Here is a 144,179-nt window from a genome sequence, read left to right on the forward strand (position 1 = left end):
AGGAAGGGAGGAAAGAAGAGAAGGAAATAGGGAGGGAGTAAGAAAGAAAGAAATGCTCTTAGAAATAAATGCAAGAAACAAAAAAGGAAGGAAAACAGGAAGAAAGGGAGAAGGGGAAGAAAAAAAGGAAGAAAGAATGAAGAAAGAAGGAAACAGGGAAGAAGGGAGGAAGAGAGAAAGGAAAGAAGCAGATTTCCAACATTATTCTAGGAGACAATTTTATATTGAGAAATTAAAACAAATCATGATCAACTTGACTGTATTTCTTGAATTTTCCTTTGATAGTGAGCAGAGGGAAGATACTTAAATACTAAAAAGTCATATAGGCAAAGCACCACTATTTACCCATGCAAAGAAAAAATTAGGAAAAGATAGAAACAGATGGGGAAAGAGAAAGGGGACAAAGAGAGAGAGATCTGGGTATATGATTGTTTATAGAAGAAAAATTGCTGTGTAAAACAAAACAAAACAAAACAAAAAACATTAATATATTTCAGATTATGAAACATCGAAAAAACAGAATTACAATTTGAAAATTCACATTTAACAGATAATACTTAAGTATGTTGTGCCACAATTTCCTTTTAATGTCCTGACTCAGTTTCTGTAATTGCCTCAGGTTATAATCATTCCCTCTTCATGTTTGATGGGATAAAGGTCTTTATCCATTTTCAACATCATTAGAATATCAGGACCCTCTCCAGTACCTCCCTTTATGTCATCCTAGGTGCCTGCCTCCTATGTCATCCTCATCCTAGGTTCCCCCCATCTGGTCATCCCCATCCAGGGACCTCCCCCATTATGTCATTGTTTTTGTAACCCTATAAAAGAATATTGTATCTAACATTCACTGCTGGATTCTTTGAGATGATAGTCTCATTCAACCCTGGGACTAAACCATGAATCCATTTGGTCCCAATAAATCTCTCCTATTTAATAAATTATTAAATACTATCTAATCTCTATCTTGCTCAGTTTCTCCGGCATTACAAGTGAAAATACATTCATGGTGTTTTTTAACATCATAAATTTCTACAGAAGGGGAGTGTCCATCTGTTTCTCTGTCTGCTTCTCTGTTCATTTCTGCTTATTTCTTAGTCTCTCTGACTCTTTCTCTGTATGTCTCTTTCTATTTCTGTGTGCATGTGTTTGTCTCTGTCACTTTGTTTCTCTATCTCTCTTTTCTGTTTCTCTTTGTTCCTCTATCTACACACCCATATATACACATGATAGAATAAAGAAGAGAGATACAATTATATCATAAGAAATAGTTGAATCATTCATCTGAAAAGTTCTCATTCTTTCCACCATTTTCATTTAGATTATAATAATGCAAATAAAGGAATCCTGTCAAAATTATCAATCCATAATAAAAACAGAATTTGCTGATAGCAGATAATCCAGATGAAATAAAATAATAGCCTTGATACTGATAGGTTGAACACTGAAACTGTCCTTCTTGACTTTTGGGGTGAGCTCTGAAACTCTCCTCTGACAGGACCCACTCTTCAGGGCAGTTAAGTGGTTTCATTAAGATTAGCCCAGGACCACTCCCTACTTAGCTCCAACTTAAGTGATCTCATTTACTTGGAGATATGGCCCTGATTTCTGTTGAGTAGCACCCTCTATTGAGATGAAAATTAGTTCAGGATCACTCCTAGTGGCTGGGGCTTAAGTGGTCTCATTGAATTGGAAATCTAGGCCTGGGGGCAGTGACAACATTGAAGGAATTTCATTCAATAAAAATCCCAGTCTCAGATTTCTTATAAAAAAACAATTTTAAACTTCAAATTTTTGCAGTAGTCTGAGTCGTGTTATGCATTGCCAAGGGACCTCTCCTCTTGGCACAGCTGCCTACTAGGACTCCTGTCTGCTGTGAAGAGATCTTCTCAGTGATAACTTTTTGTTATTCTCTGACAGGACTCTTGCAACTGAAGAGTCAGTCTTCCTAGCAAAGCTGACTTCTCAGCCAACAATAAACTTCCCTTTTACCAGTCATATTTTTGGGGTTCATGTATTCTTCCATGTTGGACCTGTATGAACAAGAGGGATTCCTGCAACTCTTTGCACTGCCACTAACAGTATCAATACCTCTAATGCTCACTAGAAACTAAAGGCAGAAAAACTTTTAATGTGATCCTCCATTGCCATGTCCAGGGGCTAATATGTAATTCACACAAAAACAAAACAAATCATAAACAGAAAACTAAAGCAAAACAAAGAGATAACTAAGAACAGAGAGACAAATAAAAGATCCTCCAGATGAACACTCCACCAATTTGGCTGGCCATCTTCATTTAAAATATCCTATAATTCTCTCAATGTATCCAATTCAAGTGGTTCTGTGTATTTTTATTGCTAAATGAAATCATCTGTGATAATCTTAAACCACCTCACCCTCACTTAAATCAAAATCACTTGCATATCATAGAAACATTTCCATGATGTCATAGATCTTAGTGAATAAATGATAAACAATAGCAAGCTACATATAAAAGGAGAAAAAAAAAAGACATAAAAAAGATCATTCTAATTGACCCATCTCTCAGAAGTTAGTTTACTCTCCATAGCTCATGATTTAGTTTTCCTTCAGACTAAGCCAGAATCTCCCTCCAAAAAGGTTGCTTTGAAAAATTATTTTAAAATAAATAATTAAAAGTTTGCCTTACTCTTATTTAGTTGAGATAGACTGGAATCCATGATGGTAAGACCTCAACAAAAACCCATTCCTTTCTTACCAGCCCAGTATTTAGAAGGACCATCGTGGAGTGGGAGGGTAGAGGGGTGTAGATAGACTTAGCAAAAATTACTGTAGACACTATGGAAGCCAAGCTGTTCTCTGAGGCATTCAGGAAGTAGCATTGAGTATCTTTACCTTTGGATTTGGTTCAGGCCTTTTGCTACCCTAAGTAGGTCTTTATTACATTTGAGTAGGGTTGAATAGCTTGTTCAATTCCTCTGCTGATGAAATCCTAGAAATCTAATCTGATTTATAAATGATGATATTGAACCCAATGTTATTTCTCAGCTATAAAAGAAATTACCTGTACCTCAATCCCCTACTAATTGCTTTAGGAAATTAGCCTATTTTATTGAGTTGAGGGTTCATTAGGAACCATTTGATTTATGACAGAAAATTCATTAGGACTTAATTAGAAAGGAATCTCCTCCCTTATTAATAGTGAGTTCTAGCCCAGAACTTAGTAAAAGTCTTTTCCCTTGTTAATGGCTAAAACTCCCCTTTGGAACTAAAGCCCTCCAGTCAATGGCATGATAATTAAATCTTTGTCCTTTATTTGGAGAAGACATAAGCCTATAAATTCTTTTGAGAAACATCATGACACTAACTCAAAATAATATATTTTGTGGGTCAAACCATCTCTTCTCAACATTTGATGGATACCACAAGGAATTACTATAACCCAAACATATTTGGGCTTTTCAATGCTTGTACACAACAGAACCCATCAGGAAGGCAGTACAGGGGCACTTGAAAAGAGAAAAAATAATAAGTTCCCCAAAAAAATACATGTCCACACTTTCTCCCAGAAACCTGCAAGAAATTCTTCTAATTAAAAAAAAATCACATTTTGTTCTCACATAATAATTTAGAAAGATTTCTATTATTTTGTCTTACTTAATTTTACTTGACTTTAAAATTTTGAAGGAAAAGTCATGCAAGCAAAAAGATTTTAAAGAGAAATTAAAACTACTCTAAAAGGACAAAAATGCTTGAAGTGAAAAAAATCTGGCTGGGACAAGAAACCTTACTTAGGTGATCCAGCTCTGATGTGCTGGTTACATTTTCATCCATATGTGGTTTCTGCAGAATTTCAGTCATCTCATTTCTCAATTGTTGGCGAAGCATTAATCTTGGTTCTGGGAGAAAGCAGGAGACATCAGCTGGATCTGTTAGCTGCAAGTCAATAATTTCAGAGACTAGCTGAAAAAGGAAAGAACAAACATTTGAAAATACCTCACTAGAAAGGGAATGCCCTATTCTAGCATTTCTTTTTTTTCTTTAGGTAGAAAGGTATCCCCAATATGTGGACCTTTCTTGAAATGTTGCATATACTATAAGCAGCATTTTACTTTTTTTTTTTGTTTTGTTTTGTTTTTTGTTTTGTTTTGCAGTCTAGTCGCTATACCAATAACAATAGCAGTTGATTATTAAAAGACATGTGAGAATTCCTTAGTCCTTAATTTTCATGGGCAAACACAAATGGTGGGGAAGACTTCTGGTTAGATGCATACTGAGATTAAGAAGTCAGAATTTTGTCTCTGCCCTTATGTCTGATAGTAAATCCTGGATAGACTCAGTGTCAGAGGAGTGAGAGGAACACTATGGGAAGTTAATCAATGGGTGACCTAGACAACAACTCTACACTTATGGACATGGACATTTTAATTATGAATGCTTACCAGCCTTTGAAGTATTGAAAAGAGGAAGTTTGTTAAATTTATTGGGATTTAAAGGATACCCCAAAAAGGGCTGGAGTTCCAGACAGGTATATTAAGGTATCTCAAAAGAATACGCAGGCTTAGCCCCATCCTCAAGACAAGGGCAAAGTTTATTACAATTGTCATGTGAGCTAAGTGTCAAAAGAATTTAGCAAAGAACCAGGAGCAAGAAAATAGATTTGTAGAGGGAAATTTCAGGTGCTTCATGTCAGTGATATCTTAATTTTATGTCTTCAAGATAGAATTGAGGAGTGGTTTTAGAGGTGGAGTCATGAATTGGTCTCGTGTGCACCTCATTATTGTTTCAAAAACTTTTATTATTACTTACCAATAGATTGTTATCTGACAGCCAGCATTGTTTGTGCAATATTCCCCGGGCCAAAATTCCCTTAGGAATAAGGCCAGGTAGCTTTAGGGTTATTGCAATATACTCCCTAGGAACTATATCACATCATTTCCACTTCAAGTAATTAATTGGGACCCAAATTCATTTGATGCAAAGGGATGAAGGTCTCACCTTCTGGAATTGCTTTCAGGGTGATAAAGGGTGTAGAGCTAGCCCCACCTAGAAAGGGCCACACTATGGAGGGGCAACATGTGACTTGAAGTTGGTATCACTGGCATCCAAGGGGTGCTGAGGCTCAGAATCAGGTAGCAGGTGGTATTCAGGTTCAATAGGCTCATAGTTTGGTGCCTAGAAGAAACAAAACTCATGAAAAGGTTGATAGATGATTCCAATTTTGTTCTTTATGATTGGGGAGAATTTTACTCATTGCATAAGTCAGTCTTGGTACATAGGAACTTCCCAGTACTCAGGGAGGGCAATAAGTGATCAAATGAGAAGTAACTAACTTTTATTTACTGGAACCCAGCAACAGGCCAGTCCTAATGTCTGAAGTCCCTCTCTTTGGGTCATGAGAGTGGAGAACCAGCCAGGGATGGAATCAAAGAAATGGAGACCTTTCTTAAGCTAGGACAGGAAATATATCCATATATCATATTGCGAGAGTTTGCTGTTTCAATGTAAGGCATCGACATGCCATAAGTATACTTTCAGGGAAAAAATTTCAATGATACTAAGTCATTAAAAAATCTAAACTATAGAAATAAGAAGGCATAAAGTAGGTTTTTTAAATAATAAAATCATTTTTAAAAAATTTTGCTTTTAAAAAAAAATTACAAGTACCAAAAGATGGCACTTTTACTATGTAACAGGCTTAATGCTAAATTCTAAGGAAAAAAGAAAGCTAAAAGATAGTCCTTTTTTAAAAGAACCTCACAGTCTACTGAGGAACAAAATTTGAAAACAAGAAATTACAAAAGGAGTTATTAGATACAGAAATATGAAAAAATAGATATAATAACTAGAAGGAAAGCACAGCTATTAACACAATCAGCAAAGGCTTCTTGACAAAAGTGAGAATTTTAAAGTGACTTGAAAGTATAAGAAAAAAAGTATTAAAACCCGCTAATTTATTGTTTTATTAATATTTAAACAACTTTATTAACAGTCAAGCAGTGATTAACATTCACATCTATTATGTCACATCATACTTATGTAAATACAAAATTACTACAGTACAATAATATATATTCTCTGCATGATCCAAAATATTTGGTGGCCCCAAAAAACTTTCTTTAAAATTCAGCAGCTTATCAAAAATTAAAACCATATTCTATTTAAAATGAAGTTGTTAGCACAGAGTCAGACTTCAAGGTATATCAATTTAGTACAGCTTGAGAAGTTGCAGGAGGATGTTTGAAGGTAACATTCTAACATTGTGTGGCAGATACAAGAAACATTAGATTTAAAGCTTTTAAGCATAACTCATACAACCTAAGTTGTCGGCAGAAAGATCCAGTTGTTTTCACTAATGCTAAACTACTAAATTATTGCACCCAATGTTAACAAAGTATTAAATTGAAGAACTTTTAATATTAATTAATTTACAATATTTAAACTTATTTATCCTTGCACGTGACAATCTATTTAAATTTAAGTAGTGCCAAGTAAACCTAATTGCACAGTACTTTCTTATGCTGCTTTCATAAAATTATCTACATCTTTAGTTTGGTTATATTTTCACTAGTAAAGAAAAGAAAAAGTATGGTGAAAGTACAGTGATACCCCTTTATAATGCTGGTATGAGGGGGCCAATACTGACACCTAACTACAAAAGCTATGTAATCACTTTTGCTGTATCTTGTTCTTTCTTGAAAACCCACTAATTTGGAAAGAGATTCAGAGTTCTCCCTTTTCTGAGGACTGAATCGTGATTTAGTTTCCACAGAATTATGGAAATTGGATTAGAGAAATGAAACAAATTAGAAAATTGAATCATAAGAAATGGAAGTTAGATTGCTAGGCTATGAAATAAGGAATTAAAAAGGAAAATATAATTAGGGCCAGAGACTCAGATTTGCAAATGATTGTAAGTACAGATTGAGAATACTAATACATGAATTGCAGATTAAATAATGTGATCAGAGGAGGAGAGTTAGACTCACATGGGGGAATTAGATTCTTCAGAGAGGATAGTAATCAACCAGTAGGGAGTAAGGGGAAGGACTGAACTATGTACAAATAAACTAAGGTAGGAGTAATGTTGGAATCAATTAGCAATTCATATTCACATGAGGGGAATACTCACTCCTGATAGGTTGGGGCTTCTGATATTCAGCCAATGGGACATCTAGAGAAGGTCTTGTGCTTTGGGTATAAAAAAGGACAGGTATTGATGATACCAAGTGTTTCTTTTTGATAGGACACCCATCTGCAGTTTTGTCATTAAAGACTTTTAAATTCTCTCCCCCCCCCAAAAAAAGTCCAGTGGAGTTATTTCTCATACCTTCTTTTGAAGTCATTTAAAAGTTCAGTTCTTTTTCTTCAGAGGGAGTACTTATGAGATTGCAGTAACTCTCCTCAATGTCAGACAGAGTACAACCAACCTTATAAGGAATTTAATGTAAATTTGGGAAACCCATACTGTTCTGCTCATGCTTGGATAAAGTCTACATTCTTTGAACTTATAGCCTTAAGCTATGGGTAGTAGGATGGAGAGTTACTTTTTCTATATAAAATATATATAAACCTTCATTTTAATACAACCCACCTCGATTCAATTGACTAATTAGATTTGATTGCTATTTGGTGGTTCCTGGTCTATGGACTGTTCTATAGGGTATATAAATCCAAATCATCATCCTTTTATTAGTAATCTACTGTATTTACCAATAAATAAATTACCCCAAAAATCTTAGATGGTTTTAAATGTCACAAAAGATAGGATAAACAATAGAGAAAAAAAGAGAGCATTAACAGGAGAAAGAAAAGAAATTCAGAGATTCCTCAAAGCAGGAAACCCAGAAGCAATAAATATTAATCAGAGCAGCTCAGGAGAAACAAACTGGAACAAAAAAAGGAAGAGAAAGGAAGAAGAACGAGGCAACAAGGATCAGGGAATGGAGGCAAAAGAAAAACAAGTTTCATTCATACCAGAAAGACAGACTTCCTAGAATCTAGAGAAGATAGAAATAGCATCTGTAAAGTCCAAAATATCACAGAAACAAAATCAGGAGAGTGGAGTTTAGAAAAATGTTCCTCACAATAGGTGCGAATGAAACATCTAAGGTGCTCTCAAGGCAGGGGCAACAGTTATGGGCTGTTGAAAAATTGCTTGTGAGAAATGAGGAGGTCATGGAACAGGGAAGAGAATATCAATATTTCCAAGGCCTGTTCCATAGCCTTTTCATGGTGTCTTCCTTTTCCCTGGCACACAGGGCCTCAACAACACTCTTTCTAATTGTCTTCTGGAAAAAAAAAAAAATTCTGCTTATAAGTCCCTAGATGCAAAACTGTGATAGAAGAAGACACTCACTTGATTTTCTCTGCTTCTAGGATGGAGCAAAGGGCTAAACCAAACAGATTGTGTCACGTTTTACTTGTGTGTGTGTATGTGATGGCTCAGGCAGATCCCAGTTATAAGGTCTGTATTATCTGAGCCCATCTGTCTCCAGAGGTGTGATTATCATGTCATGGGCAGCTCCAGTGACATTAGTCTGCCAAGGGAAAAAGGGATATGTCTAAAAAAGTTAACTTTTGCCCCAGATGAAAATGTCTTCAAGAATTTCCATTGATTGAAATTCCTTATCTTCAATTACTAATGAATAATGACAAAGATGAAATCATTAGCAAATCTCCAAGAGGAGAGGAACTTTCCTGGGCTCCAGGAAAACAGGGATGTAGTTGTCAAAAAAAAAAAAAAATTGTCACAGGCAAAGGAAGAAGAACTAGCACATCAATATGGAATATGGTAAAATTACTAATGTCACAGCAATATAAATATGAAATAAATACAAAAAAGGAAAAAAAATCTAAATTTGTATGCTTAATATTTTCTAAATAAGAGCTGGGTTAAAGATCAAGAAAAATAGAAACTATAATAGCATATATAAATGAAATTTATTGGCATATAATTGTACCAAATAACCCCCTATAATTGCTCTGATTTCATCTTCATTAATAGTATATTCATGCTTTGCTTTTAAAAGAACCTATATATTTAAAAATTTTTTCTTTTATTATCAACTTAAGAATTGAACATAAAAATTTAAAAATAAGATTGTATGTATTGTATGTAAACTTCTATTACATATAGCTTTTTAAACTATAAATTAAATTTAAAAGTGTTTACTCCACAATTCTGCTTTCTATAATCTCATTATATTTGCATTAGGCTTCTTAATGTGGGTTCCATATATAAACATAGACATACATATACATATATGTAACTTTATTTATTTGAAAATATTTTCCCATAGTCCATATGCTTTACTAATCTTTGACAAAGATCTGTAACACACACACAGACACACACACACACACACACACACACACACACAAAGACTTCACTTTATAATATTTCAGTTCTTCATTTAAGTTGTGTCCAACTCTGTGGTCTCATTTGACTTTTGCTTAACAATGAAATGGTCATGGTTTGCCATTTCCTTCTCCTGCTCATTTTATAATTAAGGAAACTTAGGCATACTGGGTTAAATGATTTGCCCAGGATCACACAGGAAGTAATTGTCTTTGATCAGATTGTACTCAGGAAGATGAATCTACCTGACTCTAGGCATGGCTGTGACAGTACTTTCTTTAATTATAAAAAATAATCTACTTAGATAATTCAAAACAGTATATTTTAAACTTATTGCACTAAAAAACTACATTCCCAGAAGGTTCCAGTCTTAGGCTTATCTCATTTTATAGGATAATTCTCTTATTTTCTTGCAGACACAGTAATCATTACCCAGCAAATTGTTTTTCTTTCAAGATTTTGGATAAATTTCATGTTGACTATAATTTCAGTTATATAGTTATATATAGATGACTATGCTATATATACACACATGTATATATGTATGTATGTATGTATACATATATACATAGCTCCCTTTTCATTTTTAAGACTAACAATTTGATTTTCTTCTTTCCTTTTTCTAACCAAATTAAATAAAGGTTTATCTTTTTTCATAAAACCAACTCTACTTTTATTTATTAATTCAATAGTTTTCTTATTTTCAGTTTTGTTGATTTCACCTTTTATTTTCAGAATTTCATATTTGGTATTTAATTGGGTTTGTTTACATTTTTGCTCCTACAGGCACACATAAATTCATATATCTATATCTATATCTATATGTATATCTATACACATATATATACATGTGTATATAAATATAAATATATGATTGTGTGTATATAGATACATAGCTATAGATACACACACACACACACACACACACATATAGGTGTTGTTACCTATGATTTCTGTAAGGATTAGATTCTTCTTAGTCTCAATCTCTTTAAAGGGAAGAATTAAGTTAAAATTAATTGAAGTCCTGAGGTACCACTACACATCTCTCAGATTGGCTAAGATGGCAGGAAAAGGTGATGATGAATGATGGAGGGGATGTGTGAAAACTGGGACACTGATACATTGTTAATAAAATTGTGAACTGATCCAAACATTCTAAACAGCAATATGAAACTGTGCCCAAAGGACTATCAAACTGTGCATTCCCTTTGTTCTAGGAGTGACTCTTCTGGATGGAGACCATTAAAAAAAAGAGATCACAAAAAAGCTAAAAGGATCCACGTATGAAAAAGTATTTGTAGCAGCCCTTTTTGTAGTGGCAAGGAAATGGAAACTGAGTGGATGTCCGCCAGGTGGGGGAATGACTGAATAAGTTATGGTATATGAATGTTATAAAATATTATTGTTCTGTAAGAGATGACCAGAAGGATGATTTCAGAGAGACTTGGAGATACTTACAAGAGCTGATGCTGAGTGAGATGAACAGAACCAGGAGATTACTATACATGGCACCAACAAGATTATATAATCAATTCTGATAGATGTGGCTTTCTTCAACAATGAGATGATTCAGACCAGTGCCAATGACCTTGTGATGAAGAGAGCATCTACACCCAGAGAGAACTTGTGCAGCATGATAATTGTGGAAATTTGTCTAACGGAATTGTATATCCTTAACATATATTGGAGTACTTGACATCTGGTGAGGGAGTTCAGGGAAGGAGGGGAGAAAAACATTGGAACACAATGTTTTGCAAAGGTGAAGACTGAGACCCATCTATTCATATGTTTTGAAAATAAAACCTTTCAAAAAATGCAGGATAATTTCAGAGCAGCCTAGAGAGACTTACATGAACTGATGCTAAGTGAAATGAGCAGAACCAGGAGATCGTTATACATGGTAAAAAGATTCTACAATGATCAATTCTGATGGACATGACTCTTTCCAACAATGAGATGACTGATGACAGTTCCAATGATCTTGTGAAGAAGAGAGCCATTTGCACCTAGAGAGAGGACTGTGGAAATTGAGTGTGGATCATAATATAACATGCTCACTCTTTTTTTATTGTTTGCTTGCATTTTGTTTTCTTGTTCATTTTCTTTCCTTTTTGATCTGATTTTTCTTACACAGCAAGATAATTATGTAAAAATGTTTACATACATTGGATTTACCATGTATTTTAACATATCTAGCATATATTGGATTGCTTTCCATTTAGGGGGGAGGGGGCAGGAGAAAGATGGGAAAATCTGGAACACAAGGCCATGCAAGGGTCAATGTTGAAAAATTATCCATGCATGTGTTTTGAAAATAAAAAGCTTTAATTAAAAAAAAAACTTTAAAATTTAATTAAATTAAGATTAATTGGAGTTCTAAATGAAAAAAATAGAATTAATTTAAAAAATATTTAGATTTATAAGTAATTGGGAAAAATTGAATAATTTTCAAAAAATTAAATGATTATATATAAAGTAAAATATTTCAGAGTTCTGTCTTTCCTGGTATTGTAAAATCTTTGCTTTTTATTTGTCAGTTAATACTTGAATTATTTAAATAACATTAGGAAATTTGCTAACTTGCATCATAGAGATTTAATTGTAATGGAGTGAATAATAATTTAGACATCCTTAGCTCTTTTTTTGGTAAATATTCAACTTTAAAGCAAAATGAGTTATTTTACAATTTCAGATTCTTATATGTATTTTTTAAAAGAATCTTGGTATAACTTGTTATTAGCAGAGTTTTCAAGTTCATGGATTAGATAAAAATAGCAATGGATATTTAAAAACTTAAGTTCTCTGAAGTTTCAAGGGAACTATGACTTCATAATTTAATTATCTTATAGCTCTATTACTAAAAATATAGAATCATAATGTTTCAGCTGAGTTTAACTAGTACTGAAGTAAAATTTAAGATTTCATGCTAATTTGTTTTGAGATCTATTTTATAATAGACAGTAGCAAGAAATTTTAAGACTTTACAAATTATATGGAATAAAAGAAAAAATTCTTCTTGCGACTTAAAATACCCCTATGCCAGTCCCTGATGAGGGGTGAGGTTCACAAAACTTTCTCCTCTCTTTTGTCCAGATATTTTCTACAGTCTTTGTAGATCACAGGAAAAACACAACTTTTCCTTTATTTCATATATCGAAGAAATTAATGGACATTTCTCAGGTGTCCTTCCCCCAGTATAAATTGGATTTTTCAATATCCCATTCAATGCTATGAAAAAATAATTTCTAAAGGAGAATATTTAATACATATTAAAAACGCAAAATAATTTTAGAGATCTGAAACATGGAAGTTTACAATTAAAAGATACCAAAAAATTCTAGACATGATGATCCTCATAGTGAAGATGATTGTCATAATTAATGTTCCTTCTAATTTGTAAAACATATGACTCTTTGATCCTCTTGTGTACTGACCTGATCACATTGTCTTCTTAATGAGAAGAAATAGAATGTAAGTCAAGGGAACACCAAGGGAAAGGAGAATCTTGGGATCATTTATTTTTCCAGAGGGAGTAGAAAAGCTGGAGAATATGAGAATCAGAACTGATAAGAACAAAAGGACTGATGGCTGGGAAACATGCAGCCAAAAAGGATGATATGGGAATCAACCACGCATAATATTTATCAAAAATAAAGAGATAAAATGACAAAACAGAATTGACTGAATAGAAGGAGACATAGGTGCTCACCAACACCAAAATGGTGAAGGTGGCTTTAATCTCAGGAGACCTTCTTGACAAATGGCTGGAGCTGTGAATATGCTGGACTTGTTGATGGTGTCTTTGCAAGAGTAGCACCAGATAGCCACTGGCTATGACCATAAATCCCACACACAGGAAATCAGGAATAGAGAACAAAATTACAAATAGAGAAACTTTGAATGATGCTGAAGCAAATTGTGAACAGAATCCAGTATTCCATACCCTTGTGTTGTTACTTCTTCCTGGATACTCCTGCATATTTCTAATTACATAGACATTTATTAGAATGTGTAGGATCCAGCAAAAAAGGCAGAAGGGGGCAGCATAATCTGAAGCTTGAGCTTTGAGTTTTGACCAAATGGAAAAGGTGAAGGGACTGATGGTGATAATCTGAAAACCACTCAGAAAGCAAGTGATAGTGAGAGAAACATTACGGGCAACTCGGTGGAGGAAATGAATCACATTACAGCCAATATGATCCAGAAAATTTTTCAGTCCCAAACCAACCATTGTCTGAGGGACTCCCTTGGAAATAAGCACGATGGAGTTGGCCAAACCCAAGTAGAAGAAAACAGAGTCTATGGACCGCAACCTGTTGCCATTAAAGAAAGTGATGGCATAATGACAAAGGAGAAAGAAGTTTCCCAACATACCAGCTCCTGTCTGGATGAAGAAGACAATACCTAGAACTAAATTAAGGAAAACAATTTTCTCACTAACTAAAGTACCAATATTCTCACAGATAGAAGCAGATGCAAGAAAGATAAAAAGAAAAGGAAGAAAAATGGAGGGAAGAAATGAAGGGAGGGAGAGAGTGTTGGGGTGTGAAAACTGGTCTCAACCTTTGCAAAAGAATTCCAATGAATACAGGCTCAAGTTGGTGGCAAGAATGGGTTTATTACATAGAGAAAAGAGCTTTCTTAGTGGGCAAACTCCTGTTAGGACTTTTGCAAAGGTCCAGGCAAACAGTGCTTGACATTATTGAGTTTTTTTGGGAGCTGGAGCTTGGGATCTTTCAATACAGGGTGGGAGTCACACCCCTGGCCAAGATCTCCAATTAAATAGGAGATTGCTATCTGGGTATATTTTTTTTTCCTATGAACAGGAGGGTGAGCCCCTCCCAGAGGCCAGGAAGGTTTGAAACCCAGGACTACCCTTCCCCCAAAGATTAAAGGGCATATAGTTTATATCAGGGTCTGTATCCTCCCCCCCAAAGATCAGGGGTTCAGTTTGCCTTCAGGACGAAGGGATAAAGTGAGAGAGTAAAGGGTGCAGGGAGTGAGGGAGATAAGAAAGAAAGTAAGGTTCTCAGAGTCAGATGCAGGAAAGAAAGGAAGGAAGGAGAGAAGAAAGAAAGAGAAATAGGTGGAAGGAAGGAAGGAACAATGAGGAAAGAAAGAAGGAAGGAAGGATAGAGAAAGAGAGGAAGAAAAAAGTTTTCCAAAATTTTTCCAGGACATAATTTTCTGTTGAGAAATTAAAACAAATCATTATTAACTGGATTGTATTTCCTGAATTTTCCTTTGGTGGTGAGCAAAGGGCAGATACTTAATTCCTAAAAATTAATGTAGGCAAAGCACCCATACAAAGAAGAAGTGAGGGAAAAAATTGAAACAGAGATAGGGGAAAGAGAGGAAGAAGATAGAAAGAGAGAGAGAGAGATCTAGGAGTATGGTTGCCTAAGGAAGGAAAATTGCTATATATAACAATATAGTAAGATATCTCAGGTTATGAAACAATCCAAACACAGGATCATAACTTGAAAATTCACATTTAATAAATAACACTTAAGTGAAAATAGAGCCATGATAGTTTTTAATATCATAAATTTCTAGAGAAGGGGAACGAGTGCCCATCTGTCTCTACCTGTTTCTCTGTCAGTTTCTGCCTTTTTCTATATCTGTTTTTCTGTGTCTGTGTTCTGTGTGTATGTCTTTGACTCTGCCCCTTTATTTCTCACTGTCTTTCTCAGTCTTTCTATCTATACACACACACACACACACAGACACACCAGAATTAGGAAGAACGATACAATCTGTTTCATAAGAAACAGTTGTCATTCAATCTGAAGAGTTCTCACTATTTCCATCCTTTGCATTTGGATGATAGAATATAAAGGAAACCTATCAAAAGTATCAATCCACAATAAAAACATACGTTGCTGATAGCTTATAATCTAGGTGAAATAAAAAAAAATAGTAAAAAGAAATAGTCTTGATACCTTTTGCCTTTACTAGAAACTAAAGGCAGAAAAACTTTTAATGCAATCCTCAGTTATGACGCCCATTGTAATTCATACAAAAACAAAACAAATCATAAACAGAAAACTAACAAAAACAAAACAAAGGAACAGAGATGCAATTGTTTCAAATAAAAGATCTCTCTAAATGAACATTTGGCTGGCCATCTTCATTTAAAACATCCCATGAGTTTCTCAATATGTTCATTTCAAATGGCCCTATGTATTTTTATTGATAAATGAAATCATCCATGTTATTGATAAGCCATCTTTCCCTCACTTAAATCAAATTCACAGGCATGTTATGGCACTACCTCCATGATGTCATGGATCTTAGTGAATAAAGGACCAACTACAAGCTACATATAACAGGAGGGAAAAAAATAATTAAATTTTCTATAGGTAATGTTAATTGACCCATCCAGGCTGGCCATAAAATGTTTCCTCATAAATTCCAAAGTATGCTCAGTTGTCTTACTCTCCATTGCTCAGGACTTAGTTTTCCTTCAGACTATGCCAAAATCTCCCTCAAATAAAAAGATTGCCTTTAAAAAATAAATAAATAAAAAGGTTGCCTTGATTTTGTCTAGTTGATGTAGAATGGAACAAAAACTCATGTCCTTCCTCCTAGCCTAGTGACAAGCAACAAGTAGCACTGATTATCTCTATCTTTAGATTTTGTTCAGGCCTTTAGTTATCCTCCATAGGCCTTTATTGCACTTGGGTGGACTTTGCTCAATTTTTCCCTGACAAACTCCTGGAAACCTAATGTGATGGCCAAGTTATGATGTCAAACCCAAGGTTATTTCCCTCCTATAAGAGAACTTACCTGTATCCCAATCCCCTGCTAACTTCTTTAGGAAATTAGTCTACTTTATTGAGTTGAGGGTTCATTAAAAACCATCTGACTTAAGCAAATTCATTAGGATTTAATTAAAAATTTGTCTCCTTCCTTATTAATGGTGAGTTCTGCCAGGGAACCGAGACAGAGTCTATTCCCTTATTAATGGCTAAAGCTCTCCATTGGAACTTAAGTACTGCAATCAATGATATGATAATTCAATTATTTCCTTTTGATTTGCAGAAGCTATGAGCCTATAAACTAACTCTCTCTCTCTTTCTCTCTCTCTCTCTCTCTCTCTCTCTCTGTCTCTCTCTCTCTCTCTCTCTCTCTCTCTCTCTCTGTCTCTGTCTCTCTCTCTCTCTCTCTGTCTCTGTCTCTCTCTCTCTCTGAGGGGTTAAGTGAGTTGCCCAGGGTCACACAGCTAGAAAGTATTAAGTGTCTGAGGTCAGATTTGAACCCAGGTACTCCTGACTTCAGTGCTCTATCCAGTGCACCACCTAGCTGCCCCCTACTTGGGTGGTTTTAATGAAGTGAGAAAATCTGGCTGGGACAAGAAACCTTACTTGGGTGGTCTAGCTCTGATGTGCTGGTTACATTTTCATCCTTATGTGGTCTCTGTAGAATTGCAGACATCTCATTTCTTAGTTGTTGGGGAAATGTTAATCTTGATTCCAGGAGAAAGCAGGAGAAACCAGCTGGAGCTGTTAGTTGCAAGTCAATAATTTCAGAGCCTAGCTGAAAAAAGAAAGAACAAGCTTATTTGAAAATATATTAGATGCCACTCAGTGGAAAGGGAATGTCCAATTCAAGCATTTTTTTTTCTTTAGGTAGAAAGTCATCCCCAATATATAATTCTTTCTTAAAAGATTACATATACAATATGCGGTATTCTACCTTTTTTGCAGGCTAGTAGCAGTTGCAACAACAATAGCAGTGGACATGTGAGGATGGAGCTCCTTAGTCCTTAAGTTTCATAGGCAAGTGCAAATGGTAGAGAGGACTTCTGGTGAGATGCACGCTAAGAATAAATAGCCAGAGCTCGGTCTCTGCCCTTTTATCTGATAGTATATCTGGATAGTAGATCAGTGTCAGAGAAGTAAGGGGGAAGTCAACCAGTGGGTGATGCAGACCACAATTCCACACTTACAGATAACATGGAAATTTCAATTATGAATATTTACCAATCTCATAAATATTGATAAAAGACAGTTTGCTAAACGTGTTGGGGTTCAAAGAAGAACCCCAAAAGGTTGGGGTTCCAGACTGGCTCTCTTAAAAGAATTTGCAGGCTCAGTCATCTCCAAGTCAAGGGACAAAGATTGATGTCATTGTAATGCCAATTAAAATGATATAATTTCCAAAAGAATATAGCCAAGAGGGGCAGCTAGGTGGTGCAGTGGGTAGAGCACCAGCCCTGAAGTCAGGACCACCTGAGTTCAAATTTGGTATCAGACACTTAATACTTCCTAGCTGTGTGACTCTGGACAAGTCACATAACCCCAATTGCCTCAGCCAAAAAAAAAATAGAATTTAGCAAAAAAACACTAGCAAGAAAATAGATTTATAGAAAAAAGATAGATCAGGTGCTTCTAAAGGGAGCAGAATGGGCCCCACCTAACAGTGTCCAGACTGAGGAAACACATGACTTGAAGATGGTGGCAGTGACATCCAAGGGGTGCTGAGGCTCAGAATCAGGTAGCAGGTTGAACAATTCAGAGAAGTTCATGGCCTGGAGCCTAGAAGCTCATGAAAAGATTAATAGATGATTCTAATTTTGTGGTTTATTATTAGGGGGGGATTCACTCATTTCCTAAAACAGCCTTGATACACAGAAACTTCCCAATACACAGGCAGGGCACTAAGTGGTCAAATGAGAAATTAATTTTTACTGACTAGGATCCAGCAACAGACCATATCTAATGTCTCAGGTCCCTCTCTTTGTGGTAAGAGAGTGGAGGAGAGTGCAGGGATGGAGAAAAGTGTGATGGAGATATCTTAACCTGGGACAGGAAATTCATCCATATATATCATTAATAGCAAGTTTTACTTTGAAATGGGAACCATGTACATGCTCAAATCCATAAATAAACTTCATTTCATTAAAATTCTAAACTCTAGAAGTAAACCCAAAAGAAAGCATAAAGGAAGATTTTTTATGCTAAATTCAATTTTTAAAATTTTGCTTTAAAAAAATTTTTTTACCAGTCCCAAAAGATGGTAATATTACTATGTGACCAACTTAATCCTAAATTCTAAGGAAATAACAAAGCTAAAGGCTAGCCCTTGTTTTTTAAGAAGCTCACAGTCTACTGAGGAAGAAAATATAAAAACTCGGTAATGCCGGAGAAACTGAGGCAAGATAGAGATTAGAGAGTTTTTAATATTTCATTAATTGGAGAGTTTAATGGACTGGACAGGACTCTTGTCTCAAAGTTTCCAGTGACGAATGGGAGAATGCCAAACCCTTTTATATCTTTCAAACAAAGAAAAGAAGAGCTGGAAAAGTTCTTACAGAACCTTTTGGTTCTGTCAGGATGGGGAGAGTCAATAAAGTCTGACTAAAAAGCCAGAGTCAGGATGTTTGAATAAACAGAAATAAGTATATCATTTGAAGTATCTGGCATGGTCTTATCTCTTGGAATATTTTAGAAGGACAGTGTCACAAATTCTTTGAAGGCAGAAGGAGCTAGGAGCCAGGATGTCTGATCTGTTCCTCATCTCCCATTGACAATTTATAACCTTAGAGCAAATGGTCCTCAATCTTAATGAACCAGAGGGGGTTTTACAACTAAGAGGATTGAGGCAGAACAGTTAAGGAAACTGAGATAGAAAAATTTAGGGAAACTCAATCAGGACAATAAGGGGAAACTAGTGCAGGGAAACTGAGGTAGAACAACTCAAGGAGATTCGAATTTACAAAAAGAGAATTATACAGAAATAGGAAAAAATAAAGTAAATAGAAGGAAAGCACAGTCATTAACACAATCTGGAAAGGCTTCTTGGAAAAACTATGAAAGTATGAGAAAAAAAAGTATTAATAACCAATAATTTGAGAAGAGATTCAGAGCTCTTCCCTTTGTAGAACTGAATGGTGGTTTAGTTTCTATAGAGTTATGAAAATTGAATTAGAGAAATTGAAACATGAAAATGGGAGTTAGATTGATAGGATGTGACCAGGAAAATGAAAATTAAAAAGGGCGAGTGTAATAAGGGCTGGGAACTCAGACTTACAAATGATTGTAAGCAGAGATGGAAAATACTTTCACATGGGAGTGTAGATATATTGATGTGATCAAAGGAGCAGATTTAGACTCATATGAGGGAATTAGAATCATCAGAAAAGATAATACTCAGGCAGTAGGGAATCATGGGAAGGACTCAAATATGTCCAAATAAAGTGGATACTAAGATAGGAGTAATGAGGCAATTAAGTAAAGATTCACACTCACATAGGGGGAATACTCACACCTGATAGATTGTGATTTCTGGTACTCAGCTAATGAGGCAACTAAAGAAGGACTTGCATTTGGGGTATAAAAAAAAAAGAACAGGTATTGATTCCAAGTGTTCCTGTTTGATAGGACACCCATCTGCAGTTGTGGAATTAAAGACTTAAATTCACCCTTCTCAAGTCCAGTGGAGTTATTTTTCTCACCTTCTTCTGAAGTCCTTTAAAAGTTCAGTTCTTCACAAGGAGAGTACTTATGAGATTGCAGTAACTCTCCTCAAGGTCAGGCAGTCTACACCCAATCTTATAAGGAATTTAATCTAAATTTGGGAGACTATACTATTCTGCTCATGCTTGATGAAGATATACAGTTTTTGAACTGATAGCCTAAAACTATGGTTAGTATGATGCAGAGATACTTTTCCTATCAAAAGATACTCAACCCTTCATTTTAATATAATCTACCTTCAATCACATTAACTAACTAGATTTGATTGCTATTTAATGGTCCATGTACTCTTCTGTAGCTTATATAAACATGGCTGTTCACCAAATAACCACCCTATTACTAGTAACCTGCTGGCTTTATTAATAAATGAATAAACTACCCAGAAACTCTTGGACCTTTTTAAATGTCTAAAAAGATAGGATAAACAATAGATGAGAAAAGAGAGCATTAACAGGAAAAAGACAAAGGTTTCAGAGGTTGCTCAAAGCAGAAAAGGCAAAGGCAATAAACATCAATCAGAGCAGCTCAGGAGAAGAGACAAACTGAAAGAACAAAGGGAAGAGAAAGGAAGAAGAAAGAAGAGGAAACAAAGAGCAGGGAATGGAGGGTAATAAAAAATCATTCTCACCAGAAAGACAGAAGGCTCAGAATCTAGAGAAGATAGAAATAGCCACTGTAAAAGCCCAAACTGTCAGGATTGTGAGGTTTAGAAAAATGCTCCTCACAATAGGTGCGAATGAAACCTCTAGGGTGCTCTCAAGCCAGAGACAACAGTCATGGGCTGTTGAAAAACCACCTGTGAGAGATGAGGAGGTCATGGAATAGGGGAGAGAATGTCAACAAAGACAGGGAAACACTAAGATTCCAAGGAAAGTTCCAAGGCTTGTTTCAGCCTTTTCAAGGTCTTTTTTTGTCCCCAGCACATAGGGCCTGAACAACATTCTAGCTCTCTAATTGTCTTGTGGAAAAACATTTCTGCTTCTAAGTCCCTAGATATAAAACTGAGATAGAAGAAGACACTCACCTGATTGTTCTATGCTTCTAGGATGGAGGAAAGAGCTGAATCAGACAGATTGCCTCACTTTGTACTTGTGTGTGCATATGTGATGGCTCAGGCAGATCCCTCTTATAAGGTCTGTATTATCTGAGCTCATCTGTCTCCAGAGGTGTGATTATCATATCATGGGCGTGCTACCAGTGACATTAGTCTGCCAAGGGAAAAAGGGATGTGTCTAAAAAAGTTAACTTTTGCCCCAGATGAAAATGTCTTCAAGAATTTCCATTGATTGAAATTCCTTATCTTCAATTACTAATGAATAATGACAAAGATGAAATCATTAGCAAATCTCCAAGAGGAGAGGAACTTTCCTGGGCTCCAGGAAAACAGGGATGTAGTTGTCAAAAAAAAAAAAAAATGTCACAGGCAAAGGAAGAAGAACTAGCAAATCAATATGGAATATGGTAAAATTACTAATGTCACAGCAATATAAATATGAAATAAATACAAAAAAGGAAAAAAATCTAAATTTGTATGCTTAATATCTTCTAAATAAGAGCTGAGTTAAAGATCAAGAAAAATAGAAACTATAATAGCATATATAAATGAAATTTATTGGCATATAATTGTACCAAATAACCCCCTATAATTGCTCTGATTTCATCTTCATTAATAGTATATTCATGCTTTGCTTTTAAAAGAACCTATATATTTAAAATTTTTTTTCTTTTATTATCAACTTAAGAATTGAACATAAAAATTTAAAAATAAGATTGTATGTATTGTATGTAAACTTCTATTACATATAGCTTTTTAAACTATAAATTAAATTTAAAAGTGTTTACTCCACAATTCTGCTTTCTATAATCTCATTATATTTGCATTAGGCTTCTTAATGTGGGTTCCATATATAAACATAGACATACATATACATATATGTAACTTTATTTGAAAATATTTTGCCATAGTCCATATGCTTTACTAATCTTTGACAAAGATCTGTAACACACACACACACACACACACACACACACACACACACACACACAAAGACTTCACTTTATAATATTTCAGTTCTTAAGTTGTGTCCAACTCTGTGGTCTCATTTGACTTTTGCTTAACAATGAAATAGTCATGGTTTGCCATTTCCTTCTCCTGCTCATTTTATAATTGAGGAAACTTAGGCATACTGGGTTAAATGATTTGCCCAGGATCACACAGGAAGTAATTGTCTTTGATCAGATTGTACTCAGGAAGATGAATCTACCTGACTCTAGGCATGGCTGTGACAGTACTTTCTTTAATTATAAAAAATAATCTACTTAGATGATTCAAAACAGTATATTTTAAACTTATTGCACTAGAAAACTATATTCCCAGAAGGTTCCAGTCTTAGGCTTATCTCATTTTATAGGATAATTCTCTGATTTTCTTGCAGACACAGTCATCATTACCCAGCAAATTGTTTTTCTTTCAAGATTTTGGATAAATTTCATGTTGACTATAATTTCAGTTATATAGTTATATATAGATGACTATGCTATATATACACACATGTATATATGTATGTATGTATGTATACATATACACATAGCTCCCTTTTCATTTTTAAGACTAACAATTTGATTTTCTTCTTTCCTTTTTCTAACCAAATTAAATAAAGGTTTATCTTTTTTCATAAAACCAACTCTACTTTTATTTATTAATTCAATAGTTTTCTTATTTTCAGTTTTGTTGATTTCACCTTTTATTTTCAGAATTTCATATTTGGTATTTAATTGGGGGGGGTTAAATTTTTTTTTCCTAGCTTCTTTAGTTGTAAGCCCAATTCCTTGACCTTCTTTTTCTCTATGTTATGCAAGTAAGCATCTAGAAATATAAAATTTCCCCTAATTACTGCTTTAGCTGCATCTCACAAATTTTGGTATGTCTCATTGTTGTCATTCTTTTGTATGAAATTATTGATTATGTCTATGATTCATTGTTTCACCCACTCGTTTTTTAGAATTAGATTATTTAGTTTTCAATTAATTTTTGGTCTATTTTCCCCTGGCTTTTTATTGCATCATGATCTGAGAAAAATGCTTTTACTATTTCTGTCTTTGTACAAATAGGTTTTTTATGCATTAATAAATGGTCAATTTTTGTATAGGTTCCATGTACTGCTGAGAAAAAGGTATATTCATGCCTGTCTGATTAATTGCCTGCTGTGTCAGGAACAGGCTCTCCAACCTGTATTAGAGTTCGGGTTCTTTTCCTGGTTTGTTGGGCACTGGCTGCTTCTGACTTATCTGCATTAGATAGTGTTCCCTTTGACCCAAGTGATATATACCTTTCCCACCAGTCTACTAAGTTGTCTTGGGTTGGATAAGTTTTTCACCCTGTCTTCTTGTTAGTTTTGTCACTAGAGAATTCATTTTGAGGCATTATTTCAAAGTTTTCCAGAGATGACTTAAGTCAAGTTCAGGTCAGTTTGAACCTTAATTCAACATCTTAGCTTGATTCTTCTTTTCATTATAAATCTCTCTAACCAAGACAATTTGAATAGTCTTATGATGAATCTTGCTACTATATTTGGACACCTCTGTATTGGTTTAAAATATAGACTTAGAACTTGCAAGTTCTCAGCATTTTCAGTCTGAGATAATTATCACATCTACACCCTAAACAAGACAAGAAGACAAGTACCTGTCCTTGTCACCTGCCTGTTTATAGATATATATTTGTGCAGAAGATATCCTTGGAAATATTCAAAATTATGTAAGAATAATGAAACTATGCAAAATTTTGTGGTAATAAAATATGTCTATTAATTAGTTCAAGGTTAAAAGAGAACCTTCTTTATTTCTGTTTTAAAGAAAAGAGTTTTGTAGTAGAGAGCAAGTTAGGGAATATTTTATGTTAGCTCAAAGAAAAGTCAATTTGAATTAGATTTATTATTGAATTTGGGACCAACACATTTGTAGAACATGTCCTTACTACAAGGCAACTCTTTTTATTATAAGCTGTTATACAATTTGGAATTAGTTACTCAAGTTTCTTGCTCATTCCATCCCAGGTTTGTTTACATTTTTGCTCCTACAGGCACACATAAATTCATATATCTATATCTATATCTATATTTATATCTATATCTATACATATATATACATGTGTATGTAAATATAAATATATGATTGTGTGTGTATATAGATACATAGCTATAGACACACACACACCCACACACACATATAGGTGTTGTTACCTATGATTTCTGTAAGGATTAGATTCTTCTTAGTCTCAATCTCTTTAAAGGGAAGAATTAAGTTAAAATTAATTGAAGTCCTGAGGTACCACTACACATCTCTCAGATTGGCTAAGATGGCAGGAAAAGGTGATGATGAATGATGGAGGGGATGTGTGAAAACTGGGACACTGATACATTGTTGATAAAATTGTGAACTGATCCAAACATTCTAAACAGCAATATGAAGCTGTGCCCAAAGGACTATCAAACTGTGCATTCCCTTTGTTCTAGGAGTGACTCTTCTGGATTGAAGACCATTAAAAAAAAAGAGATCACAAAAAAGCTAAAAGGATCCACGTATGAAAAAGTGTTTGTAGCAGCCCTAGTGGCAAGGAAATGGAAACTGAGTGGATGTCCGCCAGGTGGGGAATGACTGAATAAGTTATGGTATATGAATGTTATAAAATATTATTGTTCTGTAAGAGTTGACCAGCAGGATGATTTCAGAGAGACTTGGAGATACTTACAAGAGCTGATGCTGAGTGAGATGAACAGAACCAGGAGATTACTATACATGGCACCAACAAGATTATATAATCAATTCTGATAGATGTGGCTTTCTTCAACAATGAGATGATTCAGACCAGTGCCAATGACCTTGTGATGAAGAGAGCATCTACACCCAGAGAGAACTTGTGCAGCATGATAATTGTGGAAATTTGTCTAACGGAATTGTATATCCTTAACATATATTGGAGTACTTGACATCTGGTGAGGGAGTTCAGGGAAGGAGGGGAGAAAAACATTGGAACACAATGTTTTGCAAAGGTGAAGACTGAGACCCATCTATTCATATGTTTTGAAAATAAAAACCTTTCAAAAAATGCAGGATAATTTCAGAGCAGCCTGGAGAGACTTACATGAACTAATGCTAAGTGAAATGAGCAGAACCAGGAGATTATTATACATGGTAAAAAGATTATACAATGATCAATTCTGATGGACATGACTCTTTCCAACAATGAGATGACTGATGACAGTTCCAATGATCTTGTGAAGAAGAGAGCCACCTTCACCTAGAGAGAGGACTGTGGGAACTGAGTGTGGATCATAATATAACATGCTCACTCTTTTTTTATTGTTTGCTTGCATTTTGTTTTCTTATTCATTTTCTTTCCTTTTTGATCTGATTTTTCTTACACAGCAAGATAATTATATAAAAATGTTTACATACATTAGATTTACCATGTATTTTAACATATCTAGCATATATTGGATTGCTTTCCATTTAGGGGGGAGGGGGTAGGAGAAAGATGGGAAAATTTGGAACACAAGGCCATGCAAGGGTCAATGTTGAAAAATTATTCATGCATGTGTTTTGAAAATAAAAAGCTTTAATTAAAAAAAAACTTTAAAATTTAATTAAATTAAGATTAATTGGAGTTCTAAATGAAAAAAATAGAATTAATTTAAAAAATATTTAGATTTCTAAGTAATTGGGAAAAAATCGAATAATTTTCAAAAAAGTAAATGATTATATATAAAGTAAAATATTTCAGAGTTCTGTCTTTCCTGGTATTGTAAAATCTTTGCTTTTTATTTGTCAGTTAATACTTGAATTATTTAAATAACATTAGGAAATTTGCTAACTTGCATCATAGAGATTTAATTGTAATGGAGTGAATAATAATTTAGACATCCTTAGCTCTTTTTTTGGTAAATATTCAACTTTAAAGCAAAATGAGTTATTTTACAATTTCAGATTCTTATATGTATTTTTTAAAGAATCTTGGTATAACTTGTTATTAGCAGAGTTTTCAAGTTCATGGATTAGATAAAAATAGCAATGGATATTTAAAAACTTAAGTTCTCTGAAATTTCAAGGGAACTATGACTTCATAATTTAATTATCTTATAACTCTATTACTAAAACTATCAGAATCATAGTGTTTCAGCTGAGTTTAACTAGTACTGAAATAAAATATAAGATTTCATGCTAATTTGTTTTGAGATCTATTTTATAATAGACAGTAGCAAGAAATTTTAAGACTTTACAAATTATATGGAATAAAAGAAAAAAATTCTTCTTATGACTTAAAATACCCCTTATGCCAGTCCCTGATGAGGGGTGAGGTTCACAAAACTTTTTCCTCTCTTTTGTCCAGATATTTTCTACAGTCTTTGTAGATCACAGGAAAAACACAACTTTTCCTTTATTTCATATATTGAAGAAATTAATGGACATTTCTCAGGTGTCCTTCCCCCAGCATAAATTGGATTTTTCAATATCCCATTCAATGCTATGAAAAAATAATTTCTAAAGGAGAATATTTAATACATATTAAAAACGCAAAATAATTTTAGAGATCTGAAACATGGAAGTTCACAATTAAAAGATACCAAAAAATTCTAGACATGATGATCCTCATAGTGAAGATGATTGTCATAATTAATGTTCCTTCTAATTTGTAAAACATATGACTCTTTGATCCTCTTGTGTACTGACCTGATCACATTGTCTTCTTAATGAGAAGAAATAGAATGTAAGTCCAGGGAACACCAAGGGAAAGGAGAATCTTGGGATCATTTATTTTTCCAGAGGGAGTAGAAAAGCTGGAGAATATGAGAATCAGAACTGATAAGAACAAAAGGACTGATGGCTGGGAAACATGCAGCCAAAAAGGATGATATGGGAATCAACCACACATAATATTTATCAAAAATAAAGAGATAAAATGACAAAACAGAATTGACTGAATAGAAGGAGACATAGGTGCTCACCAACACCAAAATGGTGAAGGTGGCTTTAATCTCAGGAGACCTTCTTGACAAATGGCTGGAGCTGTGAATATGCTGGACTTGTTGATGGTGTCTTTGCAAGAGTAGCACCAGATAGCCACTGGCTATGACCATAAATCCCACACACAGGAAATCAGGAATAGAGAACAAAATTACAAATAGAGAAACTTTGAATGATGCTGAAGCAAATTGTGAACAGAATCCAGTATTCCATACCCTTGTGTTGTTACTTCTTCCTGGATACTCCTGCATATTTCTAATTACATAGACATTTATTAGAATGTGTAGGATCCAGCAAAAAAGGCAGAAGGGGGCAGCATAATCTGAAGCTTGAGCTTTGAGTTTTGACCAAATGGAAAAGGTGAAGGGACTGATGGTGATAATCTGAAAACCACTCAAAAAGCAAGTGATAGTGAGAGAAACATTACGGGCAACTCGGTGGAGGAAATGAATCACATTACAGCCAATATGATCCAGAAAATTTTTCAGTCCCAAACCAACCATTGTCTGAGGGACTCCCTTGGAAATAAGCACGATGGAGTTGGCCAAACCCAAGTAGAAGAAAACAGAGTCTATGGACCGCAACCTGTTGCCATTAAAGAAAGTGATGGCATAATGACAAAGGAGAAAGAAGTTTCCCAACATACCAGCTCCTGTCTGGATGAAGAAGACAATACCTAGAACTAAATTAAGGAAAACAATTTTCTCACTAACTAAAGTACCAATGTTCTCAGAGATAGAAGCAGATGCAAGAAAGATAAAAAGAAAAGGAAGAAAAATGGAGGGAAGAAATGAAGGGAGGGAGAGAGTGTTGGGGTGTGAAAACTGGTCTCAACCTTTGCAAAAGAATTCCAATGAATACAGGCTCAAGTTGGTGGCAAGAATGGGTTTATTACATAGAGAAACGAGCTTTCTTAGTGGGCAAACTCCTGTTAGGACTTTTGCAAAGGTCCAGGCAAACAGTGCTTGACTTTATTGAGTTTTTTTTGGAGCTGGAGCTTGGGACCTTTCAATACAGGGTGGGGGTCACACCCCTGGCCAAGATCTCCAATTAAATAGGAGATTGCTATCTGGGTATATTTTTTTTCCTATGAACAGGAGGGTGAGCCCCTCCCAGAGGCCAGGAAGGTTTGAAACCCAGGACTACCCTTCCACCAAAGATTAAAGGGCATATAGTTTATATCAGGGTCTGTATCCTCCCCCTGTTCAGTTTGCCTTCAGGACGAAGGGATAAAGTGAGAGAGTAAAGGGTGCAGGGAGTGAGGGAGATAAGAAAGAAAGTAAGGTTCTCATAGTCAGATGCAGGAAAGAAAGGAAGGAAGGAGAGAAGAAAGAAAGAGAGAAATAGGTGGAAGGAAGGAAGGAAGAATGAGGAAAGAAAGAAGGAAGGAAGGATAGAGAAAGAGAGGAAGAAAAAAGTTTTCCAAAATTTTTCCAGGACATAATTTTCTGTTGAGAAATTAAAACAAATCATTATTAACTGGATTGTATTTCCTGAATTTTCCTTTGGTGGTGAGCAAAGGGCAGATACTTAAATCCTAAAAATTAATGTAGGCAAAGCACCCATACAAAGAAGAAGTGAGGAAAAAAAATTGAAACAGAGATAGGGGAAAGAGAGGAAGAAGATAGAAAGAAAGAGAGAGAGATCTAGAAGTATGGTTGCCTAAGGAAGGAAAATTGCTATATATAACAATACAGTAAGATATCTCAGGTTATGAAACAATCCAAACACAGGATCATAACTTGAAAATTCACATTTAATAAATAACACTTAAGTGAAAATAGAGCCATGATAGTTTTTAATATCATAAATTTCTAGAGAAGGGGAACGAGTGCCCATCTGTCTCTACCTGTTTCTGTCAGTTTCTGCCTTTTTCTATATCTGTTTCTCTGTGTCTGTGTTCTGTGTGTATGTCTTTGACTGCCCCTTTATTTCTCACTGTCTTTCTCAGTCTTTCTATCTATACACACACACACACACACATACACACACACACACACACACACACACACACACACACACACCAGAATTAGTAAGAAAGATACAATCTGTTTCATAAGAAACGGTTAAGTCATTCAATCTGAAGGATTCTCACTATTTCCATCCTTTGCATTTGGATGATAGAATATAAAGGAAACCTATCAAAAGTATCAATCCACAATAAAAACATACGTTGCTGATAGCTTATAATCTAGGTGAAATAAAAAAAAATAGTAAAAAGAAATAGTCTTGATACCTTTTGCCTTTACTAGAAACTAAAGGCAGAAAAACTTTTAATGCAATCCTCAGTTATGACGCCCATTGTAATTCATACAAAAACAAAACAAATCATAAACAGAAAACTAACAAAAACAAAACAAAGGAACCGAGATGCAATTGTTTCAAATAAAAGATCTCTCTAAATGAACATTTGGCTGGCCATCTTCATTTAAAACATCCCATGAGTTTCTCAATATGTTCATTTCAAATGGCCCTATGTATTTTTATTGATAAATGAAATCATCCATGTTATTGATAAGCCATCTTTCCCTCACTTAAATCAAATTCACAGGCATGTCATGATACTACCTCCATGATGTCATGGATCTTAGTGAATAAAGGACAAACTACAAGCTACATATAACAGGAGGGGAAAAAATAATTAAATTTTCTATAGGTAATGTTAATTGACCCATCCAGGCTGGCCATAAAATGTTTCCTCATAAATTCCAAAGTATGCTCAGTTGTCTTACTCTCCATTGCTCAGGACTTAGTTTTCCTTCAGACTATGCCAAAATCTCCCTCAAATAAAAAGATTGCCTTTAAAAAATAAATAAATAAAAAGGTTGCCTTGATTTTGTCTAGTTGATGTAGAATGGAACAAAAACTCATGTCCTTCCTCCTAGCCTAGTGACAAGCAACAAGTAGCACTGATTATCTCTATCTTTAGATTTTGTTCAGGCCTTTAGTTATCCTCCATAGGCCTTTATTGCACTTGGGTGGAGTTTGCTCAATTTTTCCCTGACAAACTCCTGGAAACCTAATGTGATGGCCAAGTTATGATGTCAAACCCAAGGTTATTTCCCTCCTATAAGAGAACTTACCTGTATCCCAATCCCCTGCTAACTTCTTTAGGAAATTAGTCTACTTTATTGATTTGAGGGTTCATTAAAAACCATCTGACTTAAGCAAATTCATTAGGATTTAATTAAAAATTTGTCTCCTTCCTTATTAATGGTGAGTTCTGCCAGGGAACCGAGACAGAGTCTATTCCCTTATTAATGGCTAAAGCTCTCCATTGGAACTTAAGTACTGCAATCAATGATATGATAATTCAATTATTTCCTTTTGATTTGCAGAAGCTATGAGCCTATAAACTAACTCTCTCTCTCTCTCTCTCTCTCTCTCTCTCTCTCTCTCTCTCTCTCTCTCTCTATCTCTCTCTCTCTGTCTCTCTCTCTCTATCTATCTATCTATCTATCTATCTATCTTTTTGGTGAGGGGTTAAGTGAGTTGCCCAGGGTCACACAGCTAGATAGTATTAAGTGTCGGAGGTCAGATTTTGAACCCAGGTGCTCCTGACTTCAGTGCTCTATCCAGGTGCACCACCTAGCTGCCCCCTACTTTATTCATCTTAAGATTTTTGAAGGACAATCATGCGAGCCAAGAGATTTTAAAAGGAAATTAAAACTATTCCAAAGGACAAAAAATGCTTAAATTGAAGTGAGAAAATCTGGCTGGACAAGAAACCTTACTTGGGTGGTCTAGCTCTGATGTGCTGGTTACATTTTCATCCTTATGTGGTCTCTGTAGAATTGCAGTCATCATCTCATTTCTTAGTTGTTGGGGAAATGTTAATCTTGATTCCAGGAGAAAGCAGGAGAAACCAGCTGGATCTGTCAGTTGCAAGTCAATAATTTCAGAGCCTAGCTGAAAAAAGAAAGAACAAGCTTATTTGAAATATAATTAGATGCCACTCAGTGGAAAGGGAATGTCCAATTCAAGCATTTTTTTCTTTAGGTAGAAAGTCATCCCCAATATATAATTCTTTCTTAAAAGATTACATATACAATATGCGGTATTCTACCTTTTTTGCAGCCTAGTAGCAGTTGCAACAACAATAGCAGTGGACATGTGAGGATGGAGCTCCTTAGTCCTTAAATTTCATGGGCAAGTGCAAATGGTAGAGAGGACTTCTGGTGAGATGCACGCTAAGAATAAATAACCAGAGCTCTGTCTCTGCCCTTTTATCTGATAGTATATCTGTATAGTAGATCAGTGTCAGAGAAGTAAGGGGGAAGTCAACCAGTGGGTGATGCAGACCACAATTCCACACTTACAGATAACATGGAAATTTCAATTATGAATATTTACCAATCTCATAAGTATTGATAAAAGACAGTTTGCTAAATGTGTTGGGGTTCAAAGAAGAACCCCAAAAGGTTGGGGTTCCAGACTGGCTGTCTTAAAAGAATTTGCAGGCTCAGTCATCTCCAAGTCAAGGGACAAAGATTGATGTCATTGTAATGCCAATTAAAATGATATAATTTCCAAAAGAATATAGCAAAGAGGGGCAGCTAGGTGGTGCAGTGGGTAGAGCACCAGCCCTGAAGTCAGGACCACCTGAGTTCAAATTTGGTCTCAGACACTTAATACTTCCTAGCTGTGTGACTCTGGACAAGTCACATAACCCCAATTGCCTCAGCCAAAAAAAAAATAAAATAGAATTTAGCAAAAAAACACTAGCAAGAAAATAGATTTATAGAAAAAAGATAGATCAGGTGCTTCTAAAGGGAGTAGAATGGGCCCCACCTAACAGTGTCCAGACTGAGGAAACACATGACTTGAAGATGGTGGCAGTGACATCCAAGGGGTGCTGAGGCTCAGAATCAGGTAGCAGGTTGAACAATTCAGAGAAGTTCATGGCCTGGAGCCTAGAAGCTCATGAAAAGATTAATAGATGATTCTAATTTTGTGGTTTATTATTAGGGGGGGATTCACTCATTTCCTAAAACAGCCTTGATACACAGAAACTTCCCAATACACAGGCAGGGCACTAAGTGGTCAAATGAGAAATTAATTTTTACTGACTAGGATCCAGCAACAGACCATATCTAATGTCTCAGGTCCCTCTCTTTGTGGTAAGAGAGTGGAGGAGAGTGCAGGGATGGAGAAAAGTGTGATGGAGATATCTTAACCTGGGACAGGAAATTCATCCATATATATCATTAATAGCAAGTTTTACTTTGAAATGGGAACCATGTACATGCTCAAATCCATAAATAAACTTCATTTCATTAAAATTCTAAACTCTAGAAGTAAACCCAAAAGAAAGCATAAAGGAAGATTTTTTATGCTAAATTCAATTTTTAAAATTTTGCTTTAAAAAAATATTTTTACCAATACCAGAAGATGGTAATATTACTATGTGACCAACTTAATCCTAAATTCTAAGGAAATAACAAAGCTAAAGGCTAGCCCTTGTTTTTTAAGAAGCTCATACTCTACTGAGGAAGAAAATATAAAAACTCAGTAATGCCGGAGAAACTGAGGCAAGATAGAGATTAGAGAGTTTTTAATATTTCATTAATTGGAGAGTTTAATGGACTGGACAGGACTCTCATCTCAAAGTTTCCAGTGATGAATGGGAGAATGCCAAACCCTTTTATATCTTTCAAACAAAGAAAAGAAGAGCTGGAAAAGTTCTTACAGAACATTTTGGTTCTGTCAGGATGGGGAGAGTCAATAAAGTCTGACTAAAAAGCCAGAGTCAGGATGTTTGAATAAACAGAAGTAAGGATATCAATTGAAGTATCCTGGATGGTCTTATCTCTTGGAATATTTTAGAAGGACAGTGTCACAAATTCTTTGAAGGCAGAAGGAGCTAGGAGCCAGGATGTCTGATCTGTTCCTCATCTCCCATTGACAATTTATAACCTTAGAGCAAATGGTCCTCAATCTTAATGAACCAGAGGGGGTTTTACAACTAAGAGGATTGAGGCAGAACAGTTAAGGAAACTGAGATAGAAAAATTTAGGGAAACTCAGGACAATAAGAGGAAACTAGTGCAGGGAAACTGAGGTAGAACAACTCAAGGAGACTCGAATTTACAAAAAGAGAATTATACAGAAATAGGAAAAAATAAAGTAAATAGAAGGAAAGCACAGATATTAACACAATCTGGAAAGGCTTCTTGGAAAAACTATGACGTGAAAGTATGAGAAAAAAAAGTATTAATAACCAATAATTTGAGAAGAGATTCAGAGCTCTTCCCTTTGTAGAACTGAATGGTGTTTAGTTCCTATAGAGTTATGAAAATTGAATTAGAGAAATTGAAACATGAAAATGGAAGTTAGATTGATAGGATGTGACCAGGAAAATGAAAATTAAAAAGGGCAAGTGTAATAAGAGCTGGGAACTCAGACTTACAAATGATTGTAAGCAGAGATGGAAAATACTTTCACATGGGAGTGTAGATATATTGATGTGATCAAAGGAGCAGATTTAGACTCATATGAGGAAATTAGAATCATCAGAAAAGATAATACTCAGGCAGTAGGGAATCATGGGAAGGACTCAAATATGTCCAAATAAAGTGGATACTAAGATAGGAGTAATGAGGCAATTAAGTAAAGATTCACACTCACATAGGGGGAATACTCACACCTGATAGATTGTGATTTCTGGTACTCAGCTAATGAGGCAACTAAAGAAGGACTTGCATTTGGGGTATAAAAAAAAAAAGAACAGGTATTGATTCCAAGTGTTCCTGTTTGATAGGACACCCATCTGCAGTTGTGGAATTAAAGACTTAAATTCACCCTTCTCAAGTCCAGTGGAGTTATTTTTCTCACCTTCTTCTGAAGTCCTTTAAAAGTTCATTTCTTCACAAGGAGAGTACTTATGAGATTGTAGTAACTCTCCTCAAGGTCAGGCAGACTACACCCAATTTTATAAGGAATTTAATCTAAATTTGGGAGACCTATACTATTCTTCTCATGCTTGATGAAGATATACAGTTTTTGAACTGATAGCCTAAAACTATGGTTAGTATGATGCAGAGATACTTTTCCTATCAAAAGATACTCAACCCTTCATTTTAATATAATCCACCTTCAATCACATTAACTAACTAGATTTGATTGCTATTTAATGGTCCATGTACTCTTCTGTAGCTTATATAAACATGTCTGTTCACCAAATAACCACCCTATTACTAGTAACCTGCTGGCTTTATTAATAAATGAATAAACTACCCAGAAACTCTTGGACCTTTTTAAATGTCTAAAAAGATAGGATAAACAATAGATGAGAAAAGAGAGCATTAACAGGAAAAAGACAAAGGTTTCAGAGGTTGCTCAAAGCAGAAAAGGCAAAGGCAATAAACATCAATCAGAGCAGCTCAGGAGAAGAGACAAACTGAAAGAACAAAGGGAAGAGAAAGGAAGAAGAAAGAAGAGGAAACAAAGAGCAGGGAATGGAGGGTAAAAAAAAAAAATCATTCTCACCAGAAAGACAGAAGGCTCAGAATCTAGAGAAGATAGAAATAGCCACTGTAAAAGCCCAAACTGTCAGGATTGTGAGGTTTAGAAAAATGCTCCTCACAATAGGTGCGAATGAAACCTCTAGGGTGCTCTCAAGCCAGAGACAACAGTCATGGGCTGTTGAAAAACCACCTGTGAGAGATGAGGAGGTCATGGAATAGGGGAGAGAATGTTAACAAAGACAGGGAAACATTAAGATTCCAAGGAAAGTTCCAAGGCTTGTTTCAGCCTTTTCAAGGTCTTTTTTTGTTCCCAGCACATAGGGCCTGAACAACATTTTAGCTCTCTAATTGTCTTGTGGAAAAACATTTCTGCTTCTAAGTCCCTAGATATAAAACTGAGATAGAAGAAGACACTCACCTGATTGTTCTATCCTTCTAGGATGGAGGAAAGAGCTGAATCTAATAGATTGCCTCAATTTGTACTTGTGTTTGCATATGTGATGGCTCAAGCAGATCCCTCTTATAAGGTCTGTATTATCTGAGCCCATCTGTCTCCAGAGGTGTGATTATCATATCATGGGCGTGCTACCAGTGACATTAGTCTGCCAAGGGAAAAAGGGATGTGTCTAAAAAAGTTAACTTTTGCCCCAGATGAAAATGTCTTCAAGAATGCTCACTGATTGAGAATTCCCCATCTTCAATTACTAATGAATAAAGGCAAGGATCAAGTCGTTAGCTAAACTATAAGAGGAGAGGAACTTTCTTAGACTCCAGGAGAGCAGTGATGTAATTGTCAAAGAAACTGTCACAGGCAAAAGAAAAACTAACATTTTAATAATAAGGAAATTTATGGTCATTTGTAATAAATATGTCACAACAATATAAATAGTAAAAAAATAAATAATCTAAATCTTTATATTTAATATTTTTAAGTAAATATTGGGAAAAAGAGAAAGAACAATAGAAACTATAACAGCATTTATACATGAACATATAGATCTGACAGAACAAACAGAAAACTACCAAAACTTAAAAATAACATTTATGAATATAGTCACATATTAAAAAGGTTATAGAAAAGCAGGAAAATTAATACTTTTTTGTGGAATTAAAAATCAGCAATAACTAAAATAATATAAGATTTCCTATAATAAAATAGCTATCATTCATATAGAGAATTATGTTTCAGGAAGCATGATAATCAATTAATATTAACTTATAATTAATAGGTAATATTGTAATATTATCTCCTTGGATTCTAAACATCACACTGTTATATAAAAAAAACTCTTATTATTCTCATTCTAGAGTTGAGGACACTGGTCCAAACTCAGGATAATTTGGTCAAGGCGTAGAGCTGGTCAGGATTCAGATTCAACAGGTTTTTACTCTTGATGGGCTATTGTGAAACTGGCTATTGGGTCCAAGCAAATTTCTGCATCCTAGAACCATGGTCTTCATACCACTGGAAAGAGGAGGGGGGGAAACGATGCAGAAATGAAAGCCTGTCTCATGTAGCTGCCATTAAAGCAAAACCTTGCTTCCAGTGGCATTGGAAGTGGAGAAGAAATGCTAAGTGATTTCAGGTTCACCAAAGCATCAGTTCCTGGAGGGTTCTTTTGTTTGTTTGTTTGTTTTGTTTTTTAATTTTTTATTGGATTCTTTGTGGTTTTGATCATGGAAAAAATGAAATTATTTATCTTTGGAGAATAATTTCTGTTTCATAGAGATTTGAAAAATCTTGAGGATAGGATAAATTATATAGAATGCCAACTTAATGGAATGGAGAACTTTTGAACATTTCTGATGAAAAGACCATACCTTTGTAGAAATTTTTGAAAAAAAAACTGGTTTGAAAGCTATGAATATAAATTCATTTTTGCCATTAAAAAGATCTGAATTATATAATTCTAATAAACAGAGTGAAAAAAGCCAATTCTCAGCACCTCAATATCTATAAAAAAGTATTGAAGAGTAGAGAAATACCTAACAAAGAAAGGAAAGGACAAATTGTTATGCCACAGTTCTCTTTTAATTTTCCTAATTGTCCTATTCAGTTACTCTGCTTCAAGTTATAACCATTCCCTTTTAATGTTAGAATAAAGGTTTTATATCTTAAACTTTAGGCTATACTTATTCCTTCTTGATGGGATAAAGGTCTTTATCCATTTTAGACATCATTTGAGTATCAGGAGCCTCTCCAGTACCTCCCTCGATTAAGGCTACCTCCATTATGTCATCCTCATCCTAGGTGCCTCCCCCCATTAGGTCATCCCCATCCAGGTACTTCCCCCATTATATTATTGTTCTTGTTAACCTACAAAAAAATCCTGTATCCTATATTCAGCACTGGATTCTTTGAGATGATAGTCTCATTCAGCCTTGGGACCAACCATGGATCCATTGGTCCCAGTAAATCTCTCCATTTAATAAGTTCTGTATTGAATACTCTCTAATCTCTGTCAGTTCCTCCAGCATTACAAAATAAAGGAAGATATAAATTAGTAGAAAAGGAAGAGAATGTGGAACTTCCTATTTCACATAATTGTAATTCATATCATATTATATATAAATATATGTATCATAGCTATCATATATTTCATATATAGGAAATGTCACAATCACACACACATAAGATCATGGATGTATAAACTAATTTCTATGTGACTCTCTGTGTATATTATAGACCCTATTGCATAATAAAGTGGTTATAGTGAGAGACATTTGTAATGCATTTCAGACAGGTTCCATATGGTGCTGAAATGAAAATAAATGATATACTCAGAGCATTTATCTGGTTTTCAACTTCTGCAAGAATGTCAACAGTTAGTAATATAAGAAGAGGGAAGAAAGATGGATCTTGGACTTTGTAAGGGAGAGAGTTCCTAAATTTCCCTTCTGTTGGAAACTTTCCAGAAACAGAACAAAAATAAGAAAGATATAAGCCCAGTAGTAACACTGCTAGTTCAAAGGGTATGCACAGTTTGATAACTTTTTGAGCACAGTTCCAAATTGCTCTCCAGAATGGCTAGGATGTATTCACAATTCCACCAACAATGTATCAGTGTCCCTGTTTTCCCACATCCCCTCCAACATTGCCATGCAAATGTTTTTAAAGCATCTTTTTAATTATCAACTACCATACAAGCAAAAATAATTCATAAAATGAGAATAAAAACAGAAACTGACAAAATTTTCTTAGGATGAATCTCAAAAATATTCCCAATTCTGTAGTGTGGTTATTTTATATACAACTTAAGAGAAAAATTCCCCCACAATAAACTCCCCATCCTTGTAGTGGATGGGATCCAAATCTCTTTTTAGTGTATGCCACAGTTCTCTTTTATTGTCCTGACTCAGTTTCCTTTATCATCCTGACTCAGTCCTGCCTCGGTTTCCCTAATTGTTTTGCCTCAGTTTATAATTGTTCTGTTTTTATTTACCAGATATATTGTTCATTGATTACTCTGGGTCAGAGTATGTATATGTCTACATATATGGAGAACTGAGACATTAAAAACATGAAAGGCAGAAAAGAAGACAGGAAATTATATTCTATCCATGCAAATGTGGTTTTTTTTTTTGTTTGTTTGCTTTTTTTTCTTCGCCTTTATTATTATTATGTATTAATTATATTATATAATTATAAGTATGTTATATAATAATATGTATATATGTTGATGTGGCATATATTTATATGCATATATATGTATACATGAGATTATTTTTTTCTAATTATTCTTTTCCTTTTTATGAGATCCCTGTTTTCATTCTGTGACATTTTCTGAGTTTCTCTTTCTTACCTCTTACTTCCTTGCTTGCTCTTAAGGTTTCCTTTCTCCTCATCCTTTTCTAAGTGTTCTTGAAGCTGGATTGGCCCAAGGAATACAATACAAAGGGAGACAGAAAGGACTGGTTTACTGTTCTTCTGTCTCAATGTTAGACTTCCTGTAAGTATTTATTATATTCTCTGTCATAAGCCTCAAAAACTTGAGCTACACTCAGGGAACAGGAATTCTTTAGTTCTTTCCCAGGCTTTTCTTTTTTACTAAGTAAGGGCATTGCTCCTGCTTGTACAGAGAAAAACTCAGAGTGCAAAACAAAATTCAGGTTGTAGATGAAATTGAGAGTCTGGAATATTAGGTTAGGATTGAGTTCTTTTGCATTAACAAGGGTTCTCTTTCCTAATTGACTTCCTTTTCATTAATCTGGGGTCCTTGTCTAGGAGCTCTTTGTAGAATGGTTTGAGAAAGAGTCTATAATACAAAAATGAGTTTCTTTGTGCCTTTGGGCAAAAGGAATGCTAACAATCTCCTCTTTAGCATATTGGATGAACTTTTCTCAATCCTTATTGATATCTGTAAACTTTTGACATTGTCTGTGAACTTCTTCTTGATAATATTTATGTTTTTATGACTAATAGCTTTCTGGTATTCCTCCTACCTACCAGACTAGTTAGTTCTCAGTGTCCTTTGATGAAACTTTACTCAGACCATGCCTACTAAACCTTGCTATTCTATATGTATCTCTCAAAACCCCTCTTCTTTTCTCCCTTTGTAATGTCTCCCTTTCACTTGGTAATGTCATCAGCTACTATAGTTCTTATCATTTGTATGCTGATGATTTTTAAAGATACTTATCTAAGCCTAACTTCTCTATTTACTGCTAGTCTCATATCTCTACTTGCCTGTTGGAAAGAATGCCCAGTTGACATCTTAAATTTAACATGTTCCAAACTGGACTTAACGTTTTTCCCTCAAAACCTCTCCTTCTTCTAAACTTCCATATTATTTTTGAGAATATCAGCATTTTTCTAGTTACTCAAGTTCAAAATTTAGGTTGCGTGCTCTGTACTGTTAACTAAAAACTCAGAAGACAGAGTTTCTGAGTAATTAATAATTAATTTATTAATTATACTGACAAAAATCCAATAGATTGATGGTCAGTGATTTCTCTTATGCCCTATGGAGACCCCAGAATGGCTAAAAAAGTTTGAAAAAGGAGATATTTCAGTGACTTTGGGTAAATATCAATCCAGATTAGTTAACAGTTAATAAGGGTGTAGTCATATTAATGAAGTGGGCTAAAAGTCTTCATTCTCCTCCTTGTATTTATCCATGAGACTCAACTGTCTCCAAAAATCTGGAAAAAAGAAATCCATCTCCATCCAGAAAACTTTTGTTTCCCCTTCATAAATAGGTCACCCTAAATTGTAATGGACAATTTCAAGGATAGAAGATCATTCTCTGCTGCAAAAAAGTGTCTATACTTTAAATAAAAGTAAGGTCTTTTAATTAGGTGGGATCATGCACAAAATTGAGGCGCATGTATCCTGAGGATTTAGGTAATCTCATCTGTCAGCAATATCCCTCAGAGATTGACTGAAAGATCTATAAGGACTGGTCCCTAAATGATGAAATATAAAGGAAAAACTTCCATTCTAATTTAATAATGGCTTATTAATATAATAGAAAAATAATCTTTTCTCTTAGTAGCAATAGTCTCTCAGCCCCCTATCTAAGTTGTGGTCCAGATGGGTATCTACAGGCTTTGCTTTTATAACATATGTTCTCTACAATCCCCTTTCCTTCTAATACTATCAATACTCTAATCAACTTACACTTGGATCAATATAATAATGTGGCTACTTGGTCTTTCTCCAGTCTAGTTCATCTTCCAATCAGTTAGTGAATGTTTTCTTCCCAAAGCACAAGTCTTACCATGTATCTCTCCTACTCAATAGAATCCAGATATTTCCTATCACCTTCTGGATCAAATATGAAATCTCCTCTTTGTCATTCCAAGTCCATTTTAGTTTCCCTTTTTTGCTATTCCAGTTTTCTTGCACCTATGGTTCATCCTTTTATGGGTATTCTATGATTCTGTCATATTGGCCACCTGACACTTTCTCAAACAAGACAGACATTCAATTTCCTGACTCTGGGTATTTTTACCATATGATCCCCATTCCTGGAGTTATTTTTTTTTTCTCATCTGTGGCTTATTCCTTCACTCAATTCCTTCAAATTCCCAATAAAATTCCAGAAATGTACCAGAATTATCTGATGTCTTTCCTGAGCTCCCTTAATTTTGGTCTCTTCCCTTTGGTCTCCCATTCATCCTATATGAAGTTTTTTTTGTTTGTTTGTTTTATTTTGTTTCATTTTTTGTTTTTAGCATATAGTTGTTTGCATCTCCCTTATTAGACTTTTAGCTCTTTGAGAGCAAGAATTGCTTTTTACTTTTCTTCACATTCCCAACTCTTAGCAAAGTGCTGGTACACAGTAAGTGCTGAGAAAAGTATTAATTGAATGACTCACTGATAAAATTTTTTCTAAGATACATTCTACTTCTAAATCTATAAGATTATCCTCATAATTGGGATACAAGTTTCTATTATTTATCATGGTGGTCTTGTTGCTAATACATATTATGAGTACCATAATGCAAGATTATAACACATGTGATGATATATTGTCCCAGGAGACATTTTGTTACCTACTTAATTTATATCTTCATAGAAAAACTTTGGTTCTGGCTTTCATCTAGCTCCAATTTCCCCTTTTTTTTTTTTTTTTTTTTTTTTTGTTTTTTGTTTTTTGTAATCTGATTTAATTTGTAACAAGAAAGTCAAGATTGATACAATTCATTTCTATCAGTATTGACCCCTCTACTCATTATTTCATAAGAGTTCCACATTTAGAGTAATAAGTCATACATTTATACTTCCTGGTTTTCTAAAACCTTTCCAGGTTGTAGCATATTTGGCTCCATTGTTCATCATTTTCTTGTTCTCGTCATAGAATCAGAAGTTTTTGGACAATGATGAGAGACATTTTGTATTTTCTTTATTCTATGGCTTGCCATGACCAAAGAAAGGACTTTATCTGAAGATGGCTCAGAGCAGTGCAATCAACTAGATGTGTTCAGCTCCCAAAGATGAAGGGAATCCAGAATTACTTCTTCACCTCAATAAAAATGAGTAATCATATAGAAAAAAAAAATAATAGAATGTTATGTATGTATAAGTTTTGCATTTCCTTCATGTTACTATTTGATGAGAGATTCTTTTTGTGAAGCACTTAGCACAGTGACTGGAAAATGGCAGGGACTATGTGAATGCTAGCTCCTATTATTGTTATTAATTATTATTGTTGTTCTTGTCAATGCATTATTATTTCCATTATTGCTTTTCCATATCTTGTCATTCTATTTCTGTCTTTTTAAAATGTAGAAAATATGCATATTATCACTATTTCTCTGTACATTGCTTTGTTTTATTTATTTTTTAAATTTTAGGCTGGGGTTAAGTGACTTGCCCAGGGTCACACAGCTAGGAAGTGTTAATCCAGATTTGAACTCGGGTCCTCCTGAATTCAAAGCTGCTCTATCCACTGCGCCACCTGGCTGCCCCTTGTACATTGCTTTTGCAATATTCTTCTATTCTTAATAGATCTTAACCTAATTGAGGATAGGAATTATCTTTTTTTTTTTTAATTTGCATCCCTAGCACTTTGCATATAATTTGCATTTAACAAATGGTTGTCTATTAACTAATCTGTTATTCATGTTTGTATTTTTTTAATAGAACTGTGATATTCTTTTATACTAATATACCAAAATTTATAGAAGATTATAAAATTGAGGTATTTTTGGTTGCTTTGGGATTTAATTAAAATTAATCAGATATTAATATTCTGGGGACAGACAAAATCTTTTCCTCTGTTTAAAGTTATTTTATTTGGTTGGATAAATTATATAATTTCAAAAATATTTTCAACTTAAAATTAAAAACATTTTTCATGTTTTTATTGAAATTTTTAAAATGTAATAAAATATTTACACACACATGCTGGGTGATAAATTTTAACATCATTTTAAAGATTAAATTTATAGATTCTTATTAATAATATAATTTATAGCATTTTAAAGCTTGCCAACCAATTGTCATGTTTTTTCATTTGATCACCATCAAAATATTGTAAAATAGCTACTATTGTCATGTGATTTAATGCAAGATGCATCTGACATTGAGAAAAGTGCATTGTTTTGACTTTGTGTGGTAATTTCTCATTTAAGCTGTAATTAACTATTTTATTCAAATTTTTCACATTTTAATAATACATTGTGAAAACATTTCTACAATATTGCATTTTGGAATTGAAATTGTGAATTCCTTCTTCTAGCATTAGGGTCAAAAGCACCAAAGGATAAAAAAGGGTTTGGAATGGAAGGTGGACTCTTGGTGTCATATCTTTGCTATTTCAAAATAATTTGCTAACTTCCACATCCTTGAAACCAAGGTAAAACACAGAAAATACAACCACTTGTTTAAACTCAGTGGTTTCAATACAATTATATCAAAATTCAACCAAACTCACAAGTTATTCTTTGCTTCCCTAAAAGAATCCACAGTCTCTTCAGTAATACCCTTTAAAAATTAAATAAATCTCTTCATTTTCCTGTAGGATTTCCCAACACCGACTGGTTCTTCCCAAGATTTGAAGAAAAGAATGCATAGAGATTTGGTACTGGGCAGTGTCTTCCTTATTCAGATGTTAGTTGGGATTCTTGGCAATTTTTTCCTCCTGAGTCTTTTCACCTTCAATTTCCTTATTGTTCACAAGCTGAGGACCATAGAGTGCCTTTTTGCCCATTTAGCCTTGGCCAACTCAAAAGTGCTTCTCTCCAAGGGCATCCCTCTAATGATTGTCTGTTTAAGTATCAAAAATTTCTTGGGTCCTTTTGGATGTAAACTAATTTTTTATCTTTATAATATAGCTCGGAGCGTTTCCCTCAATATCACCTGCCTTTTGAGTGGTTTTCAGGTGATCACTATCAGTCCCAGTAACTCCAGGTGGGCAGAACTCAAAACCCAAGCTCCAAAGTATATTATTCCTTCTTGCTTCTTCTGCTGGTGCTTCTCCCTGCTGGTAATTTTTACTTTGCTTGGAACTATGTACAAAGCAAGATATATGACTAATGATACAAGGATGTGGTATCTGGGATACTGTTCAATGTTCTCTCCTATCTCTTTTAATGTCTCACTTTTTGTAATTGTCTTTTCTATTCCTGATATTATGTGTAGCATTCATGATCTGGTCCAATGCCTACTTAGTGCTTCTTCTACACAGACACCATCAGCGAGTACAACATATTCATAGCTCACACGTCTCTCCCAGAACTTTCCCTGAGAAAAGAGCCACTAGTGGTATACTCCTACTAGTGAGCATATATGCCTCCTTTTATTCTATTAATTCTGGTTTGTCATTTTATCTCTTTAAAAGTGACCAATCTAATCAATGGATCCTGGCCATCTCAGACCTCATGGCAGCATGGTTCTCAGCCATTAGTCCTTTTGTGCTGATCTTCTGTGACTCCCAAACCCTGAAACATTGGGATGCTTTGTGGCATAGAATATCTTTTGGTCTCCTTTGCCACATTAAATCCACTTATACCCCTCCCAGCATAATACCCTAACCAAATAGCAAGTAATTAATTTCAGAAGCTGGTGAGAAAGGAACAAGAACACTGGATTCTAAGAACTGTGGAACCTAATACCAGGGGGGGAAAAAAAACCCTTTTTGATCATGCATTCAAACACTTTCCTTTTTTAGAACATATTGTTCTATTACAGCTTGTATGTCCTGATCTTTATAACACAAATTACAAGTGTATTAATCAGTTCTTGAACACCTGTCTCCTGATTATAAATCCACTTTTATTCTATTAGACAAGGACATTAGATTCAAATAGAAGACTATCCATACATCTAAGTTCCTATGAGTCACATATGTCTTTGTTTTAAAATGTAAATATCATATGAATTTAATTGTATTTTTACTAAATTTGTTAAATATTTACCAATTAAATTTAGTCTAGTATAAGTCAAACTAATACATTTCATGTATGACAATGTGGCCCCTGGCTGTGTGACACCTCTGTATTAGACTATAACTATACTCATGTTATATGAACTACATTTCTCATTTCCTCCCCATCTTGAGCTCTCTAGGTTGAAAAGTTTCCCAAATATTTTGTGAGGCAATGTGACAGAGAAGGTAAGGTACTGTTTTTTGAATTAGAAAGGCTTGAAGTTTATTCTCTCTCTTATTTAAGAGTACCATAATGTTTCTTTTAGGGTTGAAATTCCCTGAGTGTTAGGTTCTTACTAAGTGCTAATGAGATAATGAGATATTAGGTTCTTACTAAGTGCTAAGTCGGTACTTGACAATTCTCTAGTTCTGGCCATGACTGGGAGTTTTACTTGTGAATTTCTGGGGAAGAGCTTGCATGCTTAGGAGGAGCAAGTTCATTGGTTGAAGTAATTCTTCCCAGAAGCCCTTGCATTATCCCACACCCATTCTCTGGGAGGATAAAAGAGGGCAGCTCTGGAGGAAAAGTGAGTCTCTGCTCTAGACCAGACTTGAGGCAGCTCTCTGCAGGAAGGGAAATCACTTCTCTGGACAAGAGTTAATGGCAACTGTCTGGAGACAACGGTTCTGCACAGGAAGAAGAATCTGTCTGAGACTTGAGTTGACACAGCAGATCTCCTCCCAGAGAGTGATCGGCAGCTTCTGGAGACAACAGCATATTACACCTGAGTCTCAATATTCTCATCTGTATAATTGTAATAATAATAATATTTGTTGTAATATCTTGCAAAGTTATTTTTGAAGTCAAAAAAGGCTTCTTATTAAAAATAAAATAATTTGGTTTTACTCTTACATCTTCAATTTTCCTTAAATTCGCACTTTAGTCCAGGGGTTCTCAAACTATGGCCAGCGGGCCAGATGTGCCAGCTGAGGACATTTATGGGCCCTCCCCAGTTATGGCAAATGGGCTGAGGGGCGGAGACAGAATGTGAGCGTTAGTCCGGTCCTCCAACAGTCTGAGGGACAGTGAACTGGCCCCCTATTTTAAAAGTTTGAAGACCACTGCGTTTAGCCAGTTACCCTTTCAGCTTCATGTTGCAGCATATCAAGAATCATGTTATCCAGTTTTTGACTGACAGTAGTAGACTTCAAATGCAAAATTCTAAAATATATGCTGATATGTTTATCCATGTAACACATATTAATAATATATATGTACATTATAAATATGTATTTATATCAAAATCTAAGTATTTATCTATACCTATTATGAAAAATCAAAATTTAAAATTTCTTCTCTGTTGATTTCTACTATATTGATTTTACAATATAACTGATTTTATGGCACATTAATTTTATGATTGGTTCTATATCCACATGACTTGGGTTAACCTCAGGAATCTAGATAGGTCTGAACTCAAGAATCCAGTTCAGTTAACTCAAAGATAATTTAGTTTAAAAGAAACCTTGTTATCTCTCATTTCACTATTCTAGGATTCCTAATGGGTATCTACTTGTTTAGCCTCACAAAATTCCCATGCCCAAAATATATTTTCTTTCCTGTTTGTGTATAGTTAGGAATTTTTATCTCTTCCAACGAGACAGCAAATCTATTAGTTATGATCCCCTAGCAAAACTACAAAATACAGATGGGCCCCATAAAGCAATTAACATTCCTTAACTGTTAGAGAGGGATGTGGTTAGATTTCACCTGAATGTCAATCACCTTTCTCAGTTTAACCAATCATAATGTTCCTGCCCAAACTCTACAACCTACCATCTTTTTTCCAAGCCTACCCAAAACTCTTCTTTTTTGTTTGTGATATTCCATTCTCTCTGGTGTCACTGGCTTTGCTGAGGTTGCTAGAGGTACGCACATTTTTTTAAACAGTTTTATATATATACATATCAGTGTTAATATACTGATTGCTCAGATTGTATCTCATTCTACTTTTATTGTATTTACTTACCATTCTTTGTCTCTCTTTCTCTCTCTTTGTCTTTGTCTTTGTCACTGCATGCACACACACACATATAGGACATTGCATAGTATTTTGTATTAATTAATATGCTTAATTTTTGCATTTTTTATTTTTAAATAATAGCTTTTGATTTTCAAAATACATGGATGATAGTTTTCAACATTTAGCCTTGCAAAACCTTCTGTTCCAATTTTTTCTCCTCTGCACCATCTTTCCTAGACAGCAAGCAATCCAATATATTTACATGTTTTTGTTTGTTTTTTTTAATGGATAAGAGAAGAAAAGATCATTTCTCAGTTGAAAAAAAAAAGAAATAGTATGATTATAGAAAGTATATAATGTCAGAATCTGAAAATAAATAACCAAAGAGCCAGAAGAAATTATACCAACCCAAATCTTCAAAGAGCTCATGAATATTATGCATCAACTCTTAACTCTGAAAAATAAAATGAAATAAATTCTAAGAGGCAGCAGAAGTTCCAGGCAAAAAAAAAAAAAAGTCTTCTTTATTGCTTGAAGAAGGGAAACTGTACACAAATGCTGGGGTCTGCTCTAGGACTGAACAGATTCAAAACTATAGGACTAAGCCTTGATACATATAGTAGTAGCCAGATGATGAAATAATTTATAGATATAACAAAAAGAGTAAGAATGAGGCAAGTTTGATTCACAGTGGGACTGTGCATTCCAAGCTCAGGGACCATCTGTGGAAACAATTCTATAAATTCCCTACAACACAGTTTATCCAGGAAGTGAGTGAAAGGATTGTTATTATACTAAATATATGACACAGCTAGCTTGCCAGCCCTTAGCTTTGGGAAACAGGGTGTCTCCTAGATGTTTTTTAAACGTTCTTTTTGTTTTTTTTTTCATTTAATAGTATTTTATTTTCTCAATTTCATGGAAAGATCATTTTTACTCTTCATTATTATCAGATTTTGACTTCAATATTTTCCTCCTTTCCTCCCTTTTGCTCCCTCTCCCCAAGAAAGCAAATGATCTTCTTTAGGTTATACATGTAGAATTATGTTCAATATATTTTCACATCAGTCAATTTCTGAAACAAGAGTCAGAACAAAAGAAAAAAATACAAGAAACAACTTCAACAAAACCAAACTCAACAACAAAAAGTAAAGTAAGTATGTTTTGACCTGCATTCAGACTCTATAGGTCATTTCTGAAAATATTCTGCCTTTGCTATCATGAATGCTTTGTAATTATCTTGGAACATTGCATTGCTGAGAAGGGCTAAGTCTATCCTATTCAATCATAGTACCATATTGCTATTGTGGTGTACATTTTCTCATTCTACTCACTTCACTCAACATTAGTTCACGTAATTCTTTCCAGGTTTTACTGAAATCTACCTCCTTATTATTTATTTCTCTTTTTAAAATAATAACTTTTTATTTTTCAAAATGCATTCAAAGATAGTTTTCAAGATTGACCCATGCAAAATCTTGTGTTCCAAATTTTTCTCCCCTTCTCTCTACCTCCCTTCCCCAGACAACAAATCTGGGGAATATATAGGTTACATGTGGAAAATTCTTCTAAATATATTTTCACATTTATTATGTTGCACAAGAAAAATCAGATCAAAAAGTGAGAGAAAAAACAAGTAAGCAAAAAGCAATTTACATCAAAAAAGATAAAAATTCATATTAAGTCTCCACAACACTCTCTCTGGACACAGAGGGCTCTCCATTATAAGTCTATTGGAATTGGCCTGAATCACCTCATTGTTATTACTGTGTACAATGTTCTTTTGGGTCTATTCAATTCACTTAGCATCAATTCATGTAAATCTCTCATGATAATTACATTCATATAGCATAATTTATCCAATCATTCCCCACTGATGAGTATCCACTCAGTTTCAGTTCCTTGTCACTACAAAAAGGGCCACTACAAACATTTTTGTACTTGTGGATCCTTTTCCATTTTTTATGATCTCTTTGGGATGCAAGTCCAGTAGTGATATTACTAGATTAAAAAGTATGCACAGTTTACTAGTCCTTTGGGAGCATTTCCAAATTGGTTTTCAGAATGGTTGGATCAGTTCATACCTCCATCAACAACGTATTGGTGTCTCATTTTTCCCCTATCCCCTCCAATATTCATCATTATTTTTTTCTATCTTATTACCCAATCTGAGACGTATGAAATGGTATCTTAGAGTTGTCTTAATTTTCATTTCTCTTATCGATAGTGATTTAGATCACTTTTTCATATGACTAGAAATGGCTTTAATTTCTCATCTTGAAAATTGTTTGTTTGTATCCTTTAAACATTTATCAGTTGGAGAATAGCTTGTATTCTTATAAATTTGAGTCGGTTCTCTATATATTTTAGAAATGAGACCTTTATCAGAACCCTTACATGTAAAATATTTTTCCCAGTTTTTTGTTTCCCTTCTAATCTTGTCTGCATTGTTTTTGTTTGTACAAAACTTTTTTAATTTAATAAAATCAAAGTTATCAATTTAATTTCGTCATCTGAAAATTGTCTATTCATATTCTTTGACCATTTTTCCAATTGGAGAATGGCTTGATTTCTTATAAATTAAAGTCAATTCTCTGTATATTTTGGAGATGAGGCCTTTATCAGAACCTTTAACTGTAAAAATGTTTTCCCAATTGTTACTTCCCTTCTAATCTTGTTTGCATTAGTTTTGTTTGTGCAGAAACTTTTTAATTTGGCATAATCAAAATTTTCTATTTTGTGATCAATAATGGTCTCTAGTTCTCCCTTGGAGACAAATTCCTTCCTCCTCCACAAGTTTGAGAGTTAAACTATCCTATGTTCCTCTAATTTATTTATGATCTTGTTCTTTATGCCTAAATCTTGGACCCATTTTGATTTTATCTTAGTATGTGGTGTTAAATGTGGGTCCATGCTTAGTTTCTGCCATACTAATTTCCAGTTTTCCCAACAGTTTTTGTCAAATAATGAATTCTTATCCCAAAAGTTGGGATCTTTGGGTTTGTCAAACACTAGATTGTTATTTTTATTCACTATCTTACCCTGTGAACCTAACCTATTCCACTGATTTTTTTGTTCATTTTTAAAGGTTGAAAATCTGATCCTAGGGTACTGGGGAGATATTCCTGTTAGGATTACTAAGTGAGAACTGAGGTTGTCTGGACAGTGACAAGGTGAGAATTCAGGTTTTCTGGACAATTACAAGGTGAGAACTCAGGTTGACTTGATAGAAGGAGCAAGCCCATTGGCTGAAGTGGTTCTTCCCAGAAGCCCTTGCATTATCCCACGCCCATTCTCTGGGAGGATAAAGAGGACAGCACTCCAGGAAGAGGAGGAGACTCTGAATTGCATCAGGCTTGACGGGGCTCTCTGCAGGAAGGGAAGTCACTTCTTTGGACAAGAGTTAACAGCAACTGCCTGGAGACAACGGTTCATTACAGGAAGAAGAATCTGTCTGAGAGATTTGAGTAGACACAGCAGATCTCTTCCCAGAGAGCGATCCGGCAGCTTCTAGAGACGACAGCTCGTTACAATTGGCGCCCAACGTGGGGCAAGGACATTTGCTTATCCTGACAAGAAGAGCTAGACCAGACCTTCGCAATTTGGCGCCCGAACAGGGACAGACACGGTCCTGATTCCAGTGGAAAAGCTTCCGATCTAGATCTCAGTCTCTCTGACCCAGAACCGTGAGTAACGAGGAAACTTTGTTAAAGATTAAGTGAGCGTGCTAATAGATAAATAAGGAACTTAACTTGTTAAGGGCTAAACCAGGAATCTCTTATAGCTGAAATGGGGCAGATGTTAGCTATATTCAATCCCTGGACCTCAGCCGACTCAACCCCAGCCCCAGAAGCAACCTCAGCTCCATTCAGGAGTGGTACTATAGAGAGTATAATCAAGATAATTGAGGAGCAGAGTTTACTTGTAACCTGGGTACAGATTGCTAAACTCTTGGCTGCATTAAGACGTACATCCCCTTGGTTCTTAGAGGAAGAAAAGATAGATGTAGATAAATGGAAGCTAGTGGGATATGAAATGAAAGAATTTCAAGCAAAAAATGGGCCTCGTTCAATTTCTGCAGAAGTATTTTATATCTACAACATAGTTCAATTAGCCTTAAACTATCAAGCAAGTTGTAGGAAAAGGAAAAGTTCTAACAATGAACAGAGGAGGAAGTGTGAGGAAAAAAGGAAAGATCAAGATCTTTCCCTAGAGCAAGAGGATTTAAATGAGGAATTATGGTATGATTCTCTTGAAGAAGCTTCAACCCTGCCTAGAGAACAGATTATTGACAGGCCCACATCAACCCCACATTCAGAGATGGAGGAAGAAAGAGGGGAAGAGGCAGAAACACAAACAGAATTGCTTGTGAAGAAGCCTAAGCCTATGACAAGATTAGAAAAAGCATTGGTTAAAGCTAAGAGAGAAGGACAGGATATAAGTGATTTTATACATGTATATCCTGTGATTGAAAATACTGACTCTGTAGGTAAAAAAAGGAGAAGATATGCACCTTTAGATTTGAATAAAATTAAGGATTTGAAAAAAGGTTGTACCCTTTATGGGGCTACATCAGCTTATGTCAAAATGTTACTAGATGGTTTGTCTTATGAAGTCCTAACCCCGAATGATTGGAAATCCATAGCAAGGACATGTCTGGAACCTGGAGAAAATTTATTATGGCTTGCGGAATTTCATGAATTATGTAAAATTCAAGTCAGATGCAATTTGGAAATAGGAGTTAACACACAATTCACTTTTGAGCACTTAGCTGGTGAAGGTCAATATGGAGAGAATTCGGAACAGATTAATTATACCATGACAATATATGAACAAATTGCTAAGGCTGCAATAAAAGCTTGGGGTGTCCTTCCTGGACAGAAAGATCGTGGAGAGGCTTTCACTAAAATACAGCAAGGTCCCAATGAACCTTTTGCAGATTTTGTGGGACGTTTGCAAACTGCTGTCAAAAGAACTATTGGAGAAAATTCAGCTACAGAAATAATGACCAGACATCTGGCTAAGGAAAATGCCAATGAGATTTGCAAAAGAATTATATGGGGATTAGACAAAGATGCTCCTTTAGAGGAGATCATAAGACGCTGTGCTACAGTGGGAACAAATGCTTTTTACACCCGGACAATGATGAACGTGGAAAGACAGGGTCCCTCCTGGCAAGGGACTTCTAGAGAAACTCAGCGATGTTTTCAATGTGGAAAAATTGGGCATCTAAGAGCTCAGTGTAGATATGGAGATACAGTGAGAAGACAGAGTGAGAGAAGACCTAAAACCCCATGTCCAAAATGCAACAGAGGACTCCATTGGGCATCAGAGTGTAGATTAATTCAGGGAAATGGGATGAGGGGCCCTGGACCTGGGCCCCAGGCAAAAAAGACTTGGGGCATGATGGCAGCTGATGTTACACCCAAAGAACCTTTAGAAGGCCAGGACTCTGATTTAATCAACCAGCAGAAAAGCAATCACATGGCAGAAAGGGATTACCTGATAAGTGAGTCAAAAGGCAATCAGATTGCAAAAATGGATTACACTTGGGGAGAATACAGGCCTTTTAAACCAACATGGCTGTATCCAGTGCAAACAATTCCAATGTAATTGCCAGATGATGAGAAGAGATTTAGAAAGTGGTAAATAGAAGGTAATTAGATAGGTTAACTGCCTGGTAGAGAGGGTTTGCTTGTATTTCTTCAGCAGGAGAAGGAATCAGATGGGTGCCAACGAGTCATATTCGCCTTGTCCATCAGAGAAAGACAGAAAAAGAGAAAGGCCTCAAAATAAAGGAGAAGATCTAAGACACATCTGACACTGAAAGAGCATGGATAATAAGAAGACTGTTAAAGAACTTTAAAAACCAGCAGGAATCATTGGACTTCCTCACACAAGATGAGAATAATGGACAATGGACTTATGGACATTTATAAATTTTCAATTTATGATTATTTGATTATGTTATATACTTCTAGCATGCGTTATGTTACTATGTTACTATATGCTTATGTAATTTATGTAATTATCTGTAATACTTCCCATATTGATGGATTTATGTTTCAAGGTCATGACTGTCCTATGTTCTAAATCAAAAGAAAGGGGGAGATGTTAGGATTACTAAGTGAGAACTGAGGTTGTCTGGACAGTGACAAGGTGAGAATTCAGGTTTTCTGGACAATTACAAGGTGAGAACTCAGGTTGACTTGATAGAAGGAGCAAGCCCATTGGCTGAAGTGGTTCTTCCCAGAAGCCCTTGCATTATCCCACGCCCATTCTCTGGGAGGATAAAGAGGACAGCACTCCAGGAAGAGGAGGAGACTCTGAATTGCATCAGGCTTGACGGGGCTCTCTGCAGGAAGGGAAGTCACTTCTTTGGACAAGAGTTAACAGCAACTGCCTGGAGACAATGGTTCATTACAGGAAGAAGAATCTGTCTGAGAGATTTGAGTAGACACAGCAGATCTCTTCCCAGAGAGCGATCCGGCAGCTTCTAGAGACGACAGCTCGTTACATATTCCCAAATCTCTTCTACATGGTGGCTAGGGTTTTATGCTGTGCTGAGACTTATGCAGAAAGTTTCCCCACATGTTGGGTAAGCATGACCAAGCCTTACCTGTTTTGCTAGAGTTCAGAGGCTCACTATTTGTCTTCTATGGTTGCATTGGAGGTCTCACAGCTACTCTGCTGATCCACTGGGTTCTAAACCAAGATAGAGTAGCCAACATTGTTGTATTGTGCTTAAGAGCTTCCATCCTAGTCCTTCCTGTACTGCATCTGTGCTGGGCTGCATCCCCTCCTGCTCATTTTTTAAAGTCCTTCCAAGATATCTTCTACTAGTAATGTGTTATACTCCAAATATTTGTGGGTTCTGTCACTCCAAAACCCATTTAGAGATTGGATTTAGTGTTAATTCTGAGGGAAACCAGGAAAAGCTCAGGCAAATTCTTGTCTATTCTACCAGCAACTGGTATAAGTACTGGATGAAGCAGTGAGTGGGTCAATTCTACTTTTTAAATTCACACTTAAAGCTTGAACTGACTTTATTTCTTACAGCTTCCCTTTTATACCCCACCATAAGCATATTTTTTTTCTTTTTTATACATTACACAAATGTCAGAAAACCATTGAAAATATAACTAAGGCTATGACATTTCTTTGCTTTATTAATCAAGATCAATCCTGTTATTTATTTTCATTTTTAAAAACATCCAGTTTCAAGAATACACTTAGATCATGTCAACTGTCAGTAAATAACATGAAGGAACTGAGATTGAAATTACCAGTTGGGAAACTAGCCTTGATAAGTCTCCTGATGTCCTCCAAGGAGCCTTACTTTGCTTTAGCCTTCCAACAGACTTACAGCTGGTTCCCCACACTCTCTGTCATCTTGACTCTTCCTCCCATTACCTCCCCTCCATCTGTTGTTTTTCTAATGTTTCAAATTCTGGGAACATTTTCCATTCATTATATTTTGTTTTGTTATTTCTTGGTCTTATAGCTTCACTGGCTTCCCCTTGCTCATTTTGAGTTTTCAAAGAATAATTTTCATTTTTGAGCCTCTGGATCTCCCTTTCTAAGGGTCTTGTTTTTCTTGGACAGTTTTTTTTTTCTTTTTAATTTTTCCTCAATCTCTCTCATTTGATTTTTAAAGTCTTTTTTTGAGTTCCTTAAATTCTTTCTGAGCAGGTAGCCATTTAACAGTACTCTTTGAAGTAGGAACCTTTTTTTTTTCTTCTCTGTCCTCCTCTAAAGATGAACCCCAGTTTTCCCTGTACCCATAATAAAATTCTATGGTGTGGTTCTTTCTCCTTTGCCTGATCTTTCTTTCTTTTTTATGAGAACTTATTAATAAAACCACCTCTAATCATGGGGTTGGAGGATGATGCCTCTGTGTTCTCTTCGTTTCTCCCCTCTGACTTAGAACCCCAAGCCAAGTACTCCACCCTCCTACAAGTACCTGCAACTAGCAGCATCCCTGCCTCACTGCTTCTGCTCTCACTGAATATTTTGGTTTCTTCTCAATCAGGGATGCATCTCTGTTGCACAGCTGTGCCTGGTTTTCCTTATCAAGAGAAGGTTCTTCCATCTTCCCAAACTCAGACCCCTGACTCCCCACAAGAGAAAAAGTTCCTGTGGTTCATGCTGAGACTCTGCCCCCAACTAGATCCAGGGATTCCTATTTCTGGGGAGCTAAAGATTTTACACTTCATACCAATTAAAACTTGATCCTGGGATCTTTCTTCAAATGGTTGTGGGTTGTCACAGGAGAACTCTTCTTCACTGATCTATGGTCACCCCAAGGTGCAATTTTATTTTGCTTGTGGGGGAAATCAGTAGAGCTTGAAATTTTCTGACCAACTCCTCCATCTTCCAATAATTCTCCTCTTCAGCTTTCTTAATTCTTTCATTGGGTTAATTCTATTTTTTAAAGCATGATTTTGGGGGATTAAGTTTTGTATATCTCCCTCAACCTTTTTTGTGCTTTTTTTTTTTATCAACTTCTTTCTTTTTTTTTTTTTTAATAATTTTCTTGTATCACTGCCATTGGTTTGTTTTTTTGTTTGTTTGTTTTTCTTTTTTTTTCTATCTTTTAAATTTGATTTTTTTTTTTTGAGAAAAAATGAGCTCTTCTAGGATTTCTTTTGGGGCTTAAGAGCAATCCACATTTTACTTTGAAGCTTTAAATGTAGGCATTTTAACCTTGCTTTCCTCTTCTGTATTTGTGTCTTAATTTTACTTGTCAACATAATAATTTTCTATAGTCAGTTTCTTTTGTTAGTTTTTGTTTGATGTTATGGGCCAGAACTCTGAACTTGAAACAAAGGATTCTTACAAGGTACTAAGTCAGTGGAATTGATAGAGACACTAGTTATCTAATTTAGCATAGTTCAGTATTATTGATTTAATCCAACAAGGAGATGTTATAGGTCAGAACTTGAAACAAGGTACTAAGTGGAATTGAGGAGACAATGGTTAAATCTAGTTTAGCATTGATTTAATCCTACAATAAATAATGGTTTCCTAGTGAAGCCTCAGCCAGGGAGATTCAGGTACATTCGGAGAGAAGGCAAAAGACTGGTGTCAGGAGCTTAATCTCTTGGAACCAAGGAGAGAGCTAGGCCTCTAAGAAAGCTAAGTGGGCCCCAGGAGAGGAGACAATAAAGAATTTGGACTTTAACATCTGGCTGTACTTTTGGTGATTACTGAACTGAAACAAAGGCTGCCTCCAGTGACCCCAAGAAAATCTCAACAGAGAACATTACATTTTAGAGAGAATATTACATTTTGGCGCCCAACATGGGGCACGTTACTTTTAAATTTGAGCTCTCCTTCTGGGGTGAATCAAGCAATTCAGATGTCCAAGCTTCTAAATCATCTATACCTTAAGATAATATTTTCAGACAGTAGAAAATGGTGAAAATTTTAGCTATATTTGCTGTTCTTTAGTATACTCTATGCACATTTAGCATAATATAAATGTCAATATTATGGAAAGAAGATAATGATTGTGACTTTATTACATTCAAAAGGAGCTTAGATTAGTTTCAATGCTTTGTTATATTGCTTAGGTTATATTCATATACACATTTAGACATACAAATTCATTTAGTTGTATGTATACATTAATGAATATATATACAGACACATACACATATACATATATACTTGCATATATTTGTATGTATATGCATTTATGATTATGATGATACCTAATACTTATATAGTCCTCATTACTTAAGCATTTTACACATAACCTCAACCCCAGGAAGAAGATACTATTGTTACTATTGTTTGAGGAAACTGAACTAAAAAGAAGTTATATGACTTGTCCAGGGTCACACTACTAGTAAGTATTGAGGATGAATTTGAATTAAAATTTTCCTTACTTTAGGCCTGTGCCTGAATTCTATCTGTGCCATTATATATCTTTAATACATGTGTAGACATGTGTATAAACTTACTGATGTGTATGTGTGTATCCTTGGTAATAGTTCAATTAACATTTCTTTTACTTAAGTTATGTCATCAAGTATAGTAACAATGGTAGTCTCTACTATTAACTCCCAAAAGAAAAACAATGAGTATCTATATATTCACAACAGAATATAAGAAGACAATGGCATATGGTATCATGAATCTCCTTTCATACCACTTACTTTATAATATTTATGCAAACATATGAATACATATACATTTAGTATATATGTGACCATTTGTGTATGTTCTCCATATTCAATAGGGGAGAATGCATGTATCTTCTTCTTTTCTTTTTTCCTTTTAAAAAGCCTTAGAATACAACCAAATGACCAATTTCCTTGTTTTGTGATATATGTATGTCCTTATCCCTAAATTATTTTTAAAGATATTGAAGTTCAGAGAATTCTTTTTCCCCCCCTCTCTTTATTAGAATTATATATATCAGGTTAATGGCAGAATCATTTTATATTCAGTTTCATTCTAGTCTTGTATTTTCCCCCCAAAATTTCTACACAGTCTTTGCATGAGAAATGCTTAAAAGTTCTCCATTCTAACAAGATGGCTGGCTACATATTTTAACTGATCCCTATGACCTCCCATATCACTACAAAACAGAGATTATTCTCCAAAGATAAAGTAACTTCAGTTGTTCCATGGTCCAAAACACAAAGAATGCAAGAAAAAGTTAAAAAGCCCAGCAACTAATGCTTTGCTGACTCTGCAATCACTCAGCATGCCTTCTCCACCTCCAGTGCTACTGGAAGCAAGGCTGAACTTCAATGGCAGATCAATGTACATGTTCTGGGTTTTCATTCACAGTCACTTCTGCATCAAGTTTTCCCCCTCTATCTTTTAGTGATATAAAGACCATGTTTCCAGGCTGCACAAGTTTTCTTGAGAATCTTTCAAAAGCAAAAGCTTGCTGGGTCTGAATCCTCACCAAGTCAATGTCCTTGACCAAATTATTTATCCTGAGTTTGGTGCTGTTTCCTCAAATCTAAAATGGGAATGAGTTTTTTTACATTCCAGTACAGTTTTTAGAATCAAAGGAGATAATATTATAAATGTGTTTAGCATGCTATCTGAGATGCAGTATTCTCTGTATAGATGCTAGTTGTATTATTATAGCTAATCTTACATTATTATAATTATTACTAATTCATAACTTCATAAAATGTATTAATAGTACTGCCTTTCTATAACCTTTCAAATATATGATTATACTCATGATTTTATCTTTGTCATTTTTCTGTGTCTTTTGTCTGATTTATTTGTTCATTTATATATGTTATTATTGATTCTAAAGTTCAGTCCTTCTTAGGAAATGTTAAGTATTCACATGCAGATTTTTACTTTTTTACTTTTTTTTTTTTTTTTTTTTACTATTTATATTGTCGTAACATATTCATTGTTAAGAGCAGTGCACAGAATAAGGTGTCAGTTCTCCTTCCTCAGCCTCTAATAGCCTCTTTAACAGCTCTCCTGGAGCCCATGAAAGTTCCTCTCCTCTTGGAGTTTCGCTAATGACTTGATCTTTGTCATTATGCATTAGTAATTAAGTATGGGGAATTCTCAGTCAGTGGGAATTCTTGAAGGCATTTTCAGCTGGGGCAAAAGATTACTTTTTTTTGACACATCCCTTTTTCCCTTGGCAGACTAATGTCACTGATCTGCCCATAACATTATAATCACACCTCTGAAGACAGATGATACAGTCCTTATAAATGGGATCTGCCTGAGCCATCACATATGCATGCACAAGTACAAAGTGACATAATCTGTTTCCCTTTCCTCCATTCTAGAAGCACAGAACAATCAGGTGAGTGTCTTCTTCTATCTCAGTTCTACATCTAGGAACTTAGAAGCAGAAAATTTTTTTCCAGAAGAAAATCAGAGAGTTTAGAGTGTTGTTCAGAGCTTGTCTTTTGGGGGACAAGAAAGACACCTTGAAAGGGTTGTGGAACAGCCCTTGGAATTTTCCTTTGGAATCTTATTGCATCCCTGTCTTTATTGATATTCTCTCTCCTACTCCATGACATCCTCATGACTCTCACAAGTGATTTTTCAACAGCCTATAATAGTTGTCCCTGCCTTGAGAGTAACTTGGATGTTACATATTGTGAGGAGCATTTTTCTAAACCCCATTCTCCTGATTTTACTTTTCTAACATATTGGGCTTTTACAGTTGCTATTTATGTCTTCTTTAGATTCTGAGAATTATGTCTTTCTGATCAGAATGAAACTTTTTTGTTTTACTTCACCCTCCATTCCTTGCTCTTGTATCCTCTTCCTTCCTCTTCTTTTTTCCTTTCTCTCTCCTTTTTTCTTTTAAGTTTGTGTATTCTCCTGAGCTGCTCTGATTGATGTCTATCATCTCTGGTTTTCCTGCTTTGAGGAATCTTTAAAACCTTTATCTTTCTCCTGAATTTTATATTCTCCTTTTTCTTCTATTGTTTATCCTAATTCTTAATCTTAAAAAAATTCAAGAATCATAGTTTCTGGATATTTGTTATATCACTTGTTAATAAGGATAGTAGGTTACTAATAAAAGACTGGTTATTTGAAAGGTACATGTGTTTATATGATAGGTGGACTATCAAATTCACACTCAAATCTAACTAGTTAATATGATTGGAAGTGGTTAATATTAAAATGAAAGGTTAAGTATCTCTTGTTTAGGAAAAATATTTCCATACCATATTACCCATAGATTTAGGCTATCAATTCCAAAAATTCCTCACTCAAGCCTAAGCAGAACAGATTGGGCTTCCCTATTTTAGATTAAATTCATTGTAAAATTGGGTATAGTCTGACTGGGTATGAAGAGAGTTAATCTCATTATCAGTAACCTCCTTCTGAAGAAGTACTAAACTTTTAAAAGACTTTAGAAAGAAGTAAGAAAAGTAATCCCATTGGAATAGAGTGGTGAAGTCTAACTCCTCTCCTGAAATCAAATCATTATTTCTATCTTCTCACTACAGGTAAGTGGTTCTTTACCTCTAATTAGAATCATTTGTAAATCTGAGTCTCCTATTCCAGATTATATGTTCCCTTTTTATTTTTGTTTCCTTGTTCTATATCCTCCCTTTCTCACCTCCATTTCTTAGGTTTCAATTTTCTAATTTGTTTCATTTCTTGGTATTGCTCTAATTAATTTTCATAACTCTATGGAAACAAAACCCCCATTCATTTCTCACAAAAGGGAGATATCTGAATATCTTCAAAAATTGGCTATTAATAATAATTTCTCACATTTTCAAGACATAGTTAAATTCCCACCTTTTGTTAAGAAGCCTTTCCTGATTGCCTTAATACCTGGGCTTTCTCTCTCTTTAATATACCTAATTTTTCTTATTTCTGTATCTAATTATTCTTTTTCTAAATGTGTCTTTTCATATTTTCTCTCTCAATAAACTGTGAACTTCTTTTAAAAAAGGGGGGGCTGAATTTTATCTTTCTTTTTTTGTTGGAATTTAGAATAAAGCCTGTCATATACTCATATTGCCATCTTGTGTTTCTTGTAATTTTCTTTTAAAATTTACTTTAGCATATAAGAAAGCTTCTCATGGTCTTATTTATATAATTTAGATTTTTTTAAAATTGCTTTGCTTCAGAGAAATCCTTTTTCTGAAAGTATACTTATGGAATTAAGCATGTGCATGCTTCATCTTCATATTTAAAAATAAAAATACAATTCTCTACAATTGGATAGTGTGGATGAACTCTTTGTCCTATGCTAAGAAGGTCATTCTCCCCTATCTCTAACCTAAGACTCTCTTCCATTCTCATGTCACAAAGAGAGGGACATAAGGCATTAGGACTGGCCTGTGACTAGGGTCCTAGCAAATTGAAATTATTTCTTATTTCATCACTTATTGGCCTGCCAATGCACTGGGAATTCTCTATGTATCAAAGCTCATTTAGGCAATGAATAAAATTTCTCCCTAATCACAAACAGTTTTACAAAAATCCATTTATCAATACCTGCAAGACTGACAAACTTTTATAATTAAAATTTTCATCTTGCCAATAGTGTGGTGTTGAACTCTAGGTCACCCACTTCTTGACTCTTTCTAAAGTCCCCTTCCTTCCTCTGACAGAGTCTATTCAGGAACCACTATCAGATATAAAGGCTGAGACAGAATTCTTACTTCTTAAATGGTGTATATCCCACCAGAAGTCCTCCCCATTCTTTGTGCTAGCTCACAAATTTACAAATTAGGGAATCCCATTTTTGTATGTCTTTTACAACTGTTGTTGCTACTGGATTGCAATATATATTGAGTGTTGCTTTCTGGACATGAAACCTTTTAAGAAAGGACTGTGTTGAGGTGCAGGAGGAGACCCCAAAAGTTTGGGGGTCATAAAACAGTATCTCAAGGTATCTTAAAAGAATTTGCAGGCTTGGACCCATCTCCAAGTCAAGGGGTAAAGTTTATTATAATTGTAACACAATTGAAGCAAGTTAAGTTCCAAAATAATTTAGTAAAGAACTAGGACCAAGATAAATTTATAGGAAAAAGAGCAACCCGGTGTTTCATGTCATTGATATGCTAATTGCAGAATGGTCTTAGAGATGAACTTGAAGAGTGGTCCAAATAGTGATTTGTTGGTCTCAGGGCTACTACTATATTTCCCCTAGAAGCTATTCCATTATTCCCACCTCAAGATCCAAATTCATTTGGGACAAAGGGACCGAAATCTCATCTTCTGGAGCTACTTCAGGCTGATAAGGAGCATAAATCTGGTCCTGCCCAGTAGGGTCCAGACTGAGGAGGGGAGACACGGGTCTTATAGGTGGAAGTAGAAGAATCCAGTGGGGTGCTAAGTGTCAGAATCAGGTATCACATGATATTCAGAATAGACACTTGTCCATCAGAACAATGTTGGAAGTTCAGAATGGGGTAAATTCCAGGAATTATATCCAAAGTTTGGGGAATTTTTCTTGCAATCTTCAAATGACTAATTGCCAAAATCCTTAATCATTTCTCTCAAAACATTGAGAATCTGCTAAGATATTAGATGAGCAGTTCTTTAATTTTAATTAGCTTACTTTAAATCTGTAGCACCTAGTTAGGTCAGAAAAAAGTTAGGCTTTTCCCCTTTTTAAGGGGTCAAGGATGTTAAGAAATCTTTCCTAGCTTTCTAGGAAGTTTTTCTTGCTGATTGCATTTTAAATCTTTCTAAGTAACATAATTTAGCTCACAGAACAAACATGACACTGACATTCTGCACAGAGACACAGACAGACAAAAATGACATGGAAGAAGACTGACCCATCTTTGCCTAAAATCATAAAATTTCTTTGCCAAAAGCCATCTTATAGCACTGGTCTCCTCTGGCATCCTAGAGAAGGTGGAGAGGTGGCAAAGATTCCCCTCTGAACTTTGCCAATAATTGCAAGAGTTTCTGAGTCCAGATGTCCCCAGTCAAGGAAAATTTGATGAGTGTGGTACTCAAGACCACCCAGACAAGCCTTCTCCAAATTGCTTGGTGTGTCTCAACTATGGGATTTGAGGGAGAAAAGAATAGGTACTTATCTTTACAAGGAGTGGATGAAGCCAGGGGAGATCAGAGTTTCCCTGAACATCCCATTAAATGTTGAGGTTCAAAAGGAGATCCCAAAAGGTCAGAGTCACAGATCAGTATTGCAAGGATATTTCAAAATTGCAGACTTGAATCCATCTCCAAGTCAAATTTATTGTAATTATAAGCCAATTGAAAAAGGGTAAGTTCCAAAATAATTTAATAAAAAAACAGGAGCAAGAAGATAAATATATAGGAAAAAGATAGAGGGATAAGGTGTTTCATGTCATTGACAAGCTAATTTTATGGCTTAGGGGTAGACTTTGGTGTGCACCTTATTATCTCGGAAATTTTATTATTACTGACCAAGAGATTGTTATTTGACAACCAGCATTGTTTGTGGAACTACAGCACTCCAAGGGCAAGTGACCTCAGGGCTATTGCCACCTTTCCCCTACCTGTATCCCATCAGCTGGATATTGGAGAGACATTTTCTACCTAAGGAAAAAAAAAACAATGCTTGAACTGGACATTTCTTTTCCATGGAAGGGAACCTAAGGCATTTTGAAATAAGCTTGTTCTTCCCTTTTTCAGATCTTATTCACTTGCAGTTGGTAGATTCAGCTGGTGAGATTGCCCCAGCTTTCTTCTGGAGCCAAGATTAAAATTTCCCCAACATTTGGGAAATGAGATGACTGCAATTCCTCTGAGACCACATAAGAGTGAAAATGCAACCAGCACATCACAGATGGACCACCTAGGTAACTTTTCTTATCCCCAACCATACTTTCTCGTTTTAATTCAAGCCCTTTTGTTCTTTGCAGTATTCTTAATTTCCCTTTAAAATCTCTTTGTGTGAATGATTTTATTTCAAAATTTTTAGACTAGAATGTCATCAAAATGAATAGGACAAAATTATAGAAATCTTCCTAAATGAGTAGGTGAGAACAGTGATTTTTTTTTTTAATTGGAAGAATGTCTTCTAGGTTTCTGGGAGAAAGCCTGCACATGAATTCTTCTTTGGAACTTATATTTTTTCCTCCTTTCAAATGCCTCTGTACTGGTAGTTCTGATCAGGTAGTGGGGGGGGTAGGAGCACTGAACCCCCAAAAATATATATTGGAGTTTCAGAAACTCCAATCTTACAATACATCAAATGTTGGAGAGCTGGGTTTTGACCCCCCAAATATATTGAGATTTGGAGATGGCGTCATGAGGTTTCTAAGAAGAATAAGTCTAGATGTTCCCCAAATCAAAAAAGCAAAGATTATATTATTGTGCCATCGACTAAAGACCTAAATTCTAGAAGGGAGTTTTAGCCATTGACAGGTTAAATTTCCTAGTAGAACTCACCATTAATAAAGGGGAAGACAATATTAGGCATAATAAGTCCTGTTGAATTTACTGTAATAAGTCATATGTTCCTAATGAATCCTCAACTCAATAAAGTAGGCTAATTTCCTAAAAAGTTACCAGGGGCTTAAGGCACAGGTATATTCTTTTATAGGAGGAAATAGCCTTGGAGTAGACATCATAATTTGACCTTCTGATTGCATATAGTCTCTAGGGTTTATCAATGCATGAAAATGAACAAAAAATTCAATCCAGGCCTACCACAATAAAGGTCTACTTAGGATAACAAAAGGCCTGATGAAAATCAACAGGTAGATATAATCAATACTACTTGCTGCTTGCTTCAGGGAAGAGCTTTACTTCCATTTTTTTTAATACAATAATTCCTCCTCTCTCTCTCTCTCTCTCTCTCTCTCTCTCTCTCTCTCTCTCTCTCTCTCTCTCTCTCTCTCTCTTTGTCTCTCTCTCTCTCTCTCTCTCTCTCTCTCTCTCTCTCTCTCTCTCTCTCTCTCTCTCTCTCTCTCTCTCTCTCTCTTTCTAACAGTCTTCCCTAAGGCTCATCTAGACATTAGGTCTTTTGCTAAGATATTAATTACCTTCAGCAATTCCAGTCTGCATCCAATATAGATTAGACAAAGATTGGGGTAATGTTTTTAAAGGAGATTCTGGTTTAGTCAGGAAAAACTACATCATGAGCAATCTAGGAATACATGGGAGAAAGTTCAAATTTATGGTGAAACATTTCTTAGCCTGACTGGATGAATTGTTCAAAATTACTTACAAAATTCTTAATTTTTTTTTTTCTTCTGTTATTATGTGGCTTGTTCTTCTTGCTTGCTCTTCATTCTCTAAATGGATTATAACATCATGGAGGTGGTAGTGAATTTCAAGTGAATTTGACTTAACTGAGAGAGAGTTCTACAAAGTCACCAGCCTCTCTTTCTAACTGGGCCTAAGGCAAAACATAGATCAGTCACTGTTGAAATAAGGAACATTCAGTTATTAAGGGTAGATAAGAAATGAGGCAAACAATGATCTCTTTCACCTAGTCTGGGACAAGACCTTCAGGGTTTCTGGCCAAAAGAGCAATAATTCTTATTTATAGTTATTCTGAATCAATAAGGTCCCAGCCAATAATGAAGTAGGGCTTGGCCTTGAACCCATTGTTGCCCAATCCATGAGAGCCAAAATGATTTGAGTTTAAGGCATGGTCTTGGTTGTAATCTTTTTATTTGTTGTTGTTATATGTTCAGAAATATCATGGATAATTTCATTTAGCAATATAAATACATAGAGCCTTTTGAATTAGATAAATTGAGATAGTAAACAGGATTTTGTAAATGAAATGGCCAGCCAAAGAGATGGATTGTTCATTTGGAGAGATATTTTATTTGAAGCAACTATTTCTCTGTTCATAGTTATCTCTTAATTTTGTTCTTGGTTTTTTTTTTTATCATTTGTTTGTTTTTGTGTAAATTTATTTAATCCCAGGACATGAGAATTTAAAATTAAAAGGTTTTCTGCCTTGAGTTTCTAGTGAGCATAAAAGGTATCAAGGATATTTCTTCTTTATGTTTTTATATCACCTAGATTATAAGCTATCAGTAACTTCTGTTTATATTATAGATCGATAATTTTAACAAAATTCTTTTGATGAGATTCAGCACAGGGCAGGGATTTGTGGGAACTCCCTTCTGGTTGGCACAGGTCCTTCGCAAATAAATTTACAAACCCAAAATATTAAATTGGCAAAAGAAGCTTATTATTAGAACTAAGAAGTCAGCTTTTGCTGGCCGACTTCCTTAGTGGCAGGTCCTGACAGAGAAGTAAATATCTAGCAGAAGAGTCCTGGCAGAGAGAGAGAGAGAGTTTCTAGCAGAGAAATCCTCTAGCAGAGAAATCCCAGAAGAGAGGTAAAGAGGGGTATAGTCCTTTTAGGGAAGTGTGAGAGAGACAAAGAGAGGTTAATGCTGAAAAAAAGAATGTCTTTCAGCAGGCAGAGGGTCATAACAATGACAAGGAGAGAGAGAAAGGTTCCTTGGCATGACATGTTAGGTTCTCTGCAAGGGATTGGCCTGAAGGAAGCTTTTTTTTTGTGGGCAGCTCTTGATGGGGACTGGGAGCAGTTTGGGATGGAATCAGAATAGAGAATCTTGGAATTGAATGAGTGACATTGGACTAATCTTCAACTCAATAGAGTTGGATATAAATTTCCATTTTCTGCTTGGGCTAAGTAGCAGTGGTCCTAGACTCAACTAGTTCCATCCAGATAACTGAATAAAACCACTTTATCTTGATTCCCTGCGGCAGGTCTCTCAGGGAAGAGCTTCTCTGAGGGAATTTCCCAAGCTTTCCCCCCAAAATCTGAGAGAGAGAGAGAGCTTTGGGGCTTCCCTCATCACTTTTACTTTTAATCTGATCTTCCAAACGCAAAGGACCAAAAGAATGAAAACTCTTTAGATCAATGATTAAATTATTTCTTATAATTGTATCTTTATTCCTAGGTCTGAAGTGTGTGTGTGTGTGTGTGTGTGTGTGTGTGTGTGTGTGTGTGTGTGTGTGTGTAGACAGAGATACAGAGACACACCACTTAGTGGCAGAGACAGAGAGACAAAGAAACTTGAGAGACAGAGGGGTAGAGATAGATTCACCCACAAACAGAGACATAAAGACAGAAACAGAAAAGACATAGGCAGAAACTGATAGAGAGAAGGAAAATATAGGAATTCTTTCATCTTCTTTAGAAATTTATGACAAAAACTATCAGACATTTTGATTCAAGTATTATCTGCTTAATGTGAATTCTCAAATTATAATTCACATTTTACTATGTTTTCTAAACTGAAATATGTGTATTTTTATATAGCAATTTCCTTCCTAGAAGTGTAAAAAACCAAGACAATGAAATCAGTAGACAATTATAGATCTGTCTGTCTCTGTGTATCTCTATCTCTTTCTCTGTTGCTCTGTCTCTGTCCCTGTTTCTTTCTGTCTGTCTCTCTTTCTTTTGTCTTTCTCTCTCCTCCCTCTCTTTCCTTGATGTTTTCATCTTTTCCTCACTTTCTCTTTTTATGGGTAAATACTGGTGCTATGCCTTTATTATATTTTAGCATTTAAATATCTGCATTCTGCTCACTACCAAAAGAAAATTCAGAAAATGCAATAAAAGTGATCATGATTTTATTTTAATTTCTCAATAGAAAATTGTTTCTTAGAATATTAAAAAAATTCCTTCCTCCCTCTCCCTCTTTTTTTTCTTTCTGTCCTTCTTTTCCTTCTTTTTCTTCCTTCCTTCCTTCCTTCTTTTTTTTTTTTTTTTTTTTTTTTTTTTTTTGCTTTCTTCATCTCCCTTTGTCTCTGAGAACAGTTCTACTTCAGTCAATGGGAAAATTGTTTTTCTTGATTTAGTTCTAGGTATTGTCTTCTTCATCCAGACTGGAGCAGGTATACTGGGTAATTTCTTTCTCCTTTGCCATTATACCATCACTTTGCTTAATGGCAACAGGCTGCGGTCCATAGACTCCATTTTTTTCCATTTGGCCTTGGCCAACTCCATCGTGCTTATTTCCAAGGGAATTCCTCAGACAATGGCTGGTTTTGGACTGAAAAATTTCCTGGATCATGTTGGGTGTAAGCTGATTCATTTCCTCCACCGAATTGTCCGTAATGTTTCTCTCAATATCACTTGCTTTCTAAGTGGTTTTCAGATTATCACCATCAGTCCCTTCACCTTTTCCATTTGGTCAAAACTCAAAGCTCATGCCTCAAATTATATTGTACCCTTCTGCTTTTTATGTTGGATCCTACACATTCTAATAAATGTCTATACATTTGGAAATATGCAGAAGTTTACAGAACAAAATAATAACACGAGGATATGGAATATAGGATTTTGTTCACACTTTGCTCCAACATCATTTAAAGTCTCTGTATTTGTAATTTTGTTCTCTGTTTCTGATTTCCTTTGTGTGGGATTTATGGCCATAGCAAGTGGCTATCTGGTGCTTCTCCTGCAAAAACACCATCAACAAGTCCAGCATATTCACAGCTCCAGCCATTTGTCAAGAAGATCTATTGAGACTAAAGCCACATACACCATTTTGGTATTGGTGAGCACCTATGTCTCCTTCTACTTAGCCAATGCTATTTTGTCATTTTTTCTCTTTTTTGGGAATAAATATTATGAGTGGTTGATTCCCATATCATCCCTCTTGTCTGCAGGTTTCTCAGCCATTAGCCCATTTGTGCTTATCAGCTCAGATTCCCACATTCTCCATCTTTTCTGCTCCATTTGGGGAAATAAAAGATCCCAAGATTCTCCTTTTCCTAGATGTTTCCTTGCCCAACATTCTATGTCTACTTTTAAGAGTGAATGTTATTAAGAAATCATAAAAGTAGGTCAGTACAGAATAAAATCAAAGAATCATATGGCTTAGAAATTAGAAGGAACATTATAACAGTAATCATCATCATGATCATCATGTTTACATTTTTTTGGTGCCCTTTAATCATGAACCTCCATATTTCATGCCCTATTTCATTCCTGTTTTGAATTCTACTCCTGAAAATGTTTATTTAACATTCTCCTTTTGAAATTATTTTTGTCACAGAATTTAATGGATATTGAGAAAAGCAGTTTGTACTGACAGTGGAGGGAAAGTTGGAAATGTCTATCAATTTCTTCTATATATAGAGCAAGGGACAAATTGTGTTTTATCTATGATTTACAAAGACAGATAAACAATGATATTTAGAGAAAAGAGAGAAAATTTTGGGAATCTTATCCCTCTTTAGGACTGGCATAAAAGGTACATTATGTTATAACTAGAATTTTTTTCCCCTCTGATTCCATATGTTTTTTATATTCTTAGACTTTTGCTATATAGTTTATTATAAAACAGATTTCAATTTAGTGAAGCCTCTTAAGTTTTACTTCAATACCAAGTAAACTCAGTTGAAACATTATGAAAAAAATCTGATTCTCTTATTATGTGCCTGATTCTGATATTATAAATAAGATCTATATTTAGAAACTCATAATTCACTTGAAACTTCAGAGAACTTGAGTTTTTAAATATTCTTTGCTATTTCTATCCTAATTAAACTATGAACGTGATGAAAACTGTTAAAAACAAGATAAAGGAAGAACTTTAGAATCTAACTTGTAAAAAAATAATTTTACTTCAACTTAATGTTTATCAAAATATAGCTAAGAATGTCTAAATTTTTATTGACTCAATTATAATTAACTTTCTGTGATGCAAGTTAGCAAATTTTACACTTATATATTGAAGTAATAATTTGATTATGAACTGAAAAAATCAAAAGCCAAATATTTTAAAATCCTAGAAGTGGCTTAACTCTGAAACAGTTTAGTTTGTATATATAAAATCATTTAATCTTTTTTTTTCTACAACTATTTATTCAATTTTTCTTCCAACTATTTAGAACTCTAAGTTTTTTCAATTAATTCTATTTTTTTTCTTTTAGAACTACACTAAATTCTAATTCAATTTTTCCCTTAAAAGGAGTTGAGACTTATGAAAACATAGGTAATAACACTTCTTATAAGATGACTCTAATATATAAATGAATTTATTTAAAAAGTATAAATTGTATTCCAGTAGCTTAAAAAAAATCCTGGGATGGAATAATCAAGCAATTTGAGTAATTAATGCCAAATTTCATTAAAGAATTGTCTTATTATTAATGAAATAATTGTCCTATTATGAATAGGATAGGTTCTAGAAATATGTTTGTCTCACATTAAATAATAAACCAAAGCAAAAATTACTCTTTATTTCAGATAATGTAAGATATTCCCTAACTAACCCTCCTCTAAGAAAACTTATGACACTGAAACTCTTTTCTTTAAAACAAAGTTTTGAACTTGAACTAATTATACATTTATATTTTGTTTCCACAAACTTTTGCCTCATTGCTTCATTATTCTTATAACATTTTGAGATATTTCCAAGGATGATTATCTTCTGTATAAACACACAAATATGAATGGCAGATGATAAAGACACTACTAATTTTTGTAGTTGTGTAGGATACAGTTATGACTATAATTTTAGAAATTGGTGAGAACTTGGAACTTCTATGCCTATATTCTAAACCAATGCAGAGGTGCTCAAATTTAGTAGCAAGAAGACACACCATAAGATGCCAGCAATTGGCATGAGTGCAGGATGAAGCAATGAGTGAAATAAATATGAATGGAGCCAGGCAAGTAAAAGCTTATATCTTGAACTGATTTTATTTCTTACAGCTTCCCCTTTATACCTCACTATAGGCATATTTTTCTTTGTTACACATTACACAAATGCCAGAAAACCACAAAGTATAACCAAAGATGTGACAAAGCCTATCCTATTATTTGTTTTCATTTTTGAAAGCATCCTGTCTCAAAATAAAGTATATTTGGTCATGTCAACTGTCAGTAAATAATCTGAAGGAGCTCAGGTATCAATTATCAGTTGGGAAACTAGTCTTGCCAAGTTCCTTTAGTCTTCCAAGTAGTCTCACCTTGCTATGATTTTCCAAAGCTGGCTCCCTACACTTCCCCTTTTTTATTTTTTAATCACAATTCATCCAGGTCAATCATGATTGGTTTTAACAAGATAGTTATTATTCTAAGAAAACAAGGAAAACAAAAGCAAAATAAAAACAATAGATAGGTATAACATTAAAGAGCATAAGAAATTCATTTTTAAAAGGATTAAGTCTGTGAAAAGCATCAATTATAGAATGTATTACTCCTAGATCAATTCCAGGCATGGACATAAGTGATTACATGTAAAATATTGATATCTAAAGTAAAATTAGAATCATGCCAAGTTTCTAAGAGTTGTGTATGTATCTTTTCCCATGATATATCAGGGTCATTGGTATTATGTAATAAAGGTGTAACAGATCAATGAATATTGAAAATCATATCTCAATGATATCTTATTTTCAATACTTCTAGCTCATCTCCCAAGAAGAATACTGATTGTTCTAACAAATGCAATTTGTTCTTCAAATCTTTATCAATATTTTCTTGCAAATGGAATAGCAGAGCAACATTTCTGGCTAGCCAGTCAGCAAAAATAGCTATCTGAATTTGAGACTGCAATGCTATAGCAGAAACAGTGGATGAAACTATTAAAAGCAAGGGTAGTAATTCTGATTATCAATAGGCTTATACATCTTTTTTGATCTATCTACTGTGTCAGCATTTATGTATTATGAATATTCTTTTTCTGATTGAAACCAAAAATGTGAAACATTTGTGGGGAATATTGCAAAGGAAGGTTGCTCTACAATTAAGACCTATCTAGCTATTACCCCAATCCATTGAATGAGTATACAATTTACACAAGTAACATTCCATTGATATTCATATCTCCTCACATAAGGTTGAGGCAATTTTTTTACATTTTCTCAATCACCAGTGTAATTAATTACGAGGAAAGCTTGTGCTACACAGCATTCATGTTATTCATATATGTCATATATATGTCCTACGAAAGAGGAAAAGGGAAATATGTTCATTGTATTTCTCCAATCTTCCCACTCTCCACATACTCTTATCCATTCTGCAGTATCTCCGAAGCACGAGCCATTGCATCTCCACATTGTATTTTCCCTTGCTATCTGCAATGCCTATCAAACTTTCCCTCTTCATCTGTTCTTTCTGACTTTCCTGGATTTCTTTCAGTCTCAATTAAATCCCCACTTTCTTCAACAAATGCTTTCTGATTGTCTTAAGATCTGTGTTTTTTCCTGTTGCATTTTTACTTTTGTATGCAGTTAATCCTTTTGTAAATGTTTGTTTTCATATTGTCTTCCTCAATAGACTATGACCTCCTTGAGAGCATGAATTGGCTTTTGCCTTTCTTTGTTTTCCCAGATTTAGCACAAGGTCTGGTACATATTAAGGAATTAATAGAACATATTTTTGATGGACTGATAGTAAATTACAACAAAAAATTAAAAATAAGATGAGAAGTAATCTCTGATAATATTATCATCATGCAGTTCTTAAAAACTAAAAATACTCAAGTTTTAAAAAATTATCTCAGCATAATATAATCTCATTGGTTTTCTTAGGTTTATATCTGTCACTCAAAAAAATGGTAGCTTGGCTTCATAGAAATTCTTCCCCTCGAAATGTATTTACGGGATGTCTCATGTGAATAATTTTAGTTTATTAACAAAAATAAAACTCTTCAAAAATTGACTAGGTGATGAACTTCATGTAATGAGTTAAGAAGTCTCATTGTCCACTAGTTATCTCAGAACTCTACCCCACTCTTATGCTACAAACAGGACAACAGATGTGAGGAATGGTCTATTGTTAAGCTCTGATAGATAGAAGTTATTTCATGTTCAATTATTAATTGGTCTGACTAGGTCCTGGAAAGTTCCCATGTGCTAAATTTCATTTAAAATATGAATAGTCTCCCACTGTCTGATCTCTCCTAAGGTCTCCCTCTTTCCCAGTCTCTTTGATTCTACCCAGCAAAAGAAATAGACTAGTTGATCAGTGGCATAGGTTAGGTTCACAGGGCAAGATAGTGAATAAAAATTGCAGTCTAGTGTTTGATAAACCCAAAGATCCCAAATCTTGGGATAAGAATTCATTATTTGACAAAAACTGCTGGGAAAACTGGAAATTAGTATGGCAGAAACTAGGCATGGACCCACATTTAACACCACATAATAAGATAAGATCAAAATGAGTCCAAGATTTAGGCATAAAGAACGAAATCATAAATAAATTGGAGGAACATGGCATGGTTTACCTCTCGGACTTGTGGAGGAGGAAGGAGTTTGTGTCCAAGGGAGAACTAGAGACCATTATTGATCACAAAATAGAAAATTTTGATTATGCCAAATTAAAAAGTTTCTGCACAAACAAAACTAATGCAAACAAGATTAGAAGGGAAGTAACAAATTGGGAAAACATTTTTACAGTTAAAGGTTCTGATAAAGGCCTCATCTCCAAAATATACAGAGAATTGACTTTAATTTATAAGAAATCAAGCCATTCTCCAATTGATAAATGGTCAAAGAATATGAACAGACAATTTTCAGATGATGAAATTAAAACTATTTCCACTCATATGAAAGAGTGTTCCAAATCACTATTGATCAGAGAATCATTACACACCTATCAGATTGGCTAAGATGACAGGAACTAATAACGATGAATGTTGGAGGGGCTGTGGGAAAACTGGGACACTGATGCATTGTTGGTGGAGTTGTGAAAAAATCTAATCATTCTGGAGAGTAATCTGGAATTATGCCCAAAAAGTTATCAAAATGTGCATACCCTTTGACCCAGCAGTGCTACTACTGGGATTATACCCCAAGGAGATTATACCCCAAGGAAATACTAAAGAAGGGAAAGGGACCTGTATGTGCCAAAATGTTTGTGGCAGCCCTTTTTGTAGTGACTAGAAACTGGAAAATGAATGGATGCCCATCAATTGGAGAATGGTTGGGTAAATTATGGTATATGAATGTTATGGAATATTATTGTTCAGTAAGAAATGACCAACTGGAGGAATACAGAGAGGCTTGGAGAGACTTATATCAACTGATGCTGAGTGAAACGAGTAGAACTAGGGGATCATTATACACTTCAACAATGATACTGTATGAGGATGTATTCTGATGGAAGTGGATATCTTCAACATAGAGAAGAGCTAATCCAATTCCAATTGACCAATGATGGACAGAATCAGCTACACCCAGAAAAGGGACACTGGAAAATGAGTGTAAACTGAGAGCATTGTTTTTTGTTTTTTTTGTTTTTTTTTTTTTTTGGTTTTGTTTTATCTTCCCAGATTATTTTTACCTTGCAAATACAATCCTTCCTTTGCAACAACAACAACAAAATTCAGTTCTGCACATATATATTGTACCTAAGATATACTATAAGATATTTAATATGTATGGGAATGCCTGCCATCTAGGGGAGAGGTGGAGGGAAGGAGGGGAAAAACTCAGAACAGAAGGGAGTACAAGGGATAATGTAAAAAAAAAAAAAAAAAAAAAAAAAAAAAAAAAAAAAAAACTACCTATACATATATACTGTCAAAGAAAATGTTATAATTATAAAAATTAATTAAAAAAAAAAGATTCTACCCAGCAACCACTATTGAATATAAAAGCAGAGTTTGAACTCTGAACTCTCTCTGGGTTTATATCTTACCATAAGTCCTCTCTCAACATTTAGAGAGCTTGCATAGTAAATTACAACAAAAAAATTAAAAACACGATGAGAAGTAATCTCTGATAATATTGTCATCATGCAGTTCTTAAAAATTAAAAAATACTAAAGTTTTAAAAACTTTCATGTCTGTTATTAATAAACTTCCTGATATTTGATCCTTTGAGTGTTTTGGGTTTTTTTCTCAGCATCTCATTCAAAATGTCCTTCCTCCAATCTATTTAAAATTATGATCAATAATAGGTATTTATGGGGTGGAGGAAATCAATGTGACTAAAAGATTTTTAACAGAATCAAAATACAAATAATTAAGTAGAAGTGAAGTAGAGCCAATGCCTATTTCTCTTTTCTTTTTTCTCTCCAGGCTTCTTCTAGAGTCATACACATCTTGACTTCTCCATTAAGAGGTCTTAACTCATGATCCTACCAACTGCAGATGTCACAGATATTGGTGGCCATAGTTACTGTGTTGCATAAAATGGCTTCCACCTCTTCTTTTTCTTCTTTTTATCTCTCTGGAAAATTATTAAAATTATACTTTCTTATACAGAAAATGAAAGACCTCAACCTTCCCATCTGAGAGTTTATCTAACAACATCATGAATAACTACAATAATAATAATTTATATAGTATTTACTATGTGTCAAGCACTGTATTAAATGCCTTGCAAATATCATATTATTTGATCTGGTGTTAGCTTCCTTTATTCCCAAAGTGGAAATGTAACTTGCAAAGACTCTATGACCAGATCAATGCTTTGTCTGGGGTTCTTACACCAATATTCTGAAATAATTTCTGCCATTACATTCCTTACACTGTAAGGAACTTACATTCTAATGGAGGAAGCCAAAATATAAAAAGGATTAGGAAGCAGGAGGGAGGAGAGTATGTTCCCTTTTCCAGACTGCTAGAAAGGAGGTTAAAAAGACTGGAAAGTTATGTTTAATGATGAAGAACTAAAATTTCCACAGAGGTTAAGTATTCTATTGCCTCAAAGGTCATAAATTTTAGAGTAAGGATTTGAACTGGTACTCTCACTTGAGATACTGTGCTTTCCACTCTCCTACTATGTTTTCATTATGAAGTACCACCGGCAACCGTCATTATTTAGTTTTATAAAGTAAAAAAATGAGGCTCAAGTTAGTTGGCTTGGTCAGACACATGAAGCTATTAAGTTCCAGAGGTGAAACTCAAATATAAGATTTCAGAGTATATTTTGCTTCTAACTTTAAGAATATTTCCATTGTAGATTTCTCCAAGGCAAAAAAATGATTGCTACTGTTGCAGTGAATTCCCTGTCCCCTCTTCTATTTAGAATCCAAGCTTTTCCTTAGTTGATGGTATTTTTTGTATCAATGGGTGGAGGAGGAAGTCTTGAAAACATAGGAGTTTGAATGACAATTTCTGTGGGCAGGTGACTATGCAGTATCTTTAATTATGTTGGCCCTATGCATGAAGTCATACCTAGTAACTAAAGTGGCAGGACAGTGGCTGAAATGAATAGGAGGGAAAGTTTTGTTTTGTTTTGTTTTGTTTTTTGCAGAGAAAGTTCAAGAAAGGCTTAAATTCCCAGGTCAGTCCAAGGAAAACACAGAAGATGCATTCATCTAGGCTTCAGAGTACCTTTCAAATCTATCCCTCAGGGATCTTGTTGAACTCTCCTTACACAACTGCAAAAATTTGTCTTATTTTAGTTACTCCCAGATGCAGTGACAACATTAGTCCATACTTAACAAATAATGAGTAATTGTTGATGGGTGTATTATCATTAATCATCAAAAATAACTGATAATGATTTGTACCTGGGGCAAAACACCTTTGAGATCCCTAGAAGTCAATATTCCTTGTCCTACTGCTGACAAGAAAATCACATCTCTGGAGGCCAAAAGAATATTAACTGTATAAATAACTTCTGTCTGAGCCTCCCATATCCATCCTCTGAATGGAAGAATCTAGTTCTACATCTCATTAGCAGATACCAGCCTGGTGAGTGTCTTCCTACATCCGTTTTTTTTTTGAGTCAAGGACTTTGAGGCAGACATCATCTCTCTTCCTGGACACAAAAATAGAGGCAAAGTGTGTTCCAAATTCTCTATCTGATGATAGTAAGGAAGGTATTTTGAAGGTGGCTCTGGCAATTTTGCTCCAGCACTGTCTTTTTAGAGGTTTTTCCTCCTAGCCTAAGTTCCCAGTAAAGCATGTGTGGGCTAGTTCAGTGTTCCTCTCATTAATCTTTCTGCTTCCAGTGCTCCTTGTAGCCCCTTATACACATTTTGAATATATATTTTAAATCCCAAGTACCATTTTCATCCTATATATGCCCTTTAATTTTATAATCCATAAATCATAAGTTCTAGAAGGAATGTTTCTTATGTTATATTTGTAATTCTTTTTTATTGGTTGCTATAGAGTGGGAAGTAACCTGAGAAGAAATTAAGCCTAATCCTCAAGAGGAAAAAAAACAGTGAAAGTTGTCTCATCTAATTTGCTATCACTTGAACTGACTGCCTGTGTTAACAGATAGAAGAGCTTCTAAAAGTTTACATTCCCTTTGCTGTGCTTGAACAAATATTATAATACTTCCTAGTTATATTTATTTTCTTTTCTAAATGCCAAATGGCAGGCTAAGATTCTTCCCTCCTCCATGTTTTTCTGTCCCTTGTAAAATATTAGTATTTGACAAGTCTCTGTATAACACTCCATATTGGTTGTATATCTTTTCCAGAAAATGCTGGATTTGGGCCCCAAGTACTTCTTTTTATAAAAAAGTTCTTGGATTGAAAAGTCTCTTTATGTTTGATGGCAACCTAAAGTAACCTCAAATAAACTTGTTTCCTTCTCAGTCAGTCTCTGAAATTATCCACTTCCAGTACAGAGATCAAGCCAGCCAGTGGCTGAGATTTTCCCTGGTTTCTTATGGAACTAAAATTAAAATTATGTAACATTTTTTAAATGGAAGGATCACAACTCTTCTGAGGCTACAATTGGAGGTGAACCATGCAGTGGTCCTCAAACTTTTTAAATAGGGGGCCAGTTCACGGTCCCTCACGCTATGGAAGGGCCGGACTATAGTAAAAACAAAAACTCACACTCCCTCTCCGCCCCGCAGCCTATTTGCCATAACCTGGTGGGCCGCATAAACGTCCTCAGCAGACTGCATCTGGCCTGCTGGCCGTAGTTTGAGAACTTCTGATTCTAAGATTTCTTATTCCTTCCAGATTTCTTTGATTCATTTCAAGGTTAAAAATTCTCCGGATAAGTATCATTTTTCCTTTAAAATCTCTTTGTTTGCATGAAGCCACTTCAAACATTTTAATACAAAATTCTATCAAAAGTGATTGACAAAATTATTGAAATCTTCCTGGTGTGAGTGGGTGTGTATGAACAGTGATTATTTACTAGAAAAACATCTTTCAGACACTGGGAAATAAGTTTTCTTATGGAATTTTTTTTTTATTTTCTCTTTACAAGGATGTCCTAACCTAGTCAACAGTAAGGATGGACTAGACAAAGAATAAGGTAACCTTTTCAGACAAAAACTCTGAGGAAAAACTAGACTATGAGTAATAAACAGAGTAACCCCAGCCCTGGGAATACATTGAAATTTATGATGAAACATTTTACAGCCAGACTGAATGGATCAATTAGAATTATGTATTAAAGACCTTAATCTTTTGTCTGCCATACTAAAAATACGTTGAATCATTTGAATTTGACAAGTTGATCTATTTAAAGCATTTTTTTTCAATGAAGATAGCCAGAGAGTTGAATTCTTCATTCTGAGAGATGTCATATTTGAAATGACTAACTCTATTCACTGTTATTTGTTTCATTTTTTTCCTAAATTCCTATTTTCTACTGGTCATGAAAATTTAGAACCTTATTTTTTTTTTCTGCCATGAGCCTCTAAGGAGAGTGAAAGGTTGTATTTCTTTTTTGTTTCTTCATTTTTATTTAGCATACAATATATTTTCTCATCAATATGTTTGTATTGTAGATTGGTAATTTTGACAGACTTCCTTTTGCCAAGATTATGGTTGTCCAAAAGCAAAATTGGAACTATTGAGAATTCTTCTGAAAAAGGTTTAAAGATTTCAAAGGATATAATTATTTATGTGTTCTTAGTTTGGGGGTGGCTCACTACCAAAAGAAAATCCAGGAAATACAAATCAGGTTGGTCATCACAAGTATGATATTTCTAAATCAGGAATGATCTCCAGGAATGTTAAAAAGCTTTCCTTCATCCTTTTTTTAAAAAGAAATTTCCTTTTCTTTTTGACTCCAAGAACAATTCCACTTCAGAGAGTGAGAAACATGTTTCTTAACTTAGTTCTAGGTTTTAGCTTCTTCATACAAACAGGATTTGGTGTACTGGGAAACTTCTTCCTCCTTTGCCATTGTATCTTCACTTTCCTAACTGGCAATAGACAAAAGCCTGTAAATTCCATTTTTTTCCACTTGGCCTTGGCCAATTGCATAGTGCTTATTTCCAAGGGAGTCCCTCAGACAATATTTGGTTGGGGACTGAAACTTACTGTGGATCAAACTGGGTGTAGACTTATTGCTTTCTTTCACCGAGTGGCTCGCAGTCTTTCTGTCAGCATTACCTGCCTTTTGAGTGGTTTTCAGACTATCACCATTGGTTCCTTTACCTATTCCATATGGTTAGAATTCAAGACTTGTGTTTCAAAGCACATTTTCCTCATCTGCCTTTTCTGCTGGATTCTACACATATCAATCAATACCTTTATGCTTACGAATATACAGAACTTCATGGAAAATAGTAACAACACAAAGATATGGAATATGGGATTCTGTTCAGATTTTGCTCCAGCATCATTCAATGTCTCTTTATTTATGGTTCTCTACTCTATTTATGATTTTCTGTCTGTGGGATTTATGATCGTGGTCAGTGGCTACCTAGTATTTTTGCTGCAAAGGTATCATCAACAAGTCCAGTATATTCATGCATCCAGCCTTTTGTCAAGGAAGTTCCCTGAGATTAAAGCCACTTATACCATCTTGGTATTGGTGAGCACTTATGTCTCTTTCTACTCAATCAATTCTATTTTGTCATTTTATCACATCCACTTTGATAAATATTATCAGTGGTTGATGCCTACTTCAACTCTTTTGGCTGCAGGTTATTCAGCCATCAGCCCATTTGTGCTTATCATCTCTGACTCCCAAATTCTTCATTTCTTCTACGCACTCTGGCAAAAGACCCCAAGACTCTCTCTTGCCTGAGTATTTTACTTTTATAAGCAGATAAATTTAAGAAACTGATAAAAGCAAGTCTGCAAACAAAAACATCAAAAAAATCACAGAGCTTAGAATCTATGAGAAACATTAATGATAAATATAATCATCATATCTAGCTTTTGTATAGAGCTTTAAAGTTTGAAAAATGCTTTACATCATTTTATATTTAGCCTATCCTGATATTCTTTTATTGTGAACCCCCTTTTTCAGTCTAAGACAATTTTGAGCCCTTGGAAAGTTCTTGTCATCTCTAGAAATTGGGGATCATTCTCTGGGAGGAGGTTTCTTTTCTGTATAATCTTTTCCTCTGTGAGCAGGTTTTTTGGGAGGCTTCTGGAGTCTTCCCCTCCAAAAGTGTGGGATTGCTGGACTTGTGAATTCACGGGATGTCTTCTCTTTGACTTAATCCAGACTCAACTTTCTAGACTCTAACTTCTCTTATAACCAATGAAATTGCTTGTTTGAACTAAAGGTGTGAACTCTGAGGTAGAGAATAGTTAAGTATCGACTTAAGCACTTAATAAGAACCCAGCAAGCCCTCATTCCTGAAATATTTGTTTTCTCATTCTACATTATAATTTTGTTTGTCAAAGGAAAGAATGAGTTGTTGAGAATGTCATTCTGATGGGGGTTGAGGTCCCTTTAAGATTCCCCTCTGATTGCCCAACCCCCATGGCTGAATATCCTGGCCCAGCCCCCACTATCAGCTCAGCTTCCCCCAGCCCCCAACGGGTCTGAGCTAACTGAAAAGCCTGCCAAGAACTTGGGGTACCACCCACAAGCAGCCCTTCTAGGTATAGAAGAACCGAGCTGGAGCTCTCTCCTTGTAGGAGCCCTCCCCCCCCCAACACATGGTATCCAATTGGCTATGTAAGGGTTCCTGCCTGCCCAGTGGACACCTTTGGCCCTGGTGTCTTTCTAACTGAACTTTACTTCCACATTTCTACAATAAACCTTTTATTTATCAATCTAGGTTTTCGGGTCTGTAAGTTCATTTACAGGGGACACTGTACCTCATGAGATTATCTTACTATCTTTGCGCCTGCAAATGGGGCTCCTCCTTTCCTTTCCCTCATCATTTGGTGGCACGTATGGGGACCCTGAAAATTGTTACCCTGAAAACTAATCTTAACCTTTTCAGGTCTCTCAGAACCAATCTTTGAGCTTAGCAGTTGGAGCAGCTTCCAGGAAGAACATCTGTGTTCCTACCCTCGTTTCACTCTATCTCTAAAACATAGGGCACCCAGACCAGGTTTGGGCTGCAAGAAAAAGTCTCCCGTGGAGACTACTTGCTTTTCAGGCAAAAAAAAAAGTCCTCTTTTTGTCTTACCCTCTGTCTTTAAAGGCTTCTTCTAGAGACACAAGACCTTCTTTTCCAAGGCTTTTCTAATCCCTTTATGTCACCAGAAAAGCCTGCCCTCAGGCTGGGACTCTGACACACAAGAGAAAGTGTCTCTTTTTTCACCCCTCCCCCTACCATGTGGCCATTGAGGATCCCATCCCTCTCGGGTCCCAGGCCAGGAGTCTCCTTGATCTTTTCTGGAGGAGAAATCTGTATTTGAGCCTCTCTCGCACTCCACCATAGTGGTAGCCACGAGGAAACAGTCACTGGATTGGGGTGAACTTGGAGATGTGTCTCTACCCAACTGTGTGAGCCTTCACCTTCGCCACCAGAGAAGCACTGGTAAGATAACATCTCTCTCTTCCCCCATCCTCTCTCTTTTCCAACCTCTCCCATGTGGCTTGGCAACCTGCCATTTAAATGCTCCCATCCTGTCCCCTTTTTGGGGTACAGTGGGGAGATTTGGGGACTCTTCAGGATCTCTAGAAAAGTCTCTGATTCATTTTTAAAAGGTACTCTGTGGCAACTCTGAATGCCCCTCCCATAGTTTTTACCTGGCTTTTAAAGGAGCCAAGGCTTCCAGCCCTCTCAGAGAACTAGCTTGTCCCATACATTTTAAAAAGGGACTCGGTTTCTCTGATTTAGTCATCCTGCATTAAAACAGAGCCTCTCCTCACAGCTTTTCACTGTAGCAACCTTTCACTAAGCCTTAGGACATACTTATAAAGCCTCGACAGAGAATTTAAACTGTTCAAGCCTTTCTCTATCTCAGTAACTCCTATTTTTCTCGATTGGCATTCTATGCCCCCTCTGCCAACAATTAAAAGATGCCTTTTCTAGTTCTAGTAGTGGCCAGTCTAGAATTACAGAAAGGAGATCTTTGTAATTTTGGCTGGGGAACAAAATTCCGAATCAAGGCAAATTAATTAATAGAGTGAAAATAGTTTCTTTTGATTTCTTCTCCCCCCACCCCCATCCTGACTGCAGGCAGGCAAGGGTGAATTAAAAAGAGAGATTGAAACTATTTAAAAAAACATTCCTTAACTACTTTTAATTTGGTGCCTCTCTAGAATCTTTCTCTGTTCTGGTGTGAGACAGTTCTCTTTTACTGCCTCAGTTTCCTTAAACTGTCTATCTCTTGCTTCAACCTCTGGTATTTCAGTCCAGGAAGCCCAGGGATATAGAATCTCCCTCAAGCTGCCTTTTAGAGAATGGCTAAATCAATACCTGTATTCTATGTAGAATTCCAATCTCTTTCTACTTGCCCAACACCCAACTTTCTTTTTAGGAATCAAGTATCTCCAATTAGGGTCTGACTTTTCTAAATGCACCAAATGCCCCACACCCTACTCACTAAAAGGATGGATAGGGTAGATCTTTTGTCTTTGACTCAACCACCTCACCCTGAGGTAAATGCTAACTGCCTTCCCCTCCCTTTCCCCCTGCCTCTTCTAACAGAGTAGGGAGGGGCCACGTGGGATTTCTCCACATCCACCTGCTGAAGAGAACATGCTGAGATAGGCCCGTTTTCAAATTAATTGATCTATTTTTTTTAAGACTCGTTAAAACTGAGGGACTTGCTAAAACTGACTATTGCTCTGTATGAGAGAAACCGTTTAACTATTGCTGCATAAAACTGTTTAACTGACTATTGATGTTTCAGGAAATTTACTAGTCTGTTATACATGATCTGATAATTTCTGTAAATAGGGGAGGAAGGAAACTCAGATTTCAGCTGGTCAGGAAATTCGGAAAAACTGATGTATTGTATTATCTCATTAAGTTCAGGCTGAATTGGAAACTGTTTTACTCTTTGCTTAAAATTTACTAGACTATGATTTGCTAGATTATGTTTTAACTTTGAAATCCCTTATTCAATCTTTGGGATTATTCTTTAGAAACAACCAAAAATCAGACACCTGTCCAAGGACTGGCAGCCTCTCTGATCTGTTTCTCCCTCCTGTTATCCCAGTTCCTTTATTATTATTTCAGCATTTCGATACTCTAATGGTTTGGGGTGGCCTGTCTTGGTCTAATTGCATAATTTACTCAGAAAACTGTCCTGCCCCAGAGAGAAAGAGAGAATGAAGTTCTCAATTCCATTTTCTCTCTCTCTTGGTTCCCCTAACTTGGGGTGCCCTCTTAGGCCAGCAGGACTGCCTTGACCACTGCTACACAGCAGAGGCTGAGTTAAATGCACAAATGACCACAGACCTAAAGACTGTCTATCTCTGGCTGAGATGCCCCCCAACTGTAAAGATTCGAACAGGGAGGCTTGTGTGTTTCCCTGCATGAGGAGTGCTGTTTGACGCTAATAATTCTGGGGTTATCAGGGAGAAACTAGTCCTTGCCACAAGTCCTTGCATTTTCTACTTTTAGTCTGGTTTGTTTATTATTGTCCTTTCCTTAATTATCCTGACTCAGTCCTGCCTCAGTTTCTCTGCCTCTTAGTTCTGCAAAACCTTCCCCTGCCTCTTTATCAGAATACTTGATAAGATCTTATATTTCAGAATAGCAGAATGTCTCTCCCATCCCAAGCTTTGGGAACACCTTATCAAGATGCTGTCTCCACTGACTATGTCATCTCTCTAGAGACCTGCTCCAATATTGCTCTTGCCTCTATTTCAGTCTTCCAGTTCATGAGGTAACACACCCCCACACTCTATCAGCAAGGTGGGACAACTCAATTTCCCGGGACTTGATTGATGCTGTCTGGAGCTCTATGATCAAGCCAAGCATTGCTCATTGAGATGTCATGGCACAGCTCTGGCAAAATTAAAACTTTTTGTCATCTCTCTCTCTCTCTTAGGGACGCCTAAAGGGAATGAAGGCTAAAGAGTTAGGGTACGGTTACTGCCTCTCAATAAACTCCACTGAACAGATTAACTAATCTATCTCCACCCACCTTGACAGGGCTTCCCTGCTGTTAGGACACACACAGAAAAGCTAGCCCCTTTGAAGCAAATAAGGTTGGGAAAGAGCAATAATCAAACTTAGCCTGGGTTTCTGTGAATGTCATCCATACTTTGGTAGGATTTATTTCTAAAAGCTCAACTGCTAATTTCTTGAATTCTCTTATGTGGAATTAGATATTCTGTATATGATTGCATTTGCATTGGGTCAGAAAGCAAACTGATTTGTATGAATAATGTTCACTTATGAAACATCTACTTAGATACGAACCTATTGGGACAAATTCCTTATGTTATCAATATAAGGTTATAATAAATATTTGTTTAGAATTTATGTTCTTGCATTTTTTCCTCCTGTAACTGATTCTAAGATCAGAGCAATAGTCAATAGAAATTGTTAATGCAATTCAATTATGCCATACCTTGCTGTTTCTAGCCTGATTTTATGTAACCATTGTATCCTAAATACTTGGGCAAATAAGTATTTAGCCTGCTCATCTGTCTGCTACTGGACAACTAATAGATATCTATAAGACCAAAAACTAATAGATAATACCTGTTGGCTTCCCTTTATCTCCCTAACTTGAGACTCTCAGTTCTCTTTGCAGGGCAACTCCTGCTCCAGACACTCAGAAAGAAGCAGAGGTGCCCTTTTAATGCAAATTTCTTCTAGACTTAAGCCTTAGAAGACCCCAGTCTCTGTCCTGAATTCAAGCAGGAAGAACTGCCTTCTCACCACCACAACAAACACCACAAGAGTTGACCTGATCCTCCAGCATCCTGCTCCCTGGTAGGAATTTGAGGTCTGGCCCTGTTTCCCTTTTATCTCAGGACAGCCCAAACACCTCAGGGGCTGGTAAGCTGGGTAGGCTATGCTGATACTGTGCACCCTCTCTGACTCCTTTCACACCTCCCCCCTAAAGAGTGGGGAAAATAGGAAGGAAAAAATTCAGGATCTTTGCTTATTGAATAACCAACTCTCTTCAAGAAAAATAGCACAGTTTCCCCAACATTTCCAAGATCTTAAACTGCATTCTTATCTTGATCTGCAGCCCTAACAACTTGGGGATATACCCATCTCTAGACCCTGCCTTACAAAAGAGCAGTGGTTCATTAAATCTACTAGATATCAAGGCCTCTTACCTCCCCTGACTTTTGAGTCCACACTCTTTAATCCCAACCCTAGGAGAAATTAGCTTTCCTGGAAATTAAGGGTGAAAGAGCTAGGCTACAAATAATCTTTTCTCTCAGCATTTTCTCCTATTTCTCTTTGATAGTTAGATGGGCCATTAGCTAAAGGCCCCATTCTCCTGAATGTCACCATCTCCACCCTGGATGACACCCCACTTTTAATCTGTTCCCAAGATCTGTTTTCTCTAGGCTTCATACTTTGGATTCTCAGCTGGCATTTCAGCCTAGAGAACATTGACTGGGATCAACTGACAGACAACTGACCAGGACACCCCCTCGATGCCCTGCTGTCATCCCCCATACTTCACGCCTCACCTCCTGGCATGAAACCCCAAATCTCTACGACCCTTGTCAGCTCGAAGCAGTTAAAAGGAGATCGACACCCCTTTTCCCACATGCATCTGAAGGTGATGGTTTGAGGGGGGGAACAAGACGAGGGGACCCTGCTACTCTGAAGATCTTTGGAGAAAATCTTCAACCTTGCCCTAAATGAAGGACACTGCCCCCAAATTTTCTTTTTTTCTTAAATGAATTTAAGTCTCAACTGTTTAAGGGAGGAAATGATGGAGGTTGAGGTCCCTTTAAGATTCCTTTCTGATTGCCCAACCCCCATGGCTGAATATCCGGGCCCAACCCTCACTATCAGCTTAGCTTCCTCCAGCCCCCACAGGATTTGAGCTAACTGAAAAGCCCACCAAGAACTTGAGGTACCACCTAAAAGCAGCCCCTTCTAGGTATAAAAAAGCTGAGCTGGAGCTCTCTCCTTGCAAGAGCCCTCCCCCCCAACACATGGTATCCTTCTGGCCATGTAAGGGTTCCTACCTGCCCAGCGGCCACCTTTGGCCCTGGTGTCTTTCTAACTGAACTTTACTTCCAAATTTCTGCAATAAAATTTTATTTATCAATCTAGGTTTTTGGGCCTGTAAATTCATTTACAGGGGAAACTGCACCTCATGGGATTATCTTTCTATCTTTGCACCAGCAAATGGGGTTCCCCCTTTCCTTTCCTTCATCAGTTCTGTACTAAAAGGCTTTATCAATTGCATCTATATATTAAGTAGTAGAGAAAATGTATGTTTTTACCTGGGGTTTTCAAGGTAGATAAGCAATATCTGAGGAAAAAGAAATTAAAAGTTTTGTGAAATTTGGTTCTCCTTAGGATTGACATAAAGAATGCTTTATGTTGTAAGTGAAATTTATTAAAGGTTAAATTGAAGCAATTCTCTGAGTAATAAAATACTACAATCTCTTCAACATGATCATTAAAAATGATAGAGCATACCAACAGTTTTTTTTTAAATTATTTTTTTCTGGTGGAAGTTCAAAACAAGTTTTAACAGAATAACAAGGTTAAAAAAGAACAATAAGGTAGATTTACCATAGCACAAGTTATACTATACTAAAAACAATAGGCTAAATTTAGAAGGGAAATCTGCGTGACTCAAGTCAACTAAAAAAACCAAACCAAACAAAACAAAAGGCCAAAGTAATTTAATGATGATTAAAAACATTAACTAACATCATCTTCTTATATACCAATTACCTCTATGTCCTTTTAAACATCACATTTAGTCTGGGATTCCAGATGCCACTTGTAGTCATCTGATTCTTGGGTAATATTTCTTTTGGAAATTGTAGAATAGTTCTCATCCCTGAGGTAGATCTGAAAAAGGAATGGTCCTCTTCAATAAAGTTGTATTTCTGGTTCCATATCCATTACACATTCCTAGAAGTTCTTGCTACACTCTATTGTAAAACAGATATCAATACAATTTAACAAATATTCTTAAAATTTATTTCTTTAATAACCAAACCTTACACTTCTAATATTATCAGTAATAGAGGTATAAGAAAATCATTAAATTAGGAATTCACAGTTCACTGAAACTTCAGAGAATTTAAATTTTAAATATTCCTGTTGTCTGAAACAATCTCTAATTAAATTCTGTGCTTAATGTAAAGACTGCTAACAACAAGCTAAAGAAAGAATCTTTTAAAAAAATCTTGATGATCCAACTTCTAAAATGATTTTTTCTGGTTCAGGATTTCATACTTGGTAAATTTCAGCTGAAAGACTTTCTAAATTATCATTATCTAAATTATAATTAATTTTTATAATTAAAAAAGTTACATTAATATATTGAAGAAATAAAAATATCAATTAAAAATCAAAAGTTAAGTATTTTAAAATACCACATAAGACAGAATTCTAAAACCTTTTAAAATTATAAATGATCATTTCTTCTTATTATTTTCTTTAAAAATTATTCAAATTTTTTTCTTGCAATTCTTTGGAAATCCAAAATTTTTAATTTTTCTTTTAGAATTCCAATTAATTTCCATTCATTTACTTCATTAGGAGTAGAGACTGATAAAACTCTAACCCTTATATGAAATCATAAGTAACATTTTCTTTTGATAAGATGACTTCTAATACATAAAAATATTTACTTAAAACTATTTAAAATACTCCAAGGTAGCAAACAATTCTAGGATGGGGTGAGCAAAGTAATTAATTTTAAATTGTATACAACTTATCAGTATGTATCAAATTAATTGTCTTGTAATAAGATATTTATTGTAATTCAGCTAGTTTTTCTGGAAAAAAAAAGAATTTCAATTCAATCAGTTTTTTTGGGGAGAAGAATATATGGAATAATCTGTGCTACTTCAAAGAAAAGGCAAATTTTGTTTAAGTTTGTTATTTAAGATGGGATTAACATTTGTTTGTAGTGCATACACTGAATTAAAATAAATATCAGAATTCAAATTTATTTGTTTAGAGTGATTTTCTATGAAAGGGAGTTAATTATAACTGCATCATAGATAGGTAACGTGTCTTCCATGTCCAAGGCCAAGGGCCCAAAATTACTTAGCACATATAAAACAGAGTATACCTTCAGATTTGTTTGTTTTTAGGGAAGAATAGAATAAGAAACTAAGTGTATGAAAGCCAGGCTCAGAATTAACTGGGTGAAAAGAGTTCTTCAATGAGAAACTGAGTCTGAAGGGTCTTATCCAAGTTTCCCCAAGATTGTTATCCCAGTCATTTCCCTAGACTTGAAAAGTATTTCTATATTTTGTGTGCACAAACTACTAAAATCTCCTCTAACTCCATTAATCTATGGAGGAAATGGAGAGGTACTGGAATTGTGCCTCTTACCCAGATCCATCAACTTCACAGTCTCTTTTACAGCCTACATAAGTTCAGTTCGTTGACCGTTTAAGGTTCCTATAATGAAATGCTGACTCATGGGAATACAAAAAATTGCACCATGAAGAATGATGGGGAGAGAGGCAGGCAATAAAGAACTTTAAAGAAACCTTATTCTCTGGAAACATAAGGAGTGTACATTTTCAAGAAGGATGAAGATTGAGATTTTGAATTTGAATTAGAGAGAGGATGAACTAACATCAACAACTCCCTATGGGCTCTATAGTATATATAGCATTTCTATCTCTGGATGTTCAGATTGTTTCTGTCTATGATAATAGGTTTCCCTTGAAAATAGGTTAAAATGATCTTTATTGTAGGGCAGTAGGGATGCTAGTTCTATGATGTTCCTGGAATCTCATTCCTACTGCTGATGTTTAAAAAAAATGGAATTATTTTATGATCCATAGGTTTCCAAAAGGTGTTAATTCTTCATAGCCAGGGTGTCAAATGAAAGAAACTGTCACTTAAAATGCCACCTAAGAAAAATCTAACACATTCTTTTAGTTCTAAGAAACTTTCTATGTCCAGGTTCATATATTTCCAGGTCCATATATTTCTGTTCCAATATAGCTGTCTGGTTGGAGCCTCTGGACCTTCTTATATTGATTAGGTAACTGAACTTGTATTGTACTATATAAAGTAAGTAGTAGAAGCCTTTTTACATCTAAAATCACATCAGGCCAGCTAGTTTTTGTCCCAAAGAGGAAATGGTGTGTAATGTTATTGATTATCTTGGTTAAAAGGAATCTTAAACACTGTAAGAAGTATTCCACCATAATTATTTTCTGCTTTTAATTTTTTTTTCTTTCTTTATTCATTTTAAACTTAAATGCAAAATAAGAAAAGAAAAAAAATTGCCATGTGCACAATTGAACATGAGAGATTTAAAATATGATGCAACAAATTTCTATTAAAAAAACCCGAGTGAAACAAGGTTGCCCACTATCACCATTACTATTCAATATAGTACTAGAAATGCTAGCCTCGGCAATAAGAGCCGAGAAAGAGATTCAAGGGATTAGAGTAGGAAATGAGGAAATCAAACTATCACTCTTTGCAGATGGCATGATGGTATACTTAGAGAACCCCAAAGACTCTGCTAAAAAGCCATTAGAAATAATGCAGAACTTTAGCAAAGTTGCAGGATACAAAATAAATCCACATAAATCCTCAGCATTTTTATACATTACCAACACAATCCAACAGCAATAAATACAAAGAGAAATTCCATTCAAAATAACTGTTGATAGTATAAAATATTTGGGAATATATCTACCAAAGGAAAGACAGAAATTGTTAGGTTCTTATTAAGTGCTAATGAGATAATGAGATATTAGGTTCTTACTAAGTGCTAAGGCGGTACTTAACAATTCTCTAGTTCCGGCCTTTACTGGGAGTTTAACCCCTGTGAACTCCTGGGGAGGAGCTTGCATGCTTAGGAGGAGCAAGTTCATTGGTTGAACTAATTTTTCCCAGAAGCCCTTGCCTTATCCCACGCCCATTCTCTGGGAGGATAAAAGAGGGTGGCACTCCAGAGAAAGAGAGTCTTCTCTGGACCAGACTTGAGGTGGTTCTCTGGAGGGAGAGAAAGAGTTTCTGCACTAGGTCAGAATTGGCGGCAGTTAATGACACAGCAGATCTCCTTCCAGAGAGCAATCGGCAGTTTCTGGAGACAACAGAACAGTACAAGGAACTATATGAGCAAAATTACGAAATACTTGCCACAAAAATAAAGTCATATTTAAATAATTGGAAAGACATTGAGTGTTCTTGGATAGGCCAAGGAAATATAATTAAGATGACAATACTTCCTAAACTAATCTATTTATTCAGTGCTATACCAATCAGACTCCATAGAAACTATTTTAATGACCTAGAAAAAATAACAACAGAATTCATATGGAACAACAAAAGGTTGAGAATTTCAAGGGAAGTAATGAAAAAAAAATTAAATGAAGGTGGTCTAGCTGTACCTGATCTAGGACTATAAAGCAACAGTCACCAAAACCATTTGGTATTGGCTAAGAACTAGTTGATCAGTGAAATAGGTTAGGTTCACAGGGCAAGATAGTGAATAAAAATAGCAATCTAGTGTTTGACAAACCCAAAGATCCCAAATCTTGGGATAAGAATTCATTATTTGACAAAAACTGCTTGGAAAACTGGAAATTAGTATGGCAGAAACGAGGCATGGACCCACATTCAACACCAGATACTAAGATAAGATCAAAATGGGTCCAAGATTTAGGCATAAAGAACGAAATCATAAATAAATTGGAGGAACATAGGATGGTTTACCTCTCAGACTTGTGGAGGAGGAAGGAATTTGTGTCCAAAGGAGAACTAGAGATCATTATTGATCACAAAATAGAACATTTTGATTACATCAAATTAAAAAGTTTTTGCACAAACAAAACTAATGCAAACAAGATTAGAAGGGAAGTAACAAATTGGGAAAACATTTTCACAGTTAAAGGTTCTGATAAAGGCCTCATCTCCAAAATATACAGAGAATTGACTTTAATTTATAAGAAATCAAGCCATTCTCCAATTGAAAAATGGTCAAAGGATATGAACAGACAATTTTCAGATGATGAAATTAAAACTATTTCCACTCATATGAAAGTGTTCCAAATCACTATTGATCATAGAAATGCAAATTAAGACAACTCTGAGATACCACTACACACCTGTCAGATTGGCTAAGATGATAGGAACAAATAATGATGAATGTTGGAGGGGCTGTGGGAAAACTGGGACACTGATGCATTGTTGGTGGAGTTGTGAAAGAATCCACCCATTCTGGAGAGCAATCTGGAATTATGCCCAAAAAGTTATCAAAATGTGCATACCCTTTGACCCAGCCATACTACTACTGGGCTTATATCCCAAGGAAATACTAAAGAAGGGAAAGGGACCTGTATGTGCCAAAATGTTTGTGGCAGCCCTTTTCATAGTGTCTAGAAGCTGGAAGATGAATGGATGTCCATCAATTGGAGAATGGTTGGGTAAATTATGGTATTTGAATGTTATGGAATATTATTGTTCTGTAAGAAATGACCAACAGGAGGAATACAGAGAGGCTTGGAGAGACTTACATCAACTGATGCTAAGTGAAACAAGCAGAACCAGAAGATCATTATACACTTCAACAATGATACTGTATGAGGATGTATGCTGATGGAAGTGGATATCTTCAACATAGAGAAGAGCTAATCCAATTCCAATTGATCAATGATGGACAGAATCAGCTACACCCAGAAAAGGAACACTGGGAAATGAGTGTAAACTGTGAGCATTTTTGTTTTGTTTTGTTTTGTTTTTCTTCCCAGATTATTTTTACCTTCCGAATACAATTCTTCCTTTGCAACAACAACAACAAAATTCTGTTCTGCATATATATATTGTACCTAAGATATACTATAAGATATTTAATATGTATGGGAATGCCTGCCATCTAGGGGAGCAGGTGGAGGGAAAGAGGGGGAAAATTAGGAACAGAAGGGAGTACAAGGGATAATGTTGTAAAAAAAAAATTACCTATGCATATGTACTGTCAAAAAAAAGTTGTAATTATAAAATTAATAAAAAAGGACCTGAATTCACAGCTCAGCTCTATGTTTACAAAAAAAACAAACAAACAAACCAAAAAAAAAATCCAATCAATAGTATACATTGTATTCAGAAGTATCTATCTTTTCTTTCTTTCCTTGTAGGTTTCCTTTTGTTCTCTTCTGTGTACTTTTAAATTTAGTTTTCTCCTTTATTCCCCCAGGCTACAATTAAATGTGAATACACTCTCATATACATACATACACACGTATGTATATATGTATAAATACAATCACATACATGTATAATAATATATGTATATACATATAATATACACATACATACATTTATATGAATTTATGTAAGTCTAGGCCATGCTTATCTCCACTTATCCCATTTCTCTGAAGGTGAATAATCCTTCATAAATCCAAGTCATTCTCTATTTTCCTAATTCCACCATCTCTTAATTTCCTAAGCCACAGCAATATTCCAATCATTTACCATCTAGTTATTTTAAATAGTCTAAAAGAGTATTAATTACATACTGATATATTCCCTCTTTTTCTCTTTTTATTAAATTTATTTTAGCTCTACCATTGTCTGAAGTCTTGAATGCTACCTTTGTTGTTGTTTTTTTATGTATAACAAATTCTTCTCTTGATCTTTGTTTTATGCTTGTGTGTACCTCTCATTTATATAAGATTTCCTGAATGTCACATATTGTTCAGTTCAAATTTTTAACACATTTCCATTTTATGGGTGAATTCACCCAATTCATAATTCTAAGCTATAATTATGGTTATTTTTTTTCTTTCTTATTTTCCTCACTATTCTCACTCTATTCCTAGACTATCTCCCTCCTCTGCTTTGCTTTTATCCTTCACCCTATTCCTATGCCTCCTGACATCTCCAATTTGCTTCTATCCTACAATGATCTCCTATTACTTAACCCCCTTTCCTCCAAAAATTCCTTCCTTATACTCTCCTCCACCCTCTCCCCTTGACTCTTTTTTTTTCTTTCTGAATTTAGAAGATATATATATATATACATATATATATATATAAATTAAGAATTTAGAAGATATATATATCTTCTGTATATACATATATGATGTATAGATGTATATATGTACATATGTGTGTACTTTAACTTATTCTCAATTCCCAATGACAGTAGTTTTCCAGAAGTAGCAGCTCTCTTCCTGTAACCAATTCCTCTGTATAACTTCTTCCTCTTGATGAGGTGAAGTCTAGTTTTTAGGGTTCCCTGAAAAGGAACCAAAAATATGATGATGTCTAGATTTAGGGAACCAAAATGAGATAAGGGTTGCTATAAATATTTTTGTACATATAGATTCTTTTCTTTTCTTTTTTAAAATCTCTTTTGGGATTCATGTCTAGTAATGGTACTGTTAGGTCAGAGGATATGCATGATTATATTGCCCTTTGAACATAGATTTTAGTAATTTCCATTGGGGCATAGCTCTCATTTCTTTGTAAATTTAACTCACTTCCCTTTATGTTTGAGAGAGGAGGCCTTATTAGAGAAACTTACTTCAAAATTCTTTTTGCAATTACTCTTGCTAACTATTTCCTTTCATTTATTCTATTCTCTCTCCTTTTACCCTGTCCCTCCTCAAAAGTGTTTTGCTACTCACTATAGCAATCAGACTCCCAAAAAACTATTTTGATGACCTAGAAAAAAATAAAAACAAAGTTAGTATTTTTCCACAAGAGGTCAAGAATCTCATGGGAATTAATGAAAAAAAATCAGATGAAGGTGGCCTAGCTGTACCAGATCTAAAATTATATTATAAAGCAGTGGTTACCAAAACCATTTGATATTGGCTAAGAAATAGATTAGTTGATCAGTGGAATAGGTTAGGTTCAAAGGACAAAATAATCAATAACTTCAATAATTTAGTGTCTGACAAACCCAAAGACCCCAGTTTTTGGGATAATAACTCAATATTTGACAAAAATTGCTGGGAAAATTGGAAATTAATATGGCAGAAACTAAGCATTGACCGACACTTAACACTGTACACCAAGTTACATCATACACATCATACACAGCAACAACAAGATTATATGATGAACAACAATAGTCTTGGTTCTTCTCAGCAGTTCAGTGATCCAAGGCAATTCCAACATATTTTAGTTGTTTTCCATCTGTTTTCCAGAATTATAGAGACTGAATGTAAATCAACACATACTGTGTTCACTTTTTTCCTTCTGTTTTTTTTCTCATGTTTTTTCTCTTTATTCTAATTTTTCTCTCCCAACATGATTCATATGGAAATATGTAAAAAATGAATGTACATGCATAACCAAAATGTTTTACATGTAATTGGGTAAAATTAAAAAAAAAAAACTAAGAAAAAAATTCTGAACACAAATCATGTATTAAATAGGCAATTTTATTTTCACAAATTCAAAAAAAATCTAAAGCAATATAAATATATAAAATGGTTAGAACTGATTTAGAGACTAATACTAAAGCTTGTTAAAGTATTTTAAAATAGCTTATTTCTAAACTTCCTGTTAGCTATTTCACATTTCACCATTACTAAGGGAATCTAGAACTAAAGTTGACTTCATTCACAATACAATTCAAGATGTGGGGAAATTTGAGGGAAGTACTCTATTTTGAAAGATGGAGTATCATTCCCATGGAACAGAATGGAGGTCAGTTTCAGTGGATTGCAGAGTAGAAATTCTGAAATAAAAATATAAAGACACTGGAAAAGTAGTAAGGGATCAAGCATGAAAGGGCTTTAAAAGCCAAAGAAAGTATTTGATACTATAGGTAATAGGGAAACATTGGCTATTAAAGAATTTTGTGTGTGGGTAGGTGACATGGTCAGACCTATAATTTAATATAATCATATCTAAAGTTGAGTGGAAGATGAATAGGAGTACAGAGAGACTTTTGATAAGGAAGTTAATCAACAGCTATTCTGATATGCTGTGTGAGAATTTTTCAGGGCAAATACTCAGGTTTTGATAGTTTCAGTTGAGAGAAGGGAGAGGATAAGAGATATGCTACAAGGGAAAGAGAAGGGAAATTGGGAGAAGATTGGAAATAGGGGTGAAAGCAAGTTAGAATTCAAGGTTAGATCCTATGATTCAAGCTTAGGTGACAGAAAGATAATACATAATCACTTCTTGTACTAAATAGAATGGTGATGTGATGGGACATATTTTAATTGGGAGTTATTTAAGTTCTTTCTTCTAAGTTCTAAGAACATTTCTAAGTTCTTCATGTTTGCAAAGAACTGAGTTAAACACACAGGATTCAAGGACAAAAATGAAAAGTAGTTCCTAGTCAGAAAGACTACCCTTTGATCTGTCAGATCAAATGGAATCATGACAGAGAATAAAGGAAAATGATGAAAGATGATTGTTTCCATGAGCAATTCAAAAGGAGTTAGTAAGAGTGAGAGCTGAAGTCATTACTGGAAAAAAGGGAGAAGGGATGGTTGCAAAGACTAGAGCTTGTAGAAATAATACGAGTGGGATGGACAGGATAAAAAATAAGGAATGTAAAAGTAACCACCAAAAATAATCATTAGAAAATTGATACAGCAGTTGGCTAAAGGATGGTGGTGAGATATTAAGGGCTTGTTCAGATGAGGAGATAATTAAAACTCATGTGTGAAGATACATTCAACATCAAGTCTGATTTATTTTTTTCAGGTACCTCATAATATTGCTATGATACATCAGGAAATGCTTTAGAATGATGTCTTTCCCCTGTCATAGGATTTATGATTTACCCATTCTTGGGTGTTCCACTGTGGCCTCAGAAGGATCACATAGCATTTGGGAAAGAAGATGCAGCCCAGTAACCCAACACTAGAGCTCAAGATGGAAAAAACTTCTACAGCTACCATAGTTTTCCCCCTGGTGCTCTGGTAAGTGGGCAAAAAGGAGATCCAGACACTGCAGAATACCAGCATGCTGAATGTGATAAATTTTGTTTCATTAAAAGTATCAGGGAGATTTCTGGCCAAAAAAGCCACAGTGAAACTTACCAGGGCCAAGATTCCCATGTAGCCCAGGACAAAGTAGAATGCAATGAGAGAACCCATGTTGCAGTGTAGGATGATGTGTTCAGGTTCTGAGTGTGGGTCTGCATCTGGGAATGGGGGAGAAACCAACAGCCAGATACCACAGAGAATCACTTGGATCAAAGAGCAGATAAGCATAATAGAAATGGGTGTTTTGGAGCCAATCCATTTTCTGCTTCTGCTCCCTGGTCTTATGGCTTTGAAGACTAGAACTACTATGATTGTTTTAGCCAAAATGGAAGAGATGGCTATTGTGAATGTGATTCCAAATATTGTCTGTTGAAGGAGACATGTAATTGAATTAGGCTTACCAATGAAGAGCAAGGAAGACAAGAAACATTGGCTTAGGGAGAGGAGTAAGGTATAGCTGAGAGTTCTATTATTGGCTTTCACTATGGGGGTGTCCTTATGCTTCACAAATACCCCAATGATCAGAACTGTCAGGACACAGAAGGCCAGAGCTGTGAAGGTCAGAGTCATTCCCAGCGGTTCTTCATAGACCAGAAAGGTCACCACTTTTGGCAAGCAGAGATTTTTCTCCTTGTTGGAATATTCATTTTCAGGACACATGATACACTGGCCCATATCTAAGGATAAAAACATAATTCAACCTTGGCAAACAGTAATACAGTTTGTTAATCTGAAAGTCTTGACTATAAAGGGTCCCTTGTTTCTAAAATATCTGCTCAACATCTCTTCTCCCTCTAGATCCCTTAGACTAGTAAGGATAGAAAACAGGATTCAGACTTATGCTTTGGGATTTACTCAGCAACTATATATACATATGAGTGTGTGTATATATATATATATTTATACATATACATTAATATATATATACATATATATATATTTATACATATACATTAATATATATACATATATATATTTATACATATACATTAATATATATACATATATATATTTATACATATACATTAATACATATATATTAATGTATATGTATAAATATATATGTATATATATTAATGTATATGTGTATATATATATTAATGTATATGTATATATATATTTATATATATATATATATATATATATATATTGTATCTGACAGCTAATTCCACTCCCATCCTGGACCTCACTCCATTTTCTTAAAAATATATATATTTATTTTACCATTCTTTTCTTTTTTTAATTTTTGAGTTCCAAATCTTTATCTTTTTCAAACATCTTATTTCCCATTGGGAAGGCAAATAATATAAGAATAACTATGTGAAATTGCATTAAAATGGCAAGAAAAAATAAAGTGAGAAAATTATACTTCAGTTTGCATTCAGAGATCATCTCTTCCTTCTATGGAAACTAATGGTAATTTTTTCTTTACATGAACTTTGAAATTGTTTTGGATCACTGTATTGATTACAGTAACTAGATCTTTCATAGTTGATTATCATTTTAACATTATTATAGCTTTGCACAATAATCTCTTGGGTCTTCTCACTTTACTTTTCAGTATTTTATCTGTCTTGTCACGATTTTTTTTTAAATCACTGCCCTTATTATTTTCCATTGCACAATAGTACTCCATCACACTCATATGCTGTTAACTTATTCAGTCATTTCCCAAATATTGAGTATTAGTTTAATTTCCATATTATTGCCATCAAAACAAAACAAGAAACAAAAATAATCAGTGACTCTGAAAGCATTTATACATAGAGGTACTTTTCCTTTTATTTTTTTTTTATTTCTTTGGGATGCAGATACAGTAGTAATGTTGATGTTTGAAAATTATGCATACTTTTTTTCTCTTTATGAAAAGTTCAAAAATGTTCTCCAAAATGAGTAGATAAGTTAAGTACTTCACCAAAAATTCTTTATTGTACCTGTTTTCCATCAACCAGTCCTGCTTTTTTTCTATTGTGATGTGTGTGAAGTGGTTCCTTGTTGTTGCAAGTAGCATTTCTTTAATAAAAAGTGATATAGAAGGTTTTTTTAAATGACTGTACATAGCTTTAATTTCTTCTTTTTAAAAACTAATTGTACATATTTTTGATCATTTATCAATTGCAGAATGGTTCCTATTTTTTTCAAGTATATCCCTCTTTTTCATTTCTTCATTTTTGGGAGATTATTCAATCATAATCAACTCATAATTGTGTCCTTTGCTATACTTTTCTTTAGTCTCTAATTATTTCTGGCTTTTTCATCAGAACCACTTTAAAACCCTCCATTTCATTACATGATCTTTTCCTTGAGCTCTTGCAACCATAAGCCTTAGAACTGTTCTCTGCATTCAAACTATGACTATGGCAACTGTTTGACAGTAGCTTACCACTAGGATCTTTACTTTAGGCAGAGCAGTATTCATTCAGTCAAATGCATTAGCATGTGGATTTCTGAGCATTTATACCATCTTAGGGACTTGAGAATTGTATCAATAGACTTAAAAGTAAAGACAACCGACATCCAGATGATCCTGTTGTGTTGTTCTCTTCCCCAAAGTCACTGAGAGAAAAGACTAAAAGTAATGAAAAATGAATCACCAAGTTTGTGAAGAGCTTGAGTCAGTTTTGAGGTCCAAATCTTTGGTGATCCACCAAAAAATTGCAAAGAGTAACTAAAGCCTGAACCAACAAAAGATTTTAGGCAGGGGAAAAACAGTTCAAATTCTGGAGCATAAGCAGAAAAAAAAATGAAAAAAAAACCAAACAAATGAAAATAAAAAGGAAAGCACTCTCTATATGAACTAAATGAGTTCAACAGCATCAAATAAATTTTGGAAGAAAAAAATTAATTAATCAATATCTGATGAGAAAGAGGTCACTGTGAATTCTGAAGAAAACATGTATCCACTACAGCATGTTTCTAATTCAAAAGCAAAATAAAAATTATGATAGCAGAATTTGTGTTCTTAAAGGCAGAAATAATTGGAAACATGGAGAAATATGTATTCATAATGATATATTTTACCAATTAAAATATAAAAATACATAAAAATATAGAGAATGAAGGATATTTGGGAAGAATAAAAGTAATAATGTTAACAGGAAACATGATCTCAATACAATCCAAACATACGGATTTCAAAGTCAGAATGTGAGGAAAAAAAACTTTTACAGGATAGATTTCACAGAATAAGACAAACCCCAAAGTGAGTAACAATGTAAGAAACAATGAAAGAATACTGTGCAGCATGTCAGAACATGATAAAGATCTTGAAAATCAAAAGAATCCATAGAGTATTTTAAAGAAAATCAAGACAAATGCACATAAAAGTTAAGAAATTCTCATGACTTAACAGGAAATTCTTGAAGGGCATAAGAGAAAAACAATCAAATATAAATAAAAAGGCTCTAGAAATATCTGATGCTGAGAAGGTTTGTTAAAGATTCAAAATCACAAATAAGAAAGAAAACAATCATGGGGTTGGCAGGATATAAAGAAACACATAATAAAAGATTCAGGAAATTTTCTATCATTTTCTAATATTTTACTCCTATATCTTCTGAAAGAATTGATCATTTTAAGAATGATTCACAATTTAGGAACAAAAAGAACATGTGGTGAAATTTACAATGAAATAATAGCAATGATTTCAAATAGGAAAATAAAAATAAAGATTATTAACTTTGAGTGAAAAACAGAATATTATAAAAGGAATAAATAAGCAAGAAGACCATGTTTCTATAAAGAAATATAACAATGTAAAAAAGAAGAAATTTCCAGAAGAGAAAAGAGGAAAGGAATATTTTTTTAGGAAAAAATACAATGATGAGTTGAAGGGAATTAATATAAGGGAAATTTTATTAAATACTTAATTGAATAGAAGATATAAAGGGGAAAATATTTGAATAACTAAATAAATGAAATAAATACAATTAATTACTTAATAAAATTCAGAAACTATTAGAAAGTGAAAAACTGGTAAAGTTGCTTGAGAGGGGAAGGAAGGAAACTATGGGATTAAGACAACTTTTCTAAACAAAAACAGTGGCAAGATTAAAATACTGCCTTTTCTAGGGTAGAATTTAAAATGAAATTCTAATTTGGAAAAGAAAACAATATTGGAAACAAATGGATCAAGATATAACCAAATTTTTCAGAAAAATGTGACAGAATTTTAAATTCCAGATAAATTAGGAAAAAAAATAAGATATATTTTAGATCATCTTAAAATATGTCCATTTTCCAGAAAGATGTGATAGAATAACAATGTATTGTGTGAAATGCATAAATAGGAAAAACATCATCAATATTTCCCACTTGTATCTTCTAGGGTTCATCATATGCTCCATGAGCTAGGTTGTACACTGTATAGAGCAGCAGGTAGGAAATCAGGAAAACCTGAGATCAAATCTGACCTTAATTATATGACCTTTTGTAATTCAATTAGATTTTATTTGCCTCAGTTTCATTATCTGTCCAATGTGGAAAATAATAGCACCTCCCTTTGAGGTTTATTGTAAGGGGAAAAAAATCATAAGTGTAAAGCCATTTGGCTTGGATTTATGAAATTATTGTTATTGTTTTCTTCCTGAAAGATTGCATTGACTCTAAAATTCATGCCTTTTGAGTATCCTTTCCCCCGTGCTTCTCTCTCACCCTCTAATCAGAGAAAACAGAGGATGGACTTCAGAGAACTTGAAGATTTTCATTTCAACAAGATTCCCTTGGGGGTCAGAGTGGGATTTACTTCACATTGACCTACAGGACTTCAGTGTTCCTAATCTCTCAAGTTTTTTTGTTTTTTTTTCTCATGTGTCTTCCTCATTACATTTTAAATTCTTTTAGGCAGAAGCTATTTTTTGATTTTCTTTGTATCTCCAGTGCCTAGAACATTTTAACCATTTCATAAATGTTTAAGTGATTAATTTCAATTAGCATAATAAAATAGTCTTCAATTTAGGAAACACAGAGGTACAGACCCATATTGAGACAGTGAAATTTTATAGAGAATGTGTCAAGAATAAATAGAATTATTAAAAATGATGAAAAAGACAATGATATGGAATTGCACATGTTTAACTATATTGGATTACTTGCTTTCTAGGAGAGTGGGATGGAGGAGAGGAAGAGAGAGAAATTTGGGACACAAGATTTTGCAGGAGTTGGAAATTATCTTTGTATATATTTTGAAAACAAAAAGTCATTATTTAAAAAAGATAATGATATACATATAATTTGTACATATACAACCACATACAAACATATATATGTATATATATACAATTACATACAAACATAAATATAAATAAATCCTGTTTTAAATAATATGCATCACCATTAAAACATAGAGTAACAAAACTCAACATTCCAAAAGATAAATTGCAAAATACAATGATGCCATGAGTGTTCTAAATCACTAATAAAAGAAATTGTAAAATAAAAGTGAAAAAAAAATCCCTGATTTTTCTTGGTCTGTTCCCCATACCAGGAACACTCTTTGGCTCTGTTCTGACTACTAATTTCTAAAGATTCCTCTGATTCCAACTAAAATCCCACCTTCTTTAGGTACACTAATACTTTCCCCTTTTGATTATTCTGTCATTACTGTGCCTATAATTTGTTTGTTTAAATTTGGTGGCATATTGCCTCCTCCTTTAGATGGTAAAGATTATAATTATCATTTCAGAAATAGCTAATAACATTATGGCACATAAATATGATGGAATTTTTCTTTTGTTGTTTTGAGCAATGATGAATATAATACATACAAATAGGAATGGAAAGACTTGTCTGAAAGGATAGCGAACTATGTAATCTGAGTGAAAAAAAAGATAGAATGTGTATAATGGTCATCACAATGCCAATAGAACAAAAACAACAAAAGCAACCAATATAATAAAAGAATGTATGTTTTAAAATTACAAAGGATAAGTATATGACCCTAATGAAAAGATATGAGAACAAGCTACAACCTGTTTCTTGGCAGGAAGGTGAAGTCCAAAAATCTTTTGTACTGCATATATTTTCTATTTTTTTTATGTATTGATTTGCTTGACTGATTTTATATACTTATTTTTTTCTTTTCCCTTTACTTTAAAAATTATTCTTGGTATATTATATGACACTCTGAGAGGAAAGAATATAATGGAGAAATTTTGGTAATATATAAAAATATTAATAAATATTCAAAATATGGTTTTCAAACTTAAAAAGAGCTTTATTACCTATTTACCAGATGATAGACACAAAAACATGCATATGTATGCACACATACACATACAATTACATATATATATATATATATATATGTATATATATACACACACACACATACACATATGCTTTCTTCACTTTGGATGAAAAAATCTGATATTATGCATATCATTTTTTCATTTTTTTCCCTGTCTCTGAGCATCACAGTTTTAAACATAAAAAGCATTCATTTCCCCCTAATTTCTAGTTTCCATTTTCGATATTGTGTTGACACTTTGTTCTCCCAGCTTGCTTATCTCCATCTCTAGTATTTTTCCAGTGGTGCCCCAATATTTGCCTCAGGTGATTTATTTCCACAGAATGTATATCACCTTAAGAGTCAATTTCAATTCTATACCCAACACTCTTGTAAGGTAGGAAAGAGGAATTTCTCTGTATATACTCACCAGTCTGATTGGTAATTTCCCCCTCTGGGCAAGGGATACAGTCAAAGCAACAGATGGCCATGCCTTCACGGGCAGATTTCTGAAATCCCAAGCCACAGCTCTCAGTGCACACAGAATGGGGATTCTGAATAAGGAAGAGATCTTTGAGGGAGCTTGTCACTCAAGTAGTCTAGAAGGTGCATAACAGTTTGGGAACTGATGATGTTGTAAGGTCATATATTTTGTAGAATTTTTGGAGGAGTAATACCTTGTCTATGTTTCTAAGCTTTCAATCCATCAAATAATAAGCATGTATCAATTACTTTATGTGTAACACATACTCTGCTAATTTCTAGGAAATATTAAGTGAATGAAATGTGAGTCTTTCTTGAAGAAAATATCTAATAAGTCAATTGACAAATAAGCAAGAATTCCCAAATGGATTTAAATTTACCCTGCAGACAGGCTTACACAAATAATATATACATACACAAATATTTATTTGTATATATGTACATCTCATTATGTAAATATAGGATATTTTGTCTAAAAAGACTTACATTGAAATGATTTCTTCAAGAGAAAGCAGAGCTGAATATTTGCTAAAGCTTCCTGCTTTAAAAGTAGCTGTATCTAACTATAACAAATGGGTGACAACTTTAGACAAGTTACAAATTGTCCATGTCTGCAGATTCTTTTAAAATAATACTAATTTTAGCTTATTTTATGCAGCTTTTAGGGTTTGCAACATGCTTTTCCAACATTAATTCATTTTATCTGCATAACAAACTTGAGAGGGAAGTGCTATTCTGATTTTTTAGATGAAAAATTGACAGTGCTTGAGAGACAAAGTGAGAGTGACCTCAGCAGCATGGCACAACTCTTTAAATATCTTAGGAAATGTATAAACTTAGGTCATTGTGACTCTAACACTCTATCTACTGTCCCAACTAAGTTCCAAATCTCCTGAGATATATCTAAAATAGTCCTCAAAACAAATCTTATAATCTTAAAACTATATCTTAAAAATGGAGGTACTAAAAATAATTCACCATCAAACAGAAGAGTCTGATGACAGAGAGATTTTTTTATGCTGTGCAGGGTACAGGGGAAATGGTTCTTCTGTGTCGTTATATTTTATTTCATATTGTTAAGGTAAGCATCTATTTTTTTTCAATTTTGTTTTCATATACATTAAAATGGTCTGTATTTTAGGGAGTGGCCCAGGATGGCCAATTTCTGTTTACTTTCCAGCTGTGGTTCTGACTTCATAGACATTAATAATTTTGTTTTTATTGGACATCAATAATGTGCCAAGAGTGCAGTCTAGTCCAGGAACCTACTTGAGTTTACCACAAAATAATTTGATTTTATTTTAGCAGGCAGGAAAATATTGGCTGACCATTTTACAATGTAAGATTACCACTTTGATAGTGAGCACATTAAATCCAATACCAAAGAAGAAAAGGTTTTTCAAAAAGCAGAAATGATTAATAAAATTGGATCAATTACATCCATCCTAAGTTCTTTCAACAAGTAAATCATATTAAATGAAACAGTTGATTAAATGATAGAGTGACCTAAACTCTCCCTGTTTCCTGATGAAATTTAACCTTTAAAAAATAGCTTACCATAATGAAATGAACAAAAACTCTTTGATATCATCTGGGATATAATTCAGAAGCATGTCATGCCATGAAATCTGACATCCAAGAGTAATACTTGTTTTGCATTTATAAGAGAACAATAGTGGGGAATTGTGCAATATTCATAAAATAATGAAAAACTATCAATCAAAATGCCCCCCCAAATGATGTGACCCAATCAAGAAAATCCATTAAAAATACTTAAGGATGGAATTGTAAAAAGAAAGGGGAAAATATGGAGAGAGCCTTTTGTTTTATTTCATAATAATTAGACAAAACATTAAGACTTTAGAAATAGTTATTTGAATTAATGAAAAAAAAATTGTGTAGGGGAAGTTTAAAGTGAGTGGGCCCAGCATATGTAGAGAGACACAACTGTGCTAAGAGTTGTCACTGTGAGACTCAAAACAAGGAAAATAGACATCTCTAGCCTCTTCTCCCAATCTTTAAAGGAGACTAATTCTTTCTAGTAGGGAAAACAAAAAGTTTGGGAAGGGGACCATTTTGTTTATGCCATACTATTATGCACATATATTTGCATATACTTGTATATACCTTTATATATATATATATATATATATATATATGTATATACATATACATATATATATCCATGTATGTACATGTTTATAAACACATCTATGTACAGGTGTATGCATATGTGTATGTGTAAATATACACACATGCAGATATACATATCTGTATATATGTGTACTCTTTACATATTTTTAGTCTAATGCCTATCATCAAATTCAATCAAGTATCTTATTTTGTGAATTCTTGTTATATATTTTTTATGCATCCTCTTCCAAAACATATTTTCTAAAGACAGGTATTCTTCAGGATCCTGTCCTGGACCCTTATTTATTCTCCCTTTATACTTCTAACTTGACTTCATCAATTCCCATGGATTTCATTGTCATCTCTATGCTAAAATTTACCAAATCTATTGTTCCTCTACTAATATTTCTATTGACTTCCAATCTCTCATTTCCTATTGACTTTCAAAATCTTAAATTGAATGTCCAGTAAATATTTTAAACTCATTATTTCTAAAACTATGCTTTTTACCTATCTACTTTATTTCTGTTGGGCACAACAGCAGCTTCCCAGTCTTTCAGGTTTACAACTCGAGTCATCCTGAATTCCTCAGGATCTCTTACCCCTTCATATCTAAGCTATAGCCAAGGACTGTCCCTTGTTCTTCTGAACTTTCATCACTCTAGGACAGGCTCTTATCAATGCATTCCTTGATTATTTCAATAGCCTAGTGGAGGGTCTGCCTAAATTAAGTCTCTCCCTACTCTAATGATTTTATTCATCCAATAAATTGGTTTTTAAAGCACATGTCAGATTTTTTTTCACCCTTCCACCTTATCACAATAAACATATATATACAACATATACAAAATGCTCTATTTGACATTCAAAGCCCTTCATGATCTATGCCTCTCCTATACTCCCAGCATTCTTAAACTTTATTCTCTTAGATTTACTCTTTGATCCAGTGATGTTGGCTCACTGGCTGTTCCAGACACTTTATCTTGTGGCTTCAGACATTTTCCCTGATACCTCCTCCACTTCTAAGATTTACTTTAAGTTTCAATTAAAATCTTCAGCAGGAATCTCTTTGAAGACTGAGACTGTCCTTTGTCTGCTCTTGTCTTCCTAGAACCTAACATAATGTCTGATACATCTTATTGTTATTAAATCATTTTTCAGTTCCATCTCTTTATCGACCACATTTTGGAGATTTCTTGGCAATTATTGAAGTGATTTGCCATTTCCTTCTTCAGCTCATTTTACGGATGAGGAATTGAAACAAACAAGAATAAAAATTCATGATGTTTTGTCTTTCCAAATTTCAAGCATTTTATCCATTTCACCATCTAGATGTTCTCTCTCTTACCCCCTTCCCCCCCACCCCACCCCAGCATATAATAGATACTTAAATAATGTTTACTGATTGACTGAACCCTGTGTCACTTAGGAGGGAAGGTGACCCAACCTCTACACCTAAAGCTTGAATACTTTCCCACTAAATACCACTTTCACTTTGAACACACATAGGTTATAGCAAAGTACCCCATTTATAAAAACCATAGCAAAGCAGATATGAGAGAATATATCTAGGGGAGAATATATGAAAATACAGAGGATGAAAGAGCTTTCCTATTGGAAATGGGATAATGAAATTTAACCCAAAAAATTGTCTTTTATTTCCTGCATTGGGAAACTCCCTGAAGTTTCTACAATGGTCGCCTTAATAGGAATATGGTACAGATGGCCAATCCCTCTCATGTATTGCCAGAATGTTACTCTTTCAATACCTTCCATCTTCTCTCTCAAAGTTGGCCACCAGAAGTACTGGAATTGACTCACTGATTTGAGTCCTAAAGGTTGAATACTCCAAAAAGAGAACTAGTCTTTTCATTGATGATTATTTCACTTAAAGGAAGTGAATAGAGATAGATACACACACACACACACACACACACACACATATAGATAGACAGACAGACAGATAGATAGATAGATAGATAGATAGATAGATAGATAGATGATAGAAGAACTACAACCATTTACTGTCCTCCCTACCCCACTCCCACAAATAAAAAAAACCCTAAGTGATTATTTCACTGACAGTGTATAAACAGGAATTTCAATTAATTTAATTAACAGGACATTAAATATCTCTTCACCCTTACCCAAATTAATTTATTGATTTTTTTTGTTTTTATCCTTGTGGAATGGTATCAACATTTTTAGTAGTAAGAATTTCAATACTTATAAATTGAATATGTCCTTTGGAAGGTTTTTAAAAAGAGAAGTGAAATTAAAATTCCCATTTATAGACTTTCTTATGTCCATACTCTAAGAAAAATGTCCTGATGAATTACTACTAACCTTTAGATAAAATTGGTTCCACATGATCATATTCTCATGGATGGAAAGATCTTCACCAAAGGGAGCATGAGGAATAAACTCTCCCACTTTTACCAGAACTTCTGTACCATTGCCTAAGATTGCAAAATTGGTAATGTCGTAGTTTCTTACAGCAATCCTTTTCTCATCCATGAACACCTGATCACCCATGGTGTTGTTAAACTGGATGTTCCTAAGAACAGAGTGCAGCTGAATGGAAAGAGAATTTAGTTGTGATGCTTCAATGCAAGATGCCCTGAAAAATTTTGAATTGTTAGAATATAATTATTTCATCAACTTCAGGCACAAAGTGATGATTATAATCTTCAACCTTCAAAGAATTTGATCTCCTTTATTAAACGTTTTCAATTCAAAACTTTTTTATTATTCCATTTCTCTCCTTAAATTGGTTGTCACTTTTGGTGGGATTTCTAATTGCTTCATCCCTCAATAGATTTTCAGAATATTAAAGAATATTAAATAGTGATGATTATTTTACTTTCCTCCCTTCTCAATCTTGCCTCCATTTTAATCTTTTCCTCATTACATCATTCTATACTCTCAAATCCTTTGATCATTTGTCTTATTGACACTCTTGCTATATTTTAGAACTGGAAGTTCACCCAATAAACCTCTTCTAACTCAATTCACTATCTGTTGTTCAGAACTGATAGAAGTCACATATACCACTATACTAAATATATTATGAATTATGTTAACATAGTACATTTGAACACTCAAAAAGAAAGAAATTCGTTTGATTCATCTGTAATTAATTTGCTGTCTCACTCCTCACATTGATTTTCTACTCTTTTAAAGTCACTTATATCTCCCTTTTTAAAAAAATTTCTTTACCTTTGCATTTCAGTACTTTGTTGAGTTTGTTGAGGGCATAAAATAGGAAATATCTCTCATAGAACCAGAGTTTCATAGAATGATCTGTAGAAAAGATTTTGTAAATTATCCATTGCAACCCCACCATTTTATTGATGAATTGCATGAAGATTATTAGAGACATTTGCCATGTTAACCTAAGTAACAAGTTTCCTTTCCTCATATTCTGAAAAAAAGATACATCCTTCAATTAATTATTTTTCTTTTTTTTCAAAATACTGTACTTTCTCCTATTTCTTGTTTCTTTCCAACTTCTTTCTAATATGCTTAAGCTACTTGAATTATCAAAACAAAGAAAAAACCAACTACACTCAACCATGTTAGTTTCACCAAGCTATTTTTTATCTTCTTTTCATTTCTCATTCACAATCTAAAGGGAGAGCGAAACAAATAAATCGTCTTCAACTAAGACAAAATCTCCCTTAGCTGACTTGATACTTTTTTTCTGAATTCTGATTTCATCACTGAACAATAAAAGCTCTCTTCAAAATGAGTAGTTTAATAACTTTCTTTAAAATAGATTTCTACTTCAGTTGCTTATTTTTTAAATTTTGTACTATTCAAACATACTTCATTCATTCTAATTCTTTACTAAAAAATCTTCACTAAACCCTATTAGTGTGACTGAACCCAAGATATTATACTTCATCTTTCTTCTCTATCATTTACATTAAAAAAAACAATAAGAAACAAAACCCAACTGTCTCCACTGAACACCACAACTTATGATACTATCTGCCAACCCTTTTAAAGTGGATCTCCTGACATCATCACTGAACAGTGATCAGTGTTTGCTTAATGATCAAATGTGACAATCTTAAGTCTTCATATTTTTTTGAAGTTGCTGAAATATTTCTTTTGTTCAATAATCTTTTATTTTTCCAATTACATGTAAAAATAGTTTCAATGTTGACTTTTGTAAGATTTTGAGTTTCAAAGTTTTTCTCCCTCCCTCCCTTACCTCCACCCTTTACAAGACAATAAGCAATTGGATATAGTTTTTTCATAGATAAACATTTTAAACATATTTCCATATCAATCATATTGTAAAAGGAAAAAATCAGAAGAGGAAAAACCACAGGAAAAAAATAACAAAAGAAAAAGTGAAAATAGTATTATGCTTCAATCTTCATTCAATCTCCATAGTTCTCTGCCTGGATGTCAATGGAATTTTCCTTCCAACTTTTATTAGAATCATCTTAGATCACTGTATTGCTGAGAAGAGCTTTGTCTAGCAGAGTTAATCATCATGTAATCTAGCTATTACTGTGTAAAATATTCTTTTGGTCCTGTGCTAAACATCAGTTCATGTAAGTCATTCCAGACTTTTCTGAAATCAGCCTATTCATCATTTCTTATGGAAAAATAGTATTCTATCACACTCATGTACCATAATTTATTCATCAATTCTCCAATTGATGGGTGTCCCCTAGATTTCCAATTCCTTGCCCCCATAAAAGAGCAAAAATAGGGACAGAATATTACAGACCAATCTCCCTAATGTATATTGATGCAAAAATTTAAATAGATATTAGTAAAGAGATTACAACAATTTATCATCAGGTAATATTCTATGACCAGCTAAGATTTATAACAGAAATGCAAACCTGATTCAATGTTAGAAAAACTATCACTATTATGTGTATATTAGTAGCAAAAATAGCAGAAATTAAGTGTTTATCTTAATAGATGTCTTTGACAAAATAATGAACCTATTCCTATTTAAAAAACACTAGGAACATAGGAATAAATTAAATAATAAAATAAAGTCTGATATAAATAATTAGAAAAATATTAATTCCTCATGATTAGATTTAATGTAATAAAAATAACCATTCTACCTAAATTTATTTATTTATTCAGTGACACACTATTGAAAGTACCAAAATTGTATTTTCAGAGGTAGAAAAATACTAACAAAATTCATCTGGAAGAAAAAAGGTCAAGAATATTAAGGGAAATAATGCAAAAGAAGGGGGCCTATCCATAGCAGATTTAAAACTACAAATAATTGTATTAATCATCAAAAATATTTTTTTCTGGATAAGAAATAAAATGAAGGAATAGTGAAATAAGTTAGGTACACAAGTCACAGGAGTCAATGACTATAATACTCTACTGTTTGATAAACCTATGGACTCTAGCTTCTGGGATAAGAACTCACTATCTGATAAAAACTGCTCAAAATTATAAAATACTATGGTAGAAAATAGGTATAGACTAACATCTCATGCACTATACCCAGATAATGTCAAATGGATATATGATTTAGACATAGAGAGTGATACCATAAGCAAATTAAGAGAGCAAGGCATAGTTTGTCTGCCATATCTATGGAGAAGAGAAGAGATTATAATCAAATAGAAGATAGAGAATATTATGAAATACAAGATGGATGATTTTGGTCCCATTAAACTAGTAACTTAATGAACAAACAAAAGCCAATTCAATTAAGATTAGAAGAAAAGAAAAAAACTGGGAAACAATTTTTACAACTGGTGTTTCTGATATATTTCTCAAGTATATAGAGAACTATCAATTTTATAAGAATACATTGATTATCTACTTGATAGATCGTCAAAGGATATGAACAGGCAGTTTTCAGATAAAGAAATTAAACTATCTTTAGTCATATGAAAAATGCTAGCAAATCATTTTGACTAGAATAATGCAAATGAAAACCAAATGAGTTACCATCTCATATCTATCAGATTGGCTAAAATGACACAAAAATATAGTGTTAAATAGTATTGAGGGTTTGGGAAAACTGGGATACTAATATATTTAAATAAGGGGAAATGACCAATATATACAAAAGTGCTTTTAGCGGTTCTTTTTGCTGTGGCAAAGAATTGAAATTCAAGGTAATGTCCATCAATTAGATAATGGCTGAACAAATTATGGTATATGAATGTAATGCTATAGTATTGTTCTGTAAGAAATCAGAAATGTCAGAAAGACTTAGATAAATTAATACTGAGTAAAATTAGCAAAATCAGGAGAACATTGTACATAGTAATAGCAATATTGTGCAGATGTTCAACTTTGATAGACTTTGTTCTTCTGAGAAGTACAATGATGTAAGGAAATTCCAAAAGTCTCATGATGAAAAATGTTACTCACATTCAGAGAAAGATCAATGGGGTCTAAATGCACATCAAATCATACTATTTTCACTTTTTTGTTCTTTTCTTTATTTCTCATGGTTTTCCTCATTTGTTCTGATTCTTTTTTCACAATATTACTTATGGAAATATGTTTACTATGGTTGTATTTCTATAACGTTCCATATGGATTGGTGTCTTTGGAAGGAAGGGTGAAAAATATAAATAAGAATAATAACAGTAAGTACTGAACACTATTAAGTGAATTAAAATTAAAATAATAAAAAGAAAAGAAAAAAATCAACGATAATAAAAAAAAAGAAAAAGAAAGAATTGAGTGATAAATAAAACCTGTTGTTTTCTTTCTCTTCATTCTGCTGAATGGTATTTTTACTAAGTCTAGAGGTGTAATAATAATTTCTATGAACATCATTCACTTATCTATGTATCCAGCCTCTTACTTGATTTTACTGTCAGTTTCTTATAAGTCTAGCCTCTCCTACACATTGCTCACCCACAAATTTTCCTCAAGCACACTTTTGACCATGTCACACCTCTAAAGACCAAACTTTCATAGTTCACTATTGCCTCTAAAATAAAATATTATTACAGTTAACCCTTCCACATCACAAGGGTTAGGGGTGCAATTTCCCTGCAATCTGGATAATTCACATAAAACTCACATCTTGTGGTAGTAAAACATAAAATATGTTAATATTATATTATCCCATGCAATATTTTATGCATTTCTGAGTTGGCAAACTTTTTCTGTGGTGTCTGTTGTCTTTAAATGTTATCTGCAAAATGCCCAAGAAAATTCTGCCTTAATTTCTTATGCCTTTGTTAAAAGCCCAGTATTCTACTGCTTCGATGCTTTCTCTTTTATAAATAAAAATCTGGAGGGAAAGAAGTCACTATAGATTCTGACTGGATTTACTAGATCTTACTTCACTCTTGTATGAACCTCAAGAGTTTTGCTGGATTTATTTTATGGGAGTAATATGATTTGCTTCTTGTTCTAGAATCTACCTTGTCTGTAAGACCTTTTCAGTTCAGATATGGTTCCTAATTTCCACTTTAATAATACGGCTTAAAATTCCTACCCAGGTAAGTAGGTCAAGCTTGATAGTCCACCATTAAAAAAATCTGTTCTTCTATTTTGCCTGTAAGAATACTTGCCCTTCTTCAATGCTGATTCATCTCTCTTGTTCTTTTCAGTATTTTAAAGAGCAAAGAATAACACAGATATTAAATCGTTTACCTCTTTCAATTCAATGTTTCCAATGCATTGTCCTCACACCATACTGTGAAGGTGTCAGGATTATCTTCCATGTTTTACAAGTGAAATAACTGAGATTTAGAATTGTTCAGTAATAATGAAAATTATAATTAAAATATTTGTATGTTTCAATAACACCCATTTTATATAGAGATTAAAACACTTTGAGAGGTAAAATGCACCTCAAAGAAAAAATAATAAATTTTCAGCTTCTTCCTGAAGACTTCCAAGAGGAAAATCCATAATCTTATGGCATAGCGAATTATGCTTTTGTTTATATTTGATTTTCACAAATTTTCTACTGGTGAACTTATTTATATATTCATTTATTTAGTTATTCATTGTCTTATTTTCTCTTGATATGAAATCTAAATTGTTTCTAACCATTGCTCTTCTTCCTGCCCCCTGAGGACAAATGAAATAATTCTAATCTCTATATAATGTAATGGATATTATAGTATCTGTACATAACCATCATTCATCTACACCTTGGTCCTGTTTTAACTCCCTGCAAGTTATAAATGCCCATTACATCCATTGAAGTCTCATGAGTCAAGCCTTTAATATCTCCTCTTATACTACTTTGAGCAGTATCCCACTTATCAATGTTCATCTTTACTTATTATTAGCAGAATTGAACACTTTATACCAAATTAGACCCTGAAGATTTGGAGGGCAGACCCTGATTAAACTTGGAATTAGCTAGAAAATAAAGTTAGTAGAAACTGAAACTACATAGATCACTTTTGAAGACATTCTTAGATCACTTTATAGTCCCTGTGGATTCAATCCGAAATAAAAACTAAAAGTATGTAACCTATGGTGAGATTTCCCCTTAGTTGCTATTGATCTGGGGAAAAATTTCTAATCATGACTGAGTATGACCTCTGGAAGAGCCAAAATTAAAAAGTAAAATAAAGTGTTGGTTCCTAAGGAGGTATAGTTTAGAAGCCATTTAGCTGATTCCCTGCTTTCTACAGATAGTAACTCTTTTTCCTAGCCTTTGAATCAGAGGAGTTTGGACATGTGAAATATTTAATGATAAAAATGGAAATTTACCTGCCATGGATGTAGAACTAGGTTGTCTTCATCTCTCAGGTATTCCATTTCTGATCTAGTTAAAAGTATTTTATGGAGAGCCCAGGCCACAGCATACACAGAATTGTAGATATTGTAACTTTGGCTAGACATAGACATTTCAAAATACCTAATAGGCAGCATCTCTAAAGAAGTATTTCGTAAACAATCCTTTGACTCCGATATTTTGTGGTCAAGTGAACATTGAAAAACTGAGTTCCAAAATCTTTTAAGGAAAGTATCTTCTGGGTATTTGGCAGGTTTAAGTGTCCTTAGAAAATGTCTGAAACCTGGAATGTCTTTTTTCTGATCTGAAAATATCAGAGCTCTATCGAAACTTTTAACATCCATGCCATGGGGTCTTATGACAAAATCCCAGTGAAAGGTGGTAATCCATACTTTGTTATAAATTACATAAGATCCTCTAAAATATTTTAGAGTCATTAGTGAAGTGGTATCTCCATAAATCATGATTACATTAGCAGAAGATCGATCAATTCTTCTCATGGCATCTTCAAGGAAATGTTTGTATTTATCACTGGTAGGAATCTTCTCTACAAAAGCTGCACAGATACCCTTTCTGGTCATTTCTTCTTTTATGTCCCAGAGGAATGTTTCCCCCCTGCTATTGTCTACTATAACCAGTCCCACCCATGTCCAGTAGAAATGTGCCATTAATCGGACCATTCCCAGAGCAAGGCCGGAATCCTTGGATGACAGTTGATAAACACTTGGAAAATTAACCTTGTTACTCAGGAAGGGATCAAATGGTCCATAGCTGATCTGAATGGGAAAGAAAGATGATCCTTGTTGAGAATAAAGTATATGCAAAAGAAAAACATATAATAGAACCATCATTTTACCATTTTCTCAACATTTTATCTCTTTTGCTATGTGTTTAAATAAATTAAAGCTCATTCCTATAATCAACCCTCCCTTTTCTCTGACTTTTAATATTCCCTCTCCAATATTAGAGATTCAGTCTATCTCTAAGGGAGTGATAACACTTGTAACCAGATTCTACAGCCTTTTAAAGAACTATCCTAATGTAACCACTTGAGTATTTTCTTTTATTAATAATCACAGGAGTTTTTGAGACAACTTTCTCTGGGTAGCAGTTTTGCCTCATTTTCACTTGATATTCTATGACATTTGAAGTGTCTCAGATAATTTAAGTAAATGAAGACTTTAAAAATAGAGGTGCTTCCTACCACCTCTATCTGGGTTCCATTTTTGAGTACAATTCCGTCTATGTTAAGGGACAGGTCAATTCTCTGGGAGCCTCCATAGCTGTGGATCATAGCACCTGAAGGAGTTGCAAGGCAGCCTTTGCTGACACAGGTGTTGTAGACTAGGAATGAGATAAATTAGAGGCAGAGGAAAGAGGAGAGAGGTCAGACAAGGCAGTGGCCTCTCAGCCAGAAAGGTCAGAGAATAGCAACTATCTCTCTCAGTCTCCTTATGTCATCCTCTCACAAGAGAAGATCCATTCTGGGTTGAATCTCCAATAGCCACTGTCAGGTGGCTCCCATTCCAACAGCTCTTCCATGTATTCCAACAATTCTCTCTCTCTCTCTCTCTCTCTCTCTCTCTCTCTCTCTCTCTCTCTCTCTCTCTCTCTCTCTCTATATATATATATATATATATATATATATATATATATATATATATATATATATATATATATATATGTATATACATATATATACATATATATATATATATATAATTTAAGAAATGGCTATTGACTTTTGCTGAATTAATTTTTATGTATTTTTATACAACACATATATATGCTATAATTATATCACCTTATACATTACACCTTACATTGGTGTGTAGATGGATTTTAGGGATTTCAGTAATGTCAAAATTTTCATAAGCCAATTTGGCATGTTTTTAATAAAGACAATAGAGTAGTTTGAATTTCCTTCTCCAATTCATTTTGCATTGAGAAATTGAGGAAAGTAAAATTAAGTGACTTGGCCAGACAGCTAGTTAATATTTAAAATCATATTTGAACTCAAGAAGATGAGTCTTGCTGATTCCAAGCCCAATGTTTTATTCACTGTGTCCTCTACCATGCCAAGTACATATTTATGTGCACATATAGATAGTCATACAGATAGATTTATATAAGACAAGTATATATAAATACACCAATGTGATTTATTGTAATATAATTATTAAGTATAATGTAATACTAGAAAGATAGATAAATCAACATATGTTCTCAGGGACAGATGCTAGTAAAAAGGGAATACATGATCATTTGTAAGGATCCTTTAAATGGGTGGCCACAGTGCAACAGGAGATTGAGTGGCCCAGAAGTAATCTCTGTGGATATAGGACTGCACTTTGGGTGGGATCCTGGCCATATTGAGATAGCTTCGTAATGGGTGATGGCTCTCTCACTGGTGGCTGTGTGTGTGACCTCACAGGCCCTTTATAAGCCCACTGCAAGCAGCAAGTTGCTCTCTTTAACCTGGCTCCCTAACTTGGGGTAGCCAAGCCAAGCTGATGGATAGCCGAGAGAGATAAGGAGTTTGGTAGTGAACACATGGATCTTCAGATCAGGTGTTCACTAAGGAATTAACAAGTCAGGGCATCAAGTCAGGGCATTATGTGAGTAGGTATAATAAAGGGTTTTAAGATTACACGTGGCTGTTCTTGAGCATGCTATAGATTATTAAACTACTATTCAAGAAATCATGGCCAGAGACCTTTGAAGGCCTCAGAGGAGGCGAGCCGGGTAGAGTTGACACTGCAGTCAGTGGTCAAAGGTACTCTGTTGGGCCTAGGACAGACTGGTAATAGTAACTGCTAGGAGGGCATGTTACAATCATTGACTTCATTTTTTACCTTTATAGCTTCCCTTCTCTGAGTACCAACTGAAAAGCATTTCAGAAGACAGAACATGTCACATACACAGTTTGAAGTCCCACATATTATCCCCTTCTTCTTATCAATGTTCTTTTGACAGTCTGGGCTGTTTTGATCGTAGTTCTTACCTGTGGGAATTTGTAGAGATTAAGAAGGGTATCTATCTGGACTGATAATTCAGAAGTTTCTCCTGCAATGACAGCCACAGATTGGCCTTGTTTCTTACAGAGGTAATTTGGAACAGTCAGTCCTTGTCCTGACAGCCACATTAAGGAGCTCTCCAATGTGCTGAACTCACTGGGTTGGGCATTATAAATGTGGAATCCAAGAGTAATATTGGGTAACAAATTAGGGTCCTTGTTGATCTCCTCAACAGCAAATAGCAAGGCCAGGACTTGACTGTAGTGTTTTTCCTGCAATCTCAATTAAGATGAATAATGTCATTATTCAGGAAATTATATCCCCCAAAAGGTAATTTCTTTCACAAATACCTGTTACTCTAATTTTCTTTGCCAATTCTCAAGTCCTTCTTTAAAGATTGCCTTAACCTCTTCTAGTAATTTTTCTTTATATTTAGTTACATACACATATACCCACACATGCATATACATATGTGCATGTATATGTGTGTATTCATACATACATAATATATATTTAATTCTGTCTATTTATCAAAGATGCCTATATACAAATCTATGGTTAGAGAAATACATCATGGGGCAGCTATATGGCACAGTGGAAGGAATACCAACCCTGAAGTCAGGAGGATCTAAGTTCAAATCCAACCTCAGATACTTAATACTTTTCTATCTGTGTGATGCTGAGCAAGTCACTTAATCCCAGTTGCCTCAGCAAAAGAGAGAGAGAGAGAGAGAGAGAGAGAGGAGAGAGAGAGAGAGAGAGAGAGAAGAGAAAGAGAAGAGAAGAGAGAAGAGAAGAGAAGAGAAGAGAAGAGAAGAAGAAGAGAAGAGAAGGAAGAGAAGAGAAGAGAAGAGAAGAGAAGAGAGAGAAGAGAAGAGAGAGAGAGAGGAGAGAGAGAGAGGAGAGAGAGAGAGAGAGAGAGAGAGAGAGAGAGAGATGAGAGAGAGAGAGAGAGAGAGAGAGAGAGAGAGAGAGAGAGAGAGTGAGAGAGAGAGAGAGAAAGAGAGAGAAGAGAGAGAGAGAGAGAGTCGAGAGAGAGAGAGAGAGAGGAGAGAGAGAAATGCATGACAAGGATGAATACTATGGCTCATATAATTCTGCTTTTTGTTCCACATTCTAAGAAATGGTTATCTATTTAAAGGGTAGGTTACATTGATTTTTTTCAATGAAAACATTTCTGATACTTAGCTTCATAACATTGAAGGAAGGAGGACAATCACATACAATAGGGCACTAGTTTTGCCTTTTAAGACTGATTGGAAATGTTCTAGTACTACTAGTATCAATTTCTACAACAGCAACTTTGAGCAGGAGAACATAAAACTGGGGCTATGAAAAAGGCAAGTACACATGATAATCATGACAGAAAGTAATTCCCTGGACCTGGTAGGCTTGACTCTAATAACTACTTTCCTCATATGAGCCAATAACCCTGTTTGTTGTGGGGAGGGAACTGGAATGAAATTATGGAAATGAAAGTGTTAGTTTCTTGAAGATCAACCCAGAAAGGTAAACTCAATTCTCAGTGGCTTTCATTAAATGATTCTTGTTATGTGGTTATCTTTCTTCCTTTAAACTGTTTCTATTGCCTGGTATTATTTAATATAAAAAGTATTGTCGGGAATTGGCCAAAAATTGTGCTAAACTTCAAAACAAACAATATGCAAAGAAAGAGATTTCTAACATTAAAGATCCTACAACATGAGACATATAATATGCAAAAATATTGTATACAAAAAATTTATACAAGATTAATTGAAATAGTACCTTAGGACTACCATTAACATTAAATTGATTAGAGAAAGACTTCTTGCAAAAAGTCAGATTTTAGTTGAGGCATGAAGAAATCAAATGAATCCCTTAGAATGTGGGGATAAGAAGGAAGAATTTTTCAGGGATGGGAAACAGTTAATGAAAATAGATAACTTTTGAGATGGAATGTCTAATGTGAGGAACAGCAAATAAGCTTCTATAACTGGGATTCCAGCATGTGTGGAAATGAGCAAAGAATAAGAAGATTGGGGAAATAGGAACTTAAAGGGTTTTGAAGGGCTTCCAAATCCAGATGAAGTATTTTATATTTGATCCAGAAGGAAGCACAGGAGTTCATAGAATAGGTATATAACATAGTTATATATTATTTAGGAAATCATTTTAGGAACTGAGAGGGGGATTTACTAAATTAGGGACAGATTCTAGACACAGATTGCATTGATAAACTTTCATTTAACCAAAATTTAAAAAACATGGATAAAATTGAATAAAAATATTAAAAAAACAATTAAAAACAAAATTAGAATAAATAGAAATGAATGATCAGAACCATATAATCAGGTTTAAAAGTGGCACATGAGATAAGGTGCTTGTCAGGAGAACTAGAGTTAGAATATTAACTCAGATTCTAGGTTTGTGAAATTGGGCAAGTTATTTTTTAGCATTTTTCTGCCTCAGTTTACTCATCTGTATAATGTGCTTGATACTAGCACCTACGACATGAAAGATTATGAAGATCAACTATAATAAAAAGTATAAATAATTTAAAAATCACCTTGAAATTATGAGGAAATTCTATCTTTTAATTTGAAAAACAATAATATTTAAAGGATAAAATATTTAGAATAAATGCACTCTGCCAAGCTACTTATATAAAAGAATTATAATCCCAAACATAAACAATGGAAGCATCAGTGAGGCAGAAAGAGAGAGATAGAGATAGAGATAGAGAAACCTACAAAGACTGAGAATCATGAAAAAAATCTTTGAAAAATATCAGCTGAATAATCATCAGCAATTCACTTTACCTCTCAGTGCACCAGGCAATACTCCAAAAGAGTAAGCTACTATTATGTTGCCAGTCACCATCACATTTGCACAGACGTGTAACTATCCAGGTGAATAAAAATTCTGTATTGTAATATGCATTAGACGCTATATGTTTATATATATATATGTTATGTATAAATGTAACACATATAAATGTTTGTAACAAATGTTATGTGGTTTTGATTATGTGATAATTATTTGTGCATTGTTACAATATTGTATGTTATATATGTATTGATACACATGATCATACACATGCATGTACACACAAAAGTGATTCTCTGTGTATATATTAAAGAACCCATGGCAAAATGAAGCAGCTATAGTGAGTAAAGTAATTTATTTGGAGTCAGAATATCTTTGATTCAAATTCAAATTTTGACTTTTACTCCCTAAGTGATCATGGGTAAATGATTTCATGGCTGTGAGTGTCTGGTCTTGCATATTTAAAAGGTTGCTAAGCATATTTATACTGCCTTGCTCATAGAATAGGTATAAGGCTTAAATAAAAATAAATGATATATTCTTTTTTTTTAATAAATGGTATATTCAAACTATACATCAGGCTATCAACTTTTCCAAGAATATCAACTGTTAGAAGGAAGAAGAAACATAGATTTCATAAGAAGAAAAGCTGCCAAATATTTCTTCTGCAAGAATATTTCTAGAAACAAAAGCAATTATAGTGAAGATCTTCTTTGGATTAATCTGTAGCTCAGAGAGTGTGAATTTCTGAGTTTGTGAGAGTGAAGAAGTATTCTTTTTATATGGGATTTTGAAGGAAAACTGAGACATTGAATGCATGGAAATCAGAAAGAAAATGATACTTTGCTGATGAAAATGTTTTTAAAAGTGATTTTTTAAACATCCCTCAAAATTTGCTTCTTAAAATTAAAATTAAACAAAAACTTACTGATAATAATATAAAATATACTTAGGATGAATATTCAAATAATCCCAAATCGTTGGCAGTACCAGTTCATAAACAAATAAAGGGAAAAATCCTCCTACAATAAAATCCCCATCCCTGTAGTGGGTGAGACCAAAATCTCTTTGCAGGAAACAGAGAGGAGCTTCTTTATGATCCATAGATCCAAAAAGCATCAGAAAGAGGAAAAAAAGTGAGAGCATCAGAAATACCCCACTCCAACTTCTAACACATGGGTAAATAACAGTCACACCAAAATAGGGGATGTGCTGTGGATCAGACCTGATTACAGGAGAACAAGGATTGCAAAGAACTTTCTGATGATAAAACTGTTCTGCAGACAAATGCTTCTTTCTTTTGTAAATTCTGAGTTCCTCTCTGCCTCCTGATTCCTGTGAAGATAAATGGGTAAATGGTTCAGCCCCTTGTCCAAGACAAGGGTAATGAGGAAAAAACTAGGGGATATTTATAAGAATTTGATATTGCTTACATATCACTGTAGGCATATTTATGGTAAGAGATGGATAAGATCCTTACCACTCCTTTTCTCCCCAAAGTGCAATCAGAATGAGCCACATCAATGGGTACTCTGGGACCGTCCTTCTTTGGGACTCTGCACCTGAGTTCCCATATCTGAGTGATAAACATATTTTTCCCTTTTCTTTTTCTCTGGCCAAGTATTCTCAGCAGAGTACACTGGGAACAGGGAACAGTTCTCAGGGATTTATCTTGAATCACTGGTGTGTCCTACATGTGTAGTCCCATGTCAATAGTTAGTATTCCTGCAATAAACCTGCACTTGATAGATGTTGGATCAATCGAAATGTGTGTGAGATGGCAAAGTGTCAATGACTGGGATAATGTCAAGGGTTTTGCCAGCTCACATTTCTGCCATTCATCCAGTGGAAGCATGGAAGTCTCATGCTCATGGAGTATAATGTGTTCATTTCCCAAGTCCTATCCTCTAATCTGGGTACTAAATAGTAGTCTTTTTATCAAGTTATCCCAGCATCACACCTAGATTAGGAAAATAATGATACAGAATATCAAATGTATGAGATGCAGGCAAAGCACTTCTTAGGGATAATTTTGTATCTCTAAATGTTTCTATGAATAAAGTAGAGAAATAAAACATCAATACATTGAACATGTTACCAAAAATATAGAAAAAGAACAAAATAAAAATCCCTAATTAAAGACCAAAAAAGAAATTTTGAAAATGACAGTGGAGATTAATAAAATTGAAAGAAAAACATTGAAGTAATAAATAAAACTAAGATCTTAAAAAAATAAAAAAATAAAATAAAACTAAGATCTTGTTTTATGAAAAAAAATAACACCAGCATAATAGAGTTAAAACTTTAATTAATTTGATTCAAAACAAATGAAGAAAAAACCAAATTTCCAGTATCAAATTCCTTTTATGACAAAAGTATGGTACTGATATATAAAACAGAAAGAGCCAAAATAAAGAAAATCATAGATCAATTTACTTAAAAATACTGATACACATTTTTGAATAAAATATTGGCAAAACACTACAGAAATTTATCACCAGAATAATACACTATGACCACATGGAATTTATGCCAGTAATGCAAGGCTTGTTCAATATTGGGGAAACTATCAGCATAACTGACCATATTAATAACAAAATGGAAACAAGTCATATTTTATCTCAATAGATGCAGGAAAAGCTTGTAACAAAAATACGACACCCACTCCTATTTAAAACATTAAAGAGTCTATATATATATGTGTGTGTGTGTGTGTGTGTGTGTGTGTGTGTGTGTGTATAATAAATTGAGTTTTTTCTTAAATGACAAGCAACATCTATCTAAATTCATCCACAAGTCCTATATATAATGGGATAAGCAAGAAGCATTCCAAAAAAGATCAGAGATGAAACACAGACAACCATAATTGCCACTGTTTTTCAATGTTGTATTACATATGCTAACTTTAGCAATAAAAGAAGGAAAAAATTGAAGGAATTTGAATAAGCAATTATAGAACAAAATTATCATTCTTTGCAGGTGATATGGTGGTATACTTAGAAAATCCTATAAAATCATCTAAAAATTACTTGAAACAATGAACAACTTTACCAAAGTTACAGGATAGAAAATAAACCCACATAAATCGTCAAAATTGCTCTATTTTACCAACAAAGTCCAAGAGCAAGAGATATAAAGAGAAATTTCATCTAAAATTGTAGACAATATAAAGTATTTGAGAGTCTACCTTCTAAGACAAACCCAGGAAAAATATAAGATAATTACAAAACATATTTCAGACAAAGTCAGATTTAAGCAATTGGGAAAATAGCAATTGAGCATGGGTAGGCTTAGAAAATATAATAAAAATAAAAATTCTACCTAATTAACCTACTTATTCAATGTCATACCAATCAAACTACCAAAATTATTTATAGCTAGAATAAGTAATAAAATTCATCTTGAAGAAAGAGATCAGTTGAATTAATGGAAACAAAATGTGCATGGAATGTGGCTAAACAATACTAGATTTAAAACAATATTATAAAATAGCAATCATCAAAATTATTTTGTTTTGGCTAATGAATGGAAAAGTAAATCAGTGGATTCTGTAGTAAACAAGACCCAGTAGTAAACAATTATTGCAATCTATTAAATCCATAGATTGCACCTTCTAGGACAATAACCCACTAACTGACAAAAACTACTAATAAAATTAGAAAATACAATGGCAAAAACTAGGAATAAAGCAATATCTCGCACCTATACCAAAAATAGGTACATGATGTAGACATAATGGATGATACTATATGCAAATTCAAAGAACAAGGAATATTTTTTCTGTCAGATATATAAGGAAGGGAAGAATTTATGATGAAACAAGAGAAAGAGAACATTATCAAATGGTATGTGAATAATTTTGATCACATTAAATTAATGTTTGTGAACAAACCAAGCCAATGCAACTAAGATTAGAAGAAAAGCAGAAAGTTGGGGAAACAATTTTTACATCTAGAATTTTAAATAAAGTCCTCATTTCTAAAATATATTGAGAACTGAGTCAAGTTTACTAGAATACAAGCCGTTCCCCAATTGATAAATGGTCAAAGGATATAAACAGGCAGTTTTCAGGTGATGAAATTAAAGATATACATATTCATACAAAAAATCAGATAAATCCACATTAAAACACATTAAAATGAAATATCACCTCACAATAGTCATTTGGTATAATATGACACAAAAGGAAAATGAAAGTGAAGCAGACTTTTCAATTTTTTTTCTCATTTTTTGATTTGTTCTTATTCTTTTGTAACATGACTAATGTGGAATATGTTTTTATATGATTGTCAATATTTACATGTAATTGAAAAAAATAATATTAAATGAAAAAAATACCTTCATAGACAGAGAACTTCTTCAATATTTGAGCAAGCATGGAACCTAGTTCCTGTTTGGTATGTCAATGTGTCTCTTATGTGTTAGTCAATGACCACCAATGTATAGCTTCCGTTTTATCTCTTTTCAGTTAGGAAGTAAGTGAGGAAGAGGTTCAAACACTGCTAATCCTCTTCTTATAATGGGTAGCATGATGATAGTATTGGCCTTTGCATACAACGGATATATTGCAATCTTTTCACCAGTTCAATATAGGGACAAAACTGGTGAAAAGATTTTTTTATTCTCAAATGGATAATTTGGCTACCCATTTCTTTTTTTTTTTCTCTTTTTTAAAATTAAAGCTTTTATATTTTCAAAATATATGTGTTAGGATTCTTACAAGGTACTTATGTATTTAGTTCACACCTTTAAAGAAGTTCAAACCTTTAAAGGAGTTTACACCTTTAAAGGAGTTCAGTCATTGGTCCACACATTAGACTCATACCTTTAGAGAGCATATAAAAGCCCACTGTCTGGGAGGAGAGTGAGAGTCAAGGAGAGAACTTCGGGAGAGGACCTTGGGAGATTCACAACTAGGATTGACTTCTGGGAAACCCACAATCCCACACTCTTGGAGGTGGAGTCTGATTCATTCCCATGTCTACCTTCATGCTGGCTGGAGACATTGGGAGGACAAGAGGCTGAAGCTGGCTGGAGACATTCAGATAAGACTTCTAGGGAACCAAAGAGAGAGACAGGCCTCTAAGAAAGTTACCTGGGCCCAGGAAAAGATTCAGGATTTTGAAGGACACAATAAAGGATCTGGACTTTAATTCCTGATTGCATTTTGGGATTATTGAACTGAACTGAAACTAAGGCTGTCTCCAGAAGCTCCCCAAAAAACCTGCCCCCAAGAGAACGATTACAGTTTTAGAGAAAAAGAACATTACACATATGAATGGATATTTTTCAATATTCACCATTGCAAAACCTTCCAAATTTTTTCTCTCCCTTTCTCCCACCTCCTTCCCTAGATGGCAAGTTTTCCAATAAATGTTACACATGTACAGTTCTTCTACACATGTTTCCACTAATATCATGCTGCATAAGAAAAAACATCAAAAAGCAAAAAAATGAGAAAGAAAACAAAATGCAAGCAAATAATAAACAAAAAGAGTGAAAATGCTATGTTGGGATCTACATGTAGTTTCCACAGTCTTCTTTCTGGTTGCAATTGGCTCTCTTCATGACAAAACATTTTCATTAGCCTGAATCATCTCATTGTTGAAAAGAGCCATGTTCATCACAATTGATCATTGTAAAATATTGCTGTTGCCATGTACAATGATCTTCTGGTTCTAATCATTTCATTTAACATCAGTTCATGTAAGTCTCTCCAGTTATATCTGAAATCATCCTGCTAATCATTTCTTATAGCAAAATAATATTCCATAACATTTATATATCATAACTTATCCAGGCATTCTCCATCTTACGGGTATTCCCTCAGTTTCCAGATTTGGATTGATGGGTCTCTTTCCTTCCTTTAAGATCTTTTTGGCATACAAGCCCAGTAAAAAAAACTGCTGGATCAAAGGGTATGCACAATTTGATACTCCTTTGGGCATAGTTCCAAATTGCTCTCTAGACTGGTTGACTCAGTTCACAACTTCACCAATAATGTAATAGTGTCCCAGTTTTCCCACTTCCTCTACAATATTCATCATTATCTCTTCCTCTCATTTTAGCTAATCTGAGAAGTATGAAGTGGTACCTCAGAGATGACTTAATTTGTATTTCTCTTATCAATAGTGATTTTGAACACCTTTTCCTCAGACTAGAAATGGTTATAATGTCTTCATCTGAAAATTGTCTGTTCATATCTTTTGACCATTTATAAATTGGAGAATGGCTTGAATCCTTATAAATTTGAGTTAGTTCTTTATATATTTTAGAAATGAGGCCTTTATCAGAATCCTTGAATGTAAAATATTTTTCCCAGTTTTTTGCTTCCCTTCTAATCTTGTCTACATTGGTTTTGTTTGTACAAAAATTTTAATTTAATTTAATCAAAATTATCCATTTTTTATTCCTTAATATACTGTATATCTTCTCTGACTAACAATTCCTTCCTTCTCCACGGATCTGAAAGGTAAACTATCCTTTTTTTTCTTCTAATTTGCCTATAATATGATCTTCAATTTTAAACATGTACCTATTTTGACCTTATTTTGATACAATGTGTTAAGTGTGGGTCAATACCTACTTTCTGCCATACTAAATTCCAATTTTCCCATCAATTTTTTTCAAATAGTGAGTTCTTATCCACAAAGCTTGGCTCTTTGGGTTTATCAAACACTAGTATTGCCATTTCTTATTTTGTTTGCTAGCCTAGCCATGAGCTCTTGATATTTTTCCAATTGATTAGATCTTCTTATTGCCAAATAGAATTCTAGAAAAGTTAAGTATGATAGACTCTTCAAGAAAATAGAATAGAGATAGAAAGGAATACACTTTTTTTCCTCAGCATTACATGGAATCTACACAACACAGACCATATGTTAGGGTATAAAAACCTCAAAATCAAATGCAAAAATATATATATACTAAATGCATCATTTTCAGATCATAATGCAATAAAATTACATGTAATAAAAGCTAGGGGAAAATAGATAAAAACTAATTGGAAACTAAATAATATGATCCTAAATATGCATAGATAAAACAACAATTGATAGTTTAATCCAAGAGAACGATGCCAAAATTTGTGAAATGTGGCCAAGCAGTTCTTAGGGGAAGTTTTTTTATATCTAACTAATTTGCATAAAATAAAGAAAGAAAAGATCAATGAATTGGGCTTGCAACTAAAAAAGCTAGAACAAGAACAAGTAAAAAAACCCCAGTTAAATATCAAATCTGAAATTCTAAAAAAAAAAAAAAAGGAATAATAAAATTGAAAGTAAAAAAAATTGAATAGACAAAACTAAGAGCTGTTTGCATGAAAAAAAAAAAAAACAAAATAGATATGCCTTTAATTAATTTCATTAGAAAAAGAAAAGAAGAAAATCAAATTATCTTTATCAAAGATGAAAAGGGTGAACTCTCCACCAATACCAAGGAAATTAAAGCAGTAATTAAGAGTCAGAAGTTATTTTGCCCATGCCAGTAAATATGTAATTTTAGTGAAATGGATGAACACTTACAAAAACATACAAATATAAAAATATACAAAAACATAGGTTGCTCAGATTAGCAGATCAGGAAATAAATTATTTAAATATTCCCATTTTAGAAAAAGAAACTGAACAAGCTTCAATCAAGTTTGCAGGAAAAAAAAATCTCCGAGGCTAAATGGATTTACACATGCATCCTACCAAATACTTAAATACAATTAATTTCAGTATTGAGCAAACTATTTGGAAAAATAGGGAAAGAAGGAATCCTATCAAATTATTTTTATGACACAGATATTTTGTTGATACCTAAAGCAGGTAAGGTCAAAACAGAGAAAGAAAATTATAGACTAAGTTCCCTAATGAATATTGATGCAAAAATCTTAAATAAAACATTAGCAATGAGATTATAAAAAATCATCCCCAGGATAATACACTATGACCAAGTAGGATTTATACCAGGAATTCAGGGCTGTTCAATATTAGAAAAACTATTAGCATAATCAACATGTCAATAACCAAATTAACAAAAATCATATGATTATCTCAATAGATGCAGAAAAAGCATTTGGCAAAATACAACACCCTTCCCATTAAAAACATTACAGAGTATATGAATAAGTGGAATTTTCCTTAAAGTGATCAGTAGCATCTATTTAAAATCATCAGCATGCATCATATGTAATGGGGATAAATTAGAACCATTCCCAATAACATAGGAGTGAAACAAGCTATCACCATTACTATTTAGTACTGTATTAATAACATTAGCTTTGGCAATAAGAGAAGAAAAAGAGATTAAACAAATTAGAGCAAATAATGATGAAACCAAATTATCTTTCTTTGCATTTGATGTGATAGTACACTTAGAGAATCCTAAAGAATAAACTAACAAACTACTAGAAACAATCTACAACTTTAGATAATATAAAATATTTGGGAGTTTACCAGGTGTTAAAGTCCAAATCCTTTACTATCTCTTTCCAAGTGTTGTCTCCTTTCCTGGGGCCCAGTTAACTTTCTTAGAGGCTTATTTCTCTCCTTGATTCTGAGAGCTTGAGCTCCTGCCACCAATCCTTTGTGTTCTCTGCCTCTTCCAGCTTTTTGAGGTCCTCCTGAATGTGTCTTGGTTTCTGTTGAGGAGGCAGGAGGACCACCATCACAGTCTCTATCTTCCAGTTTTGTTTCTGGATGAGTTTGTCTGAGCTTATATGCTTTCTTATCATAAGTGTGAATCTTGTGGAACTATATTAAGTACTAAGTACACATACTGACTGGAGAACTGCTAAGCACTATGCTAAACAACCATTGTCTCTATCAATTCCACTGACTTAACACCTTGTAAGAATCCTTGTTTCAGAGTTCTGGCCCATAACAATCAAGTGCTCCTAGTGAGGCTGAGCTAATATAATAAAAATGACAATACTATCTAAATTAATCTGCTTATTCAGGATCATACCAATCATTTTACAGAGCTAGAAAAATACTTTTAAAAAGTTTATCAGGAAGTACAAAAAGCCAAGGATTTCAAGGGAATTAATGGGAAAAATGCAAATGAAGGTGATCTAGTTGTACTAGACCTAAAACCATATTATAAAGTAGCTGTCATCAAAACTATTTGGTAATGGGTAAGAAATAGCGTAGTCGATTAGTGGGATAGGTTAGGTTCACAGCAGAAAATAGTCAATGACTATAGTAATCTAGAATTTGATAAATCCAAAAACCTCACCTTTTGGGATAAGAACTCTCTATTTGACAAAAATTGATGGGAAAATTGGAAATTAGTATGGCTGAAACTTGGCAATGACCTACCTAACTTTCTATACTAAAATAAGTTAAAATGCATTCATGATTTAGCTATAAAGAGTGATATTATAAGCAAATTGGAAGAACAAATAATAGTCAGATCTGTGGAGAAGGAAAGAATTGGTGGCCAAAGAAGATCTTGAATACATTATTGAATACAAAATAGTTAATTTTGATTATTTTAAGTTTAAGAGTTTTGTGCAAACAAAATCAATGTAGACAATATTAGAAGAAAGCAATAAATTTGGAAAATTTTTGCATTCAAGGTTCTGATAAAGGCCCAATTTCTAAAATATATAGAGACTTGACTCAAATTTATAAGAATTCAAGACATTTTCCAATTGATAAATGGTCAAAGGATATGAACAGGCAATTTTCAGATGAAGAAACTGAAACCATTTGTAGTCATATGAAAAGGTACTCTAAACTATTATTGATCAGAGAAATGAAAATTAAGACGACTCTAAGAGACTACTACATATCTTTCAGATTAACCAAGATAACAGGAAAAGATAGTGACAAATGTTGGAGGGGATGTGGTAATACTGGAACCTAATACATTGTTAGTGGAGTTATGGGCCAAAAAAATCAATTTATGAATGCTATAATGGATCATATTATGTTTTTAAAATAAATCAGCCTGAATTATCTATATATTTGAAAAATGGTCGTAATCATAGAAACTTGATTTTAAATTCCCCCCTCCATTTTCTGTTTTCCTTCTAATTTGGGTTGTATTATGTAATGTTCTGTTGTCTCCAGAGACTGCCAATCCCTCTCTGGTCTAGAGGAGAGATTTCTTCCTCTAGAGAGCCACCTCAAGTCTGGCCTAGAGCAGAGACTATCTCTGGAGTGCCACCCTCTTTTATCCTCCCAGAGAATGGGCGTGGGATAATACAAGGGCTTCTGGGAAAAATTACTTCAACTAATGAACTTGCTCCTCCTAAGCATGCAAGCTCCTCCCCCAGGAATTCACAAGTAAAACTTCCAGTAAAGGCTGGAACTAGAGAATTGTTAAGTACTGACTTAGCACTTAGTAAGAACCTAATATCTCATTTTCTCATTAGCACTTAGTAAGAACCTAACATCTCCCCCCTTCTTTTGATTTAGAACATAGGGTGGTCATGACCTTGAAACGTAAATCCATCAATATGGGAGGCATTACACATAATTACATAGATTACATAAACACATGGTAACATAGTAACATAACACATGCTAGAAGTATGTAACAAATAACATGATCAAATAATCATAAATTGAAAATTTATAAATGTCCATAAGTCCATTGTCCATTAGTCTCATCTTGTGTTAGGAAGTCTAATGATTCCTACTGGTTTTAAAGTTCTTTAACAGTCTTCTTATTAGCCATGCTCTTTCAGTGTCAGATGTTTCTTAGATTTTCTCCTGTTTTGAGGTCTTTCTCTTTTTTTGTCTCTCTCTGATGGACAAGGAGAATACGACTCGTTGGCACCCATCTGATTCCTTCTCCTGCTGAAGAAATACAAGCAAACCCTCTCTCCCAGGCAGTTAACCTATCTAATTATCTTCTACTTACTGCCTTCTAAATCTCTTCTCACCATCTGGCAATTACATTGGAGTTGTTTGCACTGGACACAGCCCTGTTGGTTTAAAAGGCCTGTATTCTCCCCAAGTGTAATACATTTTTGTAATCTGATTGCCTTTTGGCTGACTGATCAGGTAATCCCTTTCTTCCATGTGATTACTTTTCAGCTGATAGATGACATCAGAGTCCTGACCTTCTAAAGGCTCTTTGGGTGTAACCTCAGCTGCCACCATGCCCCAAGTCTTTTTTGCCTGGGGCCCTAGACCTGGGCCCCTCATCCCATTTCCCTGAATTAGTCTACACTTTGATGCCCAATGGAGTCCTTTGTTGCATTTTGGACATGGGGTTTTAGGTCTTCTTTCACCCTGTCTTCTCACTGTATCTCCATATTTACACTGAGCTCTTAGATGTCCAATTTTTCCACATTGGAAACATCGACGAATTTCTCTAGAAGTCCCTTGCCAGGAGGGACCCTGTCTTTCCATGTTCATCATAGTCTGGGTGTAAAAAGCATTTGTTCCCACTGTAACACAGCTTCTTATGATTTCCTCTAAAGGAACATCTTTGTGTAATCCCCATATAATTATTTTGCAAATCTCATTGGCATTTTCCTTAGCCAGATGTCTGGTCATTATTTCTGTAGCTGCATTTTCTCCAATAGTTCTTTTAACAGCAGTTTGCAAACGTCCCACAAAATCTGCAAAAGGTTCATTGGGACCTTGCTCTATTTTAGTGAAAGCCTCTCCGTGATCTTTCTGTCAAAGGAGGACACCCCAAGTTTTTATTGCAGCCTTAGCAATTTGCTCATTTATTGTCATGATATAACTGATCTGTTCTGAATTCTCTCCATACCGGCCTTCGCCAGCTAAGTGCTCAAAAGTGAATTTTGTGTTAACTCCTATTTCCAAATTGCATCTGACTTGGATTTTACATAATTCATGAAACTCCATAAGCCATAACAAATTTTGTCCAAAAAGGTACAGCTATAGCAATCTAGTCTTTGACAAACCCAAAGATACCAACACTAGAGATAAAAATTCATTATTTGAAAAAAGCTGTTAGGAAAACTGGAAATTAGCATGGCAGAAATTAGATATGGATCCACACTTAACACCATATGCCAATATAAGATCAAAATGGGTCCATGATTTAGGCATAAAGAATGAGATCATAAATAGATTAGAGGAACAGGTCTACCTCTCAGACCTGTGGAGGAGGAAGGAATTTATGACCAGAGGAGAACTAGAGATAATTATTGATCATAAAATAGAAGATTTTGATTACATCAAACTAAAAAGTTTCTGTACAAACAATACTAATGCAAACAAGATTAAAAGGGAAGTAACAAATTGGGAATATATTTTTACAGTTAAAGGTTCTGATAAAGGTCTCATTTCCAAAATATATAGAGAACTGACCCTAATTTATAAGAAATCAAACCATTCTCCAATTGATAAATGGTCAAAGAATATGAACAGACAATTCTCAGATGATGAAATTGAAATTATATCCACTCATATGAAAGAGTGTTCCAAATCACTATTGATCAGAGAAATGCAAATTAAGACAACTCTGAGATACCACTACACACCTGTCAGATTGTGGCAGCTCTTTTCGTAATGGCTAGAAACTGGAAGGTGAATGGATGTCCATCAATTGGAGAATGGTTGGGTAAATTATGCTATATGAAGGTTATGGAATATTATTGCTCTGTAAGAAATGACCAAGCAGAGAGACTTGGAGAGACTTACATCAACTGATGCTGAGTGAAATGATTAGAACCAGAAGATCGCTGTACATTTCAATGTTATATGAAGATGTATTCTGATGGAAGTGGATATCTTCAACATAAAGAAGATCCAACTCACTTCCAGTTGATCAATGATGGACAGAAACAACTACACTCAGAGAAGGAACACTGGGAAGTGAATGTAAATTGTTAGCACTACTGCCTATCTATCCAGGTTACTTACACTTTCGGAATCTAATACTTAACGTGCAACAAGAAAATGGGATTTACACACATATATTGTATCTAGGTTATATTGTAACACATGTAAAATGTATGGGATTGCCTGTCATCTAGGGGAAGGAGTAGAGGGAGGGAGGGTATAATTTGGAAAAATGAATACAAGGGATAATGTTATAAAAAATATCCATGCATATATACTGTCAAAAAAAATTTATAATTATAAAATAAAATTATAAAAAAAAATTTGTCCAGGTTCTAGGAATGTCCTTGCTATGGATTTCAATCATTAGGACTTCATAAGACAAACCATCTAGTAACATTTTAACATCAGCTGATGTAGCCCCATAAAGGGTACAACATTTTTTCAAATCTTTAATTTTATTCAAATCTAAAGGTGTATATCTTCTCCTTTTTTGACCTACAGAGTCAATATCTTCAATCACAGGATATGCATGTACAAAATCACTTATATCCTGTCCTTCTCTCTTAGCTTTAACTAATGCTTTTTCTAATCTTGTCATAGGCTTAGACTCCTCTAAAGGGCTCAGAATAAGTCCTTGTCAGGATAAGCAAAAGTCCTTGCCCCACGCTGTGGACGCCAATATGTAATGTTCTGTTGTCTCCAGAGACTGTAGATCCCTCTCTAGTCTAATGGAGAAACTTCTTCCTCTAGAGAGCCACCTCAAGTCTGGCCTAGAGCAGAGACTATCTCTGGAGTGCCACCCTCTTTTATCCTCCCAGAGAATGGGCGTGGGATAATACAAGGGCTTCTGGGAAAAATTACTTCAACCAATGAACTCCTCCTAAGCATGCAAGCTCCTTCCCCAGGAATTCACAAGTAAAACTCCCAGTAAAGGCTGGAACTAGAGAATTGTTAAGTACCAACTTAGCACTTAGTAAGAACCTAATATCTCATTATCTCATTAGCACTTAGTAAGAACCTAACAGCATTAGTTTTCTTTTTGCAAAAAATTTTCAATTTCATGAAATCAAAATTACCCAGTTCATTTCCTCTGATGCTTAAGAGTAGCAGGATAAGGAAATGGTAACTTTTATTGGAATTAAGAGCAATAATAGAAGAATGAGAAGTTTCAAAGGTACCTCCCCCAAAAAAATGAAGAGCAAAGGAAAGCAAGAGACATCAGATTAATTTAGAGCAGGAGAAAAATAGATGCAGAACTCATAGAGGAAACAAATCAGTAACAAATTAACAAAGGATGGAAACTATACAAAATTCATGGTAGTAAAGTGCTGATATCATGAAAGATCAAATTACCCCTCCCCCAAAGAATAGGAAATATAAAACTAAATAGTCCTAAGGGATAATGTGGTGAGGAGATTGAGGAAAATATCTCTTGTTGGATAAATAGAATTAGATGCAGAGGAAACTCAAATCAGGAAAAATACTTGAGATCATTAGAGACAATGGCCTTTCAGAAAGCACAGGACTGAATGAATATCCAAGAAAAAATACTAACAATATTCCAGATCCTTTTCAAAGTTACTTTTCTCATATAAACACAATTACAAAACAATTCATACAAATAAAGATAGGTCTTAACAATTGAAAAATATCAATTGCTCTTGAGCTAATATAATAAAAATGAAAATTTTATATAAATTAATCTACTTATTCAGTGCCATACAAAGCAAACTGCCAAAAATTATTTTATAATTTAAAAATAAACTAAAAAGTATAATATAAAAAATAGAATGCTAGAAAATATAATAACAAAATTAATCTGGAAAAAACAAAAGCTCAAGAATATCAAAAGAATTAATAAACAAAAATGTAAAGGAAAGTCTTAGCCATGACAGATCTAAAACTATATAATAAAACAGCAATACTATTTCTTCTTGTCTAGAAAATAAAGTGATGGATCAGTGTAATAAGTTAGAGTCATAAGACATAATAGTCAAAGCCTATAGTAATATAGTATTTGATAAACCAAAAGAACCCAGGAATTCACTATTTGACAAAAATTGCTGGAAAAACAGGAAAATAGTATGACAAAACTTAGTATAAACTGGCATCTCACACTCAATATTAAGATAGCTCATAATGGGTCATGATATAGCCAAAAAGGGTGATACTATAACAAATTACAAGAGCAAGGTATAGTTTATCCAGCAGATTATTGGAGAAAGAAGAAATTTGTGACCAAACATGAACTAGAGAACATTATGAAATGCTAAAAGGATAACTTTGATAACATTATACTAAAAAGGTTTTGCACAAATAAAATTTGTACAGCCAAGATTAGAAGAGAAATAGAAAGCTGGGAAATACTTTTACATTGTTTCTAAAAAAGACCTCATTTCAAAAAATATAGAGATCTGAGTCAAATTTACAAGAATACAAGGCATGTTCCAGTTGATAAACGATCAGACAATTGAACAGACTATTTTAGATGAAGAAATTAAAGTCATTTTGAATCATAAGTGAAAATGCTCTAAATCACTATTGACTAGAGAAATTAAATTAAAACAACTCTGAGGAACTATCCTATACTACTCAAGTTGGCTAAGATAACAGGAAAAGATAATAATAAATGTTGGGAGAGATATGGGAAACTTGGGATGCTAATACATTGTTTTTTATTGTAGTGAGTTTATTTATTTTTAATACAAATTGCTTTATGAATCATGTTGGGAGAGAAAAATCAGAGGAAAAAGAAAAAAACAGAAAAAAGAAGTGAACATAGCATGTGTTGATTTACATTCAGTCTCTCTTTAGTGTTTTTTGTTGTTGTTGTTGTTGTGTTTTTGTTTTGTTTTGTTTTCTGGATGCAGATGGCATTTTCTGTCCAAAGTCTTTTGGGATTGCTTTGGATCACTGAACTACTAAAAAGAACCATGTCTTTGATATCTGATCATCATATATTCCTTCTGTTATTGTGCTTATTGTGTGTTATTGTCTACCTTATCTTTTCTCATCCATCTTCCCCTTTTCTTACTAGGTTTTTTTTTTTAACCCACTCCACTTACTACCTTATCTTCTATTAATTCCTCCTCCCCTTTCTTATCTTTTCCCTTAGTGTTTCTTTCCTCATTCCTATCCTGTCCTTCCCTTTTCTTTTCCTTTTTCTCATATTCCTTTATAGAGTTAGATAAATTTCTATACCCATTTGAATGATTAAGTCCCTCTTAGACCCCAAACTGATGAGATCAAGTTTTAGATAATGCCCTCTCCCTATTTGGCTTTGAACACAGGGAGCCCTTTTATTTGTAAGGGGAAGATTTGCCCGCTCTATTCAGTAAAAGTCTGGTTTCCCAGAGTTTGCCTTCTGAGCTGGGACTGAGAACTGCTCCATTGAATTGCTCTTTTAAAGAGCCAGGACTGAGGCTCTTAGTAACTGATTTACTGTGATTAAGACTCTCTCACCAGCTTTCCCAGGGTCTATCTAATCTAGGCTAAATACTCTTTTCACCCTTGTAAGACTGAACTTTCTTGAAGTTTTTTCAGTCTATCTTGAACTGGAGAGTAGTTCTCATCCCATCAGATTCTATTCAGAAACTTCATTTCATGTGGTTTTAGAGGGAAATTGGGAGAGCTTAAGCAGCTTCCTGACTTTACACAACCATCTTGGTTCCACCCCCGGAATTCCACACTAAAACAATCTTGATGGAGTTGTGAACTACTCCAACCATTCTGGAGAACAATTTGTCTAAAGGGCTATAAAACTGTACATAACCTTTGATCTAGACGTGCTGCTATTGGGCCTGAATTCCAAAGAAATCATAAAAAAGGCTAAATGACCCACATGTGCACAAATGTTTATAGCAGCCCTTTCTGTGTTGGAGAATTGGGAAATGACTAGAATCTCATCCATGGGGGAATGGGTGAATAAGTTATGTTATATCAGAGTAATAGAATATTATTTTTCTATAAATAAAAGATAAATAGGATAGTTATCCAAAGGCCCTAGAAAGATTTACATGACCTGATCTTAATAAAGTGGGCAGAATCAGATTAACATTATATACAGTAACAATAAGATAATGTGATGATTAACTATTATAGACTTATCTCTTCTCAGCAAAACAATGAAACAAGACAATTCTCATTTTTATGAGAGCTTTTTATTTTCAAAATATATGAACAGATAATTTTCAACATTTACCCTTGCAAAACCTTATGGTCCAATTTTTTTCTCTCCCTTTCCCCCACCCCCTTCCCTAGATGGCAAGTAATTCAATATATGTTAAAAATGTCTAATTCTTATATATAGATATGTATGTACATATATATATATTTGTGTATATATGTATATATGTATGTATATATATGTACATATGTATATATGCATATATACATACGTACATATATATGCATTAACACAAATATTAAAATCAGATCAAAAAGGAAAAAATGAGAAAAAAACTAAATGCAGACATACAACAACAAAAATTGAAAATACTATTTTGTGAACCACACTCAGTATCCACAGTCCTCTGGATATAGATGGCTCTCTCATCACAATATCATTGGCAATAGCCTGAATCACCTTATTGTTGCAAAGAAAAACATTCATCAGAATTGATCATTTTATAAGTTTGCTTGTTGCTATGTACAATGTTGTCCTGGTTCTATTCATTTCACTCAGCATCAGTACATGTAAGTCTCTCCAGGCATCTTTGAAATCATCCTGCTGATCATTTCTTATAGAGCAATAAAAACCCATAACATTCATATACTATAACTTATTCAGCAATTCTCCAATTGATGGGCATCCACACAGTTTCCAGTTCCTTATCTATACAAAAAGGTTGCCACAAACATTTTTTGCACACGTGAATTCTTGTCCCTTTTTATGATCCTTTGGGATACAAGCTCAGAAGAAACGCTGCTGGATTAAAGGGTAAGCACAGTTTGATAATCACTGGGGCATAGTTCCAAATTGCTCTCCAGAATGGTTGGATCCCTTCACAACTCCACCAACAATGTATTAGTGTCCTAGGTTTCCCACATCTCCTCCAACATTCATCATTTTCTTTTCCTTTCATCTTAGCCATTCTGAGAAGTGTGCAATGGTTCCTCAGACTTGTCTTAATTTGCATTTCTGATCAATACTGATCTAGAGCATTTTTTTCATGTGACTAGAAATGGTTTTAATTTCTTCATCTGAAAATTGTTCATATCATTTGGCCATTTATCACTTAAAGAATGGCTTGATTTCTTATAAATTTCTCTAGATACTTTAGAAATGAAGCCTTTATCAGTACCCTTACATATACAAATTTTCCCCATTTTATTGCTTCCTTTCCAATCTTGTCTGCATTGGTTTTGTTTGTACAAAATTTTTTAAATTTAATATAGTCAAAATTATCCAAATTGCATTCCATTCTGTAGTTACTTTTTGGTCACAGATTTCTTCTGTATTCCCTGATCTGGGAGATAAACTATCTTTTGTTCTTCAAATTTGTTTATAATTTCATTCTTTACGTCTAAATTATGAACCAATTTCTACCTTATCATGCTATAAGGTGCTAGGTATAGATTAATGTCTAGTTTCTGCCATTATAACTTCCAATTTCCCCAGCAATTTTTGTTTAATAGTGAGTTCTTATCCTCTTTAAGACAATTCTGACAGACTCCAGATGGAAATTGTCATTCATATGCAGAGAGAAAACTGTAGAGAGAGACTGAATTTGGTTTTCTCCTTTTTTGGTTTGCTTTTTTCTTTATTTGGTTCATCCCATACACATTCACATTAATCATTACTAGCTTTGTATATCCCTCTAATCCTATTTTTTCCCTTTTATAATTTACTCACCTTTCATCCTATCCCTCCTCACCAGTGTTTTGCTGCTGCTCCCTCTTCCCTCAATCTGCCTTACTTTTATCAGTGCTTACCTTTTATTTACTGTTTTCCCTCCTGCTTTTCTAATAGGTAAGAGAGCTTTATATCTATAGATATGCTTATATCTATAGACAAGCAAAAGAACTAGACCTGCAGTCAAAGATACCATATGTAGCAAAATTACCTATAATTCTGAATGAGAAAAAAAAAAAGACATTCAATGAACTTGCAGATTTTCAGGACAGGAGCCAGTACCAAAATCTGTTTTAAGAAACTCAGCCTGGACAAATTGTTTAAACATGGGCAAGTTGTTTGTTATTTTTTACATGGAAAATGTATAGTTTATATTTAAGATTTACATCAATAATAAAATAAGCTCAAAAGAAAGATAGGCAGAGTAAAGGTAAAATAGTACTCGTTACAAAAATGAACTGGAGAGGAATAATAGACACAGAGGCATTAGAGAAGGAAGGCAGGATCATAGTTTTGAAAAGCAACTCACATTGAGAATAAGTTCAATAGACAACATTACATATATACCATGAAAGTATAGCACCCTCCAAAATCTATAAAGAAATTAGTGAGGAGGGATGAATAGATAGGGAAGCAAAGAGTGAGGCAAGAAGACAGGGGAGGGATTCCTGGATTTCGGAACATTAAATAATAGTTAGCCAACTTATGGAGCAGAATTTAATGAAAGCATCAGCAGGGATGGGAGTAATATGTATGGATGTGGGGTACATGTGAGTGTGTGTATATATCTATATATGTATACATAAATATATAAACATATAATATAATATGTGTGTGTGTGTATATATACATATATATACACACTCTCTCTCTTAAATTGGTATTTGTTGTTATATATTTTGAAATCTCCCTGGTGTTCTGCTAGGCACATAAATTTTTTTTTCTTTCATTTTGTTTTGTATTGCTTTTCTGTTTTTTTTTTCTTATTCTGTTTCTTTAAATAAAATAAATTTGTATTAAAAAAAAGATTTAAAGAAATCATCACATCAAAATCAACTTATATTTAAACCCTCTGTCTGTGCATACTCCTAACTGTCCTCTTTTTTTTTTATTTTCTTTTTTTTTCCCCTGAGGCTGAGGTTAAGTGACTTGGCCAGGGTCACACAGCTAGGACATGTTAAGTGTCTGAGACCATATTTGAACTCAGCTCCTCCTGAATTCAAGACTGGTGCTCTATCCACTGTGCCACCTAGCTGCCCCACTTCTAACTGTCCTAATAAAGTTTCAGTTCTCAAGAATTACAAGTATCATCTTTCCAAGTTGGGATGTAAACAGTTAAATCTATAAATTGCATGATTTTTTTCTATCCTATTTGTTTTCATATCTCTTTTTAAGCCTTTGATTTGAAGATCAAATTTTCTGTTCAATTCAGATCTTTCTTCAGAAATGATTGAAAGTTCTCAATTTCATTTCTCCCCCTCCTTCTGTAATCTCTTTGCTAATATTTTATTTAAGATTATAGCATCAATATTCATTAGGGAGAAAGGTCTATAATTTTCTTTCTCTGTTTTCATCCTACCTGGTTTAGATATCAGTATCATGTCTGTGTCATAAAAGGAATTTGGTAGGACTCTTTCATTCCCTATTTTTTTCAAATAGTTTATATAGTGTTGGAATTAATTGTTCTTTAAGTGTTTGGTAGAATTCATATGTAAATCCATTTGGTCCTGGGGATTTTTTAATTAGAAAGTTGATTAATAGCTTGTTGTATTTCCTTTTCTAAATGGGATTATTTAAGTAATTTATTTTTTCTTCTTTAACTCTGGGCAATTTATATTTTTGTAAGTATTCCTCCATTTCTCTAAGATTATCACATTTATTGGCATATTCCTTTTCATTTTTGATAATAATTGGATTTTTTCCTTAGTTTTTCTAATCAAATATTTTTCATAAGACCAATTCTTAATTTTATTTATTAATTCAATAGTTTTCTTACTTTTATTTTCTTAATCTCCACTTTTATTTTCAGAATTTCATGCAAATTAAGACAACTCTGAGATACCACTACACACCTGTCAGATTGGCTAAGATGACAGGAACAAATAATGATAAATGCTGGAGGGGCTGTGGGAAAACTGGGACACTGATGCATTGTTGGTGGAGTTGTGAAAGAATCCAACCATTCTGGAGAGCAATCTGGAATTATGCCCAAAAAGTTATCAAAATGTGCATACCCTTTGATCCAGCAGTGCTACTACTGGGATTATATCCCAATGAAATACTAAAGAAGAGAAAGGGACCTGTATCTGCCAAAATGTTTGTGGCAGCCTTTTTTGTAGTGGCTAGAAACTGGAAAATGAACAGATGCCCATCAATTGGAGAATGGTTGGGTAAATTATGGTATATGAATGTTATGGAATATTATTGTTCTGTAAGAAATGACCAGCTGGATGTATACAGAGAGGCTTGGAGAGACTTACATGAACTGATGCTGAGTGAAATGAGCAGAACTAGCAGATCATTATACACTTCAACAATGATACTGTATGAGGATGTATTCTGATGGAAGTGGATCTCTTCAACATATAGAAGATCTAATCCAATTCCAAGTGATCAATGATGGACAGAATCAGCTACACCCAGAGAAGGAACATTGGGAAATGAGTGTAAACTATTTGCATTTTTTGTTTTTCTTCCCAGATTATTTTTACCTTCTTAATACAATTCTTCCTTTGCAGCAACAACAACAAAATTCGGTTCTGCACATATATATTGTATCTAGGATATACTATAACATATTTAATATCTATGGGAATACCTGCCATCTAAGGGAGGGGGAAGAGGGAAGGAGGGGAAAATTCGGAACAGAAGGGAGTACAAGGGATTATGTTGTAAAAAAATGCATATGCATATGTACTGTCAAAAATGTTATAATTGTAAAATTAATAAAAATAAATAAATAAAAATTTAAAAAATATTTTCAAAATTTTGAATTTGGTTTTTAATAGGTTTTTAATTTTAATAAAGAATGCATTCACTATTTCTGCCTTTCTGCATTTGATTTTGAGTTTTTATGTCCTAACTCAAAAAGTGATAGGAATTTGTCTCAAACCCAAGGAGGCTTCTTGGAAATGCTCACAAAAGACATTAAAAGAAAAATAAAAACTGTAGAAAAAAAATGAGAGAAGAAATGAGAGGTATGGAAGATAGAGCCAACAGTTTGGAAAAGGAAGACAATTCTTTGAAAAAATGTAATTAGCCAAATGCAAAAAAAAAAAATCCACTCAAGAAAAGCACATATTTAAAAGTATAATTAACAAGATGGGAAAAGAAATATAAAAGCTAATTGAAGATAATCACACATCAAAAAACTATAATTGGGCAAATGGAAGTGTTTTCTCTTCCCTACCAGCATCTGAAAGACAAAAATGTAACTGGAAATATTTAACAAAACTAATAAGAATACAATAAAAGACAGATAATGTTGTTGCTTTTCAATTACTTCAGTGGTTCTTGTCCCTTTGTGGTGCCATTTGGTGTTTTTGTGGCAAAGATACTGAGTAGTTTTATATTTTGTATTTCAATGGAAAGAGTGGTTCCATTTTGACAGGTGATCATAAGATAAATGGTTTTCCCAGGGTTACATAACTAGAAAGAGTCTGAGGTTGTATTTGAATTTAGACCTTCCCAATTCTAGGCCCAGTGCTTCATCCAGTGAGCAACAAATTGTTCTTAAGTCACAGATAACAGTATATTTTAAAACAACATCATTATACAATCTGCAAGGACTCTCATATAAGGTTCAGTGGCTTTTATTATTATTTGATACCATATGTCTACTGGAAGGAAAAGTAGATTTGAAATCAGAAAACATGAATTTAAGAACTGTTACTTATAATCTGTGTCAACAACAGCAAGACACATAATGTCAGAACACTGTCATGAAAGAGGAAATTGTTTCAGTACATGATCCCAGAGGCCCTTTTTAATAGTACATGCTATGACTTAGATTTCAGTGTTCTTGCCTCTCTTCCACCAGTTTCTGAAAGATAAATATTTTGTTCAGTTTGTTTATTAGTTTGTTATATTATCTATATATTATTTTGTTATATTTTATATATAATGATATATACAAATATAATATATATGTAACAAAATTAATTTTTATATTATTAAGGCAGAATTCTGGGAAGAGCAAGGGTTGAGGAGAGCATGCCAAAGCAGAAGGAAACATCTCCTGTGCCACAGAGTATACCAACACTTGCGGATTTGGTGATCATAGAAGATCAGCACAAAAGGACAAATGGTTGGGAACCATGATGCTAAGAGATCTAAAATGGCCACAAACCAAGGTTGATGTTGGTCCTTTTGAAAGAAGTAAAATGACAAGATAGAATTAATTGAATAGAATGAGACATATGTACTCATTAGTAGGAGGACAGCATGTGTGGCTCTTTTCTCAGGGAAAACTTTGAGAGAGAGATGAGGATTGTGAATATGTTTGACTTGTTGATGGTGTCTGTGTAAAAGAAATACTAAGTAGGCACTGGTCCAGATCATGAATCCCACACACATAATATCAGGTATAGAAAAAACAATTACAAAAAGTGCAGCATTAAAAGAGGAAGGAGTTAAAGTTGAACAATATCCCAGATACCACATCTTTGTATTATTAGTCAGGTATCTTGAGTTATTCATAGTCCCAAGCAAAATAAAATATATCAGCAAGTAAAAGCACCAACAGAGAAAGCAGGAGTGGACAATATACTTTTGAGCTTGGGGTTTGAGTTCTGCCCACTTGGATTTACTAGGACTGATGGTGATGACCTGAAAACCACTCAAAAGGCAGGTGATATTGAGGGAAACACTCCGAGCCAAATTTTGAAAACAAACAATAAGTTTACACCCAACATGATCCAAAAAATTTTTGATGACCAGACAAGCGATTGTATGAGGGATTCCCTTGGAGAGCAGTACTTCTGAGTTGGCCAAGGCTAAGTGGGCAAAAATGCACTCTTTGGGTCTCAGTCTTTGGCCAATGAATAAAGTGAAGATGTATAGACCAAGAAGGAAGAAATTCCCAAGAATACCGACTCCCATCTCAATAAGGAAGAGTATGCCCAATACTAAATCCCCAAACATCATTTTCTCCAAGTCTTGGAAAGAAGAATTGTGATCAAGGCTGGCAATTACTATGGAAAAGTGAGAAAAATTTTAAATTTGTCAGTGAAGTTAATAAAGTTCCATTTGGAAATATTATGATAACTTGTTTATTGGATTGAATTCTGACATGATTCTTAAACCTCGTAGTTTAAGACCCAATGAAATCTGTCAAATGGATGTGATCCATTATAAATCTTTTGGTCATCTGTCTTTTATCCACGTGGTGGTAGACACCTTTTCAGGATTCATTTTTGCAGTGCCAACAGCAAAAGAGACAGCTGGAGTGGTCACTGAATCCTTATCCAAGCATTTGCAATTATGGGTGTGCCACAAGAAATAAAAACAGGTAATGGACCTGCATATACTTCTAAACATTTTGCACACTTTTGTGCACAGTATAAGATTTTACACACCACTGGCATACCTTTTAATACGCAAGGTCAGGCACTACTAGAGAGAAGAAACAGAGACATTATGACACTCCTCCAAAAACAAAAGAAAGGGGGAGCCACAGGTAAACCTAGAGAACTTCTAAATTTAGTTCTCTATACCATTAATTTTTAAATTTTTGACAAAGATGCACTGGCTCCGGCAGACAGAAGGGCAGTGTTCTAGTGCGAGCAGCTCCACTGTCCATAGATAATCACCAAGTGATGTGGAGAGACCCAGAAAGTGGTGAATGGAAGGGACCAATTAGGTTAACTGCCTGGGGGAGAGGGTTTGCTTATATTTCTTCAGATGGAGAAGGAATCAGATGGGTGCCAACGAGTTGTATTCGCCTTGTCCATCGGAGAGAGACAGGAAAAGAGAAAGACCTCAAAACAAAGGAGAAGATCTAAGAAACATCTGACACTGAAAGAGCATGGCTAATAAGAAGACTGTTAAAGAACTTTAAAACCAGCAGGAATCATTGGATTTCCTAACACAAGATGAGACTTATGGACATTTATAAATTCTCAATTTATGATTATTTGATCATGTTATTTGTTACATCACTTCTAGCATGTGTTATATTACTGTGTATTTATGTAATTTATGTAATTATGTGTAATACCTCCCATACTGATGGATTTATGTTTCAAGGTCATGACCACCCTATGTTCTAAATCAAAAGAAAGGAGGTAATGTTAGGATTACAAGGTGAGAACTCAGGGCAGCTAGGTGGCACAGTGGATAGAGCACCAGCCTTGAATTCAGGAGGACCTGAGTTCAAATATGGTCTCAGACACTTAACACTTCCTAGCTGTGTGACCCTGGGCAAGTCATTTAACCCCAGCCTCAGGGGGAAAAAAAGGTGAGAACTCAGGTTGTCTAAACAATTCTCTAGCTCAAAATTCAGGCCTTTGAAAGGAGTTTACACCTTTGGACTTCTGGGGGAGAGTTTACATGTTTAAAAGATTTGCACCTTTAAGACTAGCAAGTTCATTGGTTGAAGTATTTCTCACAAGCCCTGTTGAGTTCTCACATGTCCATTCTCTTCGAGAATAAAAGAGGCAACAGTGAGCCTGGAGAGGAGTCTGGCTGGGAGATTGAGTTGAGATGGCCATTTGGAAGGATAACTTAGAGATGACGGGACCTTTACAATTAACCAGGGTTGGGGAGAACACTGCAATTTGTTTGTATATTATAAATTTTTCCTTACTGGCTAAAATATGAAAGCTAGCAAAATATTAGGAAATAACAAAGATGTGACACCAGAAGTTCATCTTGAAATCCCCAGTCTTTTTTGGGGGAAAGGGAGACTTTTTATCTAGGTGAAGGAGAAATGAATTCCCAAGTTCATTTCCAAAAGACCAGATGAGTAGAACTATTTTCACAAAATATTATTAAAATATGAAAATAAAAGTAGATTAAAAAAAGACAGGTTAAAATGGGAAATGACCACAGGAAATAAATGCTACTGTGGGCAACACAAGTTTTTTCATCCTCAGTATAAAGTATATATATGTATATGTATATATATATATATATATATATATATATATATACATATATATATATATATATATATATATATATATACATATGTGTGTGTATACATATATATATATACATATATATATATATATAAACACATAGTATAAAGTATATGTAGAAAATATAAAGAGGCTGATTTAATAGATTCACCAAGTACCTCAGAAGGCTGCTAGGTTAAAAAAAAGTAAAAAATAAATAAATAAATAAAAGGGAGAAAGGGAAAGTTACAATGTACTTGGAAGGACAAAAAGAAGATTTCATATTGGACCCAGAAGGTAATAACTGGATTCTGTTGTAGGAGAGAGAAATAGTCACCTCTGTACTTTAGGAAGATA

At 34.3% G+C, this 144,179-nt stretch overlaps 2 protein-coding genes across 2 annotated transcripts in view; both read right to left on the bottom strand.

The window, feature by feature from the left end:
- Window positions 1–12,852: 12,852 nt before the first annotated feature.
- Window positions 12,853–95,267, bottom strand: LOC141562605 (vomeronasal type-1 receptor 3-like). Its single transcript, XM_074302609.1, has 4 exons — window positions 95,099–95,267; window positions 94,752–94,855; window positions 16,709–16,880; window positions 12,853–13,745 (listed from the first exon to the last, which is right to left on the bottom strand). Exons 1-4 carry the CDS (start codon window positions 95,265–95,267, stop codon window positions 12,853–12,855), a joined length of 1,338 nt encoding a protein of 445 aa, XP_074158710.1.
- Window positions 95,268–101,279: 6,012 nt separating this feature from the next.
- LOC141562606 (vomeronasal type-2 receptor 26-like) overlaps window positions 101,280–144,179 on the bottom strand; it is a 46,223-nt gene continuing 3,323 nt past the window's right edge. Inside the window, exons 2-5 of the mRNA XM_074302610.1 lie at window positions 115,269–115,553; window positions 112,240–113,040; window positions 105,886–106,113; window positions 101,280–101,477 (exon numbers count right to left, since the gene is read on the bottom strand). Coding sequence (XP_074158711.1) covers window positions 101,280–101,477; window positions 105,886–106,113; window positions 112,240–113,040; window positions 115,269–115,553 — 1,512 coding nt within the window. The remainder of the gene's footprint in view (window positions 101,478–105,885; window positions 106,114–112,239; window positions 113,041–115,268; window positions 115,554–144,179) is intronic.

The sequence above is a fragment of the Sminthopsis crassicaudata genome, chromosome 3 (assembly GCF_048593235.1).
Source record: "Sminthopsis crassicaudata isolate SCR6 chromosome 3, ASM4859323v1, whole genome shotgun sequence".
Classification (NCBI taxonomy): Eukaryota; Metazoa; Chordata; class Mammalia; order Dasyuromorphia; family Dasyuridae; genus Sminthopsis; species Sminthopsis crassicaudata.

What these genes read in the sequence shown, in the direction of transcription:
- LOC141562605 (XM_074302609.1), bottom strand. Translation starts at nt 95,267, where the DNA reads ATGACTCTGACCTTCACAGCTCTGGCCTTCTGTGTCCTGACAGTTCTG. An exon ending in GTCTTCCTTGCTCTTCATTG is followed by an intron (nt 94,856 to 95,098) that starts GTAAGCCTAATT and finishes CCCCATTCCCAG; the next exon opens with ATGCAGACCCACACTCAGAA. An exon ending in ACATGGGAATCTTGGCCCTG is followed by an intron (nt 16,881 to 94,751) that starts GTAAGTTTCACT and finishes TTCTTTTTTCAG; the next exon opens with CTAGGCTCTGAAATTATTGA.